Source organism: Podarcis vaucheri (assembly GCF_965113315.1).
Source record: "Podarcis vaucheri genome assembly, chromosome: 1".
NCBI lineage: Eukaryota > Metazoa > Chordata > Lepidosauria > Squamata > Lacertidae > Podarcis > Podarcis vaucheri.
Genome location: NC_138759.1, coordinates 34,929,278 through 35,073,456, shown reverse-complemented (window position 1 = coordinate 35,073,456; position 144,179 = coordinate 34,929,278). Strand labels below are relative to the sequence as shown.

Genomic DNA, 144,179 nt, shown 5'->3' with positions numbered 1-144,179 from the left:
TCAGGGTCTTTTCTAGGGAGTCTTCTCTTCTCATGAGGTGGCCAAAGTATTGGAGCCTCAGCTTCACGATCTGTCCTTCCAATGAGCACTCAGGGCTAAGAATGGATGCGTTTGATCTTCTTGCAGTCCATGAGACTCTCAAGAGTCTCCTCCAGCACCATAACTCAAAAGCATCAATTCTTCGGCGATCAGCCTTCATTATGGTCCAGCTCTCACTTCCATACATCACTACTGGGAAAACTATGGCTTTAACTATACAGACCTTTGCTGGCAAGGTGATGTCTCTGCTTTTTAAGATGCTGTCTAATTTGGGAAGGTACCACATATTTATTTATTTCTCTTTCTCCTTCATATAAGCATTGCCTTTTTATAACTTGACAGAGGGAAGGATGGGGGGGGCAAAAGTAGAATTAATTGACTAGGGATGGAAGGATCTGTCAATTTCAGTCCTCTCCATTTCTCACTTTTTCTAATTTTGAATTCAGTTCTCCACATTTCTGCAGCAATTTGTGAATTGTCCTCATTAAATTCCTGCAGTGTTTTATGTGTGAATTTCTCCTAATAAGCACAGTTTATGGATGCATTTTCCTATGTTATTTTCACAACCATATTCATTTCTAGGCACTTCCCACCCCCAATATGTGCCTTCTTGCAAATATTACCAGGTTGGAGAACTGCGTTGCAAAATTCAGATAAGTGCCAAGTTTGAAAGAGGGCTGTTTTGGGTGACAGATGATGAATTCGGCTTGAAATGTGAACTGAATTGAATTTCTCCACTACACCTGGTTGGCCCTGTCTGTCACTGGCTCCTGCTCCGTCTATGGCTGACTCTGCTTTCTGCCTCATCAGTCTCAAAGGGCACTAGCCACCACTGGTCTTTGGCCATTTTGACAAGGGCTGTATCCCCTTCAGGGTAAGTTGTGGATCTAAGCCAAAAATGGATGGGACTACTCTCTCCTCGCTCTCCCAATGCAGGCACATGAAATTAGGCAGAGTACTTCGGCTTGCCCAACCCTGCCACACAGTGTTCAATTAACCCACATATTGCCTGCAGGGGGGACAAACATTCTTCAGCCACTTGTTTCAGAATTTTGGAAGTTGGCAGCCCTCCTCCCTCCAAACACCCCACGCCTTCCTAAAGGAGCCTGGCCCATGTACTGTCACGATGCCCTTTGTTTACAATTCACTCCTAAATCCATGGGAAATATTACTCCGATTATACTATGCGAGTTCCAGACTGAGCCATGTGAATTACAGAGGTCTTCCACAAGGCCCTTTCTGTGAACACCCCAGACGTCTGCTGCTGCAACAAGTAGGCAGGGGGAAGAGGCTATTTAAGTGACTGCTATTGCTAATAGCAAACACACACACAGGAGGCAAGAAGTTGTGGTGTTCCTGAACGGAACTGGGGTGAAGGAGGTGGGGAGAAACCTCACCTCCCACGTCCTTAATTAGCACATCCCCTTTCAGATTTACAATGAGCAAAATGCACGCCACCAGGAAATACTCGTATTTAGTCTCTATTTGTGCTGCGAAGTTGTTTTTGCCCATCTTCTTCCCACCACTTCGCTTTCGCAGTCATACATAGTCTTTTCAAATGCTGCTTACAGGATTGTTAGCCAGTTCAGAGTTTATTTCGGTGTGAGGTTTCCAAATGCGGAGGGAGAGAAATCAATTATGATGGCAAAAGTGTTTCAGTGACCCAAAGGGACACACTTCAGACATGCTTCATATTACTTCTGGGTGGCTAGAGATCGCACGAGCGACTGCTCCCATATCTGAGTGTGTTTTTTTGGTTTTTTTTTACTAGATCTTACATTAATTCTGAAATAATATTTGATTATTTGGCTAGAAAATGTTGTGTGTGTGTGTATGTATTTTAGCACTATTCCAGAAAGAAAGAAAGAAAGAAAGAAAGAAAGAAAGAAAGAAAGAAAAAGTGCTAACACGTCAGCATTCTGAGAGGCTGAAGCTACAGCCCAACATCTACTTTCCTGGCCTGGGATTAAGTCCCATTGAACTAACTGGGGTTTACTTCAGAGTGGACGTGCATAGGATTGCACCATAAATGTGCCACATAATAGTAATGTGCCACGAAATAGTAAAAAATAACACATACACACACCAAGGTTGCGTTTGATTCTGAATAATGTCATGAAACTCAACTATTCATCTTTCTTCACAAAGAGGTCATACCCTTACCTGTTTCTTTGAATTTGCAGGATGCATCCACAGTGCAACTCTATAAAAGAGAAATATTTCCATTTTAGCATTCAACTTCTGTAACCTTTGGCAACATGTGTTATCAATGGCTCTTTGTTGTTAAAAAAAAAAGAGAGTAAAACTGTAAGCTATCCACAAGGATATGCAGGGCATTGCTATAGCAACACAGTCTGCCTTCCAGCACCACGAGAAAGGCTATGAATAAAAGATGGGGGTCTGAAGACAGCCAAATAGAAAAGGGTGTTTCAGTCCTTCTAATACCTGACATTTGCAGTTATTTTGTTAAATGCAAAAACACAAAATCTTAGGACAAGACAGAGCATGATTAGAAGTGAGTGTTGGCACAATGGAAAATGTCGCTGCACAGTTTTGTACAGTTAGCATACTAAAGAAAGCAAAATACACCAATAACTGTAACAGTCAGTATGCAGTTATGATCAGGAAGAACAAAGAATTTGTTTAGACCAGATCTGAAAAAGCTTGGAGCTTTACTATCATATATGTGTATAATGCCCATGCTATATGATTTGACGAACATTAAATAGTATTCACTGCATACAGAAAAATCTATTTCAAATTATATGGCTTGTAAGGCTTGACTCTTTTTTGTAAGTGTGTGAGGGTGTCATATGAAAGGGGGGTGTTTATCAGTTTAAAGTTAATGTATGTTGTTGTACAGGGACATATTTACTTCATCAACTAAGCTCTATAGCTTTAAATGGGATTCTTTTAACTAATTTGCTATTGCCTCTGAGGTCTCCCATCAAAATTTACTCTTGATGTGTAAAATTATAATAAAGTCAGATGATGGTTCAGTATCAAGAGTGCCTCCTAACATCAACTTTTCCTAGGATACAATTTAATTTATTCTCTTACAATGGCAATGGCATCTACCTGAGAAGGTGCTGGAACCAAGTTTCTATGAGTTTCGGCTGAAAAAAAGCCCTGCTGCTTAAGCACATGTAATCTCTCAGTGGATTACATGAAACATAAAATGTTCATAAAAATGGATAAAATCAAACATTAAAAGCAAGTTGACCTGAAATTTAATAAAATAAAAGTAAATCCAGCAGATATGTGAAAAAAAACATATATTATAAAATTACCTGTTAAAATTACATGTTTGGGTACACCGGCCTAAACAAAAAAGTATTTAGCAAGTACTATACAAATAGTAGGGGCGCGGGTGGCGCTGTGGGTAAAAGCCTCAGCGCCTAGGGTTTGCCGATCGAAAGGTCGGCGGTTCGAATCCCCGCGGCGGGGTGCGCTCCCGCTGCTCGGTCCCAGCGTCTGCCAACCTAGCAGTTCGAAAGCACCCCCGGGTGCAAGTAGATAAATAGGTACCGCCTACCAGCGGGAAGGTAAACGGCGTTCCGTGTGCTGCGCTGGCTCGCCAGATGCAGCTTTGTCACGCTGGCCACGTGACCCAGAAGTGTCTCCGGACAGCGCTGGCCCCCGGCCTATAGATGTGAGATGGGCGCACAAACCCCAGAGTCTGTCAAGACTGGCCCGTTCGGGCAGGGGTACCTTTACCTTTACCTTTATGCAAATAGTAACACATTGAATTTGGCCCAATAACAAATTGGCAGCCAGTGTAGATCTCTGAGCAGGAATGGTATATACTGGCAGGATCTTGGTTTTTGAGGCATTCTGAATCCAGACCAAGTACAACTATGCATTGTGGTAATAATTTTTTAAGTTACCAATGCCTAGTCTATTGTGCTCCAGCTATTAAAAAGTTTAATAAAGACTACCATTTCCTTACTCAGGGGTGCCCAAACTTTTTTCAAAGAGGGCCATGAATGAGGGCCTACCAAGTAGTTAAGCTTTTTTTAGGATTTAACCCCTAAAGTGTTGAGCGCTTTTTTTTTTTTTTACGATTGTAGTAGTTGTTGAGCTTGCGGCGACAAGAGTACAGTGAGGGCACCTGCTTAATCTCAGCAGGCAAGGGGTTCCAAAGTGCAGGTGCTGCCACACTAAATGACTGAGGTCTTACCAATACAGAACAGGTATTACATGGCACCTGTATCAGTGCCAATTCTGCCGATCAAAGCCGCTGAGTGGGGACATGTGGAGATATTGTAGGTATACTGGTCCCAAGTTGTTACATTGCTTTAGTAATGTTTTATGAACTGTATTGTTTGTTGTATACCCTATTTCTGTATCCTACCCAAGTATTCTCCAAATGTAGAGAGGTTTATGAATGCCTAAATGAAGAAACACATACACCAATGATTTTTATGAGAGAGAGAGAGAGATTCCCAGGAAGCTGAAGCACATTCAAAATTCTTCACTTTCCCCCACCCCCATCTCCCACTCTCAGAATTGCAATAGTGGTAACAACCACACCGAGCATTTAAAGCACTTCTATACCACTTTAAGGGACGCGGGTGGCGCTGTGGGTTAAACCACAGAGCCTAGGGCTTGCTGATCAGAAGGTTGGCAGTTTGAATCCCCGCGACGGGGTGAGCTCCCGTTGCTCGGTCCCTGCTCCTGCCAACCTAGCAGTTCGAAAGCACGTCAAAGTGCAAGTAGATAAATAGGTGGGAAGGTAAACGGTGTTGTCGTGCGCTGCTCTGGTTCGCCAGAAGCGGCTTAGTCATGCTGGCCACATGACCACATGTATGCCGGCTCCCTCGGCCAGTAAAGCGAGAGGAGCGCCGCAACCCCAGAGTCAGTCATGACTGGACCTAATGGTCAGGGGTCCCTTTACCTTTACCTTTATACCACTTTAATGGTCATCCTAGGAACAGCCAAGTAATCACAGGAGCTGTAGAGACCCCTCACAGAGTGACCATTCTCAGCACCCGTAACAAACTACTGTACACTTCCCAGAATTCTTTTGGGGAAGAATGCTTTAAATGTATGATGTGGATGTGACTCACAGGGACCTGAGCATGATTAACGTAGGATTTGTTGTCACAAGTTGTGAGGATGGCCAGGAACTTGGTTGCCTTAAACAAACAAACAAGCAAAAAACAATAGAGGAGAGGAGAGGCCCAGCAATGGCCATGAGCCATGGAAACTAAAAGTGGAGTCTCACTATTCAGAGGCAGTGGATCTCTGATTATAATAATAATTTCATTATTTATATGCCGCTCATCTGACTGAGTAGCCCTACTCACTCTGGGTGTCTCCCAACAAAATATTAAAAACACAATAAAACATCAACCATTAAAAACTTCCCTGAAAAGGGCTGCCTTCAGATGCCTTCTAAAAAGTCAAATAGTTGTTTACCTCTTTGACATCTGATGGGAGGGCATTTCATAAGGCAGGCGCCACTACTGAGAAGGCCCTCTGCCTGGTTCCCTGTAGCTTCACATCTCATGTCTGGGCTGAATAATGGATTACTTGATGCTAGGCAAAAACAGCAGAAAGAAAGAAAGAAAGAAAGAAAGAAAGAAAGAAAGAAAGAAAGAAAGAAAGCTGTCTTGACCACTAGTATTTATTTTGACCAGCAGCAGCTGCCAGGGTCTCAGGCAGAAGTCTTTCCCATCACCTGGTCCTTTTAACTGGAGACTTTCTGCCTGCAAAATGAAAGCTGAACAACTGCACTACAGTCCCTCCTTGAGGGGCTCTGTCATGCTTTACTTGTGAGCTTCCCACCTGCTTCTGAGTGGCCTATTTTGGAGCAAAAGTGCTGGACTGCATGGACCTTTGATCTGATCCAAACCAATTCTCAACCTGCTTATCGACTTGACTCCTCATCAGTTTCCTCAGCTAATGATGTCTGTCCTAGTTGAACTGCCTCTTCCATCAAAAACTCCCTTCCCCTTTTACCAGTGCTCTGTTCAAATGTGACCTTAAACCGTTCTCTTTTCTTTTAGCCCATAGCCGACACTCTCTGTGAAGTGCTTTCGGAAGCTCTATAAATAATGCTACTTCAAAAATTAAATGAGATGTATAACATGACACAAGTGATGATGGTGTGTCATAAAAGTGAATTCAATTGGGGCTGTAAGAGATAGGGAAGGAATTAAAAAAAAACAAAACACAAATGTATATTTATATCCCCAATGTCATCTAATAGTCCTAAGATATGATCCAAAGTCAAGTGATTAATTTTGTTCCTGCAGAGCCGAGGACCGTCCTTATAAATTGCTCTGCTGACCTTGATCATTGTCACTACGACCTTCACTAATTTAGGATGAGATATAAAATGATATTCAATATGCACATAAAATTGAAGTTTATTAAACTTTTGACCTTCTTCCATCATTTAATGAAATAGCAGGGGCTATGGATTGAAACATATGCTGCCAAAATGCAGCATTTTGAATTGTGTTACATCTGTAGGTCTTTGTGCTCCTGCAAATCCATCTAAATTGACTTTTGTCATGCTCATGCATGGCTCAGTGTTTTCAAATGACTTGCAATCAGCCACAGTTGTTGGTTGAAACCAGCCAAAGGAGATTGATATTGTGCTGCAGTTTGTGTATATAAGAAATTCCTATGATCAACGGAGAAAAGACTGTCATTCAGTCTAATTGTGGCCGGTACAATGTGACAATTACCGGAATGTGGGGGAGATAAATTAGTATAGTAATTTCTTTTAGGTTATTTTGTCTTCTGGGAAGCTTTAGAAAGGAAGAATGCAAAGATAAGTTATTTCTGACAAAAAAGCACTAGATTTTCCAAAGAATACCCAATGCACAAACACAAATTGCTGATAGATTAAAATAATTCCCATGGGGTCACTAATGTCAGCAGTAACTTTCCAAATTGCCGTGTTTGGAACTAGAACATTTTGTCAGGACATTTCTGAATATATGAATACCAAGGCTGTCTTCTTCCTTTTCTACCCAAGCCCTTTTCTCTTTTAGACTTACATTCCTTGCCCTTATAAAACCTTTCAGGTTTTATAAGGGCAAGGAATGGAGTATGGAGGATGGAGATGTGGCTTAATGGAGTTCCATTTGGAAGGCTGTACCCTGCTTGGCTGGACTGTCTCCAGTGAAGAGGAGAGGAAGCAAAAATGACCCCAAGGTGCAGCCAGCTCTGCTATGTTAGCCTGACTGGACAAACACAGCAGAGCTAGCTGCTGCCTTTCTTTCTATATCCCTTTCCACTTGTTAAATAGAGTACGCAAGCCCATCCTCTTCATGTTTGTTTATTAAAAGATGCTCATCTGTTGTGTAATATGTGAGCTGCTTGCTACTCAATATGGTTGCTTTCTTGTAGCTATAAAAAATGCATTCAAAAGGATAACTATGACCCTAAAGCAGTGGTTCTCAAACTTTTTTCCTCTGGGCCACACTTTCAGAATAACAATTTGCTCTCACCAAATGATTTTCTTTAATTGATAAGAAAGACATTGGAAAACAAAAAGATACAAATCTTAGCAATGTCTGATTCATAGCATAGAACACAACTACTTTACACTATGATCGTGGGACATCCAGAAAGTATTAAAGAATGCAGCTACACAAGAACATGAATCAGTCCCAAAATGTAATTGTAAATGAGCCTCTTACATAAGAACCTTAAGTACTTATGAGAGGTGTAAGCTTGCTTTCGCCGGGTAATCTCATCTATATTAGGTCTAATTTGAATCAAATAAACTCTCATCTCCTCATCAACACAAAGAAACCGTTCTCTTTTCTGATCTTTCATATCGGTCAGAGTTTAAAATCCCTGGTTGTTTAATGCGGTATCTGCCATGTCACTTGTTCCATGTCTCTGATACACAAAATATGGTATGTAGATCCATTGTTCAATATGTGTGTTATATGTTTTATTTTCTAATTTGTAAAAAAAACCCTACATTATTATGTTTATCTGCATTATTTAGAGTATGCTCGGCTGACAAAGCCCGGCAGGGCAAAACAAGGTATTATTCCAGGAATCCTTGTCACGTTTAAGTTCTTTTGTCTGACACCTGCATACAGCAACTATATTTTGCAAATGCACATGTTAAGATCTTTCGTATCCTTCGTCTGATGCCTGCACTATTTACTGTTGTTAGCCGCTCTGAGCCCGGCTTCAGCTGGGGAGGGAGGGATATAAATACAATTTTATTATTATTAGGAACACTGAGGACAGTACATCCAAAAATACATAGAGTGCTTCCGTCACGACTGAGCAACCGCAGCATCTCCCCAGCTTGCAAGCTCAGAATTAAGAACCCGGGCTAATAAAGTGATGCCATTTCTTCCAACAATGATAGTCGCAGTGCACCTCTCTTTAGAAATTACATGTCCTGACACCACCTGCTTTGCCAGCAAACTATCTTTTGAAAGGTAGAAAAGGAATAAAAAATATAAAGCGAAATATAAAGAGTCCACCATTCCATTAAGAAATGTCAAGGTGAATCCCTCAAAATGCTTGAAATTGTGTTTTCATTGCTAACTGCAAAATTCAATTTCCTTGTTGCTTGCTGTTGAACTTGATCAGATAATAGACTGTTTGTACTTTACTTGGCATTTCTGATAGATTTTGTATTCATTAAATGTAAACATTTCTTACTTTTGTTGGATCATGTATTTTGATGGCAACGTCTGAGGACAAGACATTATTATTTTTTGTATACTTTCCGTTCATGTATTAAAGTGTATATGCTGCCCTTTAAAGAACAATGAAATAGTTAATAGAAAACAGAAATAGAAAACAGTTAAAAGCATCATGAAAGCAGCAGAGAAAACTGAGTGTTTAAAAGCCATACATAATTTTGCTGCAGTTTTTGCTTTCTTTTGAAAGACTTAATGTTTTGTGTTTTTTATTTCGAGCCAGGGATATCTTTGCTGCAGTATATTATTTAAATTTAGTTTCTTTTCTGTCAAATTATACACAAAGTAATATAATCAGTTACTAATTAAACAACAACAACAATAATTTTTTATTTATATCCCTCCCTCCCTGGGCTCATATTATAATATTATAATATAAAACATATAATAAAAACCATAAAACCACATACAAGTAATATTTCAGTAGCTTAAATTTATTTAAAATAATAAAACAATTATTCCCTTAGTGGTAGAAGGAGCCAAGGAATGTGTGGCACTGTAAGAAAAGTCCCTATTCCCCTGAAAGCCATTTCTGTAGACTAGAACAGTGCTGCTTCCCAGCATACTTGTCCAGGCAGAAGCCAAATCACAGCAGTACAGTGGCCTCTTTTTTCAACTGTTCCAGATGGTTCTAGCACAGTAGGCTATCTGGACAGGGATGGCCTAACTTCTGTTGTCTGTGCTCTGATAACCTCTAGGTTAGATTACCACAATGTGTTAGATCTAGGGCTGCCTCTGAAGATGGTTCTGAAACTTCAGCTGGTGCAGAATTTGGCAGTCAGGTTGCTCACCGGGGCAAGACAGTTGGAGCATATTGCACTGATCCTGGTCTGACTGCACTGGTAGCAGTGCTGGTTTTGACCTATAAAGCATTGAACAGCCCAGGACAGCAGTACCTCAGAGCACCGCCTCTCCCCATCTGAACTGACTTGGACCCTACAGTCATTCTCTGAGGCCCTTATTTGGCCTCTCCACAAAAGGTCCAGAGGGTAGCAGTACAAGAACAGGCCTTTTCTGCAGTGGCTCCCTCTTGTGGCATGCTCTCCCCAGGGAGGCTCACCGGGTGCCTTCATTGCATATTTTCATGTACAAGGCAATAATGTTTCTCTTCAGCCAGGCTTTTGTCTGATTACCATTCCATGGCTTTTAACATGTGTTTGTAGGAGGGTGGGGATGGTTATTGGCATGTTTTTATTTTATTGTGTATTTTGCATTCTCATTTTGCATTTTTATGTTGTGCACTGACCCGTGATCTTTGGATGAAGAGCTGTATACTTTTTTTCTTTTTTCTTTTAAAGAACACAGGGATATAGGAAGCTCTCTAATGCAAAATCAGACCATTGGTCCATGTAGCTCAGTACTGTCTCTACACTCATTGGAAGCAGCTTTCCAAGGTTTCAGACCTGAGTCTCTCTCAGCCCTACCGGGAGCTACTGGGGATTGATCCTGAGATTTACTGTACCACTGAGCTATAGCCCTTCCCATAGAAGGGGGAAGAGAAATTGTCACACCTTATGCTGGTAAATAGTATAGGCATACCGAATTTCTGTTCCATACCTGCTACTGACAGCAGCAGGGGTTACACTAGAACTACTGAATTATTATTTTTCAGACTGAACCCTGGTCTAGATACGCAGTACTAAGATGCTAAATATAAAAATAGGATATGGAAGTGATTTGAGTATTCTTGAACTCCTGTCCTGACCTTTTTTTACAATTACCACACTAAATGATTTAATTTTCTCTAATTACGCCAAATTATATGACACACAGAGTAAGTTTTCATTAGTATCTGTCACACAGAGAAAGCTGTTCTCTATTTTCCCTCCTCAATTGGCAATAAATAGTCATTTCCACATGACAATAATCTCTCTCTTGTGAGTGTTTTAAATAGTTCCCTTTATGTGAATTTTATGATGTTTAGTAAAATAGATTTATTTATTTTTTTGCAGAGGGCAAAGTATGTCAGAGAATGAATTAGTTTAAGGGATGTACATTCTGGTATGTAGGAATAACAAACATGATAGCAGTGTACAGATTTAAGAACAACCTGCTCCCCTCCATAAAAGAGTAAGAGCTGTTTGACAGTGGACACACTCAGGAGGTGGTGGACTCTCCTTCCTTGGAGATTTTTAAGCAGAGGTTAGACAGCCACCTGTCATACATGATCTAGTTGAGATTCCTGCATTGCAGGGGGTTGGACTAGATCACCCTCAGAGTCCCTTCCAATGGTAGAATTCTATGATCCTATGAAAGGCTTCCACAGGATGCTACTGTCAGGAATCCTGACACATGCAACTACTTGGGATTCCCAGTGCAGAGAGCAGTAGAGAGAGTTAGTACATGTGATGGCCTGGGAATCCGATTCAGAGGGTGAACCGGAGGAATCCCACCTGCACAGGAGTCCCCGCCTCCAGGGCCGGCTGAACTGGGGCAGGGCCTTGATTCTGAGGCGCCTGCACCTGTGCCGGATCCTCAGGAGCAGGCACCAGGTGAATCCACTCTGGCTCCAGAGGTGGTTGAGGACTCGGTGCCTACAGGTGAGACTCCCCCTGGGCCCAGTAACCCTTCAGCCTCTCCTGAACTGCAGAGGCTCAGGGCAGAGAGGCGAAGGGAACTGGTTTCTCCCAGGAGGAGTGCTCGCCTTAAGGCCAGGAGAGGCGGGTCTCCTGGGGGCCGGGACTGCCCCTGGCCTCAGAGAAGATAAAGGCCAGTCAGCCCGGTCCCAGGTTGCGGGAGCAACGTCATTGTTGAGTACCTGTTCCTGCCCGGACCCAGACCTGACCCTCCAGTGTTCCTGTCCCCGCCCGGCTTCCTGCTTCGGACCTCGCCCCACTCCTTGTGAACTGTTTCCAGGCTAGTGACCCAGGACTGGACTTTGACTATGCCAATGGTAACCTTCCCCCCGGGACCAGCACAGTACACCTTTACGTTGTGATTATTCCAGTTTTGTTGTAAAATTCAGGCAGCTGAACCCGCAGAAGGACTCTCCGGTGGTAGCCAATAACCTTCCCCTTCCCTGACTTTAATCATTATGACGTCAACAAAATTGTTAGCCAGTGTCAACAACGTCTGGTTGTGGGGTGGCATGGCAGCTGTCGTGGCCGGAGGGTGAGAGGAGATTCTGCCCTCACGAGATCACAGCAGGCACTAGGCCTCATATGGCGCAGCAAGGGGCAAGGGGCAGAGACCTTTAAAAGGCTTGCCCCACTCATCTTTCTTCACGCCTTTCCTCAGGTGGAGGAAAACGTTCCCAAACCACGCTCCCCATGATGAATGTCTAGGGCAGGGGTAGTCAACCTTTTTATACCTACCGCCCACTAATGCATCTTTCTTGACGGTAAAATTTCCTTACCGCCCACCAGTGCTCGATGGAAGGAGGATTCAGCTTGTGCCGTAGAAACCCCTACCATCCACCTAGAATCCTGAAATGCCCACTAGTGGGCAGTAGGGACCAGGTGGACAACCTCTGGTCAAGGGTCTTCAGCCAGCAAAAAAGGTTGCAGCCCAGGATCTGAAGGAACGTGCTTCCTCACCTTGTTGGCCTCCCCTTACCTGTGTTGTGTGGCAGCACCTGCAAAGCGTCTGCAGCAGTGCTGTTTCTTGATGGAAACTGGTGCCACTTCTCCACTGGCAGCAATAAGCGGGGGGGGGGGGGGATGGGACATAAAGGTGCTGCCTCTTGGTGTAGTGGCTAAGAGCGGTGGGCTCGTAATCTGGGGAACTGAGTTCGCGTCTCCGCTCCTCCACATGCAGCTGCTGGGTGACCTTGGGCCAGTCACACTTCTTTGAAGTCTCTCAGCCCCACTCACCTCACAGAGTGTTTGTTGTGGGGGAGGAAGGGAAAGGAGAATGTGAGTCGCTTTGAGACTCCTTCGGGTAGTGAGAAAGCGGGATATCAAATCCAAACTCTTCTTCGTCTTCTTCTTCTTGGACTTCTGCTCGAAGCGGCTGCCACACTCCACCTCATGGGTGGGCCCAGAGGCATAGTGGGGGTGGGGGGTTGTTGCCCCGGGTGCAGTTTTCTCGAGGGCGCATTTGGCTCCTCACACTGCCCCTGCCAGCCCCACGTTGCTTTGAGAGTCCGATCCCACAGCCTCGCAAAGCAGCGTGGGGCTGGAAGGGCATTGTCAAGAAGACGCAACAGGAATGTGCCCTTCAAATCATTGGAAGAGCACGTGCCTGTCCTGTTGTGTCTTCCTCATGTTGCCCTTCACAACATGCCCCGCCCGGGTGTGCCCGCGCCAGGCACCTTGAAGACACACTCCACTGCTGCATGGTCCAGTCCTGTTTAATACAGTCGTACCTTGGAAGTCGAACAGAATCCGTTCCGGAAGCCCGCTCAACTTCCAAAATGTTTGGAAACCAAATTGCGGCTTCTGATTGGCTGCAGAAAGCTCCAGCAGCTAATCAGAAGCAGCGGAAGCCCCGTTGGACATTCGGGTTCAAAAAGAACATTCGTAAACTGGAACACTCAATTCTGGGTTTGTGGCGTTCAGGAGCCAAAACGTCTGAGTTCCAGGGCGTTTGGGATCCAAGGTATAACTGTAGTGAACTTTTAGGGACAGGAGCTGATCACAGCCATGCTGCAACAATTGTTTTCCTTAAAGTATAAACATGAAAAATCCCACTTCAGCAAATCTCTCCCCTCCTCTCACTTACACACAGAAACAGAGTAAGGGGAAGGACCACTCTCACTTCTGGGCAGTGATTTTTTTTGGGGGGGGGGAGTACTCAAAGGTACGCAGTACTGGCACCTTTTTCTCTGAGAAGAAAAGCACTATTTCTGAGTGTGATGTCACCCTTTACTGGCTTCATATTGTGAATGTTTTAAGTCTAGAAACAAGCAATTGGCTTAACAAGTGTTTTCTCCTTGAATGCGTATGCAAAGAATGTCAGGCATGCAATGTCTACACATATACTTGCTTTACAAATTATATTAATTTTACTTTATTTAGCTGGGAAGTGCAGAGAGTTCAGCGTAGTTCAAGGAAAGCACTGTTGTAAACAGCTAGCTTAAATGCAAGCAGTGTAAAGAGCAGCCGCTTACAGAAATCTAGCTATAGATAGTAAGGCCTTATGCTACTTTGCTATGGATCACACATAATTGAATCATGCTCAATAGAAGGCCATTACAAAACGGAGATGATTTGCAATGCTAATGTGGCAAAGACAGCTGTCACTGGGAATTAAATATGTTTATTGAAAGCCTGAATAAATGAGGTGTCTATTATCTTCTGGCTCCACTGCTGCCCGCTTAAGAACACAAATATATGTTACTGTCTCAATAATCAGCTCTGTTTTCTCTTTAACTCATAGAAATATGAAGAAGATTGAAAGCAGAGTGGAGGGCATATAAAAAACAACAACAGTGGAATGACTAGCGGCTACATAAAGGGAAACAGACAAACCAGAGCTGTAAAAGTCTACTGTCGGGGAAATGGATTTAATTAGTAATATTTTTGTTTAAAAAACATTCCTTTTGCGAAAACATGCCAGCTTCATTTATATGAACCAGAACAATCACTTGTGAAATTCCATGAATAAGGTCAGTGATATTTGGGGATGGGAACTCCAGCTTTCCCCCATCTAGGACTCTTTCTCTGCTAGGGACATGGGACAAATTTATTTGATTTGCATTTTAAGACAAACCTTCCTAATTCACATTTCCTAAGCCAAGGTGTGAACCAAAAGGCAGCTAATCCTCTGAACTTCTCTGCCATTGTGATGCAGTTCTCCAGGAACAATGGCGGCACCCAAAAATGTCTGTACTCAGGGAAAGTGCACACTCAGGAAATGTGCACAGTGGTGAAAACAACATACAAAACCACACCAAATTAGGGGCGATTCCTTGCAGAAGTACGCATATCAAGTAAAATTGGATTTTTGTGCAGCCAAATAATAATAATAATCAATCCTTCCTCCACCCCCAGATGCAGGTACAGCGGTACCTCGGCTTTTGATTATCTCAGAAGCTGAACATTTCGGTTTTCAAATGCTGAAAACCCGGAAGTAATTGCTTCTGTTTTCGAATGGGCTTCGGAAGTCAAACGGCTTCCATTCTGCCCCCCCCTTCTCCGTTGACTTTGCAGACTTTGCAGACATTTGCACCTCGGTTGTCAAATGTTTCAGAAGTCGAACAGTTTTCCGGAATGGATTACATTGGACAACTGAAGTACTGTACCACTGTATAGGTAAACTGTTCTTAAGAAATATGAGAAATGTAAATAAACTCAACTCAGCAGATCTAACTCCCCCCAATTTCTTCTACCACCCCGAACCTTAACCTACTTCCTGCCACCTTGCTCATCAACTTTACCCCTTCCCTTGCCTTCCCTCATTTTGCACTCTTGCACACTCCTTTTACTGCCCTCATCTACTCATCCCCACAACTTTCTCATGATGAATAGTATAAGGCATGGCTTGTTCTGATAAAGTTCGGTCTCTGCCCTTTGCCTCACCTGCAGCAGCAGTCTCCATGACAACAACAAACAACAACAACAACAAATTATTATTATTTATACCCTGCCCATCTTGCTGGGTTTCCCTAGCCACTCTGGGTGACTTCCAAGAAAGATTTAAAATACATTAAAATGTCACACATTAAAAACTTCCCTGAAGTTTTCAGATGAAGCCTTCCCTGAAGCCTTCAGATGTCTTCTAAATGTCAGGTAGTTGTTTATCTCTTTGACATCTGATGGGAGGGCATTCCACAGGGCAGGCGCCACTACCGAGATGGGCCTCTGCCTGGTTCCCTGTAGCTTTGCTTCTCGCAGTGAGGGAACCACCCGAAGGCCCTCTGCGCTGGAGCTCAGCATCCAGGCATAATGATGGGGGTGGAGACGCTCCTTCAGGTATACTGGGCCGAGGCCGATGGGAGAGTGAGGCAGAATCCACCCACCTGAGGAGGGTGAAAGGGTGGGATTAAAAACAAACCAGAAAATGAGCAAAACCAAAGACCATAAATTCCTAGAGTGTCTTGCTGCAATGGCTTTGCTGTCCTGTTGGTTATACAGTGGTACCTCGGGTTACATACGCTTCAGGTTACATACACTTCAGGTTACAGACTCCGCTAAGCCAGAAATAGTGTTTCAGGTTAAGAATTTTGCTTGAGGATGAGGACAGAAATTGTGCTGTGGCGGTGTGGCAGGCCCCATTAGCTAAAGTGGTGCTTCAGGTTAAGAACAGTTTCAGGTTAAGTACGGACCTCCAGAACGAATTAAGTACTTAACCCGAGGTACCACTGTATTGCCATGTACAGTTCACTGGTTTGCATCACATCCATTTGAACCTTGGACACAACGCCACCATACATTTAAAGGACCATTACACCGTTTTAACAGTCATGGCTTCCCCAATGAATCATGGGAACTGTAGTTCGTGAAGGGTGCTGACAGGTGGAAAGCATGGTGTGGATGTGGGCTTTGATTGTGCAAGTTGTGTCTCGCTTCATGCCTTGTTACTTCTTTCTTTGCCGGGAACGTGAAGTTCAGAGTTCATGGTGCTCTGCTTTCTGAATTCCTGACCTTTGTTTTGTCCATATACTATACCCATTCCTGCTTTGAATCCTGTATCCACCTGTATCCCTTTTTTTATATTGTAAGTTGCTTAGAGCTACTTTGGTAAAAAATGCCACCAATTAATAAACTAGGTCAGATTTTCACATTCCACTGCATTGTATGAGTCTTGGTAACCTGCTGCTCCATGGGACTCTCAAGAGTCTCCTCCAGCACCATAATTGATGCTTTTGAATTATGGTGCTGGAGGAGACTCTTGAGAGTCCCATGGACTGCAAAAAGATCAAACCTATCCATTCTTAAGGAAATCAGCCCTGAGTGCTCACTGGAAGGACAGATCGTGAAGCTGAGACTCCAATACTTTGGCCACCTCATGAGAAGAGAAGACTCCCTGGAAAAGACCCTGATGTTGGGAAAGATGGAGGGCACAAGGAGAAGGGGACGACAGAGGACGAGATGGTTGGACAGTGTTCTCGAAGTTTCCAGCATGAGTTTGACCAAACGGCAGGAGGCAGTGGAAGACAGGAGTGCCTGGTGTGCTCTGGTCCTTGGGGTCACAAAGAGTCGCACACGACTAAACGGCTAAACAACAACAACAACCTGCTTTACTAATGGACTCCTCTGTTTTCTACTCCTGTTTTCTAGCCCAGCATCCTGTTCTCACAGTGGACAACCAGATGCCTATGGGAACCCTGAAAGCTGGACATGAGCACAAGAGCGTTCTGCCCACCTGCAATTCCCAGCATACTGCCTCTGAAAATGGAACTAGAAAATAGCCTAGTAGTCATGAATTTTTCCAATTCTCTTTTAAAGTCATCCAAGTTGATGGCCATCACCGCCACCTGTGGAAATATGTTCCACATTTTAACTATGTGCTGCATGAAGGACTTCATTTCTTTTGTCTTGAATCTCCCAACATTTGGCTTCATGTTCATCAGTTCTTGGAGGCGGAGAAAAACTTTTCTCTATCCACTTTCTCCGTCCCATGCATAATTATATCATCTCATCTCTTACTTGCCTTTTCTCTGAACTGAAAGCTGCAACCTTTCCTTGTTAGGGGAGTTGCTCCTTCCCCTTCCATTTTGGTTGCCCTTTTCTGAATCTTTTCCAGCTCTACGATATCCTTTTTGAGGTAAGGCCACCAGAACAGTACATTATGTCAATTGTTTTTTTTTTTTTATAATAATTTTTATTACATTTTTTCCAAATTACAGAGAAAACAAAAAGAAAGACAGAGCTAAAGAAAAAAAAGGAAGAAAAAACAGAAAATCTCAACCATTTCGACAACTTATTTCAAATTTCCATTGGACTTCCCCACATCTCCCACATGAGTGCATTCTTGATAATAAAATTGTCAGCAAATTATACCCTTATTTCATGTGTTTCTTTATATTTTCAGTTGCAATTTAAGTTTAAATCTCTTATTCTCCAATTACTCTAAAAATATAACATAATATCCTTTTTACCCGTTTAAACTTTGATTCTTTCATGAATGTTATCAGTTTCATAGATAATTAAATTTCATTTCTGGGGCTAACGTTCCAAATCATACGACGTCTTATGTTTCATACAACTTATAATACTTCTGCAAATAGTCTTTAAATTTTTTCCAGTCCTCCTCCATTGCCTCTTCTCCCAAGTCTCGGATCCTTGCAGTCATCTCGGCCAGTTCCATGTAGTTCATCAATTGCGTCTGCCAGTCCTCCAGTGTGGGCAAATCTTGGGTCTTCCAATGCTTAGCAATAAGGATTCTTGCTGCTGTTGTAGCATACATAAAAAAAGTTCTATCCTTTTTTAACACCTTCTGGCCGACAATGCCCAGAAGGAAGGCCTCTGGTTTCTTGGGGAAGGTGTACTTAAACACCTTTTTTAACTCGTTATAAATCATTTCCCAAAAGGCCTTCAATCTTGGACAAGTCCACCAGAGGTGAAAGAATGTCCCTTCAGCCTCCTTACATTTCCAACATTTATTGTCAGACAAATGGTATATCTTAGCAAGTTTGACTGGGGTCATGTACCACCGGTATACCATTTTCATAATGTTTTCTTTCAAGGCATTACATGCCGTAAATTTCATACCGGTGGTCCATAACCTTTCCCAGTCTTCGGACATAATATTGTAACCAATGTCTTGAGCCCATTTTATCATGGCTGACTTAACTGTCTCATCCTGAGTGTTCCATTTAAGCAGCAAGTTGTACATTCTCGATAATACCTTGGTCTTTGGTTCTAGCAACTCTGTCTCAAGTTTCGATTTTTCCACCTGGAATCCTATTTTTTTATCTAGCTTAAAAACCTCATTAATTTGGGCATAGTGTAGCCAATTTTGCACCTTATCCTTTAGTTTTTCAAAGCTCTGCAACCTCCAATTACCTCCGATGTTTTCTATTATTTCCCAATATTTCGGCCAATGTGCCTCCATATTGGCTGTTTTCCGAGCTTTGGCCTCTATTGGTGAGATCCACCTCGGAGTTTTACTTTCCAATAAGTCTTTGTATTTTTTCCAGACCATATATATTGCTTTCCTGACAATATGGTTTTTGAACATTCCATATGTTTTCCCCTTGTCATACCACAAATACGCATGCCAACCTAACGAATTGTTAAAGCCTTCCAGATCTAGGACATCAGTGTTTTCCAATAAGATCCAATCTTTCATCCAGCAGAAGGCCGCAGCTTCATAATATAACTTTAAGTCCGGCAGGGCAAACCCCCCTCTCTCCTTTGCATCAGTTAGTATTTTAAACTTTATTCGGGGCTTTTTGCCCTGCCAGACAAACCTGGAAATATCCCTCTGCCACTTTCCAAAACATTCCACTCTGTCCACGACCTGCAAGGCTTGAAACAGAAACAACATTTTTGGCAAAACGTTCATTTTTATAACTGCAATTCGGCCTAACAAGGATAATTTCAATCTTGACCAAATTTCAAAATCTTTTTTAACCTCTGACCAGCATTTTTCATAATTATCTTTAAATAGATTCAAATTCTTAGAAGACAGATTAACCCCCAGGTATTTCACTTTTTTAACAATGTTTAGTTCTGTTTCCTTCTGAAGCAGTACATTATGTCAATTGGATCACTTCTTTAAGCTTGTTGTCACACTCAAAGTGTCGGCATCTCCATTCGACCGAGCTGATAGGGCTCATCTTCGGAATCGCCTCCCGACGATTAATTGACGACCTGATCCTTTGATAAGGCCTCAGGCACATCGTCCCAGCAGAGCATCAAAACAGCACGTGGAAGTGATGAGATTTATGGCTACATTGCTATGCTTTATTTTCTAGCTACGCAGAGAGCAAAGAAATATACATCTTCTCCCTGTGAGAGCAGAGAGTAACTGGAAAAAAAGGAACAAAGGAAACAGGAAACCACTAACGTCACATCCCATCTCCTTTCCCATGAGACTGGAAGGTCTCTGGAATGTAAACAGAGTCCTGTGACTCCCAGCAGCTGCTCAGTGAGAAACAGAAACTAACAAAGCACTCTAACAGGTTTGGGAGACAGAACTTGTCTTGCAGAAGCAGTGCTGGCTCAGATTCAGTAAGACTTGTTCTTCTATATGCTTGGTTATTTTAGTTTTAACAATACTTTCCACCAGTTTTCCTGGGACAGACATTAAGCCAACTGGCATTTAATTTCCACAGTATCCACTGGATCTCTTCTTTCAAAATTGATGTTACATTGGCTACTTTCCATTCAAGTACAGAGGTTGATCTGAGGAACAAGTTACATATCTTTGCTACCAGATCAGCAATTTCACCTTTGAATTCTTTGAGAACTCTTGGGTGGATGCCATCCAGACCTGGCAATTTTTCAGTTTCTATTGTGTCTAATAGGCCTACAACTTCATCTCTCAGTACTACTATCTGCCTAAATTTCCCAGACTCCCTTCCTTCAAAAGTTAGTTCAGGCACTGAGATTTGTCCTTTATCTTCCACTGTGAAGACAGATGCAAAGAATTCATTCAGCTTCTCCTCAATCTCCTTATCTTCCTTGAATCCACCTTTGACTTGCTTTTCATCTAAGAGTCTCACTATCTCACTAGATGGCCCCCATTCTACTAATGTGTTTAAATAACTTCTTATTGATGACCTTAATTATTTTAGCAATATTATCCTCATTTTTTTTTTGAAGCATCTATCTCAAATCATGTCCCACACTGGGAGATCCAAATAAAAATATTAGGCTTGTGCTATTTTGCTGTCACAGACATTTTGAGATAAACTTGGGAAATAAACTAAACTTCAACAAGGTAAATATTTTAAGTTTTCTTGTCTATAATTTGGCTGCTATATGATTTGAAAGCTATTTAGCTGGCAACAGCTAAATAGAAGGCATGCTGTGAATTTCTACTAGAATGCCTTTAATGGATTCGATATTTCCTTGGCTCCGTTTATGGATTTATGGAGGGTCCCCCCCTCCATTTTTTAAAAACATAGAAAAGAAAGCAATTCATTCTTTGCTTTTAGGATTGTGTGGGTGACAGATGCCACCTATATAGTTATTCTGTTCAAAAATGATTGTGTAAAACTGCTTTAGGTGCATTGCTTAAGCCTTTCGCTTCAGAGGAGTCTTGTCTTCAATGACCCTGTTCCTGGGTTATAGTTTTAGAAACTATAACTATGTTATACTTCCTCAGGCGCAAGTGTTCCTGATAGATGTTTTAAAACATGTTTAAACATAAAGTGATTCCCCCCCTTCTCTTTGCATGTTGTTTTCACACTTTTGTTGTATTTAAGGAGTTTGACTGACTCTGGAAATTATAGTTTCTTCACAAAGCTCCCTTGAGGATTGCATATGGTGCTGAAACTGAAAACTAATGGCTCCACAGGATGAAGTTTCCTTGATTTCTGCCTCCCTTCCCCCAACACAAGAAAGTTTGTTGCACCACTGAAAAAATGGATGTGATTCAAAAGCTCATGGTGTCTCATGCAATTTTGCACATGCATGCTATTTCTGCTATCTTGTGGAATGTTCTGAGCATGCCATGCGGGTGTGTGCAACAAATGTAAGAGATGTGCAATGAGAGCCACTGGGTCAGAGTGAGTTAATGGCTTTATTTTTAATTGGCAATGATCAGACTCTAGCCAGACTCTGCAATTTGCAAATACAAAGTTCGCCATATGTCATTTTCCACACTGCAGTTCCTTAGGGGAAATGGCATGCGGGGAACTTTGTCTCTGCAAATTGCAGATTTCCCAAACCCGAGCCATCTTTTCCATCCCTTCTGCTGAATGCATGCTCAAGAGAAGGAAGTGTAAAGACAAAGTCAGGCTCATGGAAGACTACTTGCTAGCTTTGTCCAGATATCAAAGAGAGACAATGAAGAATTAAAACTCTTCCAGGTCCTTGATCAGCACCTTGCCCACTGGATCATTATAGCTCCCATTTCATGGCATGGTTCAGACATAATGGGAAATCATTGTTTTTCAATTCATAACTCAGACATGAGGAGTCTGAGGCCTGCATGCTCCCTTCACCTTCACCTTTGTGTGCTAGAGGAAGAAATGGAGCCATTTTAAAACTAAGCACAGGTCTCCCCCTTTCCCTTTTTGCCCTTTGTCTATGAAATCACCCCGTTGCTTTTCAACCAACAGAGGGAAATATATGGGGGCTCTGCAAAAGGAGACCTTGAGGAGGAAAAAACAGTTTTGGGGTGTTTTTAGCTAACAAATGGCATCTGTTCCCCTTCCTCCAGTCACAGGGTTCCCACAGATGCTTTTCACTGAAAATCAAGACCAATGAAACCACACAGGCTTCCTGGGTCTAATGTCTACTTTGGCCCAAAGCCAAATGGGATCAGTGAAAGACATAGTTCCTGAATCTGCACTGGGTTTTCTCATCTCAGTGCTGATAAAAAGAGGAAACTCCCATGAGAAATTTTGGGAATCTAATTGGGATCATTTTAATTTCCATCAAAATGCCTGTGCAGGTTTTACCTGAGCAGGGCCATTTAAACCCCCTCAAGATATGTTTTTGGGCGGGGGGAGGGGGAATCAGTTGAGATATGGAAACAGAACAAGCAAACCCAAACAAACAACCTGAAAACTGTTTGCTAATGTTATTGGCACTCACTCACAACAAATGTTTTGCAGGAGTAGAACTCTCCAAAGCCATTCAAACTAACTTCAGACAAAACTTTGTATATATTGCCTTTACATTGTGTCATTTGCGTGTGCATGTATTCTTTTATCATTTATTTTATTAGTATATTTGTAAAATTAATTGTACATTTATTTATTGGAAGCATTTTTTTTACCCTGCTCTTCATCCAAAAAGGCTCCCAGCATTGCTTGAAACCAGACCCTGCTTGCCTGCTCACAACTCAAAACACAACACTAAAGGAAAAGGGTGTGTGTGTGAAGAAGCAAATTCTGGCACCAATCCTTAAAGTTAAATATAATGACCATTATATTGTTCAGCTTTTTTAAATTACATATATAAGATGTCCTGAATGTTTTGTTCCAAAAATGAAAAGGGAAATACAAATCCTTCAGCTTAATTGATAGGTTATATGCATTTGATTTAAGGAGATGGGCATTTCAGTCCATGGGGATAAGATATTTTTTGCACATTAGGAGAGACATGATCCATATCTATCTATCTATCTATCTATCTATCTATCTATCTATCTATCTATCTATCTATCTATCTATCTATCTATATCTATATCTACAGTGGTACCTCGCAAGACGAATGCCTCGCAAGACAAAAAACTCGCTAGACGAAAGGGTTTTTTGTTTTTTGAGCTGCTTCGCAAGACGATTTTCCCTATGGGCTTGCTTCGCAAGACGGAAACGTCTTGCAAGTTTGTTTCCTTTCTCTTAACACCGTTAATACAGTTGCGACTTGACTTCGAGGAGCAACTCATAGAACACGGTGTGGTAGCCTTTTTTGAGGTTTTTAAAGACTTTGGTGATTTTTGAAGCTTTTCCAAAACTTTCCCGACACCGTGCTTCGCAAGACGAAAAAAATCGCAAGACGACAAAACTCGCGGAACGAATTAATTTCGTCTTGCAAGGCACCACTGTATCTATCTATCATCTAATTTCTGTGGAGGTATAGACAAAAAGAAAACATCTGCACAGACCAAAAGCTGACCGCTTGCCCCAGAGAGCAATGGAACAGGTCGAGGAGTTGAATGATACTGGCTTAATTGCGAGGCATCATTTGTGAAGCATGGAGGACAGATCTAGACAATTTGGTCCCATATACTGCTAAATGCGTCCAAAAGGCCCTATGATAATTTACTAACTGGTACAAGACTTTGCTGGTGCTCACAAGTTCTGGATCACCCTTGTGCAAACATTCTTCAAATGTGAGCTGGATCATGGACCAGCCTAGCCCAATTTGGTCAACACTGTATTGACTGGTAGCAGCAGCAGCAGCAATCAGGGTTTTAGACAGGAGAAGTGTTACCTGGAGATGCTGGGGACTGAACCAGGGACCTTTGCATGCAAATCATGCAAAGTCCAACAAACATGTGCTCTGTGGTGCCTGAGCTGCAAGCTGAAAGTTCTCACGTGCTGGAGAATTAGTTCAGACGGGAAGTGCTGTTGCTGTAGAAGTAAGGGCAGCTCCTTGCTGGAGTAGGTGGGTCATTTCAGCAGTAGAATATATGGCCAGTGTTATGTACTGAAGTTCTCCACCCTGTGGACCCTGTAGATAGTTCAGGTCCACATATGCAAATAAGGGATCGAAAGTTACGTTCAGTGATTGGATAGTTACAGAAAGTGGTTACTGTTGCGTTCTAGTGGAGCTCTATACAGTGGTGCCTCGCAAGACGAAATTAATCCGTTCCGCGAGTCTCTTCGTCTTGTGGTTTTTTCGTCTTGCGAAGCACAGCTATTAGCGGCTTAGCGGCTATTAACGGCTTAGCGGCTTTAAGAAAAAGGAAACAAACTCGCAAGAACTCGCAAGACGTTTCGTCTTGCGAAGCAGGCCCATAGGGAAATTCGTCTTGCGGAACGACTCAAAAAACAGAAAACTCTTTCGTCTAGTGAGTTTTTCGTCTTGTGAGGCATTCGTCTTGCGGGGCACCACTGTATAAGCAGGCTGGCTGAATCCTTCAGTTCAGTTCTGTTCTGGCCTGTGAATAAACAAGAGCTGCTTGAAGAATCTCTGTGTCGTCTGATATGTTCACCCACAACTTAACAGCCAGCCTCTGCTATTTTGCCTGTGAATTAAATGAAGAATGTTTGCGACTGTCAGGCAAGCTCTATGGACCGATGTCTTATTCTAAGCTTCAGAATGAAATGTATTTAGGCACAAACCCTATTTTAGTAAAGTTGCTTCAGAAAAAAAATTCCCTTGGCTTTTCCCAAGCATGTGTGTAAATCGAGTGCATTCTTCCTCTCCCCATTCCACAAACAACCAGCAATCCTCAATATGTGTATAGAAACATGCTAATATAAATTAATGCCTTTTAAAATCACTGTAAACTCTGTTTTCTGTAATTATAACGAGCCCTAGAGTTCTAACCATGCAAGAGTAATTTTTTGAGTCTGTTTGCCATTATTGTCCTTTTGATGTTTTTTTTTTAAAAAAACTACATCTAACTTGAGCAAACAATGTTAAGTGGGGAAACAGATGTGATTAAATAGCCTGTAATTATGTCTTTAGTCATCTGTTAGCATCACAAGGCTTCTCCTGCTAGTATGACCAGAAAAAGTGACCTAACTGATTTCCCCAGCAGCTTTGCCAGAGACTGATGTAGAATAGATGGCCTTATTAAGCAATCAAAAAAAAAATTCCAGCCATTACAGTGGAATAGTAATCAGCACTGTTTATACTATTCACACACTTGCCCCACAATACACAATCAGGCCCATGAATTCTGCTAATTGGGTACCTTCTGCATCCAGAGGTGCCTACTATAGGAGACAAAAGGGACTAGGAAATTAGTGTTTGCAGCAATTAGTTTTTCTGTCTAAAGGCTTAGCCCGGTTGAGGGAAGCCCTGCTTCAGACATAGATTACTTTAGCAACTGTGGCATTCAAACGTCCTGTCACAAACCTAATTTGTACTTTCGGGGTGTGTGTGTGTGTGTGTGTGTGCTTATTTTGAATCTGCATGTTTCAATCTCAAACCAACATCTATTTATTTCATGTTCCCAATACTAAATGTTTTTCTTCTATGGTTTTTCAGGAAACCAGCTGTGAGGGTTGAGAGGAATATGTTTGTCGTTGTGGGACGGATTGCTAAAAACAATACAACTGGGGTGTATTTTGCCATGACGGTTCTTTAAATAGTCTCTGGCATGGCACAGAGGAGTTAACAGCATCATTAAACACAGACAGACAGACAGACAGACAGACAGACAGACAGAAACACACACGTAATGAAGGACCAAAAGCATCTTGTCTCCACTAGCATAAAAATACTGGGGAGAAATGTAGGTATGAATGCATTTTATCTGAGTAAACTTACAAAATATTTACAAATGGGTGTCCTTGAATGCTCAGTGGATTATGTTAAATGGGTTACCAAAAGCTATTTGCCCTTCCATTGCTTTCAATCTTTAGCATTTCTGACATAATAATCTGATAGGCAAATCTCCTTGCACGGCTTCTTGCCATTATAGACTCCCTGCTGTAGCTGCTTAAAGGGCAAATTAACAGTAGCACAATTCAAGTCACCTCTTCACCTCTAATACAAAGCATCAGCTGCATGTTCTTGCTCTGCTAAAGCTCTCCATATGGTTGCTGCAGGACCTTAACAAAAGGATTAAAAAAAAAAAAGGCGCTTAGAACCCAGAATGAAGACTGAATAAATAGGAAGAGGGAAGCAAAGAAGTCTTTAAGTCAAATCGCAGCTCCCATTTCTGTTATTTGAAGGTTATGTTGGAAAATAGAGAGGTACCATCTGCAATTTATTAATACGTTGTAATCTTCATTAGTTAATTTTTGCTCAGTGCAAATGTGATTAAGGATGTGACCTTCAGATGATGATTATTAATACCAAATATTGCATTATGAAACTATTAAATTGTAGGCAAATATTGGTACTTTGCAGACAATCAGAATGATAAGTGTGATAGTTTGTAGAGATACTGTACCAACATTTCCCTCTGACTGATTGCATTGCATATTGATATTAGCAAGTATCAGTATGTAGTGCAATCAGTCAGCAGAAAATGAGTGAAATGTAAACTAATGAGAGCTAATTGTCTCTTATAATAGCAAGGACACAGAATTCTATCAATTAAATTAGGCTAAGTTGAAACAGTGATCAATGTAATAATGTTGTGATATCAACCAAATTAGATGCAGTAATGAAATGGGTGATGTGCTAGGGTGACAAAATAAGTAAAGTGAAACTTTTGATTGGGTTTTAAAGTCAGTGAACCCACCTGCCCCTACCTTGCCTTAACCCAATGCAATATTCTCTTTAGCTACAAGCTCAGGACTGAGTAGGTAGTGTAATACAATACATATCATTAGGTATATGGTTACATTCAGACCATTAATCCATCTAGTTCAGTACTGTCCCTATACTGCAGACTTTCCCAACCCGATGCCTTCCAGAACTTGCTGGACTACAACTCCCATCATCCCTGCCCTTTGGCCATGCTGACTGGGGCTGATGGAAGTTGTAGTCCAAAACATCTGGAAGACACCAGACTCGGGGAGGTTGCTTTAGACTGGAGGATGAGGATGAATTCTCAATAGAAAGTGGCAGTAGCTCTCTAGGACTTTTTTCAGACCCACCTAGAGATACCAGGAAGTGAACTTTTTGGAGGCAAAGTGATGCAAACAGAATACAGTGATACCTCTAGTTACAAACTTAATTCGTTCTGGAGGTCCGTTCTTAACCTGAAACTGTTCTTAACTAAAGGCGTGCTTTCGTTGCCGCTGTGCCGCCAGCACACGATTTCCGTTCTCATCCTGGGGCAAAGTTCTCAACTCGAGGTAACTCTTCCTGGTTAGAAGAGTTTGTAACCTGAAGCATTTGTAACCTGAGGCGTTTGTAACTAGAGGTACCACTGTATACAAAAGGGAAAAGACATGTGAAGCTTACAGGAATGGAGTTAGTGAAGAACTCTGGCTAGTGGAGTATTCATCAGAAGTGGCTGAAAGCAGATCACCAGTGCTAAAGACAGGTTGGTGTATGACAAGGGAATAGCTGGAGCAGGCATAGGCAAACTTGGCCCTCCAGATGTTTTGAGACTACAATTCCCATCATCCCTGACCACTGGTCCTATTAGCTAGGAATGATGGGAGTTGTAGTCCCAAAACATCTTGAGAGCTGAGTTTGCCTATGCCTGAGCCGGAGGGAAACCTCCAAACGTCAATGGCAAATTTGAAATTCCTAAGAAGTATATTTTGGTTCGTTTTCTCCTCTCTGCTATCTGAATTTTTAAACAGCAGGGATAGAACACAGATGGGAAATTGCTCACTCTTCATTTCTGGTGTGAGAACAGCTGAGGCCGTCAGGTCTGTGTGTGTCTTCAAGGAATTTCCAAGTGGAGCAAATAACCTAAGGGAAAAGCTACAGCCCTGATAAACACTGTTGACTACTGACATATATGCACAATTCTGTTAATAGTGCTTGCAGATGAGGAGGCAATTTCATAGAATCATAGAATCATAGAATCGTAGAGTTGGAAGAGACCACAAGGGCCATCGAGTCCAACCCCCTGCCAAGCAGGAAACACCATCAGAGCACTCCTGACATATGGTTGTCAAGCCTCTGCTTAAAGACCTCCAAAGTAGGAGACTCCACCACACTCCTTGGCAGCAAATTCCACTGTCGAACAGCTCTTACTGTCAGGAAGTTCTTCCTAATGTTTAGGTGGAATCTTCTTTCTTGTAGTTTGGATCCATTGCTCCGTGTCCGCTTCTCTGGAGCAGTAGAAAACAACCTTTCTCCCTCCTCTATGTGACATCCTTTTATATATTTGAACATGGCTATCATATCACCCCTTAACCTCCTCTTCTCCAGGCTAAACATGCCCAGCTCCCTTAGCCGTTCCTCATAAGGCATCGTTTCCAGGCCTTTGACCATTTTGGTTGCCCTCTTCTGGACACGTTCCAGTTTGTCAGTGTCCTTCTTGAATTGTGGTGCCCAGAACTGGACACAGTACTCCAGGTGTGGTCTGACCAGAGCAGAATACAGTGGCACTATTACTTCCCTTGATCTAGATGCTATACTCCTATTGATGCAGCCCAGAATTGCATTGGCTTTTTTAGCTGCCGCGTCACACTGTTGGCTCATGTCAAGTTTGTGGTCAACCAAGACTCCTAGATCCTTTTCACATGTACTGAGAAATTTGATTCTCAGTGATCCTTTTCACATGTACTGAGAAATTTGATTCTCAGTGTGCTTTTAAAGGAGAAGCTATCTAATTTGCACTTACTGAAGCAGTATGAGACCCAAAGCAAAGCCATCCTTTGAAAATGACATTGTTCTGAATGCTTCTATTCTTCTACTTAGTGTATGTGTGGGGTTTTGTGTCAGCGTCACTTGTGTGGGTTCTCTTTCTGTTCACTTGTTATATTTCCTTGGGGATGAGAGAAGTTGCAAGTGGACTAGGGTTTGGTTGGTTGCCTTTGACTGGCTGTAGTGAGATTCGTTTATGTGTGTGAGTGTGTGAGGGGGTGGATTTTTGGATCAGGTTAGCCATATTGATTCATTTGTTGTCGGTGGATTCTTGTTGTTGTCTTGTTGGGCTGTGTTTGTGATGAAGGGGACCCGTACCGGAGTAAAGGCATCTTCTTCTATTTGTCCCCATGTCAGTTTCAGTTTATTGGTTAGCTTTTCTAGTAAGGCTGTTTCCCATACTGTTTGAGACCATTGGTCCATGTTTACTCCTGACAGGTCTCTCCAGTGCCTGGGTTTTTTCATTTCCCCCCAAAGCCGCCCCCCCCCCCGGAAAATTGGAAAAAAAGTGTGTGGAATATTCAAACTATATCAAACTACCCCCCCCAGTCCCCCCCAAAAGCTTTGGTAAAAAATGGGGGGGGATTTCCAGTTTTCCCCCAGGTCTCCCCATCTCTAGGTGTATAGGTTGGAATACAATTCTGCAAATTCTGAGGTTATTTCTTTGGAGGAGAATGTTATGTTGCTGGTTTTTTTTTGGTGATGCAGTGAATTCTTTTTTTTTATTCCAGTTACAGATGGGTAGCCGTGTTGGTCTGCCATAGTCAAAATAAAAAAATTCCTTCCTGTAGCACCTTAAAGACCAACTAAGTTAGTTCTTGGTATAAGCTTTCGTGTGCATGCACACTTCTTCAGTGTGCATGCACACGAAAGCTTATACCAAGAACTAACTTAGTTGGTCTTTAAGGTGCTACAGGAAGGAATTTTTTTATTTTTTTTTGAGTGATTTTTCTCCTTACACCTGTTTGCTAACAGTCTGGAGTTTCCCCCTCCATACTCGTAGAAGCGCTGTTTTGAGTATAGGATGTTAATCATTGTTTTGTTGATTTCAAGTGAGTTGAGTTCCCTTCTTTTTAGTTCTGGGGAACCGGGTTCGCGTCTCCGCTCCTCCACATGCAGCTGCTGGGTGACCTTGGGCCAGTCACACTTCTCTGAAGTCTCTCAGCCTCACTCACCTCACAGAGTGTTTGTTGTGGGGGAGGAAGGGAAAGGAGAATGTTAGCCGCTTTGAGACTCCTTCGGGTAGTGATAAAGCGGGGTATCAAATCCAAACTCTTCTTCTTCTTCTTCTTCTTCTATAAATTTAAGGAGTCTTTTGGTTCCTGTTTGTAGCGTGATGAGAGGGCCATGATACGATACGATATCTGAAAAATGTTTTGTCCTATTTTGCTAATTTTTGAGGAGGTTTGATTTTTAAGCTGTGCTTTCTCTTTTACGCAAGCTCCCCTGGTGACAGCTTTCATGGTGTCCCAAAGGAGGGGGTTGTTATATTGTCTACATCATTTTCTTTGGAATAGTTTTGGAGAGTTTTTGTGAGACTCCCTCTAATTAGTTTATTTGTGGTTAGGATGGGACTGAAGAACCATGATGGGGTGGTTCATGTTTCTTCTCCTATTTTAAGAGTAGCTTCTACTGGGGCATGGTCTGTGATTTTAATGTTACCTATGTTCATTGATTCAACCAGGGGGATCAGGCCTTGTGGGAACAGAATGCTGTCAAGTCTGGACAATAAGCTGTAGTGCCTGGATTGTAATGTGTGGCTGGTGTCTGCTGGGTTTTCTTCACACCATATGTGTTTTGAAGCATTTTTAATGATTTATAAGAGTACCTAATTGTTTGGGGTTTCCTTCAGAGGAAAGTTGCCCATGGGATTGTAGGATGGATGTCAGATTGTAGGATGGAGAGCCAGTGTGGTGTAGTGGTTAAGAGCGGTAGTCTTGTAATCTGGGGAACCGGGTTCGAGTCTCCGCTCCTCCACATGCAGCTGCTGGGTGACCTCGGGCCAGTCACACTTCTTTGAAGTCTCTCAGCCCCACTCACCTCACAGAGTGTTTGTTGTGGGGGAGGAAGGGAAAGGAGAATGTTAGCTGCTTTGAGACTCCTGAAGGGGAATGAAAGGCGGGATATCAAATCCAAACTCTTCTTCTTCTTCTTCTTCTTCTTCTTCTTTCTTCAGGGAGGTGCCTCTCATGTTTAGGCTGAGATCACCTCCCAAGATTGCTTCCCCTTTGGAGAAGGAGAGGAATTTATTTAGTGTTTGCTGGATGAACTCTAATTGTTTTGAGTTTGGGGCATATATGGAACCAATGGTCAGTTTAGTTTTGCCATCTAGCATCCCTTTAGCAAAATTTTATCTGCCTCTTGTCTTTTCACACTGTTGTGGCTTTGAAATTCAGGTCTCTACTGAATATCATAGTTACTCTGTGGGCCTTTCCTGAGCCAGGTGCAACCCATTGTTGACTGAAGTGGGGTTCGCTCAGGAGTTTGATTCCTTTGGGTAGATTGTGTGTTTCTTGTAGGAAGGCAATGTGTGATTTCATGGTGTTTACATATGAGGTGATGCGTTTTCATTTGATGCGGTTTTCCAACCCCCTCATGTTTAGTGTAATTGCTTTTAAACTAGCCATTCTGTTTGTCTACTTTATAGGATAGTACCTTGACAGCCCATCAGGGTTGTCCTATGTCTCTCACTGTGTCTATCAAACCTATTGTGTTGCATTGACATAAAGTGTGGTGGGTGGGGGAAGAGGTGGGTTAGAGTTAGATTTGGGTTAAAGAGTGGGGGATAGATAGATTACAGAAAGTAGCCTATACAGTGGTACCACTGGTTATGAACACTTCAGGCTATGAACCTGGAAGTAGCTGTTCCTAGTTGTGAACTTTGCCCCAGGATGTGAACGGGAATTGCGTGCTGGAGGCGTGCATGCAACAGGAAGCCCATTAGCAAAAGCATGCCTCAGGATTAGAGCTTAAGAACGGACCTCCGGAAGGAATTAAGTTTGTAACCAGAGGTACCACTGTATGTAGTTATATAGGTGTTTGTTTGGGGTAACTTGGACCATCTAACTTCGAACCAATTGGTCCTGGGTCTCAGCTGGCATGGAGGGCCTTGTTTAAGAACAGGACATTCTCCTTTCTTATTTCACCTTACTGTTATTGCTATTGTTATTTTTCTTTTCTTTTTTCCTTTCTTGTTTCCCCCCTTTTTGTTTTCTTTGTTTTTTGTTTTTAAAGAATATATATATATCATCTCAATATGATATGTAAAGAAACAAATAAGTAAATAATATTTTTTTGTCTCATTCTCTTAAAGGTGTGCTTTTTTTCTGGGGGTACTCAAGGGTACGCAGTACTGCCACCTTTTTTTCTAGAAGAAAAGCACTCTGCAGAAGAACTTCCACTTGCAGAAGGACATCAGGGTGAATACTGAATAAACAGGTCACCTGGTGGAGATCAAACATTCCAATACCTTCTCAGTGTGTTTAACTCGTCTTCTTAACCAAAATAAAGTGTCTAAACATGGGTGTGGCTGCCTCAGTGGCTTCTTGGGCCAACGGTGGGAGGGAAGGGGAGAATTCACCACAGCAGCCAAGGACAGTACCCCCTTGCTCTGAAAGAGGAGGTGGCGCAGCTCCAGAACAGCCTTTCCCAAAACAGAGAGCTAGAAATAATAATCCCAGCACAGGATGGGTATGAGGTCAGGAGTCTACTGTGAGAATGTCTAGATATATACCGTTATATCATGAAGTTCAATCTGTAGGTTAAATGGAACACAATGGGGCATGTGGAGTATTTGCATATATTGTAATTAGGATGTATGATCTGTATTTTAAGCTATTTTGTGTTTAACTTGTATTTCATGTATTGATTTTTACTGTTCATGGCTTAAATACCTTTCTTGAAGTTATACATGAATAAAGAAATGCTGGGAGATTCCGGTGGGTTGGGGACCTTCTTGAGCAGTGCTGCAGGATCTCACAGCACTGCTGTAATGTGGTCCTAGTGACAGGCACCCTAGAGGTCTTTTGGTAGGTTTTGCATGAGTTGCACCTCAGAGTTTCAAAGAGGGTCACCACATGTGATAACAATAGATACTTGATGTTATTCCAGAATGACAGGCAGCAACAAGATATTGTCTCAACTCAGTTGGCTTACCTGATTCTACTCTCTAATCATGGACAGACACAGAAAAAGCAAAGAGGTTTCAGGACAATGATTAGGCAAGAGACTGATGGCATTAGGGAAGAGATGGGTGCCATTCACAGACTGAAAGTACATTACTGTGAAATTGGACCTTCCTAATGAACAGCTGTTCTTAGTTTCACCTAAATATTGTATGTGCAGCAGTGGGCTCAGAAGGGCCCCAAGTAACAAACCTTTGGTGACAACAGTAGGCTGAGCTCTAGGAATGCTGTTAGATACTCATATCTAATATGGAGTACAGAGCAATGGAAAGGTTGAGGACATGTTCTGCAAGCAGAAGGTCCCTGGTACAATTCCTGGCATCTCTAGCTAAGCAAAAAGTATCACGTAGCAGGTGATAAAGACCACTGCTAATTGGACAATATAGGGCTAGATAGAGAAATAGTCTATTTGGTTTAAGGTCCCATTCCTTTTCTTCATCTCTTTATTTGCATGCCACTTTTCCTAGAAAATTGTGCCCAATTTTCTCACAACATATAAAATGAACAGTAAATATAACATTATTTTTTTTTAAAAAAAATAACCCTAATGTCCATAAATAAAGAAAATAAATCCACACAACATTATATAAAGCATTATATAAAGCAATACACAAATAAGCTAACCTAACCGAACAGCTTAAAATGAAGTAGGAGACACTACTAACACAGAAATAAAATGATAGTATACAAGTTGGGCGGGGGTGGGATCATTATTCCAAAATGACATTCCATAGAAGCTCACCACAATTGACTTACCAGCATTAGATGGTAGCTACAGCTCCCACTTGTGGTAGCCTTCCTTCTCAGCTCTTACCGAGTTTCCTCTGTCAGTTACTTTTCCATCCCTCACACGGGGAAGGTAAAGCTAGCCACTCCTCCTTCAAACCCCACATATTCTCACTGCAGTTTTGGTTTTGCTCACTGTGATACATGAAGCAGAGGTGTGTTTTACTAAATCAGCAGATATTGTTAGGTCAGTAGATACAATCTGCAGATATGTATGGGATATTTTTTTAGTTCTTAAGATTACTCACATAGAAAATCATCTCTACAATATATGGGATATATTTGTAAGCCATCTGTGTTGTTATGCACACTGTTTTCTAAGCTTTTACAAAAAATTGGTTGAAAAAAGTCATGGGATGATACAAGTTAGTTATTACACTTGTAAAAGGTTTTTGTGGCAGATTTGGGATGTGTGATTAGAAGAAGGAAAACAAACATAGATTGAAATGCCACCAACCTTTATTGGGCCCCGAGAATCTCTGAGTCTGTATGACAGAAGGCTTTCCTGTTTTCAACGGGATAAAGGAGACTGAAACAAAACAGCACAGATTCTGGCTATTTGCATCTTTTAATGACTACTCCTCACGTTTGGGCCCCTTTTTCAATCTCCCAGTTTTCAGGGGTTTAGCTATGAAAAGTGTGGATAGCATTGCATGCCCTCATAAACCACGGAGTAGACATTTGTCTAGGATGTTCCCTCCCACTAAATTATTCTTCCCTATGGCTGTGCATGTATGGGGTAGCCAATTATCCTGTCTGGGTGTTGCCAACAGAGAGAGGTTTAAGAAAGCTAACACTAACTAATGCAAACAATTTTGTTTTAATTAAATTATCATGTTTAATGTTTTTAAAGTTCTGCGATGCTACGGTTCAGTGATAGCAAATCTGAGTGATTCCTTATTCTCGCTTGCTTGGAAATAACTAGAAAGAGATGAGAATGGAAAATCCCCACCATCTTAAACTTAAAAAAGCTCAAAGAGGTTAAAATGCAATAAAAAAGTTTATGGCATCACTGATTTATGATTGCTCTGCAGACAATACACTGCTTGATATTACAGGGGGTGGGATTAATGCAAAGAATAAAGGATTGCCTGACAATATTTTTGTAACAGTAGTTAACAACATAGAAGACAAAAATACATAACTTATGGCACATGTTCGGAAATGGACAGAGTAGTAGAGATTAAAGCGTTATGGGTTCATTAGCCCAGCATCAAATGAAAAACTGATTCAAAGTACCAAATTGCATATTTAGGAAAAAGCTCAGCTCTCCTGGCCTTGGCTTCTGCAGGTTTCTAAGAACACACCAGAGCTAAACAGGCTACATAATTTTCTGTGCCAAAAAGGGCATAGTACAATTGTATTTACTGCCATCTTGACACGTCCCCCTGATATTTGTCATGCTACTTACTAAACCCTTAATCGCTTCCTGTATGTTGAGCATTCGTCCTGATTTGATTGTACAAAGCCTGTGCAGAAGTTATGCGATGTCCACTCTTTATTGCACATTCGTTTCTTTGCATGGAAGTTGTGTACAGCATCAGATAAATGTTGTACATACCTAAATTTGCTGGTATGAAGTTGAATGCCTCCTGAAAAATAGTAACAGTCTGACTACAGGTGGAAGAAAATGGCCTGCTGTCTGGGACTGTGTGAGGGTCTGTGTGGGCACTCCCGCTTTCAGCTAACTCTAGTCAGAATTGCCAGCTCTCTTTCTCTGCCCATTCCAACTTCCAGGCTGCTGTTTCTGTGTGTGCTCTCTCGCTCTCACTTTCCTTTGTTGGGTATCTCATTCAAAAAACACAGAGAGAATCTCTTCAGCTATCCAGACACTGTCTGCTAACCATTAACAAACGAATGATCAGCCAGCAGCTGTATTATAAATGCAGCATAATATTCTATTCTTCTCCATAAAGAAGACCTGTTTGGTTGTGATGTCAATGCAGGTATCTCTCAGCTTATGCGGGGGTTATATTCCAGGGATAACACCAAAATCACATAGTGAAAACATATTTGGCGCAATGGCAGGTGGGATTGCCAGTCTTTCCCCCCCAGGACATCCGCTCCCCTTTTATTTTTTTATATTTTGCCAAGTGTGTAAAGTTGAATGTGCACAAGTTACAAGTTTACTGAACACGGATGTTACCTTGGACTGAACAGCTTGGAGTTGTATCCTGTTTGTGGCCTCTGTTGCATTTAAGAAACATCCTTTGACCTTCTGTATCTTCTGCAACTGTATAAGATGACCCTCTCATTATTTTCTGCTATTTGCTTTCTGCTTTATTGCTGATATTTGTGATAGAAGAACTTCATCAACATTTGGTGATCAGGAAGTTTTAAATGTTTGACATTTTATTTTTTTTATATTTTGCTGGAAGCCGCCCATGGTGGCTGGGGAAGGGCAGGGTAAAATAATAATAATAATAATAATAATAATAATAATAATAATAATAATAATAATAATAATAGGGGTTCAGCTCCAGCTCAAATGCTTCAGTTACAAGGAGTGCCCATCCCAACGCTTAAAGCAAATGGGATGGGCAGGTTTATGTGTGTCTGGGGAGGAGAACAGCGCCAACAACTCCTCTCCACTCATGGCTTATCCTTTGGTAGCTCAGTGGTGGGGAACCTCGGGCCCAGGGCCAAAGTGCATTTCCCCAGGGGGGAAATGTCCCTCCAGAACTTTCTCTCTGGTCCTGGTGACTGGTCAGGCCACATCTCATCCCTCAGCACACCGCCTCTCTCCCTGTCACACTCCTCGCTAGCTCTGCTTCTCATTTTCCTGGAGTGTTTTTGCCCAGCTGGAATGTGTCCTTGAATTCTGATAATGCTTCTTGCTTGCCCAGGTTGAGAATAGAGAAGGATGCATGAGTAGATGTAGAAATTAGCATACTGTACAAAGGTAAAATTTACATACATTATTCCATCCACTTTGGCTAGATAGATCGAGAATAGCTGATAGTACGGAAATAGTAAATTTAATTCTTAGAGTACTAAAAGAAAAACCCCTATAAAACACAAAAGCCAGAGGGGAAGGACATTAAAGAATATGTAGCATAAACTGAATTTCAAACCTTAAATGAAATAGATAAGTTATGGCTGGACCAAAGTGCAAGTTGTACTAAAATGCAGCAGACCATCAAATAATTAAAGATAGGAGAACCACCTGGATCAGATGGTTTTATCACAGAGTACAATAAGTAATTTATAAATATTATCCAAGACACAATAACAGCAGCTCTAAATGAAATATATACTCTAAACCATATACCTCAAGAATTGGGGAAATAATTTGATATATAATTATAATATAAATATATATACTAAAGGAAAAGACCAAGGAGATGTAGCACCATACAGACACTTATTGAATTTTGACTATAAAATCTTTATGGCAGTTCTAATGAACAGAGTAAATAAAATAATTCCTATTAATATGGATTCAATGTGCATTAAATAATATCCACAAAGTTCAAGCCAGTTTTTTTAAAGGTAAATCTAGGAACACTGATGGACATAGCAGATTACAACAGAAAAAATAACTGTAAGCTGTGTGTGTTTTTGGACACTGAGAAGGTGTCTGACAGGTTAAAATGGCCCTTCTTAAAGGACTGTATGCCATGTCATTGTTTTGGGACCAACTTCTGTGAATGGGTCAATATTACTTACAAGTCTCGTGCCTAAATGCCAAACATCAGGTTTCCCAGCTTTTCATTTGCTGAGGGGTGCAAGACAAGTGTGGCCTTGCCAGAAGTATTGTTTACACCAGGGGTCAGCAAACATTTTCAGCAGCGGGTTGGTCCACTGTCCCTCAGACCATGTGGTGGGCCGGACTATAATGGGGCGGGGGGGGGATGAACAGATTCCTATGCCTCACAAATAACCCAGAGATGCATTTTAAATAAAAGGGCACATTCTACTCATGTAAAAACATGCTGATTCCCGGACTGTCTGTGGGCCGGAATTAGAAGGCGATTGGGCCGGATCCAGCCCCCAGGTCTTAGTTTGCCTACCCATGGTTTAGACCAGGGGTCTGCAACCTTTAAGACAAAAAGAGCCACTTGGACCCGTTTCTGAAGAAGAAAAAACCTGGGAGCTGCAAAACTCGTCATTATAAAAATAACTTTTTTGTCACTTTTTTATTATTTCTTTGTTTGACCCCTCAGAATTACTCCTCCTCATAGAAATAAATGTTAAATTAACAAGTTACCTTTTTGTGTGTGTGTGTTCTTCACTCCCCTTCAAAACAGTGACCAGCGTACATGCCCCCTTTCAATGCAGTGACCAGCGTACATGCCCCTTACAATGTAGCGGGCGGGCGGGAAGGTGACGTCGGGACGGTGCGTGACTAACGCACGCACCGCCCCCATGCGACGTCACAGCCAGTACAACGCCCGCCACAGTGGGGAGTGTCAGGGCTCACAATGCGCCTCCTCCCCTCGCTAGTATCCGCCCCGGAGCCGTGGCAAAGGTGTAAAAGAGCCACATGCGGCTCCGGAGCTGCGGGTTGCAGACCCCTGGTTTAGACGGTCCTTAGAGCTTTTGGCAGAAAGCATCAGCTAGCAGAATAAGATTTCACATATACACAGAGGACAAACAGAACTAAAAGTATGTGTGCTGATGATACGGCAGCTTTTTATGACGAATGGAGGAATTAGAAAAGTTCCTGCAGAAATATGCAAAAGTAGCTGGGTGCAAAGTCGGGGTTACAAAATTGAAGGGCTTCCTCTAAATCTTGAGGTTTTGATAAAATTCAGGATGCTAACTGGTTAACAAATAAGACTCTGCTCTAAAGCAAAATATCTGGGCTTGAGTATTAGCACAGACTTGCAAGACTTGTATAACATCAATCAAATTACTTTGCAACATCAAGCGCAAAAATATTTAGAGAGATGGAGGAGTGCATCCAGGTCTCTGCTGGGGAGCATAAAGAAAGCCTTGCTGGATCAGACAAGGAGCATCCAGACAACTAGTTGTCCATGGGAAGCCTTCAAGCGGGACCTGAGTGGTTTCCAGGAACTGAGAAGGATACAGCCTCCAACTGTGAAGGCAGCATATAGCCATTGTAGCTAGTCGCCATTGACAGCATTACATAAGGTGCTTATATAAGATCCGAATCTGCTTTTTTGCTTACATACAGTGTTGCCCCGCAAGATGAATGCCTCGCAAGATGGAAAACTCGCTAGACGAAAGAGTTTTCCGTTTTGGAGGTGCTTCGCAAAACGAATCTCCTATGGGCTTGCTTCGCAAGACGAAAATGTCTTGCGAGTTCCTGTGGGGTTTTTCCCCCTTCCCCCCTTTTTCTAAGCCGCTAATCCGCTTATCAGCTGATCCGATAAGCCGATAAGCCGATAAAAGCCGATAAAAGCCGCTAATAGCGCTAATCCGCTAATCCGTCAATGGGCTTGCTTCGCAAGACGAAAAAACCGCTAGACGAAGAGAATCACAGAACGGATTCTTTTCGTCTTGCGAGGCACCACAGTAAGTACCTGGTTCCCATAAAGCCTTGATGCAGGATGATAAAATGTATTATTCATTAAGTGGCAGGCATCAATATTAAGAGTACAGATTCAGAGATTTTAAAAGTCTTTTTTCAGATCCACTGAATTATTATGTTAGTTTTCCAAAGCAAAATATGTTTTATTGCACATTGATTGTGCCAAAATGCATGTAAAAATGGTGACCTCGGAAACAGTTTCTTACAGTCAATGTGTTCACAGACTGAAAAATATATTAAAGAAAATATCCCCCCCCTCCATTTAGCATGAAAAATAGCCAGTCATGTTTGTACAACTAGCAGGCTCCAGTATGCTGGGCACAGAGCCATTTGTGGAGGGAACCCCACTGCAAATAGCAGAGCTCCGTTGTCCCTCAACCCCTGCAAACACACAGATACTCAACACACAGGGCCATTACATGGAATAGGGGACTTGTGTGCACCTGCATAAGAGCTTCTGGATCTGGGAAATGATTCATAATGAATTGAAGAAAATGTTGAAGATAACTTTTGTTAAAAAAACAGAGGCCTTTTTATTAGGAATGACAGGTGAAGACATACCAAGAAATGTTAAAAGACTATTTATGTATGCAACTACAGCCATCAGGATGCTACTTGCCCAGAAATGGAAATAAGAGAAAGTACCAACGGAGGAAGAATGGATCACTAAGATGATAGACTATGCCGAAATGGCAAAGATGACTGTGAAAATCTGGGACCAAGATGAAAAAAAGTTTATACAAGACTGGATTAAATTTATAGAATATTTTAAGGTCCGCTGTAAAAGCCTGAGCAGGATTGATGTGGCATCTATGAAGTATTGTGAATTAGGGTTCTCAATGGACTTGTAACTGAATGAAAAGTTAAGGATGTGTATGGTAACAAAGGGGAGAAATTGGAAACCAGGGGGTGGAGGGAAGTCTAGGAGGGATGAATAAGTAATTAATTTGGATGTTAAATTATTGAAAATTTAATATGAAAAAAAGAGCTGCTGGATGAGGCCAGTGACCCATCTAGTCCTGTTCTCACAGTGGCCGACCATATGCAAGTGGGAAATGCGCAAGCAGGACTTGAGAACAAGAGCACTCCCCACTCTTGGCCTGCTAGCAGTGCCTCCATATTGCAGACTTTCCACTTCATTTGGACAAGGAATGCAAGATCTGATTTACAGTGGTACCTCGGGTTACATACGCTTCATGTTACACACTCCGCTAACACAGAAATAGTGCTTCAGGTTAAGAACTTTGCTTCAGGATAAGAACAGAAATCGGGCTCTGGTGGCGCGGTGGCAGCAGGAGGCCCCATTAGCTAAAGTGGTGCTTCAGGTTAAGAACAGTTTCAGATCAAGAACGGACCTCCAGAACGAATTAAGTACTTAACCAGAGGTACCACTGTATTAACTTCATGTTTTTGTATGAAGGCCATAAGAAAAGCTCTGCTAGATCAAGCCAGTAGCCCATCTATTCCAGAACATCCAACATTTTCAAGTCCCAAACTGGGATGCACATCTTCCAGGAAATGCTCCTGGGTGAGTCACATGACGTGCACCTTGCTCTCGCCCTGAAAAAACGCTTTTTGGGGTTCAGTGTGAGAGCATGAGAGATCACGGCACCCAAAATGGCTACCAAGATCTCACGTGAAAAATGGGATTTCCCCTTTTACCAGGGCACTTGGGAGGTACACTAGTCCATTTCCCTATTCTTATGCTGGCCAACCAGATGCCCCTGGGAGTCCGGCAAGCAGGACATGCACACAACAGCAGTTTCCTCTCCTGCAATTTCCAGTGGTATTGAGAAGCATATTGCCCCGACTGTGGAAGTCGAATATAGCCGTTACTGCTCATAGTCATCGATAGCCTTATCCTCCATAGAATCAGCTAGTCTAACTTCCTGTAATGCAGGAATCTCCTTTTTGTTGTTGTTAATTTTTTTAATTGATTTTACATTTTCAAAACAAATTTCCAATATCACTACTAAACATTTGTTTTTCAATTCACCCCCTCCCCGTTGACTTCCCTCAGCTTCCATTTCTGGTTTATTACATCAAATGATACATTCTGCTGTTTGTATATAATACTATGTTATCACATTGTTATTGTAAAAGGTTCCCATTCTTTTTCAAAGTCCCATTGTCTTTTTCTCACAGTTTGCCCATTAACTTTGCTAACTCTGCGTAGTTCATCAGTTTTTCTTGCCATTGTTCTTTAGATGGTACTTCTCTAGTCTTCCAATTTTGTGCTATTAGAATTCTTGCTGCTGTTGTAGCATACATAAATAATGTTCGTTTTTCTTTCGGCAGCTCCTAAAATACCTAACAAAAAAAACTTCTGGTTTTTAAACAAATGTTATTTTAAACATTTTTTTAGTTCATTGTATATTGTTTCCCAATTTTTTAAAATAATCTTGCAATCCCATGTATTGCAGGAATCTCAACATGTGGTCCTCCGTCCAATTTGAATCATACCAGGCCCTGTTTGTCTTTGCAAATATGCTAGCAGTTTTATTGCTGCATCGCTAGGAGGGCATGAATTTGTCTAATCTTATTTTAAAGCTGGGACGTGGGTGGTGCTGTGGGTTAAACCACAGAGCCTAGGACTTGCCGATCAGAAGGTTGGCGGTTCGAATCCCCGCAATGGGGTGAGCTCCCGTTGCTCGGTCCCTGCTCCTTCCAACGTAGCAGTTCGAAAGCACGTCAAAGTGCAAAGCACATAAATAGGTACCGCTCTGGCGGGAAGTTCAACAGCGTTTCCGTGCGCTGCTCTGGTTCGCCAGAAGCGGCTTAGTCATGCTGGAAGTTGTACGCCGGTTCCCTCGGCCAGTAAAGCGAGATGAGCACCGCAACCCCAGAGTCGGCCATGACTGGACCTAATGGTCAGGGGTCCCTTTACCTTTACCTTATTTTAAAGCCCTCTATGTTGGTGGCAATAAGTGCCTCTTGTGGGAGCAAATTTCATAGTTTAACTATGTTCTGTGGGAAGAAATACTTTATTTTGTCCAGTCTGAAATAGGTCACTGAGCTAGGGAGGTGCGTGGTATGATTCTGCAGGACTCATATGTTCCTAGTTTGCATCGCAAAGGGTAGCTGTGTTAGTCCATTGTATGAAAAACATTGGAGAGCTCTCTGGCCTCTGAAAGGCTAATATTTTTTGCCATGAGTTTTAGTTTGCTGCAGCCCACTTTGCCAGATTTGTTTTTCTTGCCATTTAATCTAACAATTGGCTGTAAAGCTGCTGAAGATGTCAATGTACTGAGAATAAATTTATGTAAGAAGTTATTTTCTGGAGACCACAGCTGACTGAATTTCTTCTTGAATACCCGAGTTGGAAGGAGTGACTGGGGTTCGAGCTTTAACAATTCTAAAAGCTTTATACAAGGAGTTGCATAAGTTATTTGTAGGCTTCCAAATGGCCTTTAAAAGCTTTTATTTTTCTAAGGGAAATGTGGAATGTTTCTTTGGTCAAAATATTATCTTCCAAAAGCATACAGTAAGTACATATTGCGGTATTCCTTCCAAATCCACTCCATTTTATATATATATATTTTTTAAAAAAATGTTTCTGTAAAAGAGGGCTGGCAATAGAAACACAATTTTTAACATCAAAACGCCAGGAGGGAAAAGCGTATATTCCTCACATCATCAAAAAGAGCGGTTTTGTCCTTTTGACCGTTTCTTCACAGCCTGCCTACTTGCCACATCTGTTTGGCAGGTAGGTAATAAATGGTGAATTCACCTGATGGCTCGGCAGCTTCCTTTGGTGGGGAGGGGAAAGGGAAGGAAATCAAGTAAAGTGCTCCTGCGAAAAGGATGGCAATAATTTTCACATCGCTGCAAGCCATTCTGCGAGTCATTCCTGTTCCAAGGAGTGCACCAAAGCACCCCAGTTAATTCCCCACAATTGCCACAGCTACTGTACCCTTGTGACTCTACGCGTCATTTGCCCACTCGTAATCAGCAGCCTGGTAATCACTCCTTTCACAGTGAAATGGGTTTGTTTATTTATTTATTTATACTTGCCCTCCCCCTTTCTCCCCTCCTCCTCCCGTTTTGACTTAATTTTGACCTTCAGCAGCCAGGCAAGATTCCTGCCTCCACAACCGGCGACAGGTCGCTTCCATCCGTGAGCGTGAGGTAAAAAGAGAAGTATAATGGTATGCATTTATTTCACATCCAGGCATTTGGATACTTCCAAGGACAATGCTGTTTTAGCCTGGCTCAAAACGACAGCAGCAGCAGCAGCAGCAGCAGCAACAGCAACAGCAACAACAATTTCAAGGAAACAAAGCTATCTCCAGCTTATTCACTGAAAGTGAGTAAGGCATGGGCACGGCTGCAGAGAATCTGGCCCAAATAATTATTGTAGCTTCTTCATTTGCATCGCTGCCCAGCCCATTTCCTTTCAAGAACTCGAGAGTAGGCAAAATGAAAACCAAAACTACATAACACACCAAATGAAACATGGGTTGGGGGGCAGAAATCATTGGAGGTTGCAAACTTTACAGTACAGGTAACGTGCATCTTACATGGGGGTTAGGTTGCTGGCCATCATGCATATAGGCAAAATAACATAAAGCCAGGAACCTCTGGAACCAGAGGTGCGAGGTTGCCCCTAAGATTGAAAGGGTTCAGCGTGTGTCACGCGTGCGTGGCGTGTGATGTCGTGTGTGCTGCATGCCACGCGGGGGCGTAGGGAGGGAGGTGTGCGGGGTGTGCGGTCTGCCCTGGGTGTCATCCCTGAGGGGGTGACAAAATGGTGGCATTACTGTGGGGCCTGGCCTGCAGTATGCCTGAGCCACGTGTCTCGGGGCCCTGTGCTGCCCGAAACGGCAGCGTGGGGCTTGTGCCTGCCAGGCGGACTCCGTGGGCAGATCTCTGTGCCACCCCCATGTGCGGCTCACCCCCCTGCCCCTGTGGGCAACTCACCCCGCCCCCGCCACTCCAGGTGCTGGAGCAGCTAGCTACGCTCCAGGTGCCACGCGTGTCATGGACGCACGCCATTGCATCATCTAAAGGGAGCTGCGGGCTCTGGAGGAGCCACCCACTGAAACTGCTACTCATGAAATGTTCCACACACGTGATGGGAGCCAGGCCCCGTCAACCGTGAGGGAGCCCAGTCCCCTTCCAACAAATATTCAGGGGACCAAAGACACCTCAGCCTCTAGAGTTGGCTTGCCTGCCTGGAACTGCCCCGCTCCCGCAGAGGCAGAAGGGCTCTGGTAGGGCCCCGTGACCACAGGTTTGTGCAGAGGCTGGAATTGCTCTTGATAACAATAGGAGAGGATGAGAACCTTCACAGTTGGGGCTGAGAGCCAGTGTGGTGTAGTGGTTAAGAGCGGTAGTCTCGTAATCTGGGGAACCGGGTTCGCGTCTCCGCTCCTCCACATGCAGCTGCTGGCTGACCTTGGGCTAGTCACACTTCTCTGAAGTCTCTCAGCCCCACTCACCTCACAGAGTGTTTGTTGTGGGGGAGGAAGGGAAAGGAGAATGTTAGCCACTTTGAGATTCCTTCGGGTAGTGATAAAGCAGGATATCAAATCCAAACTCTTCTTCTTCTGAAAAGCTAGCAGTGCTAATGCTCAAATTTCACATGGTTTTTCTGATCAGACATAGGAGGGACCTCCTTGCCTTATCTATTGGATTAGAAAAGGAGATTGAAAGAAATGTCTCCACAAGTTCATAGAAGTATAAAAAGTGCATGGGACAGGAAAGAGTGTGTGACTTTGATTTTTTATTTATTTAACTTGCTTAACATTCTCACTGGGAGATCGGTTACAGATAGGTAGCCGTGTTGGTCTGCCATAGTCAAAATAAAAAAATTCCTTCCTGTAGCACCTTAAAGACCAACTAAGTTAGTTCTTGGTATGAGCTTTCGTGTGCATGCACGTGTGCATGTGTATCTGAAGAACTGTGCATGCACACGAAAGCTTATACCAAGAACTAACTTAGTTGGTCTTTAAGGTGCTACAGGAAGGATTTTTTTTATTTTGACACTGGGAGATCGTTCACCTGTATGAGACTGCAGAAAAACAAAGGAAAAGGAAACCAAGTTAAGTAGATTTCCTGTTAACAGGTGGAATTCAGAGTTATAATTATTTCATTTTGAAAAACCGTTTTTTCCATTAACTTCTGATTTAAATTTTAATGCTTAATTTGTTTTGATTGAGTTTTTAATGTTAGTTAGTGAGGATGACACAATTAAAGGCATCAAGAGTATATAATTATGTTCCTTATAATTATGCCATAATTGTTTTAGTATGTTAAATGATCTGGCTAATCGATCCCCCCCCCGCCTTTCCTGGTTAAACAGCAGCTTTACACCCATCCCTGTTTTGGGAAATGGCACACAATGTGGGTTTGGGGGAGTATATTTACAAGCATTTCCATTAAAGTTTCAATGGAAATTCACTAACTAGTGAAACATTCATGCATTGAATCTCTCCCTTTCCAAGTGACTTTTGCCAAAGTGCTGAATGCTTGGCTTGCTTACACAAATACAGCATTCAATCAAACTAATGGGTACCTTGGAGTACTCTTGTGCTGGATATTATTAAATCAACCACCCCCTTGACAAATATTGAGCTGTGATGATAAACACTATTTCTAACATGATGCCCAGGTAACAAGGCAGTGCAGTTCTTTGGAAATAACATTAACATTAGGACAAGACGTTGTATGATTAAGGTGAATGGCCAAATAAGTCTTCCTATTCCTTAATCTTCAGAAGATTATTGCACAAACACATCGACTGTTTTTCCCAACTGTGTTGGCTGCATATTAAAATAGTGATGTGCAAGTCTAACTACTTGACTCGAATTGGTGCTGTTTCACTCAAATTGGCTGCTAGGGAACATGCTTAAATTAAGGGAGAATGGCTGCTGTTTTTATCCGCAGCTATAATTTTTGCTTGTAAGCAATGGAGCAAAAACAAACAAACCTAAGAGTCCCGTGACGGCTTAAAAGCTGACAAATTCAGACAAACAAAATTCGGGATGGGAGCATCTGTCAATTTTGGTGTGAATGGCTCCTAACAATCAGATTTTTTTTAATGCAGTTTTTTTTGCAAGCAATTTTCCCTTATATAATTTATGTATGTTTTAAATGTTATTTTCACCAATTTCTTCACTTTTATGCACACGTTCCCCTAATATATGACTTTTTGGGAAACATTGGTTGGTTGGAGGACTGTATTGCAAAATTCAGATAAGTGCAGATTTTTGAAAGATGGCCGTGTTTCACAAACTGTGAATTGATCGATTCATCTTTAAATGCAAACTGAATCAAATTCCTCCCCATCACTACAGAAGACTAATTGGCCAATGTGTAGATATAGGTTGGCTTTAGTTTTAGTAGTACCAGATACTGACGTGTATGCTTAAAACTGGATTATATTCCTGCAAAAACAAAGAAACAAATACGTAGGATCAAGTGGTACATTTGACTGGCACACATTGGCCAGAGCTCCTGGGAAGCCCAAAGGCTTGTTCAATGCTATGCCTAGGCTGCACCCTTCAAAACTATGAACGCTCATATATAGCCCAACTGTCCTTCCCAGAGACGAAAAGGGAACAAGCATTGCTACAGCAGTGTCAGAAGCAGCAACAGTGCCACTCCTTAGGCAAGCTTAGCTCTAGAAACGGGATCACAATATCTGGAGGGATAAGAAATAAGGAACACGGTCCTACATACATCTGAAAAACAGAATTGGGCTTTGATGCTGTGACCATTACCTGTTTTATTTATTCAGCTTTATCTATTGTGTAGTCCCATCAGATGTCAAGGAAATAAACAACTATATGACTTTTAGAAGACATCTGAAGGCAGCCCTGTTTAGGGAATTTTTAATGTTTGACGTTTTATCGTGTTTTTAATATTCTGTTGGGAGCCGCCCAGAGTGGCTGGCGAAACCCAGCCAGATGGGAGAGGTATACATTATTATTATTATTATTATTATTATTATTATTATTATTATTATTATTATTAATTTTCTACTCCAAGATGGCTAAGAATTTATTTGAAATAACTGGTTTCTGCTGTGGCTATGTGCCCCATGGCTATGCTATTCCATACTCCTCACTCCTGGTTCTCTGTATCATTTTTATGCTGCCATCGCAACTTAAAGAGTGGGGCATGTTCTCAAGATGATGGCATCAATGCTGGGCACTTTCTCCTCCTTCAATTATCCCCTCCAAAGGAACTTTCTACGGTCAGGAGAGAATTTTGAATTGTGTTATGAAGGTACTTTCTAATATTGGGGCTGCTTTTCATTCAGCCGCCTCTTTTGTCACACCTCTCTCAAAAGAGCCCACGTCCTAGAGGATGATCTTTCGCCTCTTTCACTCTCCTACTGTAGTTTTGTGGCCCTTTCACATCATTAACATTTTGCTTGAGAAAAGTGCTGTTAATGCATGGCGATGGCATGGAGACTACCTTTAAGAACAGTTAAAGAGTGACCCCGTTGGGAGGAAATGTTTGTTGTGCATTTTGGCCTTGAAGCAGAAGTCTTTTAAAGGTTTCCATTAAGTACTGGGCGTGTATACTTAAAGGCAGCACAATGCCTCTGGGAAAGCACTGGTGTAGCAGGGTTGCTGTGGTAAGCACTCTTTTCTCCTCAAATGCTCCAGCAGTACCACGAAATCCCATGTAAGTGGCCAGAGGAGAAGTAGGAGCTGCCTGTGGGTAGTCTTATCCTATTCATGAGCTCCTTTCCCACTTTTTAAAAATACTGTTTTTGGCAAACACTCGATACTTGAAATATAAAATGTATGGCTCGCCCACTGGGTTACGCACAGTGTGTAGCTTATTGAATTTAGCTAAATTGTGAGTCATCCATCAATAGTCTTCCTGGTGAACATACTTGTAATAATTTCACACATTACAAACAAAAGTAGGTATGATTTTCAAGATTTTTGAAGCATTTTCACCCTTGGGGATTTTATTCATTTTTTTATTATTATTATGCTTGATTTGCCGCTGAAAGAATGTGTCAACCTGGGAGACGGAGCCAGATGCTACGAGAAAAGACAATGATTATCGGTCACTTCAAGCCACCTGGTATACTAACGTGCTGACGGCTTGCATTGCCAAACAACTATTGATTTGTTTAGTTAGGCTGCAATCTTAAGCATACTTACTGGGGGGGGGGGAGACATGTCTCATTGAACTAAACAGGATTTACTTAGGAGTGAGCATGCTTAGGATCATGTTATCAGTGCCTTTATGCTTTGTATTATGTTTCATTTCCACCTTTCTCACTGGGATGCCAAATCAGGGATGGGCAAATCTTTCACTTTCGCATTTTTCCTGTCTTAAGTCCAGTTCTCCATATATCCACATCAGTTTGCTTTTTTTGGGGGGGGGAGTCCTCATAAAAATTCACTAGCATTTTAGCACAGATTTCTTCTAATATGCACAAATTTACTATGCAATTTTGCTAATATACACATTTTGCAAAGCAATTTCTCTAAATATAATGCATCTTTGTGCTATTTTCGTCATCGTCATTTTATTTGTCTGCTAACTTCCATAATTCGAGGCAGCTTACAGCATGAAAAGATTTGCATAATTACAAACTTAACAAAAGTTCTCATAAACAATAAATAAAAGACATCAAAAAGTACAAAATAAAATTGAAGCGCTTTCACACAAATCATAATATATAAAAATAAAGATACAAAATATTGATATCAATAACAGCAACAAAACACTCTAAACAAAACCCCAGCCCAAAAGTCTGTCATGCAGCCTCAGCTTTTGTAGCTGGAGTCAGTCAGGTTCACATATCGTTTTGGAACATGTGTATTAATTAGGTAGGTTCACCTTTAATTGCAAGCTGCATCAAACTGCTTTCTCATCCCTAAGTACAAAATCTGACAAATCAATTGAAAGCATATACAATGTTACAATAATTTGCTGTACAATAATAATAAGGACAAATTGATTAAATCAAACCAACTATTTTATCCAACCAACATAAAGCCTGAAGCAGGCCACTGTGAACAAAATGAAGCTAAATATACCCAATGTATATAACTAATATACAAAATGAAGCCAAATATACGCACACTGACCACCCAGCTGCTTATGGGAAGCCTGAGGACCTGAGTGCAGCAACACTGTCATCACTCATGACCGCTAGAAAATGGCATTCAGAGATGTAATCCCTCTATCACCGGAGGTTTAATATAACTGTCATGACTAGTAGCCACTGATGGCCTTTTCCCTCCATGAACTTGTCTAATCTGCTTTCAAAAGCCATCCCAGTTGGTGGCCAGTGCTTCATATTGCGGGAGCAAATGCTGTAGTTTAACTAAGACTGAAGCACTTTCTTTTGTCTGTCTGACTCTTCCAACATTTACCTTAATTGGATGCTCATATTGGAGGGGGGCAGAGCCAGAAGCAGTCTGAGAGAGGAGCTCCAACAGACACCAACATACTGACTTTTTCTTTGTGGTGAATTTTATGTGAAGAACCTCTAAGGTATTGCAAGTAGGATGGTGGATGCTGGCCAAGCATGAGAATGGTAGCATGGCAGCTCCATTGTATACACACCTCTCTGTGTGTAAGAGTGGATGAATCTGGAGAAGCACTGGACTATTATTTAACCAATAAAATATTAGAAGTCACATGTCAAATGCTGTTGACTGACAAAACATCAAATGCTGTCATTTAACAAATATTGCATGCCAAATGTCATAGGTTGAACACTGGAAGTTGTCTCACATACAGTACTGCATGTCAAATGCTGCAAATTGTTGTCAAAGACTCCGTGTCAATATTTGCAGAGAACAATTTTATCAAATTGGTTTATTCAAAGAAGAAGAAATATGACTAAGTATGACTAAGTTGGGTACCACCTATATATAACATTGTTAATAAAACTAGGAGCAATAGCAAGCTCCAAAAACAATTTAAAAACTGAGAAAATAATAAAGGCATTTGCCTAGCATATAAATGAAAAGTAGATGAGCCTCACAGGTGAGAGAATTCCAGGAGTGGGGGGCCACCATAGAAAAGGACCTGTACCCAAATCACTTCTCATAGCAGGGCCCCTCGGAAGAGCACCTTTTGTGACGATATCAGTGCACAGGCAGAGGTGTGTGAAAGCAAGCATTCTTTGGACCCCAGACCTTAAGCAGAGCTTTAAGGTGAAGATGTTTAAACTCGGGATCAAAGATCTTCCACCTGTGCTTTAAACAAACCGAAGTTTGCGAACAAAGGCAGGCCTGTGTTTATTGTACTGCATTTGTCTGAGGAGTAGGGTCCATTTTGGTTTCTCTCAGTTTCTCATTTCTCCAGTCTTCAGTTTTCTACATTTCTATATCTGTTGGCTTTTTGTTTTTTTCAATGTTGTGACAATTTGTCAGGATTTTTGTGTGAATTTCACTTACCATACACATTGAGCCTAATATGCACATAAATGTGAAGCAATTTCCACCGATATAGTGCATTTCTGTATGTTCTTTTCCAAAAACAGATGCATTTATATGAACACATTACCAGAGCATGTGCATTTTTTGGGTGCAAATCATTTGGCTGCAGAACTGACATGTCATAGTATGCAATACTTGATGTGCCCTGCAGGTGAGAGAATTTCATGTGGACGGAACCACCATTGAGAAGGCCCTCTATCTTCCCTTATGAGTGGGGAAGGGTTGTAGTTCAATAGTAAAATATCTGCTTTGCATACAGAAAGTTCTGGTTTTAATCCCTGGTATCTGGAGATACCAGGGATTGAAACCAGAATTCCTGGACAACCACTGCCAATCGGTGTAGACTCTGAGATTGGTGGACTGATGCTCTGTCCCAGTATAAGTCAGGTCCCTAGGCTACTGTATGCAAAATAGAAGGTTTTCACCAATTTGCAGCCTTGACTGAAATTGGCATGGAAGTGTAGATAATGGTGTTTACTCAACTTCTCGATGATGCTTCACATTCAAGTATTAAAGAACAGCAACAATGGAATACAGCAATCGCTACCTCAATATGTTTGGAAGGTAAAGTTTCAGAACAGAGTGCTCCTAATAAGGACTGAATCCATCCTTTTATATGCCTAATGCATTTTGAAAAGAAGTATGAATCTATTAACTTTTTAAACCTTGAAGCAGGCGAAGTTGGAGTAGCTAGACAGCTTCTAGTCTAGCAGTACTGCGATGGAGGGTTCCTCGTTTCACAAAGTTTGTCAGTGAGAGGCCCCTCATTTCAGAAGCCTTCCCTGGGGTTCATGAGCAAGTGAAAGTCTTTGCATCCTTCGAAGAGGCAATTGCCGTTTGAAACGTTATCCACCCCGATTCTTCTCCCTCTCCCAACATGCTCTTGGCAATGGGTGGGGGGTCACAGCTCAGTGGTGGAATGCCAGCTTTGCATGTAGACCACGTTTGGTCATAAGAACCAGGTTCGGTCATAAAAATGTGGGAAGAGGATCAGACCACATGCCCATCTGACCCTGTATCCTGTTTCTTGCATTGGCCAACCAGATGGCTAAAGGAAACCCACAAGCAGGACAAGAGGGTAATAATAATAATAATAATAATAATAATTATTTATTATTTATACCCCGCCCATCTGGCTGAGTTTCCCCAGCCACTCTGGGCGGCTTCCAATCAAGTGTTAAAAACAATACAGCATTAAATATTAAAAAGTCCCTGAACAGGGCTGCCTTCAGATGTCTTTTAAAGAGAAGATAGCTGCTTATTTCCTTCACATCTGAAGGGAGGGTGTTCCACAGGGCAGGCGACACTACCAAGAAGGCCCTCTGTCTGGTTCCCTGTAACCTCACTTCTCGCAATGAGGGAACCGCCAGAAGGCCCTCGGTGCTGGATCTCAGTGTCCGAACAGAACGATGGGAGTGGAAACGCTCCTTCATGCCATCTCTTGCTGCTGTTCTGCAGTATGACCGTCCCAAGACATTGCGCTGCTCGAGGTGAAGGACAGAACTCTTTCACCCAATTCATGTAAGTGTCATGGACTGGCTGGATGCTGAGAAGTGGTCGGAGGCACCAAGGGGAAGCCCCAGGGGAAGATGACTCAGAGCCCAGGGATTGTTGGTGGGATGATCTCAAGTCGTCAGAGAGAGAAGAGGGAGAAGACGGGGGGAGGGGGAGGTGTCAGAAGCTGAAGAGGCAACAGGTTTTAGGGAGCAAAAGGAAGCTGTGGCAGAGAGCAGTGTGGAATCAGAGGCCGAAGTGCAAGCTGGAGAGGAAGAGGGGTCAAGAGGCAGAGTGGAGGCAGGCTGCTGAAGAAGGCAGGGAGTCTCCCACTCCTGCTGTGACCAGCTCTCTTCCTCCCTGGTCTCCTAAAACACCAGGAGGAATGAAGAGGGCAGAGCAAAGAGAGACAAGGCAAAGGAGCCTCAGGTTGCTGGGAAAGGAACCAGAAGGTAAGCCTTAGAGAACAGTGGGAAGACGGGGACCTTCAGTCCTCACAACTGCCTTATTGGGGCAAGACCTCCTGGGAAGAGTTGCTGTGATTGCTAGGCCTGCGGTTTTTTGGTTTCTTTGAATGAAGAGTTGACTTCGCTGCCACCACGTGTTTTATTGCTGACCGGCTCCTGACTCCAGCTCCTGATAGTAAGATGTTGAGTGGCAGCTGAATAATATTTTGACACTGACAATGACGCCCTGTCCTTCTGATTCATGAATGGGCCCAGGAAAGATGGGAGGAATGAAAGTCACGGCCTCCGAAATGGGAGGGACAAAAGCTCTGGTAAGGTTGAAAATGGTGAAAAAGGCACCCATCCTCTTTTTTCTGACCTGTTAATGGCATTGCCTTCTTTTTATCTTTTGTCTCCACCACAATGTGGAGATAAGTTAATCAATGGCTATACAGCTCAGAATCAGGTTGCTTAAGACAGTGTTTCCCAACCTTTTTTGGGCAAAGGCACACTTGTTTCATGAAAAAAATCTTGAGGCACACCACCATTACAGCCCCATGACGTCAGCGCGCAGCGTCGCGCCGGGAGGGACGCACGAAAGTGTAAGTTTCTATTTACAGTGTGCTCTCCCAAAGACCTTAACCGTGTAGGTATATGGCCACGAAAAGTAACAGTTGCATTAGCAGTCAGGTTACATTATTTTGACAAGCAGCCGAAGAAGTGAATCTTCCACAAAGCGGCCTGTAGAGGGATGTGTGCGTGTTTTGTTGCTGCAAAGATCAGGACACCCCCACTCCCCGCAAAAGTACTTGGTATTAGGCGCATTTTCATTGGGCTTTTCCTTGCAATGCACAACAAGAGGAGTGATGTAAAAGCGGGTCGGGGGCCGTGTCGGACTCGGGTTCACACGTTAAGTGTTGGCCACCCTGCCAGCACTTTGGATCGGCAAAAAATAACACGGGTTTTATTATTATTATTATTGCGCCTGCATTGACGTCAGCTCATGTCTGGGCGCTGGTGCGCGCAGGGCCGCGCTATCGACTGACCGCCGCGGAGCTGATAAGGGCGGGTTTTGTTGCAATTCCTCGGGTAGAGGAGGAGGAGGCCGGTCGGTGAGACGGCGAGCTCGGCACGTCGGGGAGCTCCGTAACTCGAGCCGAGCAGTCCAGCCGCAGCCAGAACTCACACGGCGAGCTCGGCTGGGTCCTAGCGCCTCCCGGGTTACCAGCCATGTAAATTGCTGCGGGAATTGCATCACGAGCGAGGGGGGAGGGAGGGGAGAGGAAGCACCCGGAGCTGCTGCAAAAAAGCATATCGTTTCATCAGAAAGAAGGAAACTCCATATAATAAACTGCAGGAGGGCTTAAGGCCGGACTGACTCACCCGAGGCGCTCGCCGCCGCCGCCCCGCCTCTCGCCACCCGACTCGCCCGCCTCCCTCCCACGGAGGTAGGCTGGTGTGCCGTGGGAGGGAGGCGGGTGAGTCGGGCGGCGAGCACACGCGGGGCGGCGAGCGAGCTCCCTCCCACATCCCATCGCCGCTCGCTTCGGCCGGCCTACTGGGCTGTCGCAGGCAGAAGGCCTGCGCATGTGCGAGGTTTTCGCGCCTTCCTCCAGTAGGCCGGCCGAAGCGAGCGGCGATGGGATGTGGGAGCTCGCTCGCTCGCCGCCCCGCGTGTGCTCGCCGCCGCCCCGCCTCTCGCCGCCCGACTCGCCCGCCTCCCTCCCACGGAACACAAGGCAACGTTCCGCGGCACACTAGTGTGCCGCGGAACACCGGTTGGGAAACACTGGCTTAAGACACCATCTTATCCTTTATACACCCAGTAGATCCCTGCAGTCTGTGGAAAGTTTCTGCTGCAAGTTCCAAGAATCTCAGAAACGCATTCCACAGTAATTCAGAATAGGGTTTTTAGTGTTGCTGCCTTTGTTCTGTGGAATAGCATCCCTCTTAAGACAGGCACCCACTCACTATGTGCACTTTTCAGGAACAGTTGAATACATTTTTGGCCCAATAGACTTTCCTAGCTGAAAAAATGGGGACTTTGCCATGAGTGTCGTATGGTTTTTAACTTCATTTTGAATGTATCCAATTTGTGTGCATTTTCACCTTTTTGCTGTTTTTATTGTACATCGCCTTGAGATGGTTGTGTAGAAGGAGATTAATAAATGAAGGATAGTGATGATAACAAGAAGAATGATAATAATAAATAATTAGGAAGTTATTCTGACTTGAGAGCCAGTGTGGTGTAGTGGTTAAAAGCAGGGGACTCGTAGCCTGGTGAACCGGGTTCGATTCCCTGCTCCTCCACATGCAGCTGCTGGGTGACCTTGGGCCAATCACACTTCTCTGAAGTCTCTCAGCCTCACTCACCTCACAGAGTGTTTGTTGGGGGGGAGGAAGGGAAAGGAGATTGTTAGCCGCTTTGAGACTCCTTAGGGTAGTGATAAAGTGGGATATCAAATCCAAACTCCTCTTCTTCTTTTTTTAAAAGACATCTGGAGGCAACCCTGTTTAGGGAAGTTTTTAATACTTGATGAATTATTGTATTTTAATCTTTTGTTGGAAGCTGCCCAGAGTGGCTGAGGAAACCCAGCAAGATGGGTGTGGTATAATTTATTATTATTATTATTATTATTATTATTATTATTATTATTATTATTCCTCAATGTAGGATTGGGAAATCTGTCTGTCCATGTAGACGATACATGGACCAATGAGTTGTTTCTGTAAAATGTCAGTTACTGGGTTGGCTGGGCTGGGGAGGGGAGGGGATGGGAGGTTTAGGGTGTACTCTTCGCATAAAGGATGGAGACCAACACACTTTTATAAGAACAAACTCAACCTCAAATTAGGTGTGAGAAAAGGCTGCTAGAAATCTTTGGCCAATATTCAATGAACGAGTTTTATCAGCAAATGCCCTGTGCAAGGACTTCCACTCTCCTTCATCTTCCTCTGTGCAACCCCAAAAATTGACCCGGGGGTTGTATGTGTCAAGAGAACCCACAGAGTGGCACAGGGGGCAGATCATTTTATCTGGCAAGCTGATTGCCTTAGCCCAGTGTTGAATTCCTCCCTGTGTTCTCATTTGCCTCAGTGACTGGTGTCTAGCGTTCCCGAACTTTGCATAAAACCTGGATTGGAACCCCTCCAGACTCTGGTGGTTAGGAATACATAAGACGCAGACTGCATTCCTTAACATTACACGTGGGAGAATTTTGCTGAGGACTGTCTACTTCAAAGTGGCTTTCATCACTTTCAAGCATGGGTAGGCAAACTAAGGCCCAGGGGCCGGATCCAGCCCAATTGCCTTCTAAATCCAGCCCGCAGATGGTCCGGGAATCAGCGTGTTTTTACATGAGTAGAATGTGTGCTTTTGTTTAAAATGCATCCTTGGGTTATTTGTGGGGCATAGGAATTCGTTCTCCCCACCCCACCCCCAAAATATAGCCCGGCCCCCCACAAGGTCTGAGGGACAGTGGACCAGCCCCCTGCTCAAAAAGTTTGCTGACCCCTGCTTTAAAGGATGCAATCCACAGTTCTGTCCCCAGTGTGTTTCCTTGGCTGCTTGTCCAGCAAAGGGAGATTGTGAATGGTTTCTTTTAAAGCGTTCATACAGAATGCTTATTGCCATCCCTCCTCCTCTCTTGGCAAATGCATTATCAAGAGAGTGGAACGTTTTGATTTCACAGAAAAAGGCGACTTTCCACCTTTTGGAAGTGCTGCTCTTTCAAAGCGTATTTCACATCGCATGCACACCCGCAAATGGCACCTTTCATTGTTAAAAAATGAACCCCACAAAAATTTGGTGGAGGCCCAGATTATTTAATAAAAATACAGAGCAGTCTGCAAATACATGGTTTTGACCAGCAGATGGCACACTTGCACAATTGACTTTGCTCTTAAACCCCAGCAGACACTCCGGGAGTCTAGAGAGCAGCAGCTACTTCTAAGAACATACGGCAGTGTTTTCCCAAGCTCTTGCCAATAAAAACTAGAGGACTGAGACTGCCTTTCTGGCAGAGGAAACAATGTGCTTGTGCTGTAAATGGTGGGTGCTCAACTCAACTGCTGCAAATAAGGTGCCCCATGATATTCTTGTAAAGAAGCTGGTAAAATGTGGTCTTGACTATGCTACCACTCAGTGGATTTGTAACTGGCTGACTGACCGAATCCAAAGGGTGCTCATCAATGGTTCCTCTTCATCCTGGAGAAGAGTGACTAGTGGGGTGCCACAGGGTTCTGTCTTGGGCCCGGTCTTATTCAACATCTTTATCAACGACTTGGATGATGGACTCAAGGGCATCCTGATCAAATTTGCAGATGACACCAAACTGGGAGGGGTGGCTAACACCCCAGAGGACAGGATCACACTTCAAAACGACCTTGACAGATTAGAGAACTGGGCAAAAACAAACAAGATGAATTTTAACAGGGAGAAATGTAAAGTATTGCACTTGGGCAAAAAAAATGAGAGGCACAAATACAAGATGGGGGACACCTGGCTTGAGAGCAGTACATGTGAAAAGGATCTAGGAATCTTGGTTGACCACAAACTTGACATGAGCCAACAGTGTGACGCGGCAGCTAAAAAAGCCAATGCAATTCTGGGCTGCATCAATAGGAGTATAGCATCTAGATCAAGGGAAGTAATAGTGCCACTGTATTCTGCTCTGGTCAGACCACACCTGGAGTACTGTGTCCAGTTCTGGGCACCACAGTTCAAGAAGGACACTGACAAACTGGAACGTGTCCAGAGGAGGGCAACCAAAATGGTCAAAGGCCTGGAAACGATGCCTTATGAGGAACGGCTAAGGGAGCTGGGCATGTTTAGCCTGGAGAAGAGGAGGTTAAGGGGTGATATGATAGCCATGTTCAAATATATAAAAGGATGTCATATAGAGGAGGGAGAAAGGTTGTTTTCTGCTGCTCCAGAGAAGCGGACACGGAGCAATGGATCCAAACTACAAGAAAGAAGATTCCACCTAAACATTAGGAAGAACTTCCTGACAGTAAGAGCTGTTCGACAGTGGAATTTGCTGCCAAGGAGTGTGGTGGAGTCTCCTTCTTTGGAGATCTTTAAGCAGAGGCTTGACAACCATATGTCAGGAGTGCTCTGATGGTGTTTCCTGCTTGGCAGGGGGTTGGACTCGATGGCCCTTATGGTCTCTTCCAACTCTATGATTCTATGAAATACGGAAAGCTGGATTGGGGCCATGATGTTTCAGACCATCCCATAGTTACTACAGTGGTACCTCGGGTTACATACGCTTCAGGTTACAGACTCCACTAACCCAGAAATATTACCTCGGGTTAAGAACTTTGCTTCAGGATGAGAACAGAAATCATGCTCCGGTGGCAGCAGGAGGCCCCATTAGCTAAAGTGGTGCTTCAGGTTAAGAACAGTTTCAGGTTAAGAACAGACCTCCAGAACAAATTAAGTACTTAACCTGAGGTACCACTGTATTTGTTTCACTCTTTCCCCAGCAAAACTCCATCCACTTTCAGTGTTTGAAAAATAAGGCTGAATTTGATAGTTGTCAAAGCTACAGAGCTTGTCCATTATGCACTGATATTTAGGGGGAAATTCACATTTCTTTTTTCATTTTTAAAACTCAATACACTTCAGGAGTGCTATTGCATTTAGGTCCTGTCTGCAGGTTTCCCAAAGGCAACTGTTTACCCCCAGTGAGAGAAAAGGATGCGCAGCCAAATGAGTATAACATATTCTTATGGTATAACATCAGTTTGCGTATCTAATTAACAAACCTTTTTTTTTTTTACTTCAGGAGAAATCGAGTTTTAACATGGCAAATATATGAATTGTTATGTACTGAGCTGAATAGGATCCAAAATGCAGCAGTCTGATTGGTCCTAGAACAATAGGATTCAGAATGCAGCAGTCTGGCTGGTCCGCAGGAGCCACCCAATCCAGCTCCAGGTGGAAGTGAATCCACAACCTGATTGACCTCCAGGAGAATCCTGGAATTAGCCAATCATGTGCAGCCCATTGTGTAAATAATGTATATAATGCTGATATTGTAGGGCAATTTCCATACCTCCTCACCACTATGAGCTGAATAAAGAGCATGAAATCCACTCTTGACTCCAAGTATATTTCATTAATATAACCATCATTTTGTAATGAAACAGTTATAAAACAGTCAAATTAGCTTTTGGGTGGGTTGGTGTTTTTTTTTTAAGTGTTACCAAATTTTCACCTACTTTGACGGGTTCTTTCAAAAGCAAAAACAAGTTAGTTTTTTTAAATAAAAAAAGTTCCGTTTGTGGAGGATTGGTGGTACCCCAGTGTGTTAATGAACTAAATCACTGATTACTCTTTTTGCTTTGTGTCCTCTTAAATGTAATGGGCCATGCAATTGAGCTATAAATAAATAAATAAATAAATAAGGTAAAGTAAAGTAAAGTAAAGTAAAGTAAAGTAAAGTAAAGTAAAGTAAAGTAAAGTAAAGTAAAACAAAACAAAACAAGGCAAATGACACCAGACTAGTCTGAAGAAATCAATACTTGGGGTGGGGTGTGGGGTAATACCACTCTTCAAGTACCTGATGGGAGGTCACATGTCAGTGGGCAAACACTTTCATTTTGCTGCCCCTGAGGTGGGGGTGTCAGAGAATTCCGATGAAGGGGGTGGGGGGAATTGTCAGAGTTCACTTAGTCATCTGGAACAGGAAACACAATCGGTGTTTGCTCATTCTGGAAATGATCCATAATGATTCATAACTGATGACTCCCTCTGGCCCGTTTGCATTGTGTTTCGTTCACACTGAAATGAATAGCGTGGAATAATGGGATGATCGCACAATTAATTAATGCTGTAATTAATTATGTGAAATTTTGCTATGGTGGACCGCAAGACAAACAACATAGGTTATGTTTGAAGCTGAACCACTGCCTGTGATGTATACAGGGCAGAATGGAAAGTGATTCTGCCTTTCATCCATACTGGGGGCAGGGGAGAGATTTAATGTGGTCAGGTTACAGGTGGTTACATTTTGAGACAGGTTTGTAGAAACCTTGTTTCTGTGGATAGGACCACCTGCCCACAATGCTCCCTATGTGTGCTGCCCAATGCACTCAGACTCTAACCTTCCCCGTATTGAGTAGGGTAGCTCTTCAGGGACATTACACTCACATTCACTTTGACATGAATGGGACCCTGCTTGATTGGGGGCCCTGATAAAACAGGATCCTTGATTGCATGAGGTGGTCAACTTGCATTCAAGTCAACATGTGCAGAAGCTCCTGGCAGACCCATGCTGCTCAGCCTGGAAGCACAATGCACACAGGGACAGGGCTTTGCAGTTGGGCTTCTGTGCATGTTCAAGCAAATACCTGGATGCACCTCTGGACTGAACATTAGGAGAAGCAAGAGTAGCAAGAGTAGTACTCTTGGTGGCAAGAGTAGCTAAGACAAAGAAGCAAGAGTAGCTAAGACAAAGAAGCAAGAGTAGCTAAGACAAAGAAGCAAGAGTAGCAAGAGTACTCTTGGTGGCAAGAGTAGCTAAGATAATGGAACAAATTGCCTAGAGGGGTGACGAGTTCTCCCTCAATGGGGGTCTACAAGCACAGCCTGGGGAGCCGTCTGCTAGAGTGCATCTGCTAGAGTGTCTTTTTGGTCTTCTGAACTTCTCTCTTGTAGACAACAGCCTTTTGGGACGCTGCTGGGGTGGTGGGAGACTAAATTCTGGACATGTTGGCTGGGCATTTTCATAGGATTCCATCTTTCATTGGAATGCCACAGTTTAACTGAACTACCGTATTTTTTGCTCTATAAGACTCACTTTTTCCCTCCTAAAAAGTAAGGGGAAATGTGTGTGCGTCTTATGGAGCGAATGCAGGCTGCACAGCTATCTCAGAAGCCAAAACAGCAAGAGGGATTGCTGCTTTCACTGTGCAGCGATCCCTCTTGCTGTTCTGGCTTCTGAGATTCAGAATATTTTTTTCTTGTTTTCCTCCTCCAAAAACTAGGTGCATCTTGTGGTCTGGTGCGTCTTATAGAGTGAAAAATACGGTATATAAACATTAGTTCTTGTTGGCGAAAGGCCCCCTTGGGAAAGGCTGACTCCTCTTCCCAGGCACTGGGGCCTGTTGCCAGTGATCTGCCCCTAGCTGGTCTTGGGTCAGTCCAGGGAGATCAATAATAAGCGACACCTCCCTTTTGAGAGATGCACACTCCCTTTCCCCTTGCATCTCAGCAGAAGAAAGAAGACAGTCTGAAAGTAGTCTGACTCATTCTACTTTATTCCCGGACTGTACACTGTACAAAACATGTCTGCTTTCTTGGAAACCTCCGTACAACTCTCTTACTCCTCCTTTGCAGCAACAACAGGAAGGTCTCAAGTTACACTGAGAACACAAGCTTGAGAAGAGCGTTGAACATCCTGTCTCACGCTCAGTAACATCAGATGAATCACATCATGTAAACAATGTGCTGCTGGTTCGCAGCTGGTGAGCTCTCATATTACAACAGTTCCATCCAGGTATTGCTCCATAAAGTTGATGACTTTTGATGGTCACTTGGAAGGGTGGTTGCTAAGCCTTGCTTCGGATAGTTGTTGAAAACACCCAACCACCCATACAGATAGACAAATCTGACCATTTGGGTTTCTCTTGGCTTCTCCTTTTTTCAATCTTAAATTCTCCAGATTTCCACATCAGTTTGCAATGTTTCTCTTAAAAAAAAAAATCCTCCTGAAAATTCATCAGCATTTTAATGTGAATTTATCCTAATAAACACATCTTTGTGTTTGACCTTATATGCAATTTCCCCCCAGATCCATTTCCCACAATATAATGCATTTTTGTACGTTACTTTCACTAATATACCTGCTTTCTCTAATATACTCAAATATATGCATTTTTGTTCACATTACTTGGTTGGACAACTGCACTGCAAAATTCAAAGAAGCACCAATTTTAAATAATAGCTGTGTCTCAGTTCACAGCTTGGTTTGGAGAGGGCAAATTTGGTAAGTTTGCCTTTAAATGTGAAATGGAATTAAAATTCTCCTCCATCCCTTTCCCTGAACTACAGTGGCTTCTGGGGTGTGGGGGAAGAAAGATGTGAATCTGTTTTGCACAGCCAATCGTGTTCATTTTGGAAAGCTGTCTTTCCTATACACACTTATCTTGAAGCAAATCTGACTGAACTCAATTGGAACATGCCTAGGATTGCACTATAAGGAGCTACATAGTAGAGATTTATAAATTTGTGAATGGTGCACAGAAACAGAAAGGTGCCCCCCCCCCTCATCTTTCTGTCATAATACAAATCACCCAGGACTCAATAGTACATAAATCTTTAGTATCAAATTAAATCCAAAGCAAGATACCAGTCACTACTAGGATCAGGAAAGACCCCCAATGCATACTTTCATACTACAGGCATCTTCTGGAGATGAGTCAATATGAACGAATTATTGCAAAATCACCTGAGCCAGTACCAGCCTAAGTTTCCAAATACCTTTTCTGCATCTGAATAACAAGCTTTTTTGGAAAGTAGGAATTTAATCATGTGTGAGAGAGCCCAGACTGTGATAAAGTTTTTCCTGATCAACACAACCTGAGGTTAAACTAATCCCATTAAGTGAGACACTTGGTCCATTTTTACACTAATACATTGTTAAGAAACTCCATTTTATTCCTGTAGTCATGATGACGCTATGATTTGTATGAGTTTAAAATGCAAAACTGCACAAGCTATGTCTTTTCCCCCCATTATTTTTAATAAGAGTTAGCAAACTGGCTACTACTGGCAGAAGCAGCAGTAAAGCATAACATTGGGGGGGAGGAATAAATGTTAAGTATGTGTTTCAGGGGGGATGTGGTTGGAGCTGTGGGTTAAACCACAGAGCCTAGGACTTGCCAATTAGAAGGTCAGTGGTTCGAATCCCCGCGACGGGGTGAACTCCCGTTGCTCGGTCCCTGCTCCTTCCAACCTAGCAGTTCGAAAGCACGTCAAAGTGCAAGTAGATAAATAGGTACCGCTCCGGCGGGAAGGTAAATGACGTTTCCATGCGCTGCTCTGGTTCGCCAAAAAGCAGCTTAGTCATGCTGGCCACATGACCCTCAAGCTGTACGCCAGCTCCCTTGGCCAATAAAGCGAGATGAGCGCAGCAACCCCAGAGTCGGCCACGACTGGACCTAATGGTCAGGGGTCCCTTTACCTTTACTTTATGTGTTTCAGGAATGAAGCAATACACACAGTCACCTAAAAGAGGGCTCTATGGAGAGCCAGTATGGTGTAGTGGTTAAGAGCGGTAGTCACGTAATCTGGGAAACCGGGTTCGCGTCTCCGCTCCTCCACATGCAGCTGCTGGGTGACCTTGGGCCAGTCACACTTCTGTGAAGTCTCTCAGCCCCACTCACCTCACAGAGTGTTTGTTGTGGGGGAGGAAGAGAAAGGAGAATGTTAGCCGCTTTGAGACTCCTTAAAGGGAGTGAAAGGCGGGATATCAAATCCAAACTCTTCTTCTTCTTCTCTTCTTCTTCTCTCTGTAAGACCAGTAAGTCCAGGGTCTAAAACTACCTAGCTTCACCACTGTTCAGAAGCATAGCCTGAAATTAACCGACAGCCTTAATAGGTTTCTCAAAGCTGTGTGTGGTTTGCCTTGGAGTCTTTGTAAAAAACCGTTTCTGGTGACTCACCTTTTTGTTTTGCAACAGTCCGTGACAGTCTTTTTAAAAACACACAACAACAGCTTCTCTGACTGATGTATTGAAGAGCAAGGCTATATTATACACTCAATGTATATTATACACTCAGTGTCTTGTCAGGAACTAAGCATCCTGGAGGATCCTTAACATCTGGAGAATCTGAAGATGTCTGGTCCGTGCTCATTCATTACTGCATCACAGGAGGTGATAGAGCAGGCATTTTATGCAAAAGCTGTTGACTAAGTTATTTTTTCTTGCTTTGGCTAAGGGCCTCACGTAAGAAGCTATATATATATATATATATATATATATATATATATATATATGCTTTCGAAGATTTTCACGGGTACAGGAATGCAGGTTTTGGTGTCTTCGGGTGTCTTCCCGTGTAAGAGTCGGGGTGTCTGTGCGACGTTTCGACGAGGTCTCACTCGTCATCTTCAGGCTGGAGCTGATGACGAGTGAGACCTCGTCGAAACGTCGCACAGACACCCCGACTCTTACATGGGAAGACACCCGAAGACACCAAAACCTGCATTCCTGTACCCGTGAAAATCTTCGAAAGCAAATATCTCACCTCTACGGGGAGGAAACCTTCCAGCTGACAAGAACCTACGAGAAACTAGAAATAGCTCCAGCCTGAAGATGACGAGTGAGACCTCGTCGAAACGTCGCACAGACACCCCGACTCTTACACGGGAAGACACCCGAAGACACCAAAACCTGCATATATATATATATATATATATATATATATATATATATATATGAAAAGAAAAGAAGAAGCTGCACTCCATTCTCTAACAATGCCAGTTCTTGAGGACAAAAACCGATCACAACTGTGCTCCAGCAGGTCTTAATTGTCATCAACAGGAAAAATAGGTAGGTCCCTGATCCAAGCGAGTTCATAACGTAAAAGAATGGTGTGGGGGAGTTCAAGCTTGCAACATCTACTTTGTTTTTCCCCCTTAGGCCTTGTAGCCCATCAAATGCAAATTAGTAGCCTAGAAAGCTTGGGGGTGGGAGACATTATACACTTAGAAGTAAGGAAGAGGATATCTCTGAGTGTACTGGATCCCAAGAATTTGCTTTCAGTACACGAGGCAACCATTTTGAACACATTCAACTGATGCACAGTGGCTGGTGCATGGGTCCGTTTGGACCTGGAAGAGGGCCGAACCGGGTTCTCTGCAGTGGCTCCCCATCTATGGAACGCTCTCCCCAGGAAGGTTCACCTGGCGCCTTCATTATACACCTTTAGACACCAGGCAAAAACATTGCTTTTAAACCAGGCCTTTAGTTGATCTTATTGACATCCAACACCCTTTTAGAATGTGACTTTTTTCGGGAGGAGGGTTATTGGGTTACTGCTTTTGGTTTGATTTCATATGTTGTGGTCTTGTTGTGAACTGCCCTGAGACCTCCAGGTATAGGATGCTGTATAAGTTGAAATAATAATAATAATAATAATAATAATAATAATAATAATAATAATAATAAGGTGGGGCGGGCTTATGTGTACTCTGCTGAGCTAGGCGGGGGCCAGGAAAAATGGTCGCTGCCTGTTCTAGACCTGATCTCACAGCCCTTTCATACAAAGCCAGACCTGAGCTTGCAGTCCTTTCACACCCCGCCTAATTTGGGAGGGAAAGTTGTTGCTATGAAGTGTGAAATCCTTGGTGATCCAGTGCAAATCACCCAGAGATCTATCAGTAGATCCTCTTCAGGTTTCTGCCTACACTGAGCAGTAATCTCAAGCTAGGACTCAGGTGACTACCAGAGCATGAATGAGAGATTTCTCTGAGTGGGAGGAAGAGGAAGGGCCAGGTGGATTTTTTACAATGCTGTTCATGGAGTGACGAGACTTGCCGATATATTGAATGTGGGGAGCAAAGAAGAATCAAAGATGCATGCCCCATCAACAGTGTGAACTTGAGGATAGGAAGGCTGACATAGATGAGTCTGAGGTGGCTCTGAGACATCTAAGTGAACAGGTAGGAAGAGATACAGTACTAAAGACAGGCGAAAATGTCTGTACTAATAAAACCCTTGACCATTTACTAAGCAAACGCAGCATTGCTCAGTTCTTGCAATTACTTGTCATGTAGCAATCATTATTTTATGAAAAATCACTTCTTTTAAAATTGCTATAGTGTTCCTGAGATGCTTAGGTTAGATTTGTTAGATTGGATGGAAGTTAGCAATCTATCCCTTTTGATAGTGGGTGCATGTGGATATTTGGTGACTTTCAGGGAGAGGTGTCTTTCCTGGGGGCACTGTGTCCCAGAAATGCAGGCAGTGTAGGCCAATGCACCTCGTGAAAAAAAGGCAGGCAGGCAGGCAGGAAGGAAGGAAGGATAAATAAAAAAAATATATAAATAACTACTTCATATTTAAGATAAGATAAAAAATACTGAAATTCACTCCCCACCTCCTCCAAAGCAGTAAGCGCAACAAAACATCTCTGAAAATATCACACAACTGATTCACTTCCAGGTAAATGGATGTGTTTCAGCAGGAAGGGCATTTGAAGGAAGACTGGGTGGTTGAATCCTGCTCGTCTGTCTCAATCTTTCAGTACACGTGATCCAGTTTGTACTTCCCCACATCCACAAACACCTTGTAGTCGATGCAGTGATAGCTGTGACTTGGTGCTTTTCCTCTTTGGGCCTGTCTCCACACTCATGCACAAGCTCCAGAAATTTGTTGGCCTTGAGAGTGTTCACATCTGTTTGCACTCATACTTGAGGGGCAGCAATAATAATAATAATAATAATAATAATCCTTCATGCAAGAGCAGCAGATTAGAACATCAAGGGCCAGTGAGTGTTCAACCCCATAGAAGCCACACACCATGCACTTGGCCAAATGTTTCAGGGCTGTGGAAACTTTGGAAACAATGTATTGATCTCCCCTTAGTACAGTGGTACCTCGGGTTAAGTACTTAATTTGTTCCGGAGGTCCTTTCTTAATCTGAAACTGTTCTTAACCTAAAGCACCACTTTAGCTAATGGGGGCCTCCTGATGCCGCAGCGCGATTTCTGTTCTCATCCTGAAGCAAAGTTCTTAACCCGAGGTAATATTTCTGGGTTAGCGGAGTCTGTAACCTGAAGCGTATGTAACGTGAAGCATATGTAACCCGAGGTACCACTGTACTTCCCTTTCTCTTTGTAGGTCAAACTGTTGCAGCAGCAGAAAATTTACTTATTCATCAGTTCTGAGGAGAGGTACAAAGCTTCTCTCTGTAAATGAGCACAATACAGCTGATGTAGTTGTCTTCCCTGCCCCCTGAATTATCTCTTGATTGGAGGGGACATGCACTATGTTGTGGTCCTGTGTCATCTTTTGTTCTCTTAGATGTGGGTCGTTATGCCTTGCTCTCACAGCAGTCTTTGGGCATTTTGTGCCATGCTGTGCTCTCACAGAAGCCATTTTGTGACTGGTCCCTATGGTCATTTCTCAAAATTTGAAATTTGCCCCTAAAGATAGACCACCTTGTATTTATCACGAAATAAACCACAAAGAAGTGCCATGTGAGTGTCTCTGAGGAGACTATTCAACAGTTGGGGTGTCACCACTGAGAAGGCTAGCAGCCACCCTCATTTGATAAGGTACTTTCAAAGAAGATCTTAAGATCTGGGTAGGCATTTACAGGAGAAGACTTCCCCCCTCCCCCAAACAACCCGATCCCAAGCCGCTCAACATTTTAGATCTTAAAGTCTAGACTTCCAAGTGGACCTCAAAATGGAATGGAAGCCAGCACAGTTGATAAAGCACTGGTAAAATACGGTCAAAATGTCCAGAACTAGTTAATAATCTTGTGGCCTTATTTTTGAACTGTCATTTCTGGACCGTCTTCAATGTCAGCCCTACAAATGGTGTGCTGCAATGTGGAAGGTTACAACAAAAGCATCTACTGTGAGCCCTTCATGTCTAAAACAGGTATGTTGTCCAGCAGAACAGGAGTTTCATATTTAACCTGCAGTGAGTTTGAAAAAGAAATAATTCATTTACATTTCTCACATCCTCAAGGCTAAAATGCAAAAGGAATGGAACAACAAAGAATATCATTCTGTAAGACAGAAATGCCAAAGAAGAATGCATTGTAGCATGTATAAAGAACCAGGGAGGAAAGCCACATTTCAAGTTGAGATCAAGCTAAAAGAGTTCAGATATGCTACATAACCTGAAAAGAGGGCTTGACTCCTCAAGTTAATCACAAAATGCCTTATGGCATCAAAATTTAAATAAATGCATTTTATATGCTGTGAAATGTACCTTTGAACAGAATTTTATCTACCTCTAGAACAGCAAACTCATAACCTACTGACAAAAGGAACAAAGAGGGGCAAAAGACTTCAGGAGAATCATGGCAGATACTCAGTGGAAGCATTTTCTATTGAAAAGGATTAGGCCTAGTTTTCACAGAAGGCCACCATCTCACTGACATTTTGTTTTTTTCTGTGGAGAAGTATTCAGTGATGTGAGTCCTGAACTGCAGTCTGAAGTGGTATAGTGGGCACTTCATGTCTGGCTGCCATGGCGAACTGTGGCCCCTATGCCCGCGGAGCCTTTCCGTGCAGCTAATTGAGGATATATGGGAGTAATTATCCTCCCCCCCAAACCCCAGGGCCAGGGGGGGGCTGCTTCACTCACAAATTGTCCGATACCTGCCACCCATTCTGAAGGAATGCGGGGGCAGGGGGAACTGGATACATTGCACTGCGCATTTCGGCAACTCCCCAAAGCTGTTGCCATGAGCAGAGGACACCTGTTTTATAAGATAAAATTTGGACTTAACTAACAGGCATGCTCTGAACTAGGGGAGATAAAGTACTCTGCTAACTGATTCAGCCACTGGGTGCCAAGAGTTCGACCTGGAGAAGGACTTTTGCTGTAACTATTGGTACGTTGGGGGAGGTGACCCTCCATTATTTTCTCTTGATATATTTTGCATTTGTTGCTTTATTCAGCAAATCTCCCCCGAAGAACTGTCTGTTTGAAATATGCAAGCAGGACTGAAAGAGTATCTTGCTATCGTTATTGTTATGGTTTAACTACAAAATTGACTGTGTGAAAATTTGACTATGATTCTGGCAATGACCCTTAATGGAATGACAAAAAGAATATATGATGGGAGCTATGGCGTTTTTACTGAGGCATCAGCTTGTTAGCAGCTGGAACAAGATCAGAAAAGGGAATTCTGGATATACGCCTGGCACTAATGGCAGAAGGCACATCTTCCTCTGTCTTGGATGTGACGTACTAAGAATTGCCTTTGTGTGCAGAAAGTGAAAGTGCATTGATGAGAACGCTGGATTACAACAGGACAATAAAGAAGAAGAGAATTAAAATATTTCACACAGAACTACAAAGGATTAACCCACTTGTTAAACGAACTCAGAGGCTGTTAAAAATAAACGAAGGATCAGCATTGGAAATGTTTATAGGGACTATTTGGACTAATTAAGGAATGCAGTACAATATTAGATCATCACTCCCCATACTTCAGAGCATGGGAAGCCACCCAAAGATATATTATTTGGCATGATTATTCGGCTTTTTATTGTATTATAATTTGGAATGTTTTAATGTGTTTTTTATTGGACTGTTAAATTGGAAAACTTAATAAATATAATTTTTTTAAAAAATGAAGTGGTATAGTGGAGATGCAGGTATGGCATCTCAGTGATGTGGGCCTTAACCAGCCCTCAGGTCTGCGGCTGCTGTTGCTGAATGCCAGGTCTACTTTGAGTAGGACTTCTCTCATCCATGGTCTGATCTGTAAAACTAAAACCCAGGTGTGTGAGCAGGGTGGAGTTGGTCTCACCCAGCTGTGCCCACCTGGGTACTTGGTGCAGCATCAGGGTAGATTGGGGAGGGGGGGTGTTGCTGTGGTTTGCAGAGATTGCATCTATCTCTTGCTCTCTGTCAGCTACAGGGAGAACTAGAGTGCTTGTTCCTGGCACCGGGCAGTCAGGACAGATTAGGGATTTACTACCTGCCTTGTTGCCCAGCAGTCTCCCTGCCTGAGCTGACAGACCTGGTCTCAGAGACAATGCTGAGGACTCCCAGACTCCTCCTGGGGGATTGATGATGCAACTGGCTCTAGAGTGGCTCAGGACTTCATGGCTGCCATGACAACCATGGGGTTGCCCCAAGATGTCACTGGCCCAACACATGTGACGGGCCACACTCTGGATCTTGTTTTCTCAACTGAGCAGGAAGAGGGTGAACTGAAAGTGGGGAATATTGACATCAGTCCTTTGTCATGGTCAGATCACTTCCTGCTGAGATTTAGGCTCTCAGTACCTTTTCCCCTCTGCAGAGGCAAGGGACCTATCAGCACGGTCCACCCTCAGATTCTGATGGATCCAATGACATCCAACGTTTCCGCACACCCAAATGGATTTGACAGTTGACATGATCACCCCAAAGCACCCTCTCCCACTTTGTGGAGCCCACTAGGCTCCCTGGTATACTCCAGAGCTTAGGGCATGGAAACAAACTGGGAGATGGCTCAAATGTGACTGGAGTAAAACTCCAGTAGAATGCAATCAAACACTGGTGAGGACTAATCAACAAGTCTACCTATTGGCAGTGAAGGCAGCAAAGAAGGCATACTTTGTTGCCTCCATTGCCTCCTCACTATGCTGTCCGGCAGAGCTTTTCCAGGCAGTGTGGGACCTTTTACACAGTCTGGCCCAAAGGTGGTGTTAGAACTGACAGCAACTAGCTGTGACTTGTTGGCAAAGCATTTTGATGACAAAATCACTTGTGTCAACTGAGGTCTTCACTCCACTATTACAACAGTTGAATTCTCAAGGGATTTCCAGAGCACTGTCTAGTTGTGTTCTGTTGGGTGAGTTCCAGTTAGTAAGGCTCAAGGATGTGGATAATGTGGTTGGATTGGTCAGGACAACCACTTGCACTCTGGACCCATGCCCCTCTTGGCTGATAAAAACTGGCACTGAAGGGACAGCTGGCTGAGCTAGGGAAGTGATAAACGCATCCTTGCAAGAGGGTGTGGTCCCTGCCTGCTTGAAAGAGGCAGTGGTAACACCACTCCTGAAGAAACTGCCCCCGTATTCAAAAAATCTAAGTAACTACCAGCCAGTTGCCAATGTATTTGTGGGAAGGGGGTTATATTTTATTATGTATTTTGTATTTTTCTGTCATGAACCGCCCTGTGATCTTCAAATAAATACAAATTTAATTAATTAATTAAGATTAGAGAGGACAGCTAAAAAGTCTGACCTCAGACATGCCTTTTTTGGTTTGAATTATCCCCATCATTAGTAACTTTAGAAAGGGAAATCATTCATTAGGCTGATTGACATGGTTGAATTTATGCAGACTTCTGGATGTATTTATATTGTCCCTGTCTATAATCTGAATTTTCTATACAGTGGTACCTCGGGTTATATACGCTTCAGGTTACATACGCTTCAGGTTACAGACTCTGCTAACCCAGAAATAGTACCTCAGGTTAAGAACTTTGCTTCAGGATGAGAACAGAAATTGTGCTCCGGTGGCACGGCAGCAGTGGGAGGCCCCATTAGCTAAAGTGGTGCTTCAGGTTAAGAACAGACCTCCGGAACAAATTAAGTACGTAACCAGAGGTACTACTGTACTGCCATATTTATTCATTTTCTCACACTTATAGCCCTCCTTTCTTCTGTCAGGGAGCCCATGGCAGTGTACTTGCAGTTTGCAGAGAGTCACCTGCTCAGGTGTTTACCAGACCCAGACCTGCTTAGCTCATCAAGCTAAGTGGCCTCATGTGTCTTCAGACTGTATCTTGGACCATATTGTTTAAACATTGCCTTCTCTCTCTCTGCTCCCTCCCCCCCCCCAACTCCTTCTTTGTTTAATGAAAACACAAGATAAAAATTAAAAGGCCGTTTTCTCAGTGGCTGAAGATTTTGCTACAAATATCAAGTGTTTGGGTAGCTTTTCTTGTGCTACAAAATTTCCAGAATCTCCAAAAAATATAAAAAAGCTACAAAAACCTATGAAAAGTAAACAAAAAGCTCAAATGTGATAAAGACTGCAAAACCACAGGAGAAAAAAAACACCACTTCTTGCCAGTGGACTCCATTAGGAATAAAACCAGAGTTCAAGGCCTCCTCTGAAGGATCAAAGAGATCAGATAACCAACAGGAATAAAAATGAGGATTAGAAGCGGCAGGCAGAAACCTAGGCAGGAAAGCAAACTGAAGCAGCTCTCAGAAAAAGATAAAATCGTTACGGACACTGAAACTTTCGTGCATAGTGAAGTTGAAATCATGCGCACAAAAATTCACATTGAGTATTATTTTTATTTGTTGTTTAAAAATCTCCACAATTGCCTGGATAAGCCATTTGAATGCTTTGCAAATAATGGCTGAACGAGTAAGCTTTATTTGACGATGCAGCTGTTATTCAGTGCCGAAACTTTGAGTATCTGTTTTGCTTTGATGGGTTTTATTTTATGTTAATCGCTAAATCTAAAGTGATGGCAGATACTGTCTAGTGTGAGAGGTTGAGCTCTTCATACATGCAACCAAAATCATGTTCATTGCCACCTCCTCATATCAATAGTTTGGGTACGTGTTTAGCGCCTGGAGGTGGCAGGGACTCAGAGCAGTCTGGGGGTGGAGCCAGGCGGTGGAGCTTACAGGTTTGTGGTAAGTTCAGGGGTGGTAGAGCTCTGTGACTAGGGATGCTTGGCTTTACTGTGACTCCACTGAGTCACCTGGCAGAAGGAGCAACTTGTGCAGCATTTATTGCAGCTTTGTTGTGGCTTTTTTATAGAAGAAGAAGAAGAAGAAGAAGAAGAAGAAGAAGAAGAAGTAGTTGTTATTATTTGTACCCCACCCATCTGGCTGGGTACAGCCACTCTGGGTGGCTTCCAACAAAGATTAAAAATACATTAAAATGTCACACATTAAAAACTTCCCTGAACAGGGCTGCCTTCAGATGTCTTCTAAATGTCAGGTAGTTGTTTATCTCTTTGACATCTGATGAGAGGGCATTCCACAGGGCGGGCGCCACTACCAAGAAGGCCCTCTGCCTGGTTCCCTGTAGCTTTGCTTCTCGCAATGAGGGAACCGCCAGAAGGCCCTCAGCGCTGGACCTCAGTGTCTGGGCTGAATGATGGGGGTGGAGACACTCCTTCAGGTATACTGGGCTGAGGCCGCTTAGGGCTTTAAAGGTCAACACCAACACTTTGAATTGTGCTCGGAAACGTACTGGTAGCCAATGTAGGTCTTTCAGGACCAGGGTTATGTGGTCTTGGCGGCTGCCCCCAGTCAGAAGTCTAGCTGCTGCATTCTGGATTAGTTGTAGTTTCCGGGTCACCTTCAAAGGTAGCCCCACGTAGAGCACATTGCAGTATTCCAAGCAGGAGATAACCAGAGCATGCACCACACACATAAAGACAAATATCAGTCGATTTGTCTCATTTGAATGTATTTTTAAGATAATCCATAGACCAGCATGCATTTTGCGAGATCTGTTGAGGTTCTAACAGACTTGGCACTCTCAGAATACATTCAAGGCACAAACATACATTGCACTGTCCTTCAGTTTGTCTGGAGGTATTATTTTCTGCATTGGCCTACCTATCTCAGTGAGTCCGCTAGGTCTAGCAGCTGTCAGTCTGGGAGTCTCTCTGAGAAAGAGTTGAGGCCTGCCTTATGACATCTGTTAAACTGAGAAAGAACTAAATACCATACTTTTCCATCTATAAGAAGCCCCCGTGTATAAGACTACCCCTATTTTGGGGAACCATCAGCAGCGGAAGCTGCCAATCGCCCGCCCACCTGCCAGAGCATCACAAAATTAACACCACCCATTGATGCAGCAACCAATAACATGCACAATAGCCGCTGACAGCCACGCCAGAAACCAATCAAATGTCCACCCTATGCACTACCCATGTATAAAACGACCATCACATTTTAGCATGATTTTTAAATAAAAAATAAAAAATCATGGTCTTATACACAGAAAAGTACAGTAAGTAAATCAGTACTGTAAGAACTTAGCGGAAGGGTCAAGTGAGAAGAAACTAGAGGGAAGAGAAGAACTCTAGCTGCAGGGGACGGTTTTTGGAGTCCTTGCTGGCTAAGACAAGAACAAGTCAAGGTCTGACACTGTACAGGGATGTTTTGAGCCTAGCATGGGGGTGCAAGAGGTTTTTCTTTTCTTTCCCCCCATATGTATGCCCCACACTCCCTGAGCCCACAGATGCCCAAACAATAATACCATATCATGTCAAGAGTTGTATTATTTCCTCTGTGAGCTAAGAGCAGTCAGTACTGAAAAGTCTGCACTTTAACAATTTATTTTCTGCTTTTACCCTGTATTTTTATCTTGTGTACCACCCGGAGAACTTCGGGTGAAGGATGATGATGATGAAACTGCAACTGATACAGAGTGCCAGCAAAGAGCAAAGCAATCTTTGTGTGCATTTGGCCTTTGTATTTTAGTGTGGGGTGGGATTTGTGTATTTGGAAAAACTGCTTTTAAAAAAACCTAGAGTAGATTTGCGGATGGCACAGAATTTCAGTGATGCGGTCTTCTTTCCAAAGTTCAATGTCTTGGATCATAAAACTATCCTAAATGCGTGGGTTTCGTGCAGTGAAATAGTTAAACTCTAAAGTCAAAACTTTCAAATGCACAACATCTTGAAAGTTCTGCATTGTTCCATGCTGACCTAACCTCTCCTCCGCCTCTTGTGTTGTGTGTTTTCTGACGTCAATCGTAGATAACTCTTGAGAATTAGGAATACATTTAAACAAGACACAAATAGAAATACTTCCAGATTGGGTTCCTTCTTCCATTTCTACGGCTGGCTGTTTGGTTACCTAGGAAATGGCAGCAATAAGAGGAATTGCTGGGCAGTTGGAGTTATGGGTGGCATTCAGATAATATGAGTTGGACTAACCCGGTACCATTGACCTATTTGTAATAACTGGGGATTTCATAATGCATTTCAAAGGAAAGGTTTGAAGTGAACTTGCCATGTGACAAGATTGCCATTAACAGCTCCAATGAAGCACCATCTCTGAGCAGGACCCAAAGAAGAGCAGAGTTTGGATTTGATATCCCGCTTTATCACTACCCTAAGGAGTCTCAAAGCGGCTAACATTCTCCTTTTCCCTTCCTCCCCCACAACAAACACTCTGTGAGGTGAGTGGGGCTGAGAGACTTCAGAGAAGTGTGACTGGCCCAAGGTGCACGTGGAGGAGCGGGGAATTGAACCCGGTTCTCCAGATTACGAATCTACCGCTCTTAACCACTACACCACACTGGCTCAAAGCCTTCCTAAGTCCCATTTAATTTCAGTAGGAGAGGTAAGCAGGTGTTTCCTCTATCTCCTCAAAATCACTGGGACTTGGAAGTGGCTGGGCAGTGCCCTTTGTCTTTATGGTGTCCCCCTCAAATTCACATGAGGTTCACAGGCTCCTTTTTTCCTCTCTGTCCCTGACTAGCGCCAGGAACAGTGCAACGTCGTCCGTAGCTTCCGATTATTGTTAGGATCTTCTGGAAGATTTCCCTGGGAGCTCTCCAATAAGCAAAGCAAGCCTTTTCCCATTCAAAATGGAACATCTGTTCAGCTTTGTTTTATCATTTGCCATTTGCATTGCACTTTCAGAAACAAAAATGAAGTCAACCACTCCAATCCAGCAGGGAATTCGTGGATGAAAAAAGAATATTCTCCACCCACACATATCGGCTATAATCGGAGTGCAACAGGTCGCATCTCATGATAGTAGACTGCATACGAAATCTTGTGTGTTATCCGATCTGAATCCTGCATGACCACTAATGTAACTGTGTGTGCATCTGTGCTCATGATTCCCAGAACTGAAGCAAATGACTCATTCTCTTGTGTGCAGTATTCTTGCTTTGATTAGCAGTTATCTCAGACAATAATCTTGATGGCATGGTAGCTACGGTGGTGGTGGGGGGAACCTCATAGAATTCTGTATAATTCCCTCTGTTTGTGATGTTCAGCAGTGAGCACTGATCCTTAAGTAGCCCAAATGGCATGACCCATGCACATCAAAAGGCCCAAGGGAACCCTAGGTTTGCAGAAGTACAAAAAATGCTTAGTGGGAAGACAATCCCTCAGATGGAAAACCAAACATTGTTGTATAAGGGGTGTTCCCCTTTTCTCTCTTCCTTTCTAAATGGTTTTCAGCCACATCCACTCTTCCTGTTCTCCCCACCACCACCTTCCCTACTGCCTCCAGCTTGGGTATCATGACAGGGGGAAAGTTAAATGAAGGCTCTGAGTTCTGTCATATCCTGTCAGTTCTGCTAGTTTTTGAACAATTCAGCAATTAGAGCTGTTAGTTAAAAGGTAAAGGTAAAGGACCCCTGACAGTTAAGTCCAGTCGCAGATGACTCTGAGGATGTGGCTCTCACCTTGCTTTACAGGCCAAGGGAGCCAGCGTTTGTCTGCAGACAGTTTTTCTGCGTCATGTAGCCAGCATGACTAAGCCGCTTCTGGTGCAACGGAACACCGAAACCAGAGCAGCACACGGAAACACCTTCCTGCTGGAGCAGTACCTATTTATCTACTTAAACTGGAATGCTTTCGAACTGCTAGGTTGGCAGGAGCAGGGACCGAGCAATGGGAGCTCACCCTGTCACAGGGATTCGAACTGCCAACCTTCTGATCGGCAAGCCCAAGAGGCTCAGTGGTTTAGACCACAGCGCCACCCACTGTTAGCTAGGCAAGCAAAAATGACTATCAGCCTCTACCACCAACAGGCAAAGCAAGGGTGTAGATTTTCTTGGAAGCAAACCAGCCGGAAGTCCCCATATTGGATATATGCTATCGAGAAAGCATGTTATTTTGCTTTGGAAATATTGGCTGTAGACCAATTGGTTAAAGGTATACAAGTGGGAGCTAAACAGTACAAACTGAAAGCATTTGCAGATGACCTAGTATTGACTTTACAGGAGCCAGAATCAAGTACAAAAAGAGTATTAGAATTGATTCAAGAATTTGGCCAGGTAGCAGGTTTTAAGCTGAATAAGATGAAAACTAAGGTTCTGGAGAAAAACCTGAATGTGATTGAGAGAGAGAAGTTTCAGAGGGAGACAGGTCTGACACCAGTGAAATATTTAGGGGTTAATATGACTGCTAAGAATGTGAATCTATTTAAGGATAATTATGAAAAATGTTGGACTGAAGTGAATAAAGATTTAGAAATATGGTCAAATTTGAAGCTATCGTTGCTAGGCCGAATTGCTGTGATAAAAATGAATGTATTGCCAAGAATGTTATTTCTGTTTCAATCACTGCAAATTTTGGGCAAAATGGACTGTTTCAAGAAGTGGCAGAGAGATATTTCTAGATTTTTCTGGCAGGGAAAGCCCCGTATAAAATTTAAGATTTTAACTGATGCTAATGAAAGAGGGGGATTTGCCCTGCCAGACTTAAAACTTTATTATGAATCAGCCGCTTTTTGCTGGCTGAGAGAATGGATGCTTCTTGAAAACACGGATGTTTTGGATTTGGAAGGTTTCAATAATGTATTTGGTTGGCATGCATATTTGTGGTATGATAAGGTCAAAGCACACAAAGCGTTCAAAAACCATATTGTAAGAAAAGCACTGTTTAATGTCTGGATAAGATATAAGGATTTGTTAGAAAATAAAACCCCAAGATGGCTGTAACCTATGGAGGCAAAAGCCCAGAAAAAACTCAATATGGAGGCCAAATGGCCGAAGTATTGGGAAATTTTGGAACAAGAGGGTGACAGATTAAAATTACAGAGCTTTGAAAAATTAAAAAACAGAGTGCGAGATTGGCTCCATTATTACCAAATAATGGAGGCATATAATCAGGATAAAAAACTAGGTTTTCAGGTGGAAAAATCAAAGCTGGAAACAGAATTGTTAGACCCTAAAGTTAAGAATTTGTCAAGAATGTATAACTTGCTGTTGAAATGGAATACTCAGGATGAAATGGTGAAATCTGCTATGATTAAATGGGCACAGGATGTTGGACATAATATTATGATGGCTGACTGGGAACAGTTATGGACCACCAGTATGAAATTTACGGCATGGAATGCCGTAAAAGAGAATTTAATGAAAATGATTTACAGGTGGTACATAACACCGGTCAAGCATGCAAAAAATTATCATTTGCCCGATAATAAATGTTGGAAATGTAATGAAATTGAAGGTACATTCTTTCACCTTTGGTGGACATGCCCAAAGATTAAGGCATTCTGGGAGATGATCTATAATGAAATGAAAAAGGTATTTAAATATACCTTTATAAAGAAACCAGAGGCCTTTCTCCTGGGCATGGTGGGCCAATTGGTGCCAAAGAAGGACGGAGTTTTTTTCATGTACGCCACAACAGCAGCAAGAATACTCATCGCTAAGCATTGGAAGACACAAGATCTACCCACCAGGGAAGAATGGCAGATGAAGCTGATGGATTACATGGAATTGGCGGAAATGACTGGTAGAATCCGAGACCAGGGAGAAGAGTCGGTGGAAGAAGATTGGAAAAAATTTAAAGTATATTTACAGAAATATTGCAAAATTAATGAATGTTAGAAGGATGCTGGAAAGAAGCTGCATGACTTTAGTAGAAATACTATAAAGAATTAAGTAAGAATAGATCGACATTGGGTAAAGGGGTAAATTTAAGGCTAAATTGTGTTAAGATAAATTATGGAACTAAATTTGAGAAAGAGGGAAAGAACTTGCTGGAATAATCAATTGAACTAGAATACAAAAAAGGAGGTGTGAGGAAGTCGAGGAAATAAGCAAATAAAAGATAAGGATATGAAAATACGGGGTTCTTTTTATTCTTGTTTGTTCTTGTTTGGGTTTTTTAAATGTTTTTTTTTCTTTTTTTGCCTTTTTTGTATTGTTGATTACTGTATTGACTTTTGTTTCTGAGGTTTTGTAATTGTTTATTGTTTGTATTTTTCTTTTGTTTCTCTTTTCTTTTTTCTTTGTAATGTTTAAACTTTAATAAATATCTTATATATAAAAAAAGGAAATATTGGCTGTAATCAGGTGCAAATAATGGTTTTTTAAAATAAAGGGATAGTCGCCATCTTATATATCAGTTTTTTACCGCGTTTCAAGTCTGCGCTGGGAAATGTGCTGTGCTCTGTGGAACTTCTCAGTGTTTCTTATAAAAAGCAGTGTAGTGCTGGAACAATCTGTTTGTTTGGGTTCTGATAAATGCCTGCCTCTGTCTAAAGTAGAGATGTAATGCTATCGCTTACAGTTAATATACACCCTGCGGTACTTCCCACCTACATTAAAAGGCTCTCCGCTATGACACTCTTTTTTCCTTTCTTTTTGCTTGAAGGCCATTGTGTATTGTTCCTTACCTAGTCTCCCCCTCATCATAATCACCATCATTATAAAAGCTCTTCATACATCTCAAAGTGATTGGCTCCCAAAGATGAGGTTGCACAGACGCTCAAATGAATGGATTTATTTGTTTCTGGCATAATGTAGCCAGTGTGCTTTCCTTTTTAATCTAATTTTGGAACAATGTTTGGGTACAATGTTACACTGAAATTCTAGTTATATTCAACAGATGGTGCTGTAAAAAGGAGTTCAATGTCGATAAAAACATACAAGATCTCAGGCTAAAGTCATAACTGGAATACAAACTGATTTGCTTTGTTGGTGTTTGTTATTGCTTTGTGGTAAGGGGGAGGATCCAGAAATTAAAATGAAATGGCTCAAATGATTCCCAATTTTATTTTATGGTACGGAAAAGATATTGGAGAAGGTAAGAGACAAAAGTGGGAGCATAAATTGTCCATTGAATCTTATTTTTGTTGCTAACACACACGGTCAAGGATGAAAGGGTGAGTGCCAAATTTTATGTCTAGATTTATAATTGAAACTCTTCAGGAGAAATGTTGGGAAGAACAGCCTCCATGTGTCTTTTTAAAGACTGTAGCTGGCTGTCCAAGCCGGTTTATATGGGATGGGTTTTAATGGGTAGAAGAGGATATATTAATTGCAATTAATTGCAATTTATCCCTCCAGGTGCCCACGTGTGTCGGTCAAACAGAGTTTCAAATCCCATCCTTGGCAGCAAAGTTAAAAGCGAAATGCTGATATTCACAGTATAACCAGCTTCAGGCATGTCAAAGGAACTGGAGGTGCTATATGCTTCTTCCTTTCCAGGAGAGGAGGGGAAATGACATCACACTGAGTCCTCTCTACCAATTGTAGTTCTATGGTCTGAGTATCCGTCTATCAGCAATACAGCTCTGTGGACTTAGCCCCTTCTCAGGCTAACTTGAAGGAATATGCATTTGTTAGGTTTGGCTGCTAATCTCCCCTAGTTTAGTAACATTACTGAACCCACATACATGTCCACCCCATATATATACCAGGGTGGATTTGATTTAAATCAAATCAATTTAAATCACAATTTAAATCAAGATTTAAATCATTAGTCAGTAAGACTCGATTTAAATTACTTTTTTTACAGAAAGACTCATTCTTGCTGGTATAATCTTAATATTTACAACCAGATGAAGGTTTCATTTTTGGAATAATAAATTGTCAGAGTAGTTTTTACAGTTATATCCAAAATTACTGATTTGGTTATACTATTAGGAATACATAGACAGATAATTATGAAATCATTGTGAGGTTTAATAAGTTAACTGTTTATTTTTGGACAACTTTTCTGCAATGCTTTATTGGAAGGAGAAAAATAATCATTTCCTTAATAACAACTTAAGCAATTTATTTAACTGAAACATTATAGCATATGTAGCCATGTTCGTTAACTGATGTGGTTAAATTTTAAAAAACAGACAAACACTTAGACTGAGTTTTAACACACATGAAAAAACTTCTGTATTTCCACAACCACCATCACCCACCTCTTTAGATTTGCTTCTACATTCAGGTGCCTATTCAGTTGTGATAGTGCAGTTTTTGGAACCCAGTGAGATTGGGAAGAGGTTGCCAGCCATGAAGTGCCTTCAGCACTTGACTCAAGTCTGAGTTGCCTAGACATGCAGCTGACTTGCACAATTATTACACAAAGATCCGAAGACTGTGGAGTACAGTCGTACCTTGGTTGTCACACTTAATCTGTTCTGGGAGTCTGTTCAACTCCCAGAACTGTTCAAAAACCAAGGTGCAGCTTCCGATTGGCTGCAGGAGCTTCCTGCACTCAGTTGGAAGCCATGGAAGCCATGTTGGACGTTCGGCTTCCAAAAATCATTCGAAAAGCGGAACAGTCACTTCCGTGTTTCATTCATTCGCGAGTCGAAACGTACGAGTACCAAGGCATTCGGCAACCAAGGTACAACTGTATTCTGCTCACAAGGTTGCACTTTCATTTTTATTGCTTCACACTTAGCTACTTGTGCAGATCTATTCTACTCCAGACAATCTATTCATCGAACCTCTGCTTTTCAGAGGTTAGGGGTTGATTCTGTGTATATAAAATTTGCAAAGAAACAATGGGATTAAGATTTTCCCCTTAACTCTGTATGTGTATTTTATAACATTTTTCCTGTGAAGAAAAGGCATGTTACCTCTGAGGACACAAATTCACCCTTTCGAGAACTGCAAAAAAAAGCATCTGTATCTTATCGTTAGAAAAAAAATGCCCCCCAAAATCTTACAGAAACCTCTGGAAGACCATGACATAGTGAATGGATTAATGGAATTTATTTACCAAAAACATTGCATATAAAGCCTTATGCTACACAGTTAAAAACAAATCCTTGTTTTCTGATGAATAACCTTTGGACTATAATGTAACTTAAATAGAAATATTTTTGCTCCGAAAGCATTTTATTTTTAAAAATCCCATTTTTTTAAAAAAAAAATCCAATTTAAATAAAAACAACCAATTTAAATTTTAAAAAATCTGATTATTTTTTAAAAAAATCATTGATTTTTATCCACCCACTGATATAGACCCAGTGTGTGCTCTTGAGAGGAATGGAAGCTTTCATGTGGAGTCAGGACATGTGTCTGTTTAAAGTATGCAAGCCTAAGAAAGAACTTGTTGCACCAGGAAGCAGAAAAAGATTGGTTTAATACACAAAAATGAAAGAGACCGAGTGTGTGGTTGCTACTTTAAACAGGGCTGCAAATAATCAGTACATACCCAAGCCTTAGTCCTAAAGAGTAAAAGAATCTCTAATCACCCAAAAGACAAAAGAAAGTGGCTGCAGCGATGTGCTCACACCGAAAGAAAGAAAAACAGAGGAAGGGGTGGTAAACCTGATCTTGGAGCACATGGAGGGCAGAGTCAGGGATTTGAGATTTGTGCCTTCTGCGAGAGCTAACCTCTCCCCTTCAAAACCCCATGACAGCAGTGGTGTGCTAGAATGCAGTTCTGCTGTGCAACTATCAGTTCAAATAGGAGGCACAGTGAATCGGAGAGGAGTGGTGAATCCTACTCTGCTTCCTGCTTCCGACCCTGAAACCCCTTCTGCAGCTACCATGCTCCCCGCAGCGGCTGTGGCTCAGAAACTGGAAGGAAGCTCACTTGGGATAAAGGCAATGGGGGTGGTAGTGGTTATAGTGGCCAATGCATCAAGAAGAAAACATTTTCAGTACCCAGTATTCTTGCCCACTGCTTCTCTTCCTTACTTTGCCTTTCCACTTTTCCCACGGTGTGCCAGATCTGCATTCTCACACAGGGAAGCAGCGCCAGATTTACATACAAGCTTAACAAGCTATAGCTTGGGGCTCCACTTTCTTGCGGGCCCCCCAAAAATGTAAAGGAAAAAAGAAACTGGATGTACATTTCCAAAATATAAGATAAAAAACAAATAAAATCAAACCTACATACAGCAAGAGTGTTTTGTGTTGTGTAGGCTCTTATGATGTAAGTAATGGGCCCCATCTGCTAGCCCGCTCCCTAAAATATCACTGGTTTGATCATTTCTATATACAGTGGTACCTCGGGTTACTGACGCTTCAGGTTACATATACTTCAGGTAACAGACTCCACTAACCCAGAAATATTGAATGAATGAATGAATGAATAAATTTATTACGGTCATAGACCAGAAGAAAAAAAAAAAAACACAACATAAAAGGCAGCAATAATTTACAAGGGAATGATGGTGTCAGTTAAAAGTTGTAAAATTATACATAAAAACAATACACATATACACACCCACCCACACACACACACATATACATACTCATATATGCACTACAGTGTATGTATGGGCTTAAAAAAGGGGGGGGGCTTATCCAGGGGTCAGATCTTTTACTTTTTTACAGCTAATGCCCTCCGCTTGATCGCGGCCGCAGAAAACTTGGCCACTTTCAGTGTTACTTCTGGGTTTTTGTCTCCTAGTAGGATTTTCAGCCGCTGAGATTCAGATCGACCTGGAAATTTCTGAACGATAGGGGAGATAAACAGTAACCTGATATCCCCGTAAAGGTCGCAGTGTAACAGCACATGTGAAGCCGTTTCCACCTCCTTCAGACCACATGGGCAAACTCGTTTAGCATAGGGTGTGCCCTCGTATCTGCCCTTTAGTAAGGCCGATGGCAATACATCAAATCTAGTAAGGGTAAACGCCCGCCTATATTTTGCGATTTGTAGGTCCATCAGATATGGGGTTAGATTAAACCCTTTTCCATAATCTTGGATAGCTGGATATTTATCTATCTTGCTCATATGGTCCTGAAGCTCTACATCTCCTATTCGCTGGCTCACCATCATTTTAGCCTTTTCAAAGCCTGAGGCTATGAGTTCTTGTGAGGAAAGCCCCAGGCCCCTCAATTTTTCATAAAGCGACAATCTCCATTTAGACTGGAACGGGTCTAGTAGAGTCAATGGAGCCACTCCCACTGGGAAAAATATGAGTTTTAGCCAGAAGTGAATCTTCAGGATCCATATCCTGGCATTAATAGGGAGTTGGCCAACCTCCAGCCTAACGGCAGTGTTAGAGACACAGGTAGGTAACCCTAGTAGGGAACGATAAAATTTAGTTTGTACAGATTCCAGGGACTTGAGTTTTTGACAATTAAATATCTGGGTGCCATACGTCAATTGTGGAAGTATTTTTGCAACAAAGACCTGGGAGGCAGCAGGAACATATTGACCTCCTTTTCTGTAAAAGAATCTTATGATAGCTCTGGAAGATCTTTGCGCATTTACAATGGAATTCTTAATCTGATGGCACCAAGATCCCTTCTCATCAAAAATTATTCCAAGATATCTAAAAGATGTTACTTGCTCAATAGGTTGGTTATTAATTTTCCATTTATGTCGGAGTTTTCTCTTGGAGAACACCATAATTTTTGATTTGGTGTAGTTTATTATTAGGTGTTCAGCTTCGCAATACTCTGTAAGAGCTCGTAAAAGTTTTCTTAGACCCACACAAGAGAAGGAAATAAGTGCCGCATCATCCGCGTACAAAAGGACCGGGATTGGTGTATTATTTAAATTTGGGGAATGAGTACTTGCTTCCTCCATCTTTCCGACTAAGGAGTTTATATAGAAGTTAAAAAGAATAGGGGCAAGAACACAGCCTTGCTTGACACCATGGGAACTTTGGATTTCCTTTGATAGGTTCCCATAACGGTCGCATCTAACACGGATCCGAGTATTTTCATGTAGTCTACGGATAAGAAGCAAAAGACGTCTATCAATGTTTGTGGCATTTAGTTTTTCCCAAAGTCTGTGCCGGGGTATCGAGTCGAAGGCTGATTTGAAATCTATAAAGGCTACATAGAGAGAGCCTCCTTTCTTTGAGGTGTATTTCTCCACTAGATGTTGCAATACCAATCCTTGGTCTAGAGTTGATCTATGTGCCCTGAAACCAGCCTGGGCTTCCTTTAGGATGTGCTCCTGTTCCAGCCAGTCCGCAAACTTTTCACGTAAGTGAGTTGCATAAAGTTTGCTGATGATGCTTAAGAGACTGATTGGTCTGTAATTGGCTGGATCAAGTTTACAGCCTTTCTTGAATATGGGAACGATGATTGCCAATCCCCAGTCCTCTGGTATTATTGCTGTTTGATCTATGCTGGTGAAAAGGGTGGCAAGGACTGGGGCCCACCAGTCAATATTGGCTTTGAGAAGTTCAGGAGAGATGTTATCTGCTCCCGGGGCTTTTCTGTGTTTGAGTGCCTGAATAAGCCTCCTAATCTCCGCGACCGACACCGGAGGCCACTCATCACCTGCCGCACACTGTATTAGTGGCTGTGTCAAAGGCAGAGCTGAATATGAAGATTGGAAAAATGCCTCCCAAGTCCCTGCAGGTATAGTATACTCCACTTCTGAGGAAGTAGGTCGCACTCCATTTGCTACCAGTCTCCAGAAGGTGGCCGAATCTCTCTCTCTGGATGCATCTATTAGGCATTTCCATTCTCTTTTCTGTGCCAGGAGTTTTTTGTTTTTGATCAAAATTTTATAATTCCGTTTATCTTCAAACCAGCCCGTGGGGAGTTGGGGTAAATTGGCAGATCTATAACTCTTGTATTTTTTCAGTAAATTTAGCTTCATATCCTGACATTCTTGATCGAACCAGGGTTTGGAGTTTTTATATACTGAGGATTGCCTACTTGGCCTGTTTCTTTTTTCCTTCAGGGGATCTTGAAGGAGTAAAATTAGCTCCTGAAATAAATTTATCTTTAATTCATGGCTTGAGGAAGTTATAAGGTTTTCTCTCTTAATGAGGAATTCCTTTGAGCATAGCCTACTTGAAATTTCCTTATGCAGTTCATCTGTCCATGTAATGCGCGAATATCTGAGCTCCAAGGCTGTAGGGCTCGAATGCTCAATTTTTTCAGCGCAGGATAAATCCTTTCCCGCAGCTACAAGTGCACTTAATGGCAGATGATCACTGTCTAAGCGCTCCTCCACTTTGCATTCCAGAACTTTGTTTTGAAGATCATACGACACGATTATATAATCAATTGTGGAGGCGCCATTGTTAGATATAAATGTGAATTCTCCGACCTTCTCCCCCTCTGTGCGGCCATTTAATATAACCAGGTCCAACTTATTGACCAAGTGTAGTAGGCATAAGCCGGCATAATTGCAGCCTTTATCCTTTGAGATTCTAGCTGGTATTGGGTGGGTTTCCTCTATAATGGGGACTGTTTCGTGGAAATGGGCACACAAAGCCTCATCAGATTGTCCAGTTCTGGCATTTAGGTCACCTGCCACCACTACAGAGGCATCAGGAAATTGATTTAGTAGTTTGTCAAGATACTGTTCTAACTGAGCCCAAGTATTTCTTATCAATCTTTTCTCTCTTTGTGGAGGTAGGTATACATTAATCAGCAGCCAGCTGTGGGTTCTCCACTGTACTTGCACAGCTGTGGCCAGATGGTCTAGTGGGTCTAGTTTTTTAAATGTGGCCCTTAGCCTTGTTGAGATTAAAGTAACTAACCCACCTTTAACTCGCCCCCCTCTAGTACTTGAAAGACCTGGGAGGGAGAACGCAGAAAAACCATTTAACTCCACTTCACTTGTGCTCCAGGTCTCCTGGAGGAAAGCAATGTCATGTCTCTGGATAAATTTGGCAAAGGATTGGTCAGAACGCCTCTTTTGCCAACCTGCAATATTCCAAGTTAGCAAGGCAAGGTTGCACGTTGTCTTGCCAAAAATTGATCTTAGTCAATTTGCCTTTGAAAGATTTTTTGGGCCTATCTTTTTATCTGTTAGTTGGATTTCATTCATTTTGGCAATGTCCATAGATGTATTATTGCCCAGGTACTCAATGGAATCAGTTGAAGGGTGCAGCGTGCTAACGTTAGTGATCAGTACTCCTTTTTTTGGCGAGTCTACCTTGAGGTGTTCTATTTGACTGGTGCCAAGTTCATCCTCATCCAGGTACCTCATGCTGGTCCAAGAGCGCGTTGTGGTTGTCATAGGGGTGGTTTCCTTCTTAGATGGTAGGTTGTTGCTGTCCCTTACGCACTGTGTTAGATCTGTTGTTGTCAGGTTTATCTCTGCAGCTGCAGAGGTAATATAAGGGTGGTCTTTCGTGGTTGCCATAGGGATGGTTTCCTTCTTAGATGGTAGATTGTTGCTGTCCCTTACGCACTGTGTTGGATCTGTTGTTAACAGGTTTATCTCCGCAATTGTAGAGGTATTATAAAAGTAATCTTTCATGAGGTCTGTCTTAGCTTTTTCAGAGAGGTTCTCTTTCTTCAATTGGTCCGTTGCCGGTTCTTTCTCTCTTACTTTATCCTGAGCATTCATCTCTGTTAACTTATTTCTAAGGGTCTCCAATCTTCTCAAGATCTCAGATTGGGCAAAGAAAGGCAACAATCCAAACTGGTTTATTAATGCCTTTTCTTCTGGATAGAAGTTATCCATCCCCTCATTAGGCAATCTCATCTCCTGTCTTAGTTTCAAGGGCCCTTGCTCAGTATGTTCCAGTTTGTCTTTTGAGTGTCCTCTCTCCTCCTTTGGTTTACAAGTAAATCTTATCTCAGCTGTCGTAAACTCATCAGGGAACAATTTCAAACATGTGCTGTTTTCGAAAAATCTTGTTACCGTTATCCTTTTCTTTGACAGCAGATGTCTTGATCTATATATATATTTAGCCAAGTTTTGATCTTTGAAGGAGGCAATCACTCGCAGAGAATATCCATTGTAGAATATGAAATCTACTGAGGTAATGTCATTTAATTTTATTTTCCCTGGCAGCATATCATCTAAAATATTCACAAAGTGCACCGAGCGTTCTTCCTGTGTAAGGAAGCCCTTTGGCTTCGGGTAGTTAAGAAAAGCTAACTTCCTATCTGCCAACATCAGTTTCCATCCTTTATCCTGGGGCAAGTCTTGCGCTGCTACTGGCTCATCTTGAAATCTGCCATAATCAATAGTGTGGGGTAAGTCTTCTTTAATATTTATGGATCCTTGGGGTTTCAGCATAGAGCACCCGGGTAGTGATTCCGTTTCCTCACTTGTTTTATTAGGCAGCAATGATGTTTCTTTCAAAGACTTCAGCTGGATCTTTTTTCCTGGATCCACACTGTTGTTCTCTCTGCTGCCATGTGTAGCAGGTTTGTTAGAGTTTGTTTTTGATTTTGTTGGAATCAGCTTATATAGTCTTTTCCAGCATACTTTGCATGCACGTCGGTTTGTAACAGATTTCCTTGCAGTTTTTATGTTCTTACTTTTCTTTTTAGTTTCAGCTTTCTTCTTATGGGATCTCTTACTAATGCCTCGCTTCTTTTGATTTACTTCGATGGGAAATTCTGTTTTAGGGGCAGATACATACAGCCCTATGTCCTTTCCTTGGTGTAGATGATTTTCCGCTGCTGATCCTTGTGTGCACTTGCTGGTTGCTGGTTGCTTTGTATATTCTGGCTCTTGAGGGGTGGTTTGTGGATCAACACCATGAGGTTCTGAGCCTTTAGTTTGGAGGGGATAATTTTCCACTAATGTCAGGAGCAGCCCATTTGTTATTGTTAAGTATTTTTTCATAGCTGCCAGATCCAGATTTATAGAGAACAGCCAGTCCTGAGGATAGCAGTCATTGTTTTCCGTCTGGGAGCCCATAGATGAAGTCTGGGGTTTCTGGGAGTTTCGGGTTTCTTCCTGTAACTCTGAAGATAATATCTCAGCCAAGACTATTTCATGGGCCAGGCTCATTGTATTTCTATTTTGGTTGTTATTCTCTGTGTCCTGTATTCCTCTAGAGAAGGTTGAGTGATCTTGAGCAGCAGAGGGAAAAGGAAGAGCCTCATCCTGCTTCAACTCAGCCATCTCAGCCATCTTTTGCTCATTTCCATTTCCATTTCCATTTTTGTTGTCCCTTGTGTGTAAAAAGTATTGCGTGATTTTACTCTGTTTCTCATAACACTCCTGGAACAATGGACTTGTCACTATCCCCAGGTCCCTACGTTTCTTTCTAGTAAGTACCATTTGTAAATCTTTGTCCACCCAGCTATGGGCTAAGGTCCAAAATGAGGCAAGATTTGGGGTAGCTGTTTGTGATTTGTAATTTGATAGCTTATAGTTCAGAGCGTAACACGGAGTTGGCAATAAATCAGCTGTCACCCGTTTTCCTTGTTGTCGGTCAGACTTGAGGGACGCGGCACCGTGGGGAGCAAAACCCTCCGGACATCAAGATAACAAGGTAACAAGGTAGCAAAGGAGCTCTTTTTTCTTAAAAGCAGCAAGCTAAAAGGACTATTAAACTACTTAAAAACTCTGGAGGAGTTAAAATATATTATAAAGGGAGTTTCAAAGGTTGGCTCGGTGTCGAGCCTGTTTAAAAAGCAGATTTAGAACTTGCCTCAGATAACCTCCAGAACTCTGCAGCTAGTTCGGCGGCCATCTTCCCGATACCTCGGGTTACTGACGCTTCAGGTTACATATACTTCAGGTAACAGACTCCACTAACCCAGAAATATTACCTTGGGTTAAAAACTTTGCTTCAGGATGAGAACAGAAATTGTGCTCCAGCGGTGCGGCAGCAGCAGGAAGCCCCATTAGCTAAAGTGGTGCTTCAGGTTAAGAACAGTTTCAGGTTAAGAACGGACCTCCGGAACGAATTAAGTACATAACCAGAGGTACCACTGTATAGGGTGCCTACAATCTGCATGGACTGGTTGCATGGCAACATGCAAATGGCTTTAGATACCTATTAGGTCCATAAACAGCGACAGTTTGTTGTTGACAAAGGACAACTGGACGTAGAAAGGGCCCCATTACCTTCAGTAGCTGAGGGCCTCAACAAACCGAAATCCGGCCCTGCATGGAAGGCTGCATTCTAGTTAGCCCCTTAGCACAGAGAGAATGAATACTGCAACACACACACTGTCTCGGTTCTGCTTACACTTTTGGGAGGCAACACAAGATCATTTGTGATAAATTCTATCCTTGGGTTCTGTCACCTTTCCTACACATGGGCAATGCAGAGCATTGCATTTGGAAATTTGATACCACTACACTTCCCTCTATTGCTAACAATGCCCTTTTAAAATTGCGATAGTTGATGCTTCTATGTAGCCACAATGGCAGAGCTTCACGCTCTGGCACTGGTGGGCAGAGAGCAGGCAGGGGGCGGAGCTTGTGCGTGTCCTGGGGGCGTGGCATGCCGCCTGCTCCTTTTCCTCTGCCCCTGTGTAGCCAGGTCCAGGATCAACAGGTTCAATTCTTGGCATCTCCAAGAAGAACCGGGAGAGACCGCTACCTGAGCCGCTGCCAGTCAGCTTAAACAATATTGTCCTAGATGGACCAGTGGCATAAGGTAGCTTGCTTTCCTTGTTCCTGTGAGTTCCTGGTACCTTTCAACAGCAGTCGGGGCTGTCTAGCACTGAGGTACTGGGCTACCGACCCTCCAAGTGCACTTCTGCAGGGAATTTATCCCTTACTCTCTAGATCTCCTTGCCTATTAATATTAAGCAGGTGCCTTCACTGTACTGTTTTTGACACCCGCCAAAACCTTTTTTTTGTTTTTGTTTTTGTTTCAGCAAACCTGCCTAGATATGTAATTTTATTGCATATATTTGCTGCAAAACTGTTCATTTTTATCTATATTTTGAAGAATTTCATTATGGCTACTTGGTGTTGGGTTGCTTTTTTAAAAGGTTAAACAGAATCTTTATTTTATCCCCTCCCTTCCATTTTTATTTATTTTAATGTAGACAATGCACATGAAAGTAGAATGCAACCAACCAAATAACAAAGAACCAAATATTTTAGGTATTTCATTAGGAACACTTATGGAAAGAGTGCATCAGTTCCAAGAGCATGAAATCACCTACTATTTTTCATATTTGCAAGGATACGAAAGAAAAAAATGATAACATGCCCTGCAGGTAAGTACATATCAAAGGGAAAGGGGATTCACAAGGAGCAAATGATAAAATGGAAGTGTTATGAATTCCAAAGTCTTACATACTGGGAGGCGGGGCTAGTGGGTTGTTTTTTTCCAAAAAAAATTATCGCTATTTTCTTTTATATTGTTTTATGCAACTTAGCGGTTTTTCTGATTAAGTGGCATATTAATCTTGTTAAATAAATAAAATAACCTCCTCTGCTCACCCTGTTCTTGTACAGTGAAATTTCTTCTCCTGTTTCAGAGCTGCCACCTTCTTATGTTCAGGGGGCCTTGGGCAAATCGACCTCTGGTAAGCCCTGTCGTCTATCAGTCGCCCTTGCTGGTAGCACTCCAAGTGGCTCTAAGCCAATCTTTTAATTCCTTACAATCCATGTGGAGCCACATGGTCCAAAGGCTGGCTAGAAGCAACCACGTGGTCCTGCTTACAGGGCCAGACCAGAAAAGGAACTACCGTACGTTGGGTTCAAAGCAGGCATCAGCAGTGCTCCCTGCCAGCTTCCCAAGAGCATCAGCCGGCCCTGCTTACTCCAGAGCAACCTATCAGGTTTCAATGGTACTACAGTGGAGAAAACAAATTCCAGTCAGAATGTGCAAGGTTGTCCTACCTGGCAATTTGTGTTACGTTCATTGCCAATTTGGTAGAGAAAGAGACCACACTGTTTCCTTTCTTTTTCCTTTACAACAGGTCCTCCTAGATAGTTCAGTTTTCTCAGATGAATATGGAAGTGCTTTCCATTGCTGACAGTAGATTTTTCCTGAAGACCAATTCAGATAACTTTTTATTCATAGACACACATGAGTTAAGTGGTCCCACCCTGCTGCTCTGTATGTGCAGTTAAGCAGTCAACTGATTGCTATACACACACATTTACCATACACTTAAATTTCTCTTAAGTGTGTCACAGCTCTCTGTCACCTCTGATGAAATGGGATTTGTAAAGAAGCAACATGGGCAAGCCCGTTGACCTCTCTCTCTCTCTCTCTCTCTCTCTCTCTGTATGTGTGTGTGTAAGAGTAACTGCAAAGTTGAAGGCTGAGGCTAACATATATTCAAGTTCAAATATTTTGTCTTGAGGGCGGATTAGAAATTAGAAAAAGTTGAGGAAGTTACAGAAGTTGTAGCGGTGTAATTTCTTAGTTAACAAAAAAGGTTTTATAGGTTATTATATCAATAGGGCAAAGATACCATTTTTAATTAAAAATTAGTTTATGGATGAAAATAGATTTAAGCAACAGGGTTACTTTGTTGGCATATCAATCATGATTTATTTTGAGTGCAAATCTATCAATGTTTCTTTCATTCATTCATTTATTAAATGTGTATTCCATTCTTCCCGCCAAAGGAGCACAGGGTAGTAAACACATCTATTATTAAAAAGCAAAGCAAAATAAATAAATAGATAAAACATATTTAAAAATTGTTTAAAACATCTAAAACCAATAAAACACAATAAACATCTTAAAAATAAAATAATGTTGAAATATAACCAAATCAGGTGTCTGGAAAGCCCTGCTGAAACAGAAATGATTTCAGCTCAATCTCAATAGGCCGGGAATTCCAATGTATAGGTGCTGCCACACGAAAGGAATGACTCATAACAACAAACATGTATCCATAAACTTATTAATTTATAAAGCTTATATTCCCTTTAGATGCTGTGCAATGTAGTTTTTTTTAAAACAGCAGCAACAACAACAATTTGTACAGCAAAAGTTAAGTTGGTCTGGCCAATAAAATAAGAAACCAATTATATATATACCATACATAGTTCCAGGAGGTGTGTTGTGAAGCTTTAATGGACTTCAGCATTATATTGGATGGATAGATGGAACGAACACACACACACACACACACACACACACACACATATCTATACACAGAAAACAACAGTGCTAAACTTAGAACACATCACTGTGCAAGGAAATATTGAGGCCTAGTCTCAACTGCTGAGTGTATGTTGGTGATTTATTTTTAAATAGAATAATGTGCATTTCTACACTGTAAGAATCAGTTCTACTAAAATATATAGTAGAGTTCTGAATCAAAATAATTGCCACCACTACCCGTTTTCTTTTCCAGCACTGAAATGCATCTCTCCTGTGTTTGTTTGTTTTTTAAGTAACACATTTAATGCCCTGCCCATCAAGGCTGCCATCTTAGTTGGTATATGTGTTGTTGTTTAGTCGTGTCCGACTCTTCGTGACCCCATGGACCAGAGCACGCCAGGCACTCCTGTCTTCCACTGCCTCCCGCAGTTTGGTCAGACTCATGCTGGTAGCAGTATATGTGTATGTATACCAGAAATCATCTTATTGCCTTTGAATTAGAATATGTAGGACTACCCCACAAAAGGATAATATTCCATACAAGGATGAAATCCAGCAAAAGCTGAAATATGTTTTGGCCAATCATCTCAGAAAGTCTTAAGGCTGCTCTCATTAGGCTGATTGTCGTACGTACGTACCCAGTGTTTATTTTGAACTGGCCACTGTGTGGGTAAAATGTAGGAATGGAAAGAAGCCTTGAGATGTGTGCATTTTAAAACAAATGTTTAAGGATACCTTTACTTATATACTCAAAGAAATACAAAAACATTAGCTGGAGTGGTCATTGCAGTTGAACAGTGAAGAACAAACTTAAAAGACAAGAGAGTTTAAGATGGATAGTTGCTACTTCAGTCTTACTGCTTGTTGCTGATGTAAACCAACTTTTTGAAGAAGTTGATGTAAGATTATGATTCTTCCCCTACCCCCAAACTGGCTTAACTAAAAGACTTTAAATGGATTTGAATAATATAAAGGTTTAATTAAGACTTCTTTTCTTTTTGTAGCAATAGTTAATTAAGTATATTGCAAAATTTCAGTTATGAGGAAGAAAGAAGAGCTCTGGAAAAAAATGAGCTTTGGACAAATACTTTATTAACCGGACAAATACAAATATCAAAAGTATTTTTAATTTACTTGGATTTTTGTTAACTGCCTTAAGGTTTTGCTAGTAAGAATACTTGCTCAGTTAACTCAAGATAGAACTTTACTGTAAGGAACTGCACACATTTTTTTCTTTTTGTTTTAGGTTAAAAAAATATGGCTGAAGACTATATCTTTATAAAATTCTTTAGATAAATATACAAACTTAAATTCAAATCCAAAAGCGTGCATTTCTTGGAGTGGCAGCAATTCTTAAGGTAATCCATAATTCATGAAAAATGGCTAATTCTCTATATTCTTTATGGCAGCAGGACATTCAAAGCTTTAAAGATCAATTTAAATTCAATTTTTAAAGTCCAAACACACTTTCAATACAATTCATGCAGAAGGAACACCATATAATTTTATATAAAATAAAGTAAAGTTTCTGATGCATACCTTCAAACATGCTGGAAACTCTTTTTCATCTGTTGTAGCGGTCTCATTGTCTCTCTCTGAGGCACACAGAATGCTTTAGTAATTTGCACCGGCCGAGTCTATGCAGAGATCTGAAGTGGGAAAACTATTTGCATATCTTAGAACCCTAAGAGCTTAGAGCTACTTTACTTTATACCTTTTCCCTCTGCTAGAAGAACAAGAGATATCTTTTAATTGGGACCCAGATTCAAAGTGGGGTGCAATTCCTACAATTTCCCCCAAACTTACCCATCCCACCCCCACCCCACAAAAAACAAGCGTATTTTTTCCCTTTAATCTTCTTTGGAAAAACCAGCCTAAGTTGGAAAAAAACAAGAAATTTCTAACTGTATATAAAAGGTATGCCCCTGAGCTCAAATTCTAAACTATTACAAAGTTTTCAGGAGTTTTAAAAAGAAATGTTTGTCCACCCAAAAGCATATTTGGTCTGAATCTGCTCTCCAATTAAAAGAATGTACAAGTTTTTGAAAGCTAGTAAATGCAGGCTGCTGATGAAACCACAACCCTTTGTCTACTAATTTGCCGAAGTCTGAGAGGGAGCAGCAACATTTATACCAGTACAAGATATCATTTGACCATGGAATTAAACCTCAATGGTTAGTTAGTGATCTCTCTCTTCTCAGACCACGGCCTACAGTTACTTTTTGAGAAGTGGGAGAGCTAATTACTCTACTGTCTAGTAAAGAGGCACCTGGGAAGACAGCATCTGCCCCCTGTGAAGTGTTCAAACATAATTTGACTGGTACTTGTGCAACAGCAAAACTGTTTGATTGAATAAACCCCTCTGGGATTACACCACAAGGCTGAGGCTCAACTACTGTAAATCCCAATCCACAAAAAAAGGGAACAGAATTTTGTCTTCAAATTATATATCAATCAGCTTAACCGATATCTTGGCTAAACTTCAAGTTATCTTCTGTCTAAACTGGAGGAGTGAGAGGAATCAGAAAGTGCCTTCTTCCCAAATACAGTGGTACCTCTGGATGCAAACGGGATCCATTCCGGAGCCCCTTTCGTATCCAGAAGCGAACGCAACCCGTGTCTATGCGTCTGTGCGTGCGCGGGTCACGATTCGCCGCTTCTGTGCATGCACGTGATATCATTTTGACTGTCTGCGCATGTGCGAGTGGCAAAACCCGGAAGTAACGCCCTCCGTTACTTCCGGGTCGCCGCAGCACACAACCCAAAAATACTTATCCCGAAGGTACTTCAACCCAAGGTATGACTGTACAAGATTTTCCACCATGAGACTTTGGGGTGTCAAGTTCAAGGTGAAATATTTTGCATGTTTTCTTGTAATTAGGGCCCACTGAGTTGAATTAAGTTTACTCCAGGTAAGTGTTTATGTAGACCCTCCAGGTATCCCTATTTTCCAGGGACAGTCCAGGATTTACAGAAGCTGTCCCAGTTTCTGATTTGATTCCAGGATGTCCTGCTTTTCCATAGGGTGACATTATGTTCATAAGAGAAATGTTTAAGGGTAAAGAGTTATGCAATCCCCGAGCCAAGGAGATAAGTAACTATATAACCTTTAGAAGATAGCTGAAGGCAACTCTGTATAGGGAAATTGGTAAAAAAGAGGGTTGTATTCAACATAGCACTAAGTAAACAGTTACTTCTGGGCAAGCATTTCTGATTACACCATTGAACTTCCACCCCCACCCTCTCAAAAATGTGCCTCTTAAATCTTTTCTAAGGGTTCCCCCAACCCCCCAGAGCATATCTGAGCTGTGGGGCGTGTGCTGGAGATGGAGAAGGGGAAATCACATTGTGCTAACCATAATCCTGCAGGTGAGGCAGATTAGGAGCATACCACCCAATTTTTTTTGGCAAATGAAAGTAAATAGAAATGTAATAATCATTGTCTTAGCTGCTGTGAAGCAACAGCAACATTTCCTCCGCTGACATGTGGTAGATTGTAATTTAGACATTAGCTGTTTAATCGACGCAAATATCACTCTCATATGGGGTGCTGTGCAAATCATATTTGCGTTAATCCTCTTTTCTGTTTTATCCGGCCATTGGCATACAATTTTCTGACTGCTGAACCCAAGAATTGTTGCTTCTGAGTTTTTGAACAACTTTCCCAACCATTTACAGCTTATTTTACACAAGTACTGTAGTGCAGTTTATTTATCGGTAAAGATGGCAGAATGATTTTATATACTTCTGGGTGTTTTGTTTTCTGAAGGATTCCAAAGCACGTTTCACAATTTAGGGCTCATCCAGACTTCCTTTTGTGTTGTGTTTCTAGGGGCAATTCCGAACTTTATAGCACTGTATCCAAGCATGTTTTTTGGGGGGTTGTTTGCCCCAGTTCTTCAGTCTTATTTACAGTGTCTGTTTTACACTTTCTAATTAGGACTGTATCAATGAAACTGCATCGGTTAGAAACCCAAACTATTTCTAAATGTTAATAACTATACCTTCATGCAGATACCTTTCAGTATTTATTTAGTATGGTGCCTTCCTGTGCCTTATTAAATGTTCCCCCGGATTTCATGGCCCTGCATACATAACCTAGTAAACTTTATGCGTCACTTTTATTTACAGGGACTTACGAAACATTGTCTGTCCAAGCATGACAATCTTTTGTATCCAATATCCCATAGTGTGTTGATTCAAGAACTGTTCAGGCTGAAGAGGAGCAAGCCTTCTTTCTCAGGTGGAGAAATAGATTTGAATAACCTGCTAGGGGAATTGAATTTGGGCATGAAAAAGCACTAATTTATGTCCAGCTGCTAATTTTCCTTAGTAATACACTCTGTGCTGATTAGTCGTGATGCGGGGGGAGGGGGGAAATCCTTTTTTGTGTGGAGGACTGGTATCTTCAGCAATTGTCAACTTTCTCAAATGGATTTTGCTGTTGATAAGAAAAAGGATAATGATTTGCAATTGTTCATTGTGAATATATTAGGTTTACACAGACAAAACATGCATGAAGTGCAATTACTGCTAGTGTTGCCATATTAGTATGAACGTTAATAGCATGTTTGTTTTTGAAATGGGTTATGCATTCTGATAAATGTCTGCTTTAATCTTGTCATCTGTGCATCACTTGTCTAAGTACTCTCATTTAAGATGCCATATCTCTTCTGGTAGCAATAAAGGGGTAAAGCAACATTAATATTAAATAATTAGAAAAACAAAAGGGGAATGATTAAACATATTTACATAATTGAAATAACACTGAGTCGCAGTGGGAAATCGGGACAATGTTGTCTCCATTCAAAGTAATTCATAATTCAGATTTTTAATTATGGCATATTCATTCATTTAAAGATGATTCTGGATGAGAGGGCCACTAATGAAATACAATCATTAGCATCTAAACAAAGTAATTTAGAAAGTCTCCTTTAGGGGAAAAGATTTTGTAGAACATCATCAATCACACAAGATATGCAAAAACAAGCAATTAAGCCACACACAAGAACTACAACAACCTTATATATCAGTAATGTACACATGAAAACATAACTGATTACAATGACTAGGCTAGGATAGTGTGGTTAATTTGTATTTTACATCGCAGTACCATGGGAGACTCCACCAGAGAGGGCCGGGCACATCCTTAGCCAAGTGAATTCTGTGTCAATGACATGGACTTTTTGTTATTATTATTATGTTCATTGTCCAAAGCCTGGATGGAGGAGGAAGCTGAAGTCACTGTGAAGAGCATGTGCTGTCCACTCCTCTCCCCATGCCCCATGCGCAGCGTGTTTGATTTGGCTAAATGGCAAATGTGGGATTAGCAAGATATTTGATAGGAGAAGCAGGTGCTGCATTCGTTTCTCATTAGTTACTCAAATCCTGCTTTGGGCTTCGACAGACAAAGTCCCTCCAGATACACAATTGCCGTTCATTAAACATGCAGCAGCCGTAAACGGGGAGCCTAATTCCACATGACTTTTAATGCCGGTGTACAGTGTCTTGTTAAATGGATACATAATAGGGCTGGTTATCGAACACCCTCCTCTTCTGGGCTATATTATAATCTTGTTGAGGGCCTGCATCACTTTTGTTGGCCAATTTTTATTTTTTTTAATTTATTCATTCATTTATTTATTTATTTTTTAGAAAAGAGGTTGTACTTTACCGTTTTGAGTGAGGGTACCTATGCTTGGCACCCTCTGTTGCAGCAGTCAGAGTTGCCTTTAATAACTACCAGTCTCAGGAGCCAAAATATGTTCTATTGGGTACTTAAAGGACAAAAATACTGGTTAATTTTCAACAGTGCTCCTTCATTTGACTTTACAATTTACAGCAGTGAACATTAATGTGAGAATAGCTTGGTCGAGGAGGAATTTAAAATTAGAGCACCTCTTCTCATTAGCCCCAGCAGCCTGACCCAGGGTGAACTGAAAAGTAATTTGCTGCCAGATCCTCATTTTGCTGCTGTTATCACTCCTTGTAAATGAAGCGCAGCAATTTATTGTAGCACCTTGAGGAGTCAAGAACATAATGTGTAAAACACATACCAAAAAAAATAATAAAAAAATCTCCCTTCACATTCATTAACACCCAGTGCATAGAGGCTGTTCACTTTCCCCTCTAATGAAGAAGGGGGTAAAATCTTAAATCTAAAGCTTTCTGTCATGTGAAGAAGCCCTCTTCAGGCCATTAGATGCTGAGTTGGACTGAAGAAAGGTCATTGACAAAAAACAAAACAGAAAAAGAGATCCAGAGAATGGGCGATGTGGAGGAGAATGGAAAGATAGATCAAAGAAGAGACTTTAGCAGCTCCAAAAATAGAAATTGCATCTTCAGCATCAATGGTCAACCCCTTTTGTCTCTTTGTGTGCATTTTCTGCTGCCGTCCAAGAAAATAATATATAGCTTTTGATTTAGCGGGGGGAGGGGGGTAGCTTTAATATCCTGATTTTTCACCCTATATCTGGCCTCATGAAAAGTAGCATTATGGACTTATTTTTAAATAATACTGCCTACTGTTCTGTAAACGTGTCTTTAGATATAATGAGGAAGTAACACAATGTATGAGATATTAACATGGTTATCTGAATGTCAATTGTTCCCACTAGAAAACTTTGCTTCTGTGATGTACGGTTGACATGATAGCCTTCTGTTCACACCATATCCCATAATGGGAAGAAGCTGCAATAAACAAATTAAATAGATGCCACTGGTAAATAACAGGAGAAAATAGCAAGGGGAGATGCTACTCTTGCTAAGCTGAATACTAGTAAATAATTCCTTGTGTGCTAAAAAAAAAAAAGTGTGGATTTTTCAGCAAAGGCTTTTGCTGAAAACCTGCAATCTGCAATCTGTTATGGATATATAGCTTTGGACTGCCAGCATTAAGAGGGGTAGGTCAGTGGGGTTGGGCTAGGTGGTCTACCAGACCCCTTGCAGCTTTATGGCCCCATGATTCTAATGCAAATTGGGCAAATTTGCACACATCTGCCTATCTTGGATAATTTATCCTGCTTCTGCTAGTCATAAGGTTTGCGCTGGCATAGCATTATGTAGCTCATACTTTGGCTTCTGCGATTTCATCAGGCACTGCCTAAAGACCTTCAAGCCTCTACTTTTAAAAAAGAAAAGAAGACAGCTGGTATTATCAGGATGCTGAATTCTGCACCCGAAACTATCTCTGTGTTGCATGCAGTTAACCCCTTGGGACATGCTTCTCACGGTGCATGCAAATAGATAGTCCTTCTGTTGTTCTAAATCTGAATTAACCATGGGTTGCCAGATGTTATTAGACTAGAAACTCCTTCATCCTCAGCCAGCAGGGCTAATGTTAAGGGATGATAGGGGTTGTGGTCCAACAATATTTGGGGACCCAGTTTTGGAAAAGCTGTTCTAAATGCTAGCCATGTTTGAGATTGGGAGAATTTTGTTTTTCTCTTCCCAGCTTGGATAAAATGTGATATATATGTGAAAAATTAGAATGCAACTGCATCCCATTTAAGATTTCTGGGTCATCTCTCTGAATAATGTAGGGCCTACTTGCTCATGTAGTGAGTGACCACCTTTTCCGACTAATGTCTTCCCACTTAGCTAACAGCAGGAGCCTATTATGCTATGACAATATTCTGTTCTGCTGAATTCTTCTAGCTGAAGAGGTAATCATAATTTACATAAAACAGAAAACAGAATTAATTGTTATATAAATGATATACTGAAGGGAAAACCATACAAGGAGCTTAATATAACAACCTGCTTTATCTGATAACATTTTTTTCTCCTTTAAATAATGTGTCCCAGATGACACCCTGTGACAAAATGTGATTTGCTATTTCCTGATATGTTCCCGATGATCTGGATAGATATTCTGAACTGGAGTTCAGCACCTATTTACCTTAAAGACCTTTCAGGTGGAAACAGTGTTGTCTTTGCCTTTATTTTTGCTTTAAATTGAGAAACTGTGATTTCACGTAAAAGTGCTCTTCAGCCTAGATGATGAATGTCAGTATCTAAATTAACAAACATAACTGTAAAACTCCAAAGGCAGAGGTCACACTGTGAGAGTTCAAGACACACACAGAGATTAATGCTTGTGCGTTCTTCTTTCACCGAACTCTGCTGTTTGCGTTCTTCCAAACTTCCAAACGGAGAAAGTTAAGAGCCCAATCCACTTTAAGGTAAGTACTCTAGGTCGTAGTTTCAGGGGAGAGAGTGAAGCAGCTGCTTAATTTTTTTTCCATTTAAATCAATTTAAAAGTGCTCAACTTTGGCTGGATCATGCCCCACACTTTCAAAACAATGCTTTAAGACTGTGGTGGCTTGCACCTATCACCTGCAAGTGTTAAAAGCAAGGGGGCCAGACTAAATCTGAAACCGCAGTTGCCTGTAACTAGCCTGACAGGTGTTCCTAGCTTTCAGTGCATCCTCAGGCATGGACAGTTTGCAGCAAAGAAACTGAAGGAAGGGATGAAATATTTTGGCAAAATTATAATGGTCATATCATGGGGTCCAGAGGGCATCCATCCAAGAGTAGAACCATTTTTTTAAAAAGGGGATTGGGATGGGGGGGATTACAGGCTGGTTGATTTAACATCTATTCCCAGAAAACTGGTGGAAAGCCATATTTAAGATAACTTGAGCATTGGGCAAGTTAGAGGCAACATGATAGAAACATATACAGTAAGAAAAGACTTTTTATGTATGTGACAACTGCTGCACAGAGGTTACTAGCCTAGAGATGGAAAGAAGACAAAATCCCTACTACCAGAGAGGAATGGCCAAGCTGTTGGAACAGGCTGAAATGGCAAAACTGACCAGGAAGCTCAGGAACCAAGAAAACAAAAACTCTTGAATGGGGGGGGGGAATTATAATTTATTTAGGAGACCACTGTAAGCAGATGAAAACATGGATAATATGGAGATATATAAAATATGGTTTATGAAATAATATGCAGCTGAAAAGCTTGACAATAGAATCCATGGATGGGATGGAGGGAAGTCTCGAGATTCAGAGAAATTTCAAAATATGGATATGTATTTTGTATTGTTACAACTTGGCACTTGTAAAATCAAATAAAAATTATTTCAAAAGAAAAAAGATACATATAAATTGTGCATGGCTTGGAGAAAGTTGTTGTTGTTTAGTTGTGTCCAACTCTTCGTGACCCCGTGGACGCCCGGCACTCCTGTCTTCCACTGCCTCCCGCAGTTTGGTCAAACTCATGCTGGTAGCTTCGAGAACACTGTCCAACCATCTCGTCCTCTGTCGTCCCCTTCTCCTTGTGCCCTCCATCTTTCCCAACATCAGGGTCTTTTCCAGGGAGTCTTCTCTTCTCATGAGGTGGCCAAAGTATTGGTGGCCTCAGCTTCAGGATCTGTCCTTCCAGTGAGCACTCAGGGCTGATTTCCTTAAGAATGGATAGGTTTGATCTTCCTATTTTCATCAGATAAATGTTGGAGGGTATGGAACAGTCACCTTGAACCATGGATTTCGCTTCCGCAGGAGGCAGTGAGGGTCACCAACTTGGATGGATTGAAAGGAGAGGCGACAGCTATTGCCTGCCTTCACTGTTGGAGGCAGTCTGCTTCTGACTACCAGCTGCTGGAAACCACAGCAGGAGAGAGAGCTGTTGCTCTCAGGTCTTGCTTACGGGCTTCCCATGGGCCATAGTGGGTTTGCCACTATGATACCAGAATGATGGCCCATTGGCTTGATCCAGAAGGCTCTTCTTCTGAGCTTCAGATTTGTGCTGTAAATCAAGTCAAGTAACCTTTATTGACATCACATAGGAGCATTCCAAATACATTCTGAATAAATAGGCCAGTGCAATCTCGTCCGTCGCCATTTCAACAGTAGAGTCATTTGCCAAAGGGGAGAAGAGGCGAACAATCTGTTTCATCTCTGTGGGTCTCCAGCAAGGGCAGGATCCTGTAGTGTACTTCGGCAACAAAAAAAATCAGATAGAGGAACTTAGCTACTGTCTTGGTGAGCTCCTGGTCTCTCCCCTGTAATAAGAAGCGCATCTCTTCCTTAAATCTAATTTGGACCCAAGCTAAGACTCAAAGTGGTTATGTTTCCCTTTGCCTTTCCTACTCCTCTCTGCTCCTACCATTTCTGCCATGAAGTGGAAGAAGTAGGTCAAAATAGCTCCTGGAAGGCTTTGTGGAGACAACAATATACAGGAAATCCTTGTAAGTCTGTAAGGCTGATTTTGCACATCAAAAAAGGCTCGGAAAGAAGACTCTCATAATAATGAGCTTGGTTCCATCCTACCTAGAATTCTGTGATTAAAAAGCACGTCAGGCAATAGTAGCATGAAAAAGTGCTGCAAAAAATTGAAAATATTTTAAGTACTATATATGCATCACCGCTTTACCAAGTACAATAATTGTTCCTTTCCCCTTCCCTCAAAAGACATTGTGTGACAGCTGTCAATAGCACAAAGAAAGTACTCCAAAGAAATGAGAGGGGGAAGGAAGAGGAAGATAAAGAAAACAAAAAAAAAGGAATTCAACAAAAAACAAAACAAGGCTTTCTGCTATCCTGAGAAAGAAATCGGACGCTTGGAGGAACTGATTCTATCCCATATTCTGAGTGTTATTTTGTAATGGAAGAAGGGCTAATCAGTTGAGTATTGTTTTGTAACAGGACTGTAGTTCAGCTACAGATATATCTGCCTTGAATGTAGAAGAGATGTGCACAGCATCTCTAGATAGGTCCTATCTGAAACCTTGGAGCAGCAACTTCTAGCCAGTGGGGTTACTCTGAGTCGGATGGATCGATGCAATGATTCAGAATAAGGCAGCTCATCCAGTGGCGTAGCGTGGGTTGTCAGCACCTGGGGCAAGGCAAGTAATTTGCGCCCCCTAACCCACTTCCTGATTTGCGCCCCCTAATTTGCGCCCCCTAATCCCACTTCCTGATTGGCTAAGAGGAGGATCCGTGTGACAATAGCGATTTTTTTGCGGAATCTGTGACAGCGCTGAGAGAGAGTGAGTGAGCCAGGTAGGGGCAGAGAGCTGCGAGTGCAAGCACCCCCCCAGATGTTGCGCCCGGTGCGGCCGGGCCCCCCCTGCACCCCCTATGCCACTGAGCTCATCTTATTGGATCATTTGCAACAATGCACTGCTTTGTCACAAGCTACAGGACAGTATAATTGCTCCTGTTTAACAAAATGAATTTAGGAATATAATGGGATGCTATAGAATCATGGAGTCATAGAATTATAGAGCTGGAAGGGGCCCCAAGGGTCAACTAGTCCAACCCCCTGCAATGCAAGAATCTCAACTAGATCATACATGGCCATCCAGCCTATGTTTAAACATTCAGTGACTGGGATCCCACCACATTCCAAGGTAGTTTGTTCTACTGTTGAACAGCTCTAACTGTCAGATAGTTATTCCTGATGTTCAGTCAGAATCTCCTTTCTTGTAACTTATGGCCATTGGTTTGAGTCCTACCCTCTGAAGCAGAAGAAAACAAACTTGATCCATCTTCCATGTGGCAGCCCTTTAGATATTTGAAGATGGCTATCATATCTCCTCTCAGACTTCTCTTTTCCAGACTAAACTGTGATGGCCTGGGACTCGGGCTCGGACTCGGAACTGGAGGAGTCTCGGTCCACACTGGATCCTCTGCCTCAGGCGGCATCTGAACCGAGTCTGGGGCCTGATTCTGAAGAGCCCCAGTCTGCACAGGTTCCCCTGCAACAAGCACCAGCTGAGCCAAGTCAGGGGCCTGAGTCTGCCCTGGCTCCAGATACAGGAATTACCTTGTTGCCCTCTGCTGGGCAATCACATGCAGCTGCTCCACTACCAGTTGGGTCAGGAGAGGCTGAGGCGGCCTCTGGGTCTAGTAACCCACTGACATCTTCTGAGCTGCAGAGACTCAGGTCTGAGAGAAGGAGAGACCTGAGTACTCACAGGTGGAGTGCTTGCCTTCGGGCGAGACAGGGAGGTGAGTCGCCGGGGGATCAGGACTGGCCGTTACCCCGTCAGAGATAAAAGGCTGCCGGACCCTGCCCCAGGTTGTGGGAGCAACATTGCCGCTTGCTGGAACCTGCCTGTTACCCTGTGCCTGACCTAGCCTGGTTTCCTGCCTTGGCCCTGTTGGACTGACTCCTTGTGGAATCCTTGGATTCGGGACTGGACCTGGACCGCGTTGCTCGGGTTAACCCCTGGGCCCAGCACATAAACATACCCAATTTCCTCAACCATTCCTCACATAAGGCTTGGTTTCCACTCCCTTTAACATCTTGGTTGTCCTCCTCTGCACATGTTCCAGCTTGTCAAAATCCTCCTTAGATTGTGGTGCCCAGAACTGGACACAGAATTCCAGGTGTGGTCCGACTACAAAATAGAGTGGTACCATTACTTCCCTTGATCTGGACACTAGACTTCTGTTGATGCAGCCTAGAATAGCAACAGCGGCTCTTTCTGAAGCAAGGTTTCGAACACTGGGATATCCAGGTTCTAATCTGTGCACAGATCATCTCTATGGAGGGTCCCCACTTCAAGAACAGCAGCTGACCATGGCAGCAGTCAGAAACAGCTGCATGACAGCATGGGCGGAGCTTTATTTATATTATGCACATGTAGAATAGATACAGAGCTATCTGTACCATCTCTGACATTCCTTTTTCAGGCTTCTTTCTTTTTCATGCTTTCCTTTCTTATTAAAACAATAAAGTTCCTCGCATTTTCTATTAGGGAGAAAACTCTGTTGAAAGTTTTTGTGTTGTCAGGCTATATAGCACCTGCACATCTGTAGGGAAGCGGAAACGAGATTGTGGCAGCCAATCAGCATGAGCCCCATGGAAATAGTCCAACAATTGCCTCCGGTAATTCCCAGACTATTTTTTGACACTAAAATCCTGACAGCTTGCTCTTGTGATAAAGATGTTAACAAGAGAAGAAAATGGCACTAATTTAATCTATTCTTACAGGTCAGGCTGAAATGAGATGGGGATGACACAAAATTATAATAATAAATACAGGCGTAATTTCACAATTCTTCATAAATGCTGTTCCCCCGTCTTTTCACATGCAAATGTACTACCCTTTGCTGCATGGCTGTGATTTGTGAGGTGCTATCTTGCCCTCCACTTGGGAATTGTATTCTACTTGATCCCATAATTATTTTTATGCTACTAAAACAAACCCTTACAGATTACTAGTATGGTGCAGTTCTAGAGGCTTTGCAAATCCTCCCCTTTATGCTTTTGAGATTCTTTACATTTGTGTGATCTTTTTTTAAAAAAAATTCACTTTAAAGTTACCCATCCAGCTCTCGCTGGACAAGATATATATCTATATATACCGTATTTTTTGCTCTATAAGACTCACTTTTCCCCTCCTAAAAAGTAAGGGGAAATGTGTGTGCGTCTTATGGAGTAAATGCAGGCTGCGCAGCTATCCCAGAAGCCAGAACAGCAAGAGGGATTGCTGCTTTCACTGTGCAGCGATCCCTCTTGCTGTTCTGGCTTCTGAGATTCAGAATTTCCCCCCCCTTGTTTTCCTCCTCCAAAAACTAGGTGCGTGTTATGGTCTGGTGCGTCTTATAGAGCGAAAAATACGGTATATATAGACCAATGTGCTGAGAAAGACAGAAAACAAACTCACAAGAACTGGCACTAGCCAGTTGCATGGGCTCTAGTGCCAACCACTGAAGATGCCATCCAGGCCCATTCCTAACCTGCAGGGTCTGGTGGGGTATGTACTTGGCAGCAGGAAGCTGCAGCTACTGACAGGCCACTCAGAAAGAGGGGCATCTTTACAGACACTTGCCTTCATAGCTGGGGTGAGAAACCTCAGGCCTGAGGGCTGAATGTGGTCCTCCAAGCCTTCCTTTCTGACCCTCAGGGTGCTCCCCATGCAACTGCTCCCCAGCCACACCCACACCTAGTGCCGGATTTACATATAAGCTAAACAAGCTATAGCTTAGGGCCCCACTCTCTTGGGGCCCCCAAAAAAAATTAAAGGAAAAAAATTGGATGTACATTTCCAAAATATAAGATAAAAAACAAGTAATATAAAAACAACATACAACAACAGTGTATTGTGTTGTGTTGGCTCCTATGAGGTAAGTAATGGGCCCCTGCCTGCTAGCCTGCTCCCTAAAATATCACTGGTTTCCTCATTTCTATATATAGGGTGCCTACATTCTATATGAACTGGTTGCATGGCAACATATGCAAATGGCTTTAGATAGCTATTAGGTCCATAAATTACCATATAGCATATATTCAAAAAACAGCGACAATCTGTTGTTGACAAAGGACAGCTGGACATAGAAAGGGCCCCATTACCTTCAGTAGCTTAGGCTCTGCTCGTGTTGGTGTTTAAAGCCCTAAACAATTTTACCCACCCACCCCAATATCTGAAGGAACACCCCCTTCCTTATAGACCAACACACACACCCAAAATGGTGGAGGTGGACATTCTGGTGGCCCTGCCACTCCCAGGTTCAGGGTGAACCTTCTTGGTGATGACTTCTCCCCCAAAGAGATGCTTCAGGTACCATCTCTTTACAGCTTTCATTTGTTGCCGAAGATATACCTCTTCAATCCTAACATTTGAAAACTGAAGAATTTATTTTGGTGTCCTCCCCGTATTATGCTAGAGTAGGGTTGTTTTCTACTGTTTTAATTGTGATTTTATATGCTGTAACCTGAAACTTTCTGGGACCTTTTCTGGAAATTCCTGTTGGACGGCAAATAAGAAATACTACTTTGAATAATAATAATAATCATAATCCAACAGCAGCAAGCAAAAGGTGTTCATCTGCTGGAGGAGGGTGTTATATGGGTATAAGACTAGAAAGGAATAAGGCTTGAGGACTGCAATCTCAGTTCTCAAGTGACCCTGGTAGTCTCACACACACACCCCCGAGCTCAAATATTCAAAATGAAAAGTTCATAGGTGACCCACAGGACTGAAGATTACTTACACAGAGTGTTTGTGAAATTCTTAAGAATGGCAGAGTTATTAGAGAAAAAGAAGGGGTATTAAATGAGCCATTTGCCAACTCAAAAGCAGCTGCATTACGAGTAAGCCTAAATGGTAAAGGCTAGTTTCAGTAGCTTCTGCATAAATGCTACAACAAAGGGCCTTTATGTGCCACTAAAATGGGAGGAAATTACTTTTTGATTTGGAACAAGCTAATGCCAAGGTGACATTACTATATGAACAATGTTGACTCTACTGAGGGGAAGTAGCTGAACAGCATCTTAGAATATACAGACTTAGTGCAGTCTCTGTTCTCTCTTTCAAGCCTGACTGCTATGTTTCTAGTTCTTCCCCATACATATCTGTTTGGTTTATGTGCATACTGTACTAGTCTGTGCATATACACAATCATTCCTAGGTTTGGTTTAGCAGCCTCGGTCACAGAGAGGAAGAAAAATAATATGCAAATCTGCGCACAGCAAATTGGCATCATTATGAGGTCAGTGTAGATGTTTCTGCTTAAATGCTACTTTGAGCGAGTCATTTCGCTGATGAAAGGATATTTTTTCCATTTTTGAGAACTGATGTCGAAAATTGTCTTTCCAAAACGATTACTGCAGTTGCACTTTTATTTATCTATTTAATGAAATTTACACACCACTTGATTGTAAGAAAACCCCTAAGCCATTTACAAAAATGACTTTAATTCAATGCAAAAATAGCTTTAAGCTGGGAAATATTTAAAAAAAAACAAAAAAAACCACACAGATCCAGCCATAGCTTAAGGGTAGAGCCTTCAAATATTATGATAATTATTGATTTATTAATCTGTATACCTCTTAATGTCCAGGTGACTTCTAAGCAGTTTACGAAATGTGAAAAGCAATTGCAAACCATTGTCAAAATGCAGAATGATTAAAAATACACCCCAATTAAAATGCACAATAATGCAATTCTATTAAAACATTAAAAGATAAATGCTCTTGATTAAAACAAATCACTTACAGAATTGTGCCAGGTGTTGATGGGCAGAAAGGAAGAAGTGAAGGTGGAGTGGAAGGACCCATCACTCAAGGTCAGAGGCCAGGGGTCTCTTGCAGTAAGTCCCAGGTCCAGCCCCCAGGTACAAGATCGGGTAGCAGGGTAGTGAGAGACCTGGACTGCTGATGGATTCTGATGTCAAACATTCCCATACTTGTTCCAGCCACTGGTTCTCTACAGGGTGTGTGTTTTAATGGTACTAATCTTCCACTTCTCTAAATGACCACTTAATAAGTCATCATTAAATACCTTTCAAGCTGCCCTTTATGCATTTGAAATTTCATATACAGATCCAAAAATATATGTTCACCAGTAACATATAGCAAGTAGAGCATTTAAAAGCACAGATGGACTTATAGTAGCATTCCAAAGGTGGGTTTCTGTTTCTGTTTCTATTGTTTCGGTTTGGTTCGGTGTTTGTTTGATTGTTTTGCCTTTAGTAAAAAGAAATACAGTGGTACCTCAGGTTACATACGCTTCAGGTTACATACGCTTCAGGTTACAGACTCCGCTAACCCAGAAATAGTGCTTCAGGTTAAGAACTTTGCTTCAGGATAAGAACAGAAATCGTGCTCTGGCAGCGCGGCGGCAGCAGGAGGCCCCATTAGCTAAAGTGGTGCTTCAGGTTAAGAACAGTTTCAGGTTAAGAACGGACCTCCAGAACGAATTAAGTACTTAACGTGAGGTACCACTGTACTTTTTTTAGAAAGTCAGAATCACATGGCAGTTACCTTAAAAAAAACCCTCAAACACTTTAAACAGAGCCTAAACACAGACATACTTTGCCCCACGGATGATAAAAGTAGCAAGACAAGCAGAGTTAAGGTACCTGCTCCTTTCTTCAGCTCCTTTCTTCAAGAACTACATAATCAGAGAGGCAATGGCGATCTGCAGAGAGAGCTGAACTTTCTGAGCAACCAGTTTTAAAATAGGAGAAACCTTTGCTGTTGAGCAGTCAGAAGGTGTACACAAGCCCTGGAAGAGCAGACATAGCTGACATGTCCTCAAAGAGTTGATGTGCCATTATGCAGGGGGATAAGCAACCTCATATAACCAGCATGCTTAACTAATGCACGAAGGGGTTAACACTAAGCTGTCCTGCCAGGTTCACTTATGTCACTTCCATAACAGGCATCCCCAACCTGCGTATGTTTTGGCCTACAACTCCCATGCTTACAGGACCAGTGGTCAGGGATGATGGGAATTGTAGTCCAAAACATCTGGAGGGCCAAAGGCTGGGGATGCCTGCCGTACAAGGAAATAGGCAATCAAGCCCATTGTTTCCCCCCATTCCACCTGAGGTGGCTGTGTCTGGGACCCTGAGATGTGTGGGTCACGTGGGCTCCATGTGGAGACACGTTTTGCCACCTGGCCCCATGGATTTCTCCGTGGGACTAGAAAAGGACACAGGGCGCCTTGCAATAAACTTAAGACATGTGTGGGTTCTAGCATCCAAGGCTCAAACAGATACGAAGTAAGGGATGCATGTATAGATCTTCTGACAGGTTTCTTGTTTAAACCTTATAGCAGCCATGTTAGGCACGTCTTGGCCTACCATTAGGCTTCAATTGGTCCAAAATGCAGCAGTCAGATTTCTGGCTGGGGTTTAGATCCCAAATAACCCTTGTTTTTAAAACAGCCATGCTGGTTGCCAGTTCATTTCTGGGCCCAATTCAAGGTGTTCGCAATAATAATAATAATAATAATAATAATAATAATAATAATAATAATAATAATAATAATAATAATTTATTATTTATACCCCGCCCATCTGGCTGCCCCCCCCCCAGCCACTCTGGGCGGCTTCCATAGAAACCAAAAATACAATAAAATATCACACGTTAAAAACTTCCCTGAACAGGGCTGCCTTAAGATGTCTTCTGAATGTCAGGTAGTTGTTTATCGCTTTGACATCTGCTGGAAGGGCGTTCCACAGGGTGGGTGCCACTACCGAGAAGGCCCTCTGCCTGGTTCCCTGTAGCTTTGCTTCTCACAATGAGGGAACCGCCAGAAGGCCCTCGGCGCTGGACCTCAGCATCCGGGCAGAATGATGGGGGTGTTTAAAGCCCTAAATGACTTAGGCCCCAAATATCTGAAAGACCACCATCTTCCCTACAGACCCTCTTGAGTGTTAAAGATGTGCAGATGCAGCCCTCTTGGTAGTTTTTCTACCCTCAGATGCTTGGGGCTGTGGTGAAAGCCTTCTCTGTGGTGGCCCCTAAGCTGCTGAACTCCCTCCCCACAGAGTTGTTTCTGGTGCCTTCATTGTGCAGCTTTCAGCAAATACTGAAGACACACTTGTTTAGCCTGGCTATGTTTTTAGGATCCACCTTATTTATGTGGTTGTAAGTTATTTGAAGGGACGCGGGTGGCGCTGTGGGCTAAAGCCTCAACGCCTAGGGCTTGCCGATCGAAAGGTCGGCGGTTCGAATCCCCGCGGCGGGGTGCGCTCCCGCTGTTCGGTCCCAGCGCCTGCCCACCTAGCAGTTCGAAAGCACCTCCGGGTGCAAGTAGATAAATAGGTACCGCTTACCAGCGGGAAGGTAAACGGCGTTCCGTGTGCGGCTCTGGCTCGCCAGAGCAGCGATGTCACGCTGGCCACGTGACCCGGAAGTGTCCCCGGACAGCGCTGGCCCCCGGCCAATAAATGTGAGATGGGCGCACAAACCCCACAGTCTGACAAGACTGGCCCGTTCGGGCAGGGGTACCTTTAAGTTATTTGAAACCGTTTTCAGTATTATGCTTTAGTGTTGTAAGCCGCCTTGGGACCTTAGGCTGAAGGATGGGTAATTAATAATAATGATAATAGTCGGAAGACGGTGTCCATTCAGATGGCAGATGCTGGGAGGAGGTCAGTGGTGATGACCTTCAGGAAGACAAAGCTACATATGCTCTATAGCCTATCATGCACCTCCTAAGCTAATCTGTTTACCGCAGGTATGGTGGTAGTGCTGGACAATGCATATCCTCTCACATCTTGAGTCCTAAAACCGGGATGCACATCTTACTACCCATGGTCCCCCGTAAGTCATGTGACCTGCACAAGAGCACAGAACTCAAAAGATGCACTTTTTCGGGGCTGTGCTTGCAGAGCATCCAAAAACTTGTATTTGGGGGTGCTGCTGTTTTTGGCACAAGATCATGGCACCCAAAATGGCCACTGTGCTCTCATGCAAGAAAATGGGACGTCCCTTTTTTCTGAGACACTTGTGGTGTATGACACTGTTGCCAGGGTAGAAGTAAGATTAAACAACCTGTCTGGTTGGCTATTTTTCATGAAATGTGGGTAAGGGGCGGGGAGGATCTTCTTGTCCTTGGAAAATGAGTTCAGAATGTGTTGGGCCAGCCTTGAGCGACAGAAAATAATCAAATTATTTTTAACTCTTTCCCACATGACTTTTCCAAAACTTAAATCGACTCCTCTGCCAAACTGGGGGGGGGGGGAGAGAGAGAGAGAGAGAGAGAATGAGGAATGATACAATTACCTTTATACCTCCCCTATAGGGCTAATAACAGCCACAATGGGGCACAAATTGGAGAAATTGCTCAAAGGGGGGGGGGCGTAACCATAGCTGTCAACTTTTCCCTTTTTAAAAGGGAAATTCCGTTATTCCGAATAGGATTCCTTGCAAGAAAAGGGAAAAGTTGACAGCTATGTTAAGCACCCCCTTTCCCAGCGGCTTATATTTAAAGAACAGCAACACTGGGAGACCCATGTACAGGTTGCCTGCATTATGTTTGTTTTGTCTCTAAGCGGGTTTGCAAAAAGCTAGATGGGAATATTCTCTTTCAATAAAGTAATCACAAATAGAATGATTCCATATTTACTATTAGGTGATTAGGCTTCACATTTAATGTCAACAACTCCACTTACCTTTTCTCATGTAACATTTTGAGCTAATAAATTCCCTCCCAATTCAGCTTTAGCAAAGCATGATGCATTAACCTCACTGTGATACCTAAACAGTCCTACAATTAATCTGCCTCCTTAAGGTTGTTTTGTACCCAGTTCCCCAGATGACTGCTAATATTTAATAGATTTCCACTGAGCATCTGTGTAAAAGGATGTTTATGGACAAGGCCTAATTTATGAACACAAGTACCATTATTCATCATTACTCTCATTATGGTACAAAAGACTTATCTTGACCTTTAAAGTAACACAATTTGTAGATGCATGCAGAAGATTACAAAGAAATACAATCCATTTCTCTAATAATATGACTGCCGAAGTTAATGGCAGCATCAGCCATCTGAGAAATGAAGAATAAGTTAAGTGCAGTTTTTAAATATTTCGATACAAAAGCCTGAAACAAGTAAAATGGGCTTTTATAATTGGAAAGGGTTTAACTTTGAAGGAAGGAGTAGATGTGTGATGTCATTATACAGCTTTTCAGTTTCTTAATTCAAATTTCTCTCTCCTAAATAAGACTACCATCTTTTTTCTCTTTTGCTCACTGATCTGATTTTGATTTAACTTACGCCCAGAAAAGTGTTATAAGAAGGATATATTTGCAAAACTGCTTTGCAGTATAATGCAGAGCATTATCATGAAGCTCAAGAGTGGTGTAATGGGCTTGGAAATCAGAGACCGGGATCAAGTCCTCTTGAAGCCCAGTGGAGAAGCTCACTGAGTGATCCTGGGCCAGTCACTCCATCTTTCTAACTTACCTTGCAAGGTTGTTGTGAGGATAAAATGGGTGGGTGGGAAGAGAATCTTGCTGCTGTGAGCCCTTTGGAAGAATAAAAATGTACTCTACAATGAAGTGAAGGACATGAGGCAGGAGTTGATAATGCAGGTGAGCTGCGCACAGGTGAGCTGCAAGCAAGCTGCCGGCCAGCTCTGTGGAGGCTCCTTTTATTGACACAATATGCAAACCCAGGCAGATACATTCTGGGCTGTGACCTTTACACATCTTCCAGTCCCGAGATCGTGGGGTGGTACAAACTTATTTTGGCACCTGTCCACTACGTCACTTTCCCCTTGCACAGTGTATGACGAAGGAGACAAAGGTCTCAGAGACAAAGGTCACAGACAGGACACTGCAGACTACTGTGACCACAAAAGTTTAGACAGAGGGCACGATGTTCAGACAGCTGTGGCTTTATCTGTGCGGGGGAGTGTGCTCCGCACCCCAAGGTCACACGTGCAGGCAGGCTGAGGCTGCCTGCGGGTGGGGAGTGTGCTCCGGACCCAGCGATCATCCTTACACTACAAAGCAAGAGACGGCTGAGACACCTCAGCTCAAATTGTAAACAGGTTGCTCAATTTTTTTAGTTTTGAGCATTTATTTTAAAAAGTTAGGAATTGGCTCGCAGGATCAATATCATCAGTGGCAGGTAGATATTGGTCTCTGCAAGTATTTCCATATGTCTGTTAGTGAAATAGTACAGTTGAGCAACAATCCTTAACTCACCTTTGGAGTAGGTGCATTTTTACGATTGCATTAAATAATTTGAATACTGTAGCTTCGCTGATGCCGGATCAGTGTAGCTTCACTGATGCATGATGCATATTTACTCAGAAATAAGTCCAACATTGGAATCAGTGGGATTCCACTGTAAGCGTGTATAGGATCGTAACAATAATGAAAGAAACAAAGGCATTCAAGCATATTGCATTCCCTTAGCCTGACTCCCTCCTTTGGCAATCTCCACAGAACTTTAGCTTGATGGTTGCCAACAATTTGATTTTAATTAATTTTTATACTGAAATGTTTTTTGAATCTTGTACTATTTTATTGTTGTTAGCCGCCCTGAGCCTGGCTTCGGCTGGGGAGGGCGGGATATAAATAAAATTTATTATTATTATTATTATTAAATTCTAAATATGTCAATCTCTATCTCCTATCTCTCTATCTTTGTGTCTGTGTTAGGCTGCAGTATGCAAATGCACACAGGACTGTGCTGCTGGTGTGTATGTGACTGTAAATAGTGGGTTAGAGGCAGACAGATACACACACCAATTTGTAGTCTGGCATTATTATGATTACAGCATAATCATATGCATGCGTATTCAGAAGTAAGTCCCACTGAGTTCTTTGCAGCTTACTGCTACATAAGTGGATATACTCTGAGACAATTTGATGAAGAGTGGTATATAAATTCATATATATATATATATATATATGCAGGTTTTGGTGTCTTCGGGTGTCTTCCCGTGTAAGAGTCGGGGTGTCTGTGCGACGTTTCGACGAGGTCTCACTCGTCATCTTCAGGCTGGTGCTTTCGGCTTCTTGTTACTGGAACAGAGCAGAGTCTGGTGTTTGAGTTCCTATAAATACTGTTGAGGGGTGTGGTGTATAGCCTCCAACGTTCTGGGCAGAGAGGAAGTTCCTAGATTAGTGAGCCTTTTCTTCTTTTGTTCCTTAATTACTTGAGGGATATCTTGGGTGATTTCATGAGTGATATTCTGAATACCACTGGGTGGGTCATTAAGTGTAGATTAGTTGCTAAAGCTTTCGTGTCTTGACCTCTTGAGCTTGTGAAGAGTTTTTCTGAGAAGATGGCTGTGCTGCATTTAGTTGTGCTCTGGCTTGGCTTCGTGTATAGGGGCGAGCTGTGGTTTTGTGCCTTGTGCCAGCCAGATCTGTGTAGGGATTGCAGGGGGGTGCAGCATCCGGAGGTGCCACTATAGTTTGGCTACTGGATGGAGTCTGTAATATGTCTGTGGAGAGGGTCTGGGTTTGGGTCTGGTGTGGTTGATTGGTGACGGCGTTCTGTGTGCCTCTGGTTCTGGTGTCGGTTTTTGTGGGGAGGGCTAATTTCCAGATGTCTGGCAGGCGGGACGTGTCGTCACGTTTGTTCATGTTGTGAGGGTGTTTCTCTATCTCGATGGCTTCCATGATTATTCTCTTGTGGTGATGTTCCATGTTAAAGAGCAATTTGGAATCTGCAAAATTAATTTCGTGTCCTGTTTCTTTCATGTGTTGGAAAAGAGAGGAAGTTTTTTCTTCTTTTTTGATGGCATTCTTGTGTTCTGCGATACGTGCATTTATTCGTCTGTTTGTTTGTCCAATGTACGTGGCTGGGCAGACTTTGCAGGGTATTTCATAGACCCCTTGGTTTTCCAGCTGGATTTTGTCTTTTGGGTTTCTGAGGATATTGGCTATTTTTTGGTTGGTGCAGAAGGCTGTTTTGATATTGTGTTTATGGAGGATTTTGCTGATTTTGTCTGTAGTGCCCTTGATATAAGGAAGGAGGGCCATGCCATTGTTTTCTTCTGTGTCTTGGTTTTTGGGGGGTGTTTCTTTTTGGATTAGCTTCGTAACCCTGTTTTTCTGGTATCCATTGGCGATTAACACATTTGAGAGATTCTGTAACTCAAATGTGTTAATCGCCAATGGATACCAGAAAAACAGGGTTACGAAGCTAATCCAAAAAGAAACACCCCCCAAAAACCAAGACACAGAAGAAAACAATGGCATGGCCCTCCTTCCTTATATCAAGGGCACTACAGACAAAATCAGCAAAATCCTCCATAAACACAATATCAAAACAGCCTTCTGCACCAACCAAAAAATAGCCAATATCCTCAGAAACCCAAAAGACAAAATCCAGCTGGAAAACCAAGGGGTCTATGAAATACCCTGCAAAGTCTGCCCAGCCACGTACATTGGACAAACAAACAGACGAATAAATGCACGTATCGCAGAACACAAGAATGCCGTCAAAAAAGAAGAAAAAACTTCCTCTCTTTTCCAACACATGAAAGAAACAGGACACGAAATTAATTTTGCAGATTCCAAATTGCTCTTTAACATGGAACATCACCACAAGAGAATAATCATGGAAGCCATCGAGATAGAGAAACACCCTCACAACATGAACAAACGTGACGACACGTCCCGCCTGCCAGACATCTGGAAATTAGCCCTCCCCACAAAAACCGACACCAGAACCAGAGGCACACAGAACGCCGTCACCAATCAACCACACCAGACCCAAACCCAGACCCTCTCCACAGACATATTACAGACTCCATCCAGTAGCCAAACTATAGTGGCACCTCCGGATGCTGCACCCCCCTGCAATCCCTACACAGATCTGGCTGGCACAAGGCACAAAACCACAGCTCGCCCCTATACACGAAGCCAAGCCAGAGCACAACTAAATGCAGCACAGCCATCTTCTCAGAAAAACTCTTCACAAGCTCAAGAGGTCAAGACACGAAAGCTTTAGCAACTAATCTACACTTAATGACCCACCCAGTGGTATTCAGAATATCACTCATGAAATCACCCAAGATATCCCTCAAGTAATTAAGGAACAAAAGAAGAAAAGGCTCACTAATCTAGGAACTTCCTCTCTGCCCAGAACGTTGGAGGCTATACACCACACCCCTCAACAGTATTTATAGGAACTCAAACACCAGACTCTGCTCTGTTCCAGTAACAAGAAGCCGAAAGCACCAGCCTGAAGATGACGAGTGAGACCTCGTCGAAACGTCGCACAGACACCCCGACTCTTACACGGGAAGACACCCGAAGACACCAAAACCTGCATTCCTGTACCCGTGAAAATCTACGAAAGCATATATATATATATATATATATATGAATGAATACACACACAAACACACACACACACACACACACACACACACATGTTATAGTTGTTGCGTCTCACTGTTCCGGATTAGGTATTACCATAATGCAAATTTATATAAGGACATATAGGACAAAAAATTAAAGCACAATAACAGCCAGTTTCAGAGGCATATTACAATACCTTCACTACAGCTTTGAAGTAATTGTAATCAGGAGAGAGGAGTTATCACAATTGGAAGATTTCACTGAATAGCTCTATTCCATATATAACACACAATCAAATTTTCAGTATTGTTTAGTCCTACTACTATTCATTATTTTTTTTGGGTGCACTGATTAATTTAAGACATAGTTAATTGAGCAACCAAATGCTCAGGAAAGGGAGAGACAATTTACTCTAGAAACCTACCTATTCTCATTAATAAAAAAGGTAGATGGTTAAAATGAGTAAAAGTCCTTGTTTAAGAAGATGCCCCCGGAATGGAGCAAAACTCCTGTGCTGAACTGACATCAGCATATTCTCTTAATAAAGACTCATTTCTGCAACCAGGTATGATGTAATCTTTCACTGTATCCAAACCATTAGTTAAAAGACCATTGTGCTTTGTTTTTATTTATGTTTTTTTTTAAAAAAAAATATGTATAATCCACCTTTCATCAATGTTGATACTAGGGAACAACAAAGGAATATACATAACTGAATTCATATAGCAATAAAACATCAAAACAAACTCTTCAAAATAAATACACAATAAAGACAGATAGGTAAAGGTAAAGGGACCCCTGAACATTAGGTCCAGTCGTGACCGACTCTGGGGTTGCGGCGCTCGTCTCGCTTTATCGGCCGAGGGAACCAGCGTACAGCTTCCAGGTCATGTGGCCAGCATGAAAAGCCGCTTCTGGCGAACCACAGCAGCATACGGAAACGCTGTTTACCTTCCCGCCGGAGCGGTACCTATTTATCTACTGGCACTTTGACGTGCTTTCGAACTGCTAGGTTGGCAGGAGCAGGGACCGAACAATGGGAGCTCACCCCATCACAGGGATTCGAACCACCGACCTTCTGATCGGCAAGTCCTAGGCTCTGTGGTTTAACCCACAGCGCCACCCGTGTCCCTTACAGGTAGAGGCAGCAAAAAACTTGTAGTGCCAGCAAGTGACCTGTGACATCATGTATGCAAGGAAAGCTTTCTGCAATGAAGCTAAAGCCCTGTTTATATTATAATATGTTTATATAATAATAATAAATAATCATATCATAATAATAATAATGCATTGGCTAGTAATAAAAGAAAATAACCCACGCAGGAGAAGGACCTAATGTAAATGATTTTCACTTTTCCCCCCTGAGCAGCTTGGAAGGAGCTGTGTCCTTTTTACTGGTTTGCCCTGGATTAACTGAGAGCAATCTCCAGCATGAGGCTAGGCATAGACAGATCTGAAGATCCTGCTGCTAATGATAATGTTAGAGGGCTGCATAAGAATTGTGTACCAATCGGGTCGCCGCTAGCCATACCTTCCAGTTCTGTTGTTCTGGGTCAGAGAGTCCCAAAGAATGAAGCTTTTGTAAGGGAGTAAGATGGAGGTTTTAATGCAGTCCTTTCCATCCCTCCTTAGGGGCATCGCAGAGGCCTGCATGCCAGATAGACCACAGTTCATATAATTCCTAAAGGAGAAATTGTAAACTTGTGGCCTGTCAGATGTTGTGGGACCACCCACTCAGCCACAGGCAGCATGGCAAATGGTGAGGGGTGCTGGGAGTTGTAGTCCAACAACATCTGCAGGCCCACAGCTTCCCCATGCCTATTCTAGAGTCTGAAAATCAGGCAGACAGGCTTCTTCCCTGTTCCAGCCATTACAATAAAACTCTGTGCCAGCCAGCTCTCTTGATTAAGGTTTAATATGTTGTTCCAGTTTGTATAAAGATCAGCAATGATTCTTCAACATCAACTTTGTTGGACTGGTCATGTTGTGCATATGCCTGATGATCGTCTTCCAAAGCAACTATTCTATTCCAAACTTAAAAATGGAAAGCGTAGTGCTGGTGGTCAACAAAAGAGGTTTAAAGACTGTCTCAAGGAAAATCTTTAAAAATGTAGTATAAACACTGACAACTGGGAAACACTGGCCTGCGAGCGCTCCAGTTGGAGAACAGCCTTTACCAAAGGTGTCATGGGCTTTGAAAACACTCAAACTCAGGACACAAGAGAGAAATGTGCTAAGAGGAAGGCACGCTTGGCAAATCCACACCGTGATCAACTCCTGCCCGGAAACCAATGTCCCCACTGTGGGAGGACGTGTGGATCCAGAACTGGCATCCACAGTCACTTATGGACTCATTGTTAAAACCGTGTTTATGGAAGACAATCTTACTCGGCTATGAGGGATCACCAAAGAAAGATTGCCAGAACCCACATGGGTACCCATATCACCATATGAGCCAACATGCAGCCTCCCATCCACCATGAGATGACCTCCTGAACAAAGTGGATGCATCACACCAACACACAATCCAAGTGGTGAATGAGGAGCCCATGCACTCTGGTGCCAATGTGTTGTGCTTGAATCATACATAAGGACATCTGCACAATAGAGGGGAGAAAGCTATGCTTGCTCTAGCAACATGTGAAAATGGCAGCTGGATCAGGCAAAGCTACTTTATTGAAACAGCACTGTAATTTATATGAAGTTGTGATGATCTCAGCGTTAGGATTGTTCTCTGGCTCATAAGGTGCTGAATTTACAGTGCCATAGTATGGAGAAAGGTACGATCAGCGAGTCTAGCTTATGATGTTGCTTGTTCCATGAAAACAAAGTGCAGTATCATTAATCAGGTCCTTAGCTTTTGTCTGCGACAGAATAGTGTGTGAGAGCTCCAGCTGATGAGATCTACAGAGCAACATCCAGGTGTGCTCAGTCTTATTTTGAAACAGGCATTAAACTGCTCTCCAAAAGGGGAATAATTAAGTATGAATTAAGGCGGGGTGGGGTGGGGAGAATGAAAGCCATCAACAATGCATTAAAATGGCAAAATGTGGGTTTTTTTGTATAAAAATGACCATTTTAAATGCCATTACCCTCACTCTAAATGCTAGAGGTGGACAGTCAAGGCAAGCATATATGTATTCCACTTTTCTAGATGAACCGACATTTGAGGACCGATTAGCTCAATGTCTGAGGGGTTAACACCCCCCCCGCCTATTCCAATAAGTGTCTGTGAAAAGCAGAGCAAATCTGAAAACTGGCCATGTCAACCATGAAGTTATTTCAATACTCCACTCCCCCCTCCCCCCGCCTAACAAGATGATTAATCCCATTACACTCTCACAAGCCTATTTCCCCATTTAATTAAGGACTTTTAAATAAAGTGCAGCTTGCAAGGGTAAAACTCTGATTTGTTAATGTGATCTTATCAACATTTTTACACCCCGGCTTTTCAGCCATCAGCCAGCTTTGTTTGTTTATTCAGTTATCATTTCTCCTTTTTTTATTTCCACCTCAGCCTGTCCTGGATGGTGTGGCTACTTGTGAAAAGTCATGTAAAACATCCGATTAAAACAGGAATGTAACACTCATTTCATGTGGCCCTTGGTCTAATAATAATTCCATGCAGGTGGAGGAAGCCCAGGAGGAGCAGGGCTGGTAGGGAAATGGTGTGAAAGATGGAACGGGAAGAGGAAGTGAAAACATGTCCTTTCCAGCAATTACAGTAGTTCAGATTTTTGCTAAGAGTGATCCATTCTGGATCTCCACCAGGTGGAGGAGAGGAAGAGAAAGCAGGGGGGTGGGGAAGAGATGTGCCCTGCCCATTGGGGGCTATTGCCTCAGCCACCCCCACATTGCAGCCTCTGACATATTACCTCTAAGGAAATGTGGCGCTAGGTAGAAATGGAGTTCTACATCTTTGAATTAAAATTATGCAAGGTCTAAGAATACTGTATCGGTCAGATCCATCTTCATCTATTTGCATCCCGCCTCCTTGTAGTTAAACCATGCTCAATGTGGCTTGCAAAACCAAAAAAGTTACAAAAATATAACAAAATTTCAGTGGTCATAAATAATCCAGCTGGGATGTCTCTAAATACTTATGTTCTTTCTTACGCCCACTGGCGAGAGTTTGTCAGGAGATAAGAGAGGAACTCTGGTCTGATCAAGCACAGCTTTTGTTATGGTCTTCATTTAAAAAAACAACAGTGGTACCTCTAGTTGTGGACATGATCCATTCCGGGATGTTGTTCGCACCCCGAAAAGTCCGCAACTAGAGCGGCACTTCTGTGCAAGCGTAGAGCGCAATAGAGTGCTTCTGCGCATGTGCAAAGCTCACAGAACGCTTCTGCACACGCACGTGTGGCAAAACCCGGAAATGTACACTTCCGGGTTTGCCACGTTTGCAAGCCGAAAAGACGCAACGTGAACCTAACGCAACACGAGGTATGACTGTAAATCGGATTCCACATTCTTTGGCCATGTGAAGTGGAAAGTATGAATACAGAGGCAGTAATATTTCTAATTCCAGTTGTGGGGAACTACAGAAGGAGAGGGTGCTCTTGTGTTTTTGACCTGCTTGTGGGTTGCCCACAGGCATCTAGTCAGCCACTGTGAGAAGAGGATGCTGGACTAGATGAGCAATTGGTCGGATCCAGATTACGGAGGTGACATAAACCGCCCATTCCCTGTAGTGACCTGGTGTGTTCAGTGCCTGCACGTTTGCAAGGACTGAGGGAAAACAGCGCTCTGCTATTCGCAATGTGGATCCTTCCACAAATGACACTGTGCCCAGCATAGTGGAGCCTGGTAGCTGTCCCCCCAAAAAAATTCTAGATATTTTTCATACTAGTTCAAAAACAAAAGAGTTTCCTTGATATATTTCTCAGGCGCTGAAGACCTTTGACTGGAAGACAGAACCTGCCTCAAAGCTTGCAATTTACATGCATTTAAACACAATCACTTCAAGATGCAAGAAAAAAATTCTTTTGCTTTTGAAAAATAACACAGTGAATCGGAGAAATAACGAAATATCCCAGACTCCTGTACTCTCATTATTAATGCCTGCCACTTAATGAATAAAACATTGTATTATACTGTGTCAAGGCCTTATGGAACAAGGTACTTATCCAAGTGGAAAGGCAGATTCTGATCTTATATAAGTACCACCTGAAAACAAGAGAATTTATTTATTTACTTGCCACATCTCTTTACTGCCTTTAGCATCAATGTTCTCAAGACAGTTTTCATGCAATAACAATGTAAACCCTTTAACATGTTCAAAATTATGAAATGTTTAAAGAAAACCATTCAAAAGCAAAACAACTATAAATATGGCACCACTTCATTTAACCCCAAGTGCCTGGTACCATTGTCTCTGAAATTAGACCAAATGCCTTAAGAGAGATAATGTATTTCACAGGTCTGGGGCTACAACTGAAAAGACTCTGCTCCTAATAGAAAGTGATCTCATCTCCAGGAAAGATACATTTGAAGTGGAGACCCTCTCTGTGGATCATAAAATCCTGTAAGAGGCTTATGGGGTGGGGAGGAGTGTTCTCTGAAATATTCAAAATCCCTGACATATATGGGTTTGAAGATTATAAAAATAGCACTTTTGACCCTTGGGTGTAAATTGGTAACCAGTTAAGATATTCTGGAATTGCCATAATGTGTTCTTTCCAGCCCACAGCAAGATTCTGTGTCACTGAAGTTCCCAAGCCATTTTTAAAGGTAGAATCCATAAAAGAGCCGAATCATGCAGCCATTTTCTCACTCGCAGTCTAGTTCGTCTTGATACTGCTATTGTCTTGTTGCTGTTCTTTTGCTGCCATGTTGCTGTTCTGCAGCCATTTTGTCTCAATGTAATTTTGCTGTCTGCTGGCTCTCAGCCAGCAGCACATGAGTTCAGTCTCCTTTTGAGATGAACTCACAGTCTCTTTCTTTATGTAACCACTAAGTAAAGCCTGCCGTTCAGGGATCATATCATGAACTGAAATGTGAGTAAACTTTTTGTTACTTTACCCAGGAAGACTCTCGTCTCTTTATTCTTTTACGAGGGATTAAAGGGGACACCAGGAAATAATCTTAACTAAGAGATTCAAACGAATCTGCAAACTAGCTTCCAGCTTTATTAAAGGGAATTTGCTCTGCTACATCACTCACTAGCATGAGTGAAGGAAGGAAAATATATATTCAATATATCCTTTCCTACTATCCTTAACATTCCCACAAGAAGGTCCCCTTTTTGCCCCTATCAGCAGAGAGACACCAATTGGCTGATCTAGATGCCTTTCTCCCTATTGATGTGTGGCCATGCCCACACCATTTTGTGGCCCTTCCTCCTTTTCTACTCTTTTAATTGTGGCGAGCATTTTGCCACGACCACATGGCTACTGTTTTGTGAAATGCTATGCCCCAACAGCACTTTCTCAAAATTCCAAATATGTGCAATGGCCCAAAAAGGTTGGGGACCTCTATTTTAGCATGAAATGTGATTACTGTGATCTCATTTGTCAATTTAATAAGTTGCCACACTTGGTTCTGAGGGCAACAAGCATGCAGGTCATCGGAGGCAATCTCTGGACCTACAGTGGAACAATATTCAGGTCCACCCCACCCCAACCCCCAATGCTATCTGTATGCTGAATAAACTGCCGTTAGCTTTAGTCTAACTTGTGCATTTCCAGATGAATACCAATCAGGCACGTGTTCTTCTGCTCTGCCATCCTACCTATTAAATTGGAAGAAAGGAACAGCGTTATAATGGCAATGGATAGAAAGGAGGCAAATAAAAGCCTAAAGTTCTAATCAAAACTCTAATCAGAAAGATGACAAATGGTGAAGATTATTAAATTTTCTTTGCTCCGTTGATGAATTTAATAAAGAACTAATCAAAGATCATTAGAAAGCTTTTGTGCTTGGTATGCATTGTAGCTGGATTGCAATCTGAATTTGTGTTTTACTGGTTACCTAGGGTTGGATTGGACATGTAAATATGAGGGGGGAAATAATTTTAAAATCAGCTATATGTACCAAATGTACATGTCACTTAGTTGCATTTGCACATTTATGTGCTTCGATCCAGTGATTAGAAGACTGAAGTCATTGTTTAATATTTTCTAATGATCTTTGATTTTCTAATGACCTTTGATTAAATTGATCTTGTCACAATTTTTTTTAAAAAAAATTAAAGGATAGTTGCAGTTCCAAAGAAATGAAATTATGTAGTCTGCCAGTTATGGGGCTCTGAGAAGAAACTAAGAATGCCATTCCTCCCAGTCTGGATATTCACACACATACACAGCTCTGTGGCAGTCACTTTCAGCGTGATTGGCTGCTAACACCAATCCGCAGCTTCTCTCAACCATGCCAGAACAAAAATGTTTTTGCCAGCAGGAGAAAGATAGCCAGAACAGAATTACCAGTGCTTCATGGGGCAAGTTGTTTCACAATATTGGCACAGTCACTGACTTGTCATCAGCAGTGCTTCCACCTTATGTGGGACACAGAGAAGTGCCTTTCCTCTGAAACCATGGGGCAGCCAAAAAGATGCACAAAGAGGCCATTTCCCAGGTATCCTGGCTCCAAGCTATTTAGGGCTTCTAGGTAATCACTAATGCTATGAATTGGCAGGCATTACAAGATAGGATTGTGTAGAATTCTCAAAGGCAGCCCAATGCTGAGTAGTGGTTCTCACACTTTTTCTTCTGGGCAACACCTTCAGAATAAAAAATTGTTTACACCACACAGGTTAAGTTTTATTGATAAGAAATACATTGGAAAACAAAAAGAACCAACTCCTAGCAGTGCTTGATTTATAGCATAGGACACGGCTACTTTATAATATCATCATGGGGCATCCAGACAGTATAAAACAATGCAGCTACTTAAGATCATGAATCATTCCCAAAATTTAATTATAAATGAGTTTTCTCTAGCACAAAACAGCGATTCTGGATCACAACAAGGACTGTCCTCAGTATCACTTGATGCTCTTGCTCTCATTTTGAAAAGATATTTATCCATATTCTGCAAAAAACAAAAACAAAAAAACCTCCAAAAATAATTTTATACTAAATTGAAATATTTAAATGTGTCTTTGTCCTTGAATCTTCCCACCCACCATGCTTTCCATCCTCTCCTGCCACACCACACCTTTTGGGAACCATGGAAGTAGAGCATATTGCAGTAATCCAATCTTGATGTAGCTAAGATGTGTGTTGCCAATAATCGGATCTGTATCACAGGTAGGCTAGTTGTCATATGGTTAATCACACGGCCAAATCATTATTTTCCCTGTTTTTATCCCATAGAAGCCGCTCCCCTCACAATACAGATATCTGTCCTGAGTTTGCTTATCAACCTTTGCATATCAAAATTAGGTTTTGTTCATCTTCATTAAACAAATGTACCATGACCAGATGTGTTCTGGTTAAACCGACCATTTTGACATTTTCTACATTTATCTCTGGACTTCCGTTCTGTCTTGCCACAGACTGGAGGCATCAGAAGCTGCTTCGGTATCTGCTGCCAAAGTAATCAACTGTTTGCAGTTCAAACTGCAGAGAAAGTATGTTAAGCCACCTTTTGTATTCTTATCACTTTTTAAAGACAAATTTTCATGCACAAATTGCCCGGCCTCTCTCTATCAGAGCTTTGATCTGCTGCCCTATCAGTCACTGGCTCTCTACAAGAGACTGGAGAGTACACAAAGCTATCTGAGGCAGACGCTGGTTGGAAAAAGAAGGCCGTACAAAGCCACTTGTTTGCAAAGTTGGTCAATATTGACATGACGTGAGAATAATACCTTCTTTATGTTAGAGCCATTGCCGAATTTAGCCAGTAAGAAACATCCCCTTCAAGAGACTAATAAGGTTTGCCCCCACCCAGCACCGCTGAACGTGTTTTCATTTCCTCAGTTATCTAAGCTTTTTCTCTATGAATATTACACTTGTTCCATGCAGTGCTATTTTTCTAGAAAAAGAGGTACCACGAACACCTCCCTCCCTCGTTCTCTTAGAATGGCGAATGGCACCCACCTGAGAGGTGCCACAACTGAGTTCCAGCAAGTTCTACCTGAAGAAAAGCCCTGGTTCTAAGTGTTTCTCTGGTTCAGTTACAGTGTTGTGTGAAGTCACATGCAAAACAATCCCCAGGAGGTTATTGGTTCTGTGCCCCTGTAACGTGGAATATAAATTTTGCTTCCATTTCAGGGGAGGGTGGAGTCAGAGGGGAAAATGGGCAGAGCAATAAATGTAAATTGTAACCTTTGTACAGTAATGCAGAAAAATAGCTAAAGAAGCAGAAAAACAAGACCAAATAAACAAAATGAAGACAGCCCAAGAGATATATAAACCTTTTCCTCAATTTTGCCATTTACTCTGCTCTCCTTTTAATTCGCTTCTTCTGTTATTTGCCTCCTTTGAATCCCTTCTTTCCTTTCTATCAAATAAAGCATTTTTCGTTCTTCCCTGCACTGCCCATTACCTTATTTCCTGAATTTACCCTATCTTTATTTTTATAATTGTATCTAAGTATTCTTATATAATTGTATCCAAGTATTTTTAGAATTGTATCCAGGTAGTTTTAAATTGTATCTAGTCTCTCCCCCTCCCCCCTTGTAATTGTGTCTTTACTACTTGTAAATGTGAATCCTTACCGTCACCTTTATGCAATTGTTACATTTGGCATTGTTGCAATGGAATTGACCCCTTTGTATCCTTTTGCCTTTGTTCAGTTTCTCCATTATTGTAACTACTTCCAGGAAAATAAGAATTGGAACCCATGTATTCGGATGGCATCACTTTATTGCAACCATAAAAGTATAAATGTTATTTTTAGCCTCACCCTAATCACTTCCACTCAGCTCCCCTTCCTTCTTCCATAAAGTGCCAGACGACCAGATCCATTTGGGGAGAGGAATTCAGCTGTTAGATAAAACTCTCATCCCTATTGTTATTCTAGAAAAACCGGATTACCATATCATTTGCCATCTCTTCCTGGATTTCTAGGTATTACAGTACTCATGTAGATAGGATCTGCACCCTTGTATCTTGCACCCAACCTCCCTTTTGCACCCTGCACCCGTGTACCTCCCCCTTACCTTGTAGATTGATGAACCTGTGACAAATAAGACCACCCACAATTGTGACTGTATAACATTCTGAACTTACCTTTGGGCGGGGATCCTCATACCTTGTGTCACCTTTGTGTAGGGAACCTGGTTGCAACCGAATAAAGGATCTTTGCTTTTAAAAAGCTGCTTGCTTCTTTCTCTCCTTGGTTGGACATCACCCATCTTCTCTGACTCTAGAGGAACCCTTTGGGGCCCCGAACCAAAATTCTGAGTGTTTTACATCAACAGTAAGCTAGTTTCCATACCCACTCACATACTCCTTTCCATCCCCCATAAAGGCAAGGTGTTGCTCAACATCTTTATAAATTACTTGAATGAAGGAATAGAGGGGATGCTCCTCAGATTTGAAGATGACACCAAACTGGGAGCTAATACCTCAAAGATAGAATCAGGTTTCAAGATGACCTTAATGTATGGGTAGGCAAACTAAGGCCCGGGGGCCGGATATGGCCAAATCACTTTCCAAATCCAGCCCGTAGATGGTCCAGGAATCAGGGTATTTTTACATGAGTAGAATGTGTGCTTTTATTTAAAATGCACCTCTGGGTTATTTGTGGGGCATGGGAATTCGTTCTCCCACCCCCCACCCCCATTATAGTCCGGCCACCCACAAGGTCTGAGGGACAGTGAACCGGCCCCCTGCTGAAAAAGTTTGCTGATCTCTGCCTTTAATGGATTGGAGAAATGGACCAAAACTAACAAAATGAATTTCAATACGGACAAATGTAAGGTTCTACACTTAAGCAGGAATAACCAGGTGCACAAATCTAGAATAGGGTACCATGTGCACCAAGCCAGACCATGTGATTATCAGCTGAGGGCCTTTCTTCATGTGCCTCCTCCCCAAGAGGTCCAGAGGGCGGCAATACAACAAGAACAGGCCTTTTCTGTGGTGGCTCCCCGCTTGTGGGATGTTCTTCCCAGGGAGGCTTACCTGGCACCTTCGTTGCATATCTTTAGGCACCAGGCAATAACATTTCTCTTCTTTCAGGCCTTTGGCTGATTAAGCAATCTATGGCATTTTAAACTGCACGCAGCAGAGTTATTGTGACTTTGGTATGTATTTTTGTGTTTCTATATTGAAAACTGCCCTGTGATACTTTGATGAAGAGCAGTATAGAAATTTAATAAATAATAATAATAATACGCCTGTCTTGACAGCAGTACAGGCGAAAATGATCTAGGGGCCATTTTCGAGCACCAGCTTAACATGAATCAACACTGTGATGAGCAGGAAAAAATGTTAATGCAATTTTAGGTTGCAACAACAGAAGTATAATGCCTCCCAAAAGACGGGATAAAACAATCCAAATTCAGACCAGACTTCTTGTTTATCTAACTTCATGTTACCTATTCTGACTGGAAGCGACTCACCAGGGTCTCAAGGCCCATCACCTGATTGAATCAGAGACCTTCTGCATCATCACCATCAGGTATACCTTTTCCTCTTGAGTTAGAGCCCCTCCACAAGTACTCTGCATTAGTGATTGTGAATGTGGTCTAGTCATAATTCATCCATAATAAAAACAGATGGATTGAGATACAGGATTTTGTACTTCAGATATCAGGGGAAATGAGAAAATGTCTACCCCAAGTAAAAACACAACACACATTTAATGCCCTAAGAATCCTGGGAACTGTAATTTGTTAAAGATGATGGGAATGGTAGCTATGCGAAGGGGAAACCACCACTCTCAAGTTCCTTTGGGGGGAGTCAAATGCTTTAATGTGCATTGGCTATGCTTTAAATAGTATGTAACCTTGAGAATGTACTCCCAAAGTGAAGAATGGGGAGTCTGATGTGATTACTGATAATGAGGGCAGAGTAATCATGCTGAAATTAGATGCTCTAGAAGAACAATAGCAATTAGGGGTATTAGTAATGGGCAGTTTAGGCTGCTGAAACATCAGATGTGGTCTTCTGAACTTCAGACCTGGTGACGCAACAGGAAGAAATGGTGCTCTTACATCCTGTGAGTGAAGCAGGAAGATTCTATCCATGCTGAGTTCCTCTTCTGGAACTCAGCTAGATTGGTAAGGAAAAAGCAATTTATATGCGTTGTATATGCAATATAACACTGTGCCACCAGATGGTGATGGGGAGTCCCATTTTTCCCTAATGGATTTCCCTGTTTAATTTTACAATGTGTTTAACTGAAACGCTTCTTGTCTAGATCCAGCCAAAGACAACTGGCAGTCAGCTGGCTCCTGGGCTCAACTGGGTCCTAATTTCTCCAGGATTCAGCACCCATTAGGAAGTGATACGGATTGGAACCAACCTGCAGTAAATGGTATAGACTACAGTACTGAAAAAGTCCTTTTAGTGTCTTTCTGGATATTGAAGAGTTCTGGGGATTACTCCTAAGAAAACCCTCCCCTTTTCATGTATTAACTGAGTCCAGTTCCAGATTTTGATTCCAGATGAGGCTTTTGGTTCCTTTCACCCAGCCTGTGAAATACAAGAGGTATTCCTGCAAGCATCGGGTGTTTTGATGGTGGCCGCGAGCACTGCCAGCTCTGAGCTCTGTAGCTGACTCACTCACACTTTGCAGTCATCAGGCTCCTGGGGACTGAGGATACTGTGGCACCAATGTACTTGATTTTAAAGTGGAAAGGAGCGGCAAGATCCTCTCTTCAGAAAGCATCCCCTTCGTGAAGTGGCATTACTGTTGGCTCTAAAAGGAGCATGTTCTCACACTAAGAATTACACTAAAAGCTACCATGTTTTATTTATAGAACAGCTGCCAGAGAATATTTCCCAGGTCGAAGGGGAAACCTTGTGGGTTGTTGGTTTTTTTAAAATAATAATAATAATAATAATAATAATAATAATAATAATAATACTAATAATAATAATAATAAAAACATTGAGGAGACAGTAGGTTAGTAGTGGTATATTCTTTGTCAGAACTATACTGTAGCTTCAAACACATCCAAAGAAATTAAATACGCACTGCGTCAACCGGACAGCCTACACTGTCCTTTAACGTGCTTGAGATGCATTGTAATCACACTGCACAATACAGCAGAACCAGTGTTAGAAACCGAGATAGGAAAGATAGGAGCTAAAGGGCACCTTAAACCTAGGTTATGGGAGCAGCAACGGAATGTCTAGGCGTGCTTTTTAATAACAAGAATACAAAGCTGAAAATGAATGAACTGCAGGTAAAATATGATGTTCATTTTCACATGGTCTAATCCTTCTCCTGCTCACCCCCCTAATATTTTTAAGAGGGTCTCTTCTCCAGTCTTCAGAGAGTAGCCGGAAGTGGGGAGGAAGAAAAAGGTCCTCCTTTCCTTCCAGTTTTAATCTGAAATCTTAGGCGCAGTACTAGAGCTCAAAAACTGCCCGCATTAATGAAATTCCCTGTCGCAAAATGCAACTAGAACAATGGGAGTTTTGAACAGGGGCGTCTTGCCCATAGAGGCAAGTGGCACGGGGTGCCAAGTTCTGGAGGGCGCCAGGGAAGGCTGGGTGCCGCCCTTGCCCGCCTAGCTGAAGCAGTGCCACGCCCGGAGCCTCTGCCTCTTCCCCACTGGAGGAGCCGCCCTCCAGCTGCTGCCTGCCTCCTCCAACCCTGAAGAGCTGCCGGCAGCGCCACAAAAAGGTCAGCAACTCTGGGAAATGGGAGGGATCTTTGCACCACAGTGCCAGATATTCTTAAGACGGCCCTGGTTTTGAATGCTGTGCAAAACACTGATGCTCTGATCTCCAGTGCGCAATGTCTTCCTTATGGTGAACATTTACCAGATTTAGCCAGAAATTCCACTTGGTCTGCATAGCATTTCTCAAAAGCTTCATTTCTTCATTAATTTCTTGCTGCAATCTAGATTTTGCCTTCAAGCTGTTCTTGTGAATGAGTCTGCTTTAGGACTTTTAAAATGGAGGCACCTACTTTTAAGCCACATGATTTATACATTTATCTTCTTACAGTTCCTGTCAGTTAAGAAGTAAATACCATTAAGTTTAAAGGGACCAACTTCTGGGTGAGTGTGAATAGAACTACAGCCCAAGATGCTGATAGAAACAGTGCCATAAAACCTTGGGGGGGGGGGGGGATACAAGTATAGATATAGATACCAGATGTCTAGGTATACAGATCTCTTGCTAATATTTTATCATAATTTAAAAATAGGGTAAGGAGAGGGAGAGTGGAGGGGAAATATGTTGCTGGTACAGGAATGGACAAAGTCTCAATGGTAGGGACAAGAAAGAAATGTGTGCATTTCATATTGTAAAGCAAATCTACCCAATTTGAAATTTCCAAACCAAAATGCTGCTTCAAGATTTGCACTTTTCTGTATTATGCAATGTCATTCATCAAGCAAAAACACTTTTTTTATATAATTACATTAGGGGAAAGCATACACAAAGTTGTATTTACTCATGAAAGTCATACAAATTTATTTTATTGGGGGGAAACTGCATGCAAAATCCACATATTAGGCAACATTTGCATCAACATGAGCATATTAAGCAAAATGTGGATAAAAATGTGTATGGGAGTTTTGTACAGTTTTTTAAATAAATAAAAAATCTGCAAACTTTTGCAGAAATGTCAAAATGCAAAAGTGAGAGAAACCCAAATTGGACGGACTTAGCCATCTTTAGCTGTAATATGGTGCTGTCTTAAGATGGTGCTTCAGAAAGTACTTGGCAGACATAATCAAGTAACTTTTTTGTCCAGTACTAAAGAATTCAGGTTGCACAAAAGCAACCTTTGAAAACATTAAAGCCAGCAGTTATACCAAGCTGTCTCTAAAAGATCTAATGTAATCCCTTTACAAATATGTAAATGCAGTGCTGCTGTGAGCCTTAGCAAATAAGGGACAATAAGTTATCTTACCCTGGGGTTTTCCTATATGTAATTCTCAGCAATAATTTAGTCCTCACCTTCCTTTCTGAAGGATTTAAGGAATCACCTTAATTCTGGTTTGTTTGCCTTCCCTTCAGCAGCTGCAAGGAAGATCAAGACAAACAGCGGTAGGACCTTTTACAAGGGTGATGAGCCCCTAAAATGTGCCCAGTGAAAACAAACAAAAATCATGGCATGGGGACCCAAACAAAAAAAAAATAAATTCTTTTTATTTGAAATTGCTCCATTTCTTTCAATAGACCACAGAAAGGTTGTCTTGCATTTATTTCTATTTTTAGAAAAGTTCTTCACTTATTGGAAAGGCATTGCAGCATTAAAACAGTACTACTATATTATTGTTAATATTTTGTCTTTGTTCATTCTCGTATGATACCAGCTAGTCTCAGATTTATCAGGGCGTTTTGAGCCCCCCCTCCCACAAAGACTATTATCACACATATTAAATCCTGAGTCTTTCACAGTTCAACCTTATACAGGTCTATTCTGATGTTAGGTTCCATGCGGAGTAATGTGACTTACTTTCAGGTAGGTTTGTATAGATGCTACTTTTTAAATGAAAAGTTTTCCAGATGTTGGGCGCAATACAGTGCATAGTTAGGTTCACGTGAGGCTCATTGACATAAATAGCACTCCATGCTGAACTGTGCAGCTTAACATGAACTGAAAGAAGAATATGCATTAACGCTGACAATTGTGCAGATTCATTCTGTTTTAGTGCGGTAGCACGAGCAAGGCCTTTTCTCTGATGGCACCCCAGTTATGGAACTCCCTCTATTGGAGTTCTGGTTGTCTGCCTCATTGATAGCTTTTTTATGTCAATCTTTTCCTTAAGATCTTTGGGAGGGCTCATTCAAGTCCTGGAGTTAGTATGGTGTTTGCTGTTGCAAGGCACTGTGGTGTTTGGAATTTTGCTGTGTTTGAGAAGATTTTTAGGGTTCATTTCAATATTTGTATTTTTTCCATGACAATTTTGTAAACCACCCTGGGATTCCAAGGGATGAGGGGCAGTTTATAAAAAATGGAAATAAATGAATAAATAAGTGTTGAAAGCTCAAGGGAGTAAGATCTCCTATAAGTGACTTGTGCTTCATCCCTGAAGAGATGGATGAGCCATTTCTGCATTATGAGTGCACATAGGGGAGAAGTTTCAAACCCTAATGACATGTTCAGATACATGAAGCATGCTCCCTTGTACTTCCTTGCATACACGCATATGATTACTACCCAAAGCCACTCTGTGGATAGGTAATGGGAAATCAATCCCAACATTTGGGGTGTCATCTATAATTAACCCCTACCTAATAATCATATTGAAATGAAGCACTTGCCCACTGAACTCATATTCGCCTTTTAATGTTATCTTTTGACTGGAAAACGCTCCCAGGTCAACAGAATTTGAAACTGTCTAGTTCTAAATGGGTACGAAAATTATTCTAACAAGACCGCCTTCAAGAGTGCTCCGGTACTAGGAAGCCAGTTCAAACGTTTCTTCATGGGGACCAATTACTTCAATCAGCCAGGACAGAAATGTATAGCTAGAACATCCCTTTTGTCTCTTTCCTTTGTCTGCCATTGGCCTTTGCTTTCTCCTGATGTATGGGATAGCTTCCCAGGATCCAGAGCTTTTGAAGAGGAAGTAAGGAGGGGGTGGACTAATTGGCTTTGAAAAAGAGCATGTCTGTGAACAGAAATGAACTAATTAGTGTTCTAATTAGTTAGAACTAACTCTAGCATTAGATTTGGCAGCACCAGCCTCACATTAAAGAGTTACACACTCGGCCCCATTTTTCAATGGATGTGCGCAAGATGATGGTTACAATCCAGGCTAGGAAATTTAGCTTCTGGCTTTTAGTGAAATGTGGACCTTACTCTATGGCGCATCATTTTGAGACTGAGATTTATTCCTTGGCTGTTGTAGGCAAGGAGACAAAGATGAATATTTAGTATAGTTGGCATTTTGAATCCAAGGAAAGAAGTGCTCTAGCTTTCAGTCTTGTGAAAGTGTGCCTGTTTTGTTTATACATAGCAAATCTTTGCTATGTATGGGAAACTTTAAAAGAGAAATAGGCTATGAATTTAGAGTGAATGGCTGTGCAATCTTATGCATATTTATTTGGCAGGAAGGTCCACTGGGTTCATTCTGGCTGCATACCATGATCTATTTTAGAGTTCTAAATTATGGGTGAAGCAGACTATAAAAGAGTGAACAGCATATATTTCAGTGCCTACATTGTATCCCCGCCCTCTGTTTGCTTTGTAAATAAGCCCAACACCAGGAATGGAGCTCCAAAGTTCTGCCAATACATTTATTTACTTGTTAAATTTATATTCTGTCTTCTTACCAAAAGAGTCCCGGCAACAAACACACACATATTTTTTTATTAAAAAAAACAAAAACAAAAATACTCTGCATTTTAAAACAGTTAAAACATTCTAAAAACAGTTTCAGTTAAAAGCATTATAACACTGGTTACAATTTCACAAAACTATCCCCCTGTATGGCAGACAATTCTTCAAAATTGGTGGGGGAGCGAAAACCCATTTTACTCTCCCGGACAGATTAGCAATTGATGGTCCTACCCAAACTGCTGTTTTTATCCCAATCACCAATCACTTCTAATTTGGATCCCACTCAGCCAGATACAAAAGTGGCAGGGGAAAAAATTAAAGACCCAGGAAAAGACCCAGAATAAATGCCAAACTTCTGTATCTCCCCACTGTGGAAAGAGGCTGGGGCCTATTAAATGTGGAACTACATTTTATTGCTAACCAAGTAAGACATCCCTATTATTTTAGGTGATACCTCAAAACAATGGGTCCAATTGGAAACAGAACTAACTGAGGGAATTCCAACCTAGAATACCCTTTCTTAAAGCAAAAATTTAGAACCAGCCTAAAAGTTCAAAACAGATTCACGCAAGCCATGCTTAATGCATGGAAAGTGAAGGAAGGAATTCTAACTCCAGCACTGTCCCCACTGCCTTCCACCCACTATTTCACAACAATTTGTGACTATTTGCTGTGGCCGGATGGAGGGCAAAAGGTCTATACCAGTTATGTGACTTTTAGAACTGAAATACACCACTATCAGACAAAGAAATGTGAACCAGACTGGAAACTTACAGCCCCTTTGGCTGCTACTTCACCAAATCCACATTTGTTTGGCTAATCAGTAAGGCACCCACAAGACCACTAGCCCCATTTGAAAGACTTGTAATATCCACAGAACAAGACCCAGGTATAATATCCACAATCTATAAAATTCTACTCTGTGCATTGGTGTGCTCACTTGACCATATAAAACATCAATTGGAATAGGATTTTAGCTATGAATTGGACCTATGTCAATGGAATAGACTTTGGACAAGACTTTGGCGAACTGCAGATGGAAGGGTGAATTTTCACAAATATCTTTTCCTACTCATGGAAGCCTCACTGGAGCAAAGAATGTTCCATGAGCAGAGGGGCACAACCCAATGTATTTTAAAAAGGAGACAGTGTGTGTGTGTTCCATATTATTACTACAAGCTTTTTATACCAGTGAATAGTTTTTTTCTAAAAATTCGGGCAACCCTTTCAAAAAACCTTTTAGCGTTTTGTTTTGTTTTGCTATTTTTTTCAAAGGCGTTAAAAAACCAACAGCAAAGCACATCTTCATTTCTTCCCAGCCATCCCATTTAGTTTCATATTGTTGCTGATCTGCAACTGGAATAGTCTGAAGAAGAAAAACCCAAGACAGAAAGTTTCTAGATCTGTACTTTAAATGTGAGCAATAATCTGTAACAAAAGACAACCTTTTTATTAATTTCCAAAATCAGACAGCAAAAGGAACTGCCCAGAAATGACCCCTATCCATGGAAACAAGTTCTAAGATGAGTGTAGGTCCACCAACTCTGGGAGCCGAAGGCACCTCAGCCCGCTCAATATCTGTTTTAAGGGGTCCAGGCCCCCTCAATCTTCAGGTGGTCCTGTGTGCATTGCACACGCAAAATGTGTGATTCATGATGCAGGTCAAGTGGTCAGCTCCTTCAGAGCATGCGGCCTTCACCTTTTCGTGTGACGTTACACACACACAACGCAAGTGCTCAATGTGTGCACAATGTGTTCCAAACACACACACACACACCCATCTTGGGGGCAACTCAGTGCCTCTGGATGAGTGACAGTTCAGCTGGAAATACGTATCATTGTCTACTTTTGTGTGTGATTCTTATTCCTCACACAAAGCGAAGACAAAAACAAACAACTGGCGATAAAGCTCCATAGTCCCTCTCCCTTTATTTTTGTAAAGAAATGGTAGATTAAATCTAAATTGCAAAATGGCTGGTATTGTATACCCACACTCAAAACTGTAGCAATTGTTCTCATGATAAATATAATATTCTGCCTCTGTGTTCTTACTTCCACGTTACCCCTTTACAATAACATGCACTTTCTTTTTAAAGTGAACTTAGTTATTTCTTTGGTTGTGGCCTATTTGCTCCTTTTTTTATGTGAGATTTTTAATACTCTGAAACGATGTCGAGCAAAAAAGGTCCATCCACTTCACTCGTGATGCCTCCTGCATTACCTAAAACACAACAGAACAATGATAGACAACAGAGCTTTTCTCCTCTCTAACAATCCAGTCACCATGGCAACTAGCAGAAGAACGTTTGGCCAGAAAAAAGCTTGGAGATTGGCGGACCAGACTAATCAAAAAATGGAATAACATGACAACAATTACACTGATGAGTGATAGAGGCAGTGAGGATGCATTCAGACACCTATGCCATTGCTGACTCAATGCATTCAGCATTTTTTGTTTTGTTTTGTGTCTTCTGTTTTTGAGAGCAGGTATACAGAGAAGATCGAATTGTGTAACAGAATGTCAGTACTCTACTTAAATAGAAAATTCCTTTCATTTTGCTTTGCTACTCCAAGTGTGCTAAAGAGGGTTTAGGAGGGAGGTGAGGTTTTGAAGTGAAATATGAAATAGACACAATATGGGTGTCATGAGGTAACTTTATTTAGCCTTATAAATATGTGAAATATGCAAACGTGGCCAGGTGAGGACAGGAGGCAAATGACCTGTTCTCAAGGCCTGCACACATGGCTAGTTGTATAAAGGTGGCTATTTCCAAAGGTAGCTTTCCTGCATGCTGTTTATATTCAGTGTCTTATAACTACAGAGTTAAGATGCAAAGATAGGGCAATTTAAGCACCCAGAAAGCAGAGGAAGTGGAAATGTAACACTCCCTGGGCATAAATACAGCGTTTGAGCCATAACTCTGTGCTGGGACCCAAGGCAGTCCAAGGAGCAAAGGTCTCTAAAACCAGCCTCTTTAATCACTAATTTATTGAACACTAGATTTGAGGGTCGAAATTGTTGAGCATCAATTACTGACAAGATTGACACTTGGTCTGACTTCTCACACAACTTAGCAAATCCATCAGCTTCTGTGCCCTTTGTCTGAGTTTTGCAAGTATGGGTGAGATGCAACATAGCATGAACATTGTTCATGCAATGGACAACTTTCTTCTCCTGCCCTCTGCATAACCCCCAAATATGCTTTCAGGGGTTGTGGTATCTTCCAGAGCAGATTTGGGGGAGGGGCATGCAGTGGCCGGAGCGGTAAAGGAGATGAACTAGAAGTCACAGGGTGCAACTAGATTTCCTGGGCACACGAACAGACGTGTCAGGTGTCACCCAGTGTAAATAATAAGATGGGATGGAGCCATCAGATTTCTTTTGGGAACAGGGTAGGATTGGGGGGTGATCAAGGCAAGGGTAACTGGACATGGTCTTTAATTGGCTTTGGATCCTACAGTGGAGCAAAATATAATTGGAGGGGGGGAACAGTGTGTGTGGGGGGAAGAGAATTAGATATGATATGGACGACAGGTGAAAACAGAGTAGTTCTTTAAGACTAAGGGGAATGTCTACTTTGGTTGGAATATGAATTTTTATATTATCTATTAGATTTATTTATTTATAATATTTATAAATTACTTGATTAAAAAACTCTCTGAATAAAGCATTCCCTCGATCAACCACAGCTAAAATCCACAGGCCAATTAAAAGCAACGATACGTAAAACCAGGGCTCTTGGGTGGGCACCTTTGCCATTACAGTGGGACCTTGGTTGTCGAACGCTTCGGAAGTTGAACATTTTGGCTTTCGAATGCTGACAACCCGGAAGTGAATGCTTCTGTTGTCGAACGTTTTGGAAGTCGAACAGTCTTCCAGAACGGATTATGTTTGACAACTGAGGTTCCACTGTATAGGAGAAAGGAGGCGTTCATGGTGAGTTCCAGTACCTCTTTCTCTAGAAAATTGTTGTTGTTGTTTAGTCATTTAGTTGTGTCCGACTCTTCGTGACCCCATGGACCAGAGCATGCCAGGCACTTCTGTCTTCCACTGCCTCCCGCAGTTTGGTCAAACTCATGCTGGTAGCTTCGAGAACACTATCCAACCAACTCGTCCTCTGTCATCCCCTTCTCCTTGTGCCTTAATTTCATCCTCCATTCTTCCACCGTTGGTACTTCTTCTTGCTTCCATTTTTGGGCCAATAGTATTCTTGCTGCTGTTACTGCATATGAAAAAAGCTTACTTTCCTTTCTATTTATATCATTTCCAACCATACCCAAGAGAAATGCTTCTGGTTTCTTTACAAATGTATATTTCAACATTTTTTTCATTTCATTATATATCAGCTCCCAGAAGCATTTCACCTTTTTGCATTCCCACCACATGTGATAAAATGTTCCTTCTTTTTCCTTACATTTCCAACATTTATTACTAGTTTTATATATTTTTGCTAATTTAACCGGTGTGATATACCATCTATAAATCATTTTCATCACATTCTTTTTTAATGCGTTACATGCAGTAAATTTTAAACCTTCTTTCCATAATTTTACCCAGTCACTCAGCTGTATATTATACCCAAAGTCTTTGGCCCAATGAATGATAACCGACTTAACCTCCTCATCCTTCAAATGCAATTTAAGCAGCAATTTATACATTTTAGTCAATTTTAGTCAAGTCATTATTCAATATCTCTAATTCAAACTTCGATTCATTTTCATGAAATCCTTTTTCTTTAAAATCTTGTTTAAACAGGTGATGATGATCTTATTGGATTAGAAGAAAACATGGCAGCACTGTCTTTCAGCAATGCTCACCCAGTAAATCTCAGGATGACTTTCTCTTTCTGCTTTCTTTCCTTTTTTGATTCCCTCTGATGTTAAGGACTTTCAACTCCCTAAAGTTCCTGAAATGATGTACACCATACTCCTTTTTATTTTGGACCAGCTCTAAAGAACTGACAACAGTTTATACTCTCGCAAAATTAACAACAACAATTTATTTGTACCCCACCCATCTGACTGGGTTGCCCCAGCCACTCCGGGTAGCTTCCAACATATATAAAAACATAGTAAAACATTAAACCTTAAAAAGCTTCCCTATACAGGACTGCTTTCTGATGTCTCCATATATATATATATATATATATATATATATATATATATATATGCAGGTTTTGGTGTCTTCGGGTGTCTTCCCGTGTAAGAGTCGGGGTGTCTGTGCGACGTTTCGACGAGGTCTCACTCGTCATCTTCAGGCTGGTGCTTTCGGCTTCTTGTTACTGGAACAGAGCAGAGTCTGGTGTTTGCGTTCCTATAAATACTGTTGAGGGGTGTGGTGTATAGCCTCCAACGTTCTGGGCAGAGAGGAAGTTCCTAGATTAGTGTGCCTTTTCTTCTTTTGTTCTTTAATTACTTGAGGGATATCTTGGGTGATTTCATGAGTGATATTCTGAATATCACTGGGTGGGTCATTAAGTCATGAAATCACCCAAGATATCCCTCAAGTAATTAAAGAACAAAAGAAGAAAAGGCACACTAATCTAGGAACTTCCTCTCTGCCCAGAACGTTGGAGGCTATACACCACACCCCTCAACAGTATTTATAGGAACTCAAACACCAGACTCTGCTCTGTTCCAGTAACAAGAAGCCGAAAGCACCAGCCTGAAGATGACGAGTGAGACCTCGTCGAAACGTCGCACAGACACCCCGACTCTTACACGGGAAGACACCCGAAGACACCAAAACCTGCATTCCTGTACCCGTGAAAATCTACGAAAGCAAATATATATATATATATATAGTTACTCATATCCTTGACATCTGATGGGAGGGCATTTCACAGGGAGGGTGCAGCTACTAAGAAGGCCCTCTGCCTGATTCCCTGTAGCTTTACTTCTCACAGTGTGGGAATCGCCAGAAGGCCCTCAGGGCTGGATCTCAGTGTCCAAGCTCAATGATGGGGGTGGAGACATTCCTTCAGGTATAATAATAATAATAATGACACCCAGCTCTACCTCTCCTTTAAATCAGAACCAGTGAAGGCGGTGAAGGTCCTGTGTGAGTGTCTGGAGGCGGTTGGAGGATGGATGGCGGCTAACAGATTGAGGTTGAATCCTGACAAGACAGAAGTACTGTTTTTGGGGGACAGGGAGCGGGTTGGTGTGGGGGATTCCCTGGTCTTGAATGGGGTAACGGTGCCCCTGAAGGACCAGGTGCGCAGCCTGGGAGTCATTTTGGACTCACAGCTGTCCATGGAGGCACAGGTCAAATCTGTGTCCAGGGCAGCTGTCTACCAGCTCCACCTGGTACGCAGGCTAAGACCCTACCTGCCTGCGAACTGTCTCATATCCCCCCCATCGTTCAGCCCGGACACTGAGATCCAGCGCTGAGGGCCTTCTGGCGGTTCCCTCATTGTGAGAAGTGAGGCTATAGGGAACCAGACAGAGGGCCTTCTCAGTAGTGGTGCCCACCCTGTGGAACGCCCTCCCATCAGATGTCAAAGAGATAAATAATTACCTGACATTCAGAAGACATCTTAAGGCAGCCCTGTTCAGGGACGTTTTTAATATGTAACGCTGTACTGTTTTTAACACTGATTGGGAGCCGCCCAGAGTGGCTGGGGAACTCAGCCAGATGGGCGGGGTATAAATAATAAATTATTATTATTATTATTATTATTATTATTATTATTAGTAGTAGTAGTAGTAATAATAGTAATAATATTAATAGTATTAGAACTAGGGGTGCAGAGGCCTTTGATCTAGTGGAGGCTCTCATTGGCAGAAGAGAGGAATCTTTTTTTTCCATTGATTCTCCTTTTCCCTGCAGTCTCCCACACCACCAGAACATTATTCTGGAGTGTCTCCTAGGCTGGATCTAGACACATCAAAAACGTGTTTCAGCAAAACGCGTTGTAAACCTCATAATGGGAAATCACATTGGCGAAAAATGGAACTCCACTGTGCCATCTGGTGTCACAGTATTATAACACATTTAAAAGGCTTTTTCTTTACTAATGTAGCTGAGTCCCTAATCTTCCCAAGCAGGAAATCAGTAGGAGTAATATTGCCTCCTTCCCCAAACATGATCTCAAAATCCTAGCCAACATCTTCGATTCCCATCATATTTCATGTAAAATTGTTTTTCAAGAGAAATTGTTTTCCCAAACAAGTAAATCAGTTGGATCTCCTCACCCTTTCAGCCCTCGTGATACTGAGGCAAAAAGCAATGAAAATAATCCTTCGTGTTTAAGACAGTAGTAGACCCTTTAAACAAAATGGCTAAGCAGTCATCATTGGTATAGTGGTATAGCTCCACTGGTATCAACAAAAGTAGTATAGTATTAATGGTCAGTGAAAAACGATCTTGAATTTTGGCTGTTACACCTGTTGGGGCAAGGATTTTTTCAAAAACTCTGATACATTCACTCAAGAACTGTATGCCAGACTTTACTATGCTCAAATTAATCTAAATAATGGCAGTCTCAAAATAATAGTCTAGAATTTATTCCTTTAGATGAATTGTAACAATTAGTGAGTATTCTTCCAAGAAGTATAGGAGTTTTGAGGATGAGCACTGCATCCATTTATTGTCAAAGACGGGAATGCCATTGAACAAGATGGCCTAGATTTAGGCCATTAAAAGAACAGCATTTTATTGCTAGCATGGTGTAAAAATATGGATATTTCTTTCAGAATATACACAGAAATCTTAGGTAAAGTTTGATACAATGAAACAGCAATTTGGAATTCTGAATCGTTTCCCAATAGCTTAAAACACATAATCAGTCGTGACGCATTTGTACATTGTACGAAATAAGATGGGCAAAGAAATAATCTCCAAATGGAGACAAATGGGGGGAAATAGGATTATTTAAGGTGACTTTGGCTTCATATGTGGAATAAAAATGGAATGTTCAAGTAATTTTCCAAATGCAAAGCTATTTTATACAATGAGGATAGCTTTTTAAAAAAAAACCCCTCACCATTTGCTAGCCTGTGGTGAGTGATTTACAGTCATCAAAATCCTGCAGGTAATTGTGGAAATCTGCATGAGACTGCTCTGCAAAACTGTAAGAACCTTATTATAATGATCTCTCTCTTCCCCCCTCTCCCTTTTCTCTCACAGAGAGTGAGAGTGAATGAGTTTGCCCTCTACTGGACAGACTTACAATACAGGTTCGTGCCACGGTACCTACATCAGCAGAATTTAATGGTGTGTCTACCTTGATTGAAAGGGATTAGTGATCTGGATGAGATAAAACGATTTGCAGAAACCCAGGTGACCAAAGAAGGGGGAAATGTCCTAATCAATGCCTTAATAATTACTAATTACTCTCAATGATTTGAAGAAACAAAAGGGAGATGTAGCCTGAAGTAGCAAAAAGGACATTTGCTAAGGATGTGAACACTGGCGATGATCACCAACTTGGATGGCTTTAGGTTATGAATGGCTACTAGTAATGATGTCTACATGCTACCTCCAGAATCAGAGGCAGAATGGCTCTGAATATCAGCTCTCTTCTGGGTCTCCTTCCAGGAGAATGGTAAGATACATTGTGAGATGGCTGAGGTAGAGCATTTATAGTGACAGTCCCTCCCAGAAGCCAGCCTCAGCCCAACGAATTGTGGCTCCCTCATGTCATCATTGTCGTCTCCTCCTCCACCACCACCACCACCTCCTCCTCCTCCCCTTCTTTTTCCTCCTCTTCTAAAAAAGGTGATTGAATAGGACTTTAACCCCAGAGTGCTTGTTATAGGAAGTCCATATAAGAGCCAGTGTGGTGTAGTGGTTAAGAGCGGTAGTCTCATAATCTGGGGAACTGGGTTCGCGTATCCACTCCTCCACATGCAGCTGCTGGGTGACCTTGGGCCAGTCACACTTCTTTGAAGTCTCTCAGCCCCACTCACCTCACAGAGTGTTTGTTGTGGGGGAGGAAGGAAAAGGAGAATGTTAGCCGCTTTGAGACTCCTTAAAGGGAGTGAAAGGCAGGATATCAAATCCAAACTCCTCCCCCTCCTCCTCCTCTTCTTCTTCTTCTTGTGATATTTATGCAAGCTTCATCGCTTGATTTTTATTTGAGTTGCAAAAACCAGACTTTTCCAGGCTTTTTATGTTGGTGGCACACTTTTCAGACTTGCATTATTTCGCAACACAGTAGTTCTGTTTTACTAGCAAATCGGAGGTTAAGCTAATCCCTTTCCAGCCCCGGGAGGTGTGTGGGAAGCATTTGTTAGACATACCTACACACTGCAGCTGACACACTAACGTGTCACGACACAGAGTTTGGAATTCTCTGCTATACACCATTGCCTGTGAGTAAAGTTCCTTGAACTCAGTGAACATTGCTCATTAGTATTCATGTAGGCTTCCTCCCACCCTGTGATTCTCTTTTATCAGTATTTTATTGCTTTATATGCAATAACTCCGAGGAGCTGGGGCCCCTTCAGCTCCCCCAATAAAATAGTTCAGGGGGTTGGAGCCCCCCAAAGCATATGGGCATTGCCATTCAAATGGTCTGTGTACCCTGTGTCTTGTGATCAATTATGCAGGACGGGGTTTACCTGGGGCCCAAATATTTTATTCAAGTTGAGCCGTGTGTGTGTGATTGTTGTAATCTTTAAATTAATTGTTTGTGATAGGTTGCTATATAAATATAATTATAACATCAATATTGCCATTTTTTCCAGGGTAAAAATAATAAAGTGTTTACAAATCTTTGAGTGCTGAATGTATGTGACAAAGGCTGTCAAAACAAACAAGCTTTCCATTAAAATAGGTCTCAGGAGAAAAATCTTCAATATTTTACCAATAATGTTGTTTATCAAATGATTGTAATAAAATATTACAGCTGACCAGATGGTGGAGCAATTACATTTCCCTAGTTCCTAATGGCTACTTACCTTAAACTTCCAGTGGCCTGCTAATTAAAACTGAAAATATGCCATTAACTCCATGTATGAAAATATGCATGAAACAGAAAAACACACAAACATTTGTACAAAGCAGATTAAAAATGCATCAGTTATATTAAGAAGGTTGTGATAAAATACAGAAATTCTAAACACGCAAGGAAAGCAGACATGCAAAGAACAGCAGCACACTAAACCATGGTTTGGTGCTACATGAACAAACCTAGAGGAGCTTTGGTTTGACATTCTCCTTCCTGTTCTCTTGTGTGGCAATTCTTTGCCAACATATCCTGAGGCAAACTCTCAGTGCCCAGCAAGATAAATTGTGATTTGCACAATTCTAAAAGACTCTCAGTGCCCAACTGGTCAAAATACGGTTTGCACAATTCTGAAATTAGGATTGCAAAACCAAATTTAGATCTGATGCTTGTTTGAAAATAGAAATGGTTGTCTTATTTTGTCAAAAAGTAAGATGTTGATAATTGGGTGGGGGCATGTAGGACCTGTTGCAACAAAATATTGCCATGTGGAGTTCTCCTGTGCAGGATCCCTCCCAGCCAACCAGCCATGCCCTTTCCCAGAATACTCTGTCCCAATTT

General features: G+C 42.1%; 1 long non-coding RNA gene across 2 annotated transcripts; it reads right to left on the bottom strand.

Moving 5' to 3' along the window:
• Positions 1-25,892: 25,892 nt before the first annotated feature.
• Positions 25,893-93,474, bottom strand: LOC309527297. Of its 2 annotated transcripts, XR_014217181.1 has the most exons (5): positions 93,314-93,474; positions 35,012-35,192; positions 34,058-34,129; positions 33,571-33,735; positions 25,893-25,962 (listed from the first exon to the last, which is right to left on the bottom strand). It is a non-coding gene; the product is annotated as an uncharacterized lncRNA (long non-coding RNA). The 2 variants fall into 2 exon arrangements; XR_014217182.1 differs by lacking the exon at positions 25,893-25,962 and having other exon boundaries at positions 33,481-33,735.
• Positions 93,475-144,179: the final 50,705 nt, after the last annotated feature.